General features: G+C 41.1%; 4 protein-coding genes across 5 annotated transcripts in view; 3 read left to right on the forward strand and 1 right to left on the reverse strand.

The window, feature by feature from the left end:
* The first annotated feature begins 600 nt into the window (after positions 1-600).
* LOC117458935 (peripheral-type benzodiazepine receptor-associated protein 1) lies at positions 601-73,407 on the forward strand. Its single transcript, XM_034099685.2, has 32 exons — positions 601-767; positions 1,621-2,620; positions 33,048-33,155; positions 34,139-34,267; positions 35,266-35,442; positions 37,048-37,254; positions 46,290-46,457; positions 52,203-52,286; positions 52,921-53,010; positions 53,208-53,330; positions 53,406-53,510; positions 53,732-53,782; positions 54,446-54,478; positions 55,837-56,017; positions 56,412-56,611; positions 57,973-58,079; positions 58,170-58,279; positions 58,366-59,271; positions 60,658-60,809; positions 61,645-62,109; positions 62,461-62,856; positions 63,732-63,887; positions 64,154-64,825; positions 65,838-65,937; positions 67,451-67,593; positions 67,936-68,104; positions 68,803-68,871; positions 70,192-70,239; positions 70,876-71,024; positions 71,104-71,175; positions 71,718-71,822; positions 72,331-73,407. The coding sequence occupies exons 2-32, from the start codon at positions 1,742-1,744 to the stop codon at positions 72,664-72,666; spliced, it is 6,690 nt and encodes a 2,229-aa protein (XP_033955576.1). The 5' UTR covers positions 601-767; positions 1,621-1,741; the 3' UTR covers positions 72,667-73,407.
* A 14,618-nt stretch (positions 73,408-88,025) lies between these two features.
* On the reverse strand, positions 88,026-89,683 carry supt4h1 (SPT4 homolog, DSIF elongation factor subunit). Its single transcript, XM_034099538.1, has 5 exons — positions 89,520-89,683; positions 88,771-88,877; positions 88,626-88,681; positions 88,437-88,490; positions 88,026-88,276 (listed from the first exon to the last, which is right to left on the reverse strand). The coding sequence occupies exons 1-5, from the start codon at positions 89,586-89,588 to the stop codon at positions 88,209-88,211; spliced, it is 354 nt and encodes a 117-aa protein (XP_033955429.1). The 5' UTR covers positions 89,589-89,683; the 3' UTR covers positions 88,026-88,208.
* A 1,168-nt stretch (positions 89,684-90,851) lies between these two features.
* On the forward strand, positions 90,852-95,552 carry hsf5 (heat shock transcription factor family member 5). The gene is made up of 7 exons (XM_034099646.2): positions 90,852-90,951; positions 92,378-92,860; positions 93,071-93,409; positions 93,878-93,969; positions 94,097-94,474; positions 94,686-94,790; positions 94,910-95,552. The coding sequence occupies exons 1-6, from the start codon at positions 90,933-90,935 to the stop codon at positions 94,788-94,790; spliced, it is 1,416 nt and encodes a 471-aa protein (XP_033955537.1). The 5' UTR covers positions 90,852-90,932; the 3' UTR covers positions 94,910-95,552.
* A 555-nt stretch (positions 95,553-96,107) lies between these two features.
* Positions 96,108-144,179, forward strand: part of LOC117458881 (E3 ubiquitin-protein ligase RNF43) — a 97,898-nt gene continuing 49,826 nt past the window's right edge. Inside the window, exons 1-2 of one of the 2 annotated variants that reach the window (XM_034099593.1) lie at positions 96,108-97,116; positions 97,248-97,601. In XM_034099593.1, coding sequence (XP_033955484.1) covers positions 97,380-97,601 — 222 coding nt within the window. In that variant the 5' untranslated portion in view covers positions 96,108-97,116; positions 97,248-97,379. Of the gene's footprint in view, positions 97,602-144,179 lie in introns of both variants that reach the window. The other variant, XM_034099592.1, reaches the window with a different exon arrangement.

Raw genomic sequence — 144,179 nt, forward strand, 5'->3', positions numbered from 1 at the left:
TCAATGATCTCAATGGGATTTTATCTGTATAAATAAAGGTTTGAAATTAAATTAAATGACAATGATCTCTACTGGTATCATCATCTAGGGATAGTTACAAACCTCTGCACTAGCAGCAAATAGCCACTAGTGGTCGTCCATCTCACACAAATTGGGTGGGTTATGTGGCCTTCAGGTGGGCTAGTATTGTCGAAACGCATCACAACCGTACACGTTTGTTATTAATACAGACACTGAAGGCAGAACTATCTATTCCAACTTTTAGTTTTGGAAGAAGAGGAAAAGGCAATTGGTAGACGGGGATAAAATAACTTATTTGAGATGAGATCTGAAAACTTTGATACACAGCACATAACTATTTTTCTTCTGTTGTTGCAGGATATATAAATCTATCAAGCCTGCATTTCAAAATGGACTTTTAAAATGTTATTTTGGTATAACGAAGGTGATTTAAATGCGCGATAAGTTGTACATAAGCGTGTTGCAGCGGGTCTTTAAATGACAAGACAAGACAAGTGAAGACGTCCGTGAAGGCAGCACGGTGTGCACGGGGCAGCACCATGACGCTGGGCACAGACCGTGTGTGGCCATAGTGTGTGACACTCGGAGATAAACAAACCCCTTCGTGCATGACTCCTTGGACCTTTAACAACTAACGTAAACAGTCACAATGTTGTCACAAAGCTACATTTAATGTCAACAAAAGTAACTCGGTTGGAAAATAGTGACTCCGTTGATGAAAACTTAAGAGTTGAGCCCGCTGGGAGGTGAGTTTTATATAAGTTGTTATAACGGTAAGCTAACACTGGCTAACAGGTTTAGCTAGTGGTCAGTGTTGTTCATACTCTAAATACTGCTTTTACGTTATTACATAGCGTTTGCTACATTAGAACAAATATTAGGTTGCTAAATGATGCTAGTTAATGATGCTAGTTAATTAGCTGTGTACCGAAGCCCCCCACCAGTGTAATATGAACCGTACCATATGAATGCCACTACATTGAGTTAGTGATGGGTAAACTTGTCTACTGTAATGATAGCCCCTGTGAGTAATGTGGCATTTTTATTATTTATTGACCGGTTCACTTGTTGCATCCCCAGGTCTCTATTTGCTCCTAAGCATACACTAATCGCACCTCGTGTTGTTTTGTTTACATTTGCTCAGCTGTTTAAAGGTAGTTCTGTCATCCATCTTTATCACATGAACATGTGTTAATTTGTCCTGCTTTAGATAGAAATAAACACAAAATGTTACGTGTATATTTACAGTGTTTATTTTCTGCGAAGGCATGGCATTTTGTGTATCTTCATAAACTATCAAGCTATGTTTTGGTTTGACTGAAAATATTCTAGGTAGCTGCCACATATTCCTTTGCTCACTGCATAGAGAGAAACATGAACATATATATATATATATATATATATATATATTTGATAGGTTAATTCATTGTGCTTGCTATCTGAAGCTCTTCAGAGTGATGCCCTATAATTTCTTCTAACAGAGAATACTGAAATCCTCACCTCCTTCCACTTTGCTGAAACATTGCATTTTTTGTTATAACATTCATCTAAGACTCCTTTTCCATTTCTCTCACACCCTCCTCTGTCTCATCTTTCCAGTGACTTGGTGTGATAATTGCATGCTGCATGTCTGATAACCATCCATCACCTCACTGCACTTCCTCCCAGTTCTGATGCATGGCCCCCTCATTAGTAACGAGTACGTCTCACCGTTCCTCGCATGTTGTGCTGTGAGAGTGGCATCATGAGGAAGAACTGGGATAACCCTCTGGCACTGTCATCCAAGAAAACATGCCAGGGCCAGAAAGACTATGGACGAGAGCTACAGAGGCTGCGTGCTGTTTGGGAAGCAGAGAAGAAGCACACGCAGCGGGCCCGTGGTGAAATCTCTGTGGAGCTGAGGCACCTGCGTGAAGGAGCAGAGAGGGAACAGCAGAGGGCTGTGAAGGAACTGTTGCTCAGGCGAGGGTGCAAAAAGGACTGTCTCGCTAACAACAAGGTGAAAATTAAAGACAGTAGACGTCACACTGAGGTCGAGTCCACAGATAAAGAGGCGTTTTGTTTGTGTGGTGGAGAAACCTACACAAAGCTACAGCAGTTATTGCTGACGCTGTATGAGAAGATAAATGGTGAGCAAGCAGTCTATAAGTTGCATCACAGGCAGGAATTTGAGGTAGAAAAGGCGGTCTTCCTCTGCCACCTGCTAGATGCCCATGGAAGACTGTTGCAGGGGAGGCAAAGAGCAGGACAGCTCAGCTCCATTTCTAACAGTCTCTCAAGATCTCAGGGAGGTGGTACTAACTCCTATCAGACCAAGCCTCTCCTAACCTGCTCCAGAGCCTTGCCCCATACTGCCTCCCACTCACAGAAGAAGAACACCAAACAAGATCTGAGGGAGCTGCCTTCAGGGAGGGCCGTCTGGGCAGCTGACCCCTGCCCCTCCACTGCAGTCGTGGACACCTGTCAGAGCGGCTCGCTGACTATTTGTCACCCTCACAGCGCTCCCCATGCAGGCTGGGACCACCAGCCCCCCTACTGCGCTGAGTCCTCTGGGTCAGATGAGTCATCGCCCCCCAAATGCATGGACAGAAACATGGAGGTAAGCTATTTGATATCTTCACATTCTACACATTCTTCTAAAATTAAGTTAGTAAGTGTTAGAGAATAGTTCTCCTTTACTCTTTAGATATCTAACCTTTTTGCCTGTTGACGTTTATGACCAACCCTGACGTCTGTTATCTGTCTTAAGGAAGGGGCTGCTCCAGCTATTCTCAGTTTATGACCGGTCAACTCTCGGTCACAGATGGTTTATGATTGTGAGAATGCTGGCTTCGAGCCTAAGGGTCAGACAAGTGACTCAGTTTCTCCAGATGTTGGGGCTATCTCCAGTGTTCCCAGATGTTTACGTTATCTCCCCCAATATGTTGATTAACTCTCTGTAAACTAGTGAAAAGGGCTATCGAGAGAGAGAGGCTCTGCAGAATTAATGTGGCAACTCTACCCGTGCAGTCAGAACCTCTGGCTGCTGTGACTTGTGATGTGAATTTCTCCGGCCGATACTCCTAATAAACCATCAGTGTTTGACATCAAAGCTCCAACTCTCCCCGTGTCTCTCTGAGTCCTGACTCTCCATTGCTGCAGAAGTTTCCCTTACAGCAAGAAAGTCAAGTATTTCTAGCATTTCCTCTGGTACCCAATCAGCAATTGCATCAGTGTGCATTTAGGTTTGTAACAGTGTTGGAATATAGAAGTGTAGTAGTGTATGACTATGAATCCCTAAGGAACTTGTGGCATTGCATTTATTTTCGACAATATATTTATATCTCCTCATTCTGTCAGTCTGTCCGTCCATCCCATTCTCTATTTAACGATATTTAAAGAGCCTGTGACACCATCCCAACAACTGTTGTGCAATGAAATATTGGGCTACTAGTAATCTCGAACCGTCAGTTTAAAAAAGAAAAAGCGATACCGTTCCGTTAAATATCAATAATTTCGAACATCGCGGGGAAATTCCTTGACTCATTTTGAAGTTTTGGGGGAAGCCGGAAGTGACGTCAATGCGGGAACGCTTCGAGAGCCAAACACGGACAAAGTGTGTTGTCATGCGTAGAAATGGTGAATTACTGAGATTAGGCACGTTAATAACGTTTTAATGAAGTTGACTAGAGTATATTCATATTTGTCAGTGCTTTCATGTCAATTCGGCGAACATAAACATAAATGATCGTGGTGAAGATGATGATTACATTAGGATTACAAATCGGGAGTGAGAGCTGCTGAATTTCCTCCCGTCGGATGTGATATAAAAACAAATCGATTATTTTTGTGGTTGTAAACTCAAGTGGATGAAACTACATTTATTAGTGCTTTCATGTCAATTCGGCGAACATATGAACACATTAAATGATCGTGAGATGATGATTACAAATCGTTTGTTTGAGCCGGTCTGCATTTCCTGATGAGAAAACAAACCGATGCTTTTTGTAGTTGTAGTACACCAACAACATGGATTAAACGTGTGTTTTTTTTACCACAATGTTGGGGAAATTAATGGATAAAATGCACGGATTATTATTATTATTCTCACTCCGATCGGGACACTAGGTCCACCGTTTCCCCGCAGCGAGGCTCCCCCCGTTGACAATTTACGTGGGCTGGGTGCAGTGGCGGACTGGCCATCGGGACGAATCCCGATGGGCCGGTACCGAAGTGGGCCGGTCGGATAAGTAACTAGCACATCCCCCATAGGCGGCGCGTGAGGCTTCAGGTTTGAGAAGGCTAAATAACTTATTTTACCTGACGCTGCCCGCCTCCGGCGTCTATAGAAAAGAGATCCACTCAGTGTGCGGAGTTTAAATCTCTCAAGTCATATTACAGGATAAAGAAAATACAGTTTAAACTGCCGTATGCAGAGAAGACGCCGACGTGTCGCACTTATCATTCATATTACATCATCAATCAGATCATCGATCATATAATATCATAATATATCATTTTTCCTTATCTGAGTCAGCTTCTCCAGCCTCATCTAGCCGTGCAACACTCACAGTGTCACAGACTGGATGCAGAAGTATTATTTACACATTATGTTGACGAAACACTCGAGACAAATGTAATTAAAGGCAGATCCACTCGTGTCTTAGACGTGAACGCACTCTCAGCTGGAGAGAGAAACCCTGGCTTGATTTACCGAGTTGATAACCAGCGTCGTAGGACCGCTTAGCGATATCTCGTTTGTTAGTTTGTTGTTGTTAGTTTGTTTGTTACTCAAACATATCCAGGGTCTGTTGAACTGGCTTCGTAGTACAGGGCACAGGTGGCGAGCAGCGCTAATGTCAAAGACACAGACATTATACATTATATTTGTATTTTACCAGGATGCAGTGACACAAATATTTACATATTTACATTTACTATCTACAGCACCCTGACATCCCCCACTCCCCCCGTTGACAATTTACTAGCGGTACCGAAGTGGGCCGGTCGAGAGTCCCGGGATGATTTTTAGTCCCAGTCCCACTGGCTACATGACCATATGATCGCCCATATTGACGCACCTCATTCCTAAACTTCTAACAGATACAACATAAACCGATCCTTCAGCCGCATATGAGCTCTCAGACACGTTCAACATTAACCTGTCATCGCTGTCTGAGCTTGCTGCTGTGTGCACCATCGTGCGTTTACATCTGACTGTATATATATAAAGGTTTACATGCAGATGCTGGGATCCTGGACGGTGCAGCTGGAGCGCTGTGCCCGCAATGACGTCACCCATCATTTGGCGGGACTTGAAGAATCCGCGAGAAGATCCAGAAAATTGTCAACATTGAAGGCAGATTAATGGTTATCAAAGTACAAATATCCAAAATCAGTTCAGTAACGGTTTTCAAGGGGACAATATGTACTCAAATTGATGGGTTTGGATGATGGGGGAAAACCGTGTCACAGGCTCTTTAAGGATTGCTTTAATGCAATTCCTTTCAATTTTCCACAAACATCCACTACTGAATGATGAACACTTTTGATTAAGTGGCAACATTTCAAAGGTCAAGTTCACTGTAACCTCACAAAAAAAGATTTGTTTGCACAGGAATTCATATGCACATTTTTCACACAAATCACACACAATTTCACACAAATCTGAAATATGATAAACCATATTGACTACATTTTGGAGAGACAAAAACTGCCACTTGAATGATTGGCGTAGGAAACAATAATCAATTAAGACTTTTTATTAATGGATCCTTGGGATAGCCTGAACCAGGAGATGTTATGATCACAGTCCACATTCTATACAAAACACCTGAGGCCATTATGATGGCATCTTTCTGTTATTTGTGGCAAATGGTGCATAGCCAGCAGCAATAACATGGAGAACTGAACAACTGGTAACATTTCTGTAAAGAGTTTTTTTACATTGATAAGCAATTGGGCTAAAGCTAGTACAAACAAAAAGAGGTTGCCGCTTTTTAGGTTGCCATTATGATGTACAAATTATTTAAAATAACTGGTGCGGTGTGGTGCAAAATATATGGTGATGTCAGTGCTATGGTTGTCAGAAAAGAAACATTGTGCATGAGGAGGAGTTGGACTGTGTGGGTGGATCTGTTTATGCCTGTGGTTGGAGTGGCAGAAGTGGGTCAGCGTGTTTCCATCTCTTACATTTTGGATTGAAGTTTTGACGGAGAGGAAATTGAATAATTAATCAAAGCTCCCACTGTGTCTAAGCAGCGGTGCCCACTTGCCAAGACTCACATTTCTTGCATGTTTCTTCCCCTGGTTTGCAGTCTGCATCAGGGCGAAGTCAATGTCTTAAATCCAAATGGGAGTCCCCTTTTAACAAGAATGGACTCCATTATTGATGTGAGTTTCGAATTGTCTTTTTAAACTGTTTGAAAATGCATCTACTGTAATACACAATAGTATATATTTTATATAACATACTGTAAACCTGAAAAATGTTTCATTTCTAGAATGCCACTTTTTTTGCTTTATCTTCATAAGCTGTTGGATAATTGTTTTATTTGTTTTTGTTTTAAGATTACATCGAGGAAAATCAATTATTAAAATTGTGTTGTATAACAACACAGCAACAGGCAATTAGGAAAAGGAAGAGTGACCTTGGTGCATCAGGATTTTTTTTCGTATAGCTATTAAAGTTTCTTGTTTAGCTTTTTGCTAAATTCCAAACGATCTTACAGAATTCTCTTTTTCCTTCCTCTTCTAATTTAATGGAGAACATCCAGCATCCGGCTTTTCAGGCTCATGACAGGCAGACAGGGAGACCTTGTCAGAATATGTCAGTGTGAAAGGATGTCAATACCGCTGAGCCATGATGGACCTGTCTGCAGCTCAAATCTGTACAGAGCATACAGTATACTGTTTGATGTGCATAGGGTTATGCTGACTAGAAGCTGTTCTTAGTTTTATGCTCAGTGAAATATCCTGAATGTTTTCTGTGTACACGTGTGATAAGTACACTTACTTGTTCCAGTCTTCAAAATTAATTTTACAATTGAGTTTTGTATTGGTTGTTTTCCCCTGTCAGCACTTCTATTCCCTTGTTAGAGCGTACACTATTCTCAGAGGAGCTGAAGCAGAATAGAAATAATGCTCAGTGCAGTTCACGTCAGGGTTGGTTTCAGTCTTTAGGCTACTATAAAGTCATGGTCTTGTGAGCACGCTGTAATTAATAAGGGAATATACTGAAGCTGTAAAATGCAGGGCTAGGGGGAACTAAAAGCTCACTTCTTTGGGCGTGATTTGTCTAGCCAAGACTCTTCTTTCTTCTTTTAACCTCACTGTCTATGAAAAACAACCTTTTCTCCTGTTACTGAGAGAACATACTGTACATGGGTATAGGAACACTTAAATGGGTATGAACTTTCATTTTTACAGTGTGCAACTTTAAATGATCTCTGCGTTGAAGGAATTGTAGAAACATGCTAGTGGAATTGTCTTTTGACAAATGTCTATTTTTGACTTTGCACCCAGACTTTGGGTTTTCTAACATTGACCTTTGAAGGCACAGTAGGTAGATTGATGATCCTCTTTAGTAAGCTTTGTGTCTGCAACAAAGCACGCACAAAGATTGAAAGTGCATGTTGACATGCTGTAGAGGAGTTAGGTTGGATGTAATGAGTGTGTTGTAGAATAGATTTGACAATGTGCATATTTATATTTTATATTTCATCAGTTCCAAAGGGCTCTTTAAGAAGGATTACCTGCTTTCCTGGGGCAAGTTAAATGCCATGTTACGCTCGTAAATGTAAGATTAAAACACATAAATCTTTCTGGAGATGATAATGGAAGCAGTTATGAGTCAGACATATCTTTAGCATTGCTCATTTATAGTACTGATTGGACTCTCACAGTAAAATGGAGTGAGACATGCTTCACTAACAATATCATGGCTGACTGATGATTTAACCAGAAGCTATTCCAAATAACTTAACAAAGTATTCCCCGTCCCATGCCAAGTTCTGGTTGTGTTAAGGCGATTTATTAAACTGCTTTGCACATTTTATAGATGGCTAGATAGATGAATGATGATACCTTCCAGCAAGGCTTACATGTTACTTGTAAACCATCATTGAGTTGTGACATAATTGGCTATACACTTACTGCTTTATTTGTTTTGTTAATGTCCCTGCCCAGGGCTAAATTATGAACACATGAGTAGCCTTAAGTACCTTGTTTGACCTCTTATTTCTTCTCTGGGGCACAACTGCAGTAAAACATCAGAATTAGTCTGAACTGGACACACTTGTTCCCCCGCCTGCCTCCTGCAGCCTCCCTGTGTTGCAGTGTGTACCGCCTATTGATTGTTCAAGAGGCAGCCAACATCATTCCAGCGTCATCTCCATGGAAACGAGCCCTAGTCGCGGTAATGATTGGGCCCCGTCTCAAAGCCTGCCTTTTTGTGATAGGACGGTGGAAGCAGTCCTCCCTACCCCCTCCTCACAGCGACACTCGCCGTCTTACACACACACATTTCTCCCTGCATCCTCTTTCTTCACCTTTATTGCGCTGTAACCGAGATGGGATTAACCAGCCTGACGAGTCTTGTTGCATCTGGATGAAATGCTTTTTGACACAGCAGCATCAATGAGGACGGACCCCCAGCTGAAGATGCAACATGCCACCCACATCTCAGCGTCACTGAGAGAACGGGGACCGGATTGAAAACCCCTTGGTTGAATCATTCTCCTTTTTGTTTGTTTTTTCGTCCATCGCACGTCTTTTCTTGTTTGCTATTTCGTTTGGGCCTACATGCACTGTTTCAGCGTTACGCACGTTAAGTGAACTGCTGTGTCTTTTCCGTTTTCTGGAACTAGTTGTGACGAACCCCCGTCAGACGGCAGAGCCATAAAGGCATGAAAAAACTGGCTTTGACAGCGCAGTGAGCAGGACTTCTGGATCTGAATGAACTAGAGAAAGCTCAAGAATGCTACCAGGACCATGACATTCACTAAATTGTCTTCACCACACATGAGGCCGAGAATATGTAAGGTCCCTTTGGAGCTGATTGTCCTCATTTTGGAAAACGTCACAGCGCAGAGAGGAAGGAGGACCTGATTTATCTTTTCTACGTTTTCCTTGGATATGCCATAGAGACTCTTGCTTTAAAATGGTTCAGGCAAAGAACTTTACCAGTGCTGTTTTTGTTAAACTCTCCCTTTTTATAAGGATTTACTTATTTGGCGCTTCAGGTTGAGTGACAACCATGACAATAACAGTCTTTTGCCTGGCTTCAGACACCTTACTTTAGCTGTAAACAAACCACTACAGCTTATGAACTGCTGGAGAAAGGAAGGACAGTGACATCTTTATCATTTTCAAGCCAGTCTGTCACAGCGGATCCATGTAATTCTCCACCAGCAAATGAAAAGTCTGAGATGGCCCGGTCTTGGCTGGGCACCTCATTTTGTCATATTGATCTTGTCTGTGCTGTTTAACTTTGACACAGAGTGATGTATGACCTGTGCACTCGGCCTGAGCAGCCAGAGCCTGCACCAGCACACACAGACATGGAGAGCCATGAGGTGGACCAAGCTCTCGGGCAACAACAGTCAGAGTTGACGGGGCCCGAAGAGCAGGATAAGCAAAATGGGCTTGTGGACAAGGCAGTCCCAACCACAACTAATATCAGAACTACATCGTTGTTAGGGAAAAGGCACCACTCACTTTATGCAAACCTCAATGGTTTTGAAGTTGAAGGCGGACACAAGGTGAGTGTGGAACATTTGTTGAGTTTTCAGGATATCTCTCGATTGTTAACCTAACAATTGTTGTGGCCTGGAAACATCCAAGAGCCGTCCCACTAGCAAGTAGCAGCCATACATGTATTGTATGATCCCCAGTCTTTAAAAAAAAAAAATGTGATGGCAGATTTTAAACCAATACCTAAACTATGGTTGTGGCGTTTCAATTGCACACTAAATGATGGTTGACATGTCTTGATATTAAAGTTACAGCATTGTTAGGAATATGTTTTATAAACTGATACATTCGAGAAAAGACAGCAAGAGTATTATTGGTGTTTGATCCCAGCGCTGTAGTAGAAACAGATTGTCACGTATTACGCTGACCTATTGCAACCTTGTCCTTGATTTCACACCTCTGCATATCCTGTTAGCAGAGAAGATCCAATAATCATAGCCAATTGAAAATCAATAGCAAACCCATCAGAATACCGCGTATCTGACGGTCACAAATAAAAATGTCCAGAAAACTTGTAACGTCTTGATGATTGATTGAGAGTGGTCTAGCAGGCCTAAACACAGTAAGTAGACACAGTATAATGGTTGCAGATAGTGCATTGAAAACAGGCCATACAATGTCTCTATCCAAACCTGGAAAGAGCAACGCATGAAGGCTTCTGAATCAACTTTATTTGGGTAACCGGCCACATACACTATACGTACATATGCTTTTATCTGTGTTTGTCTTTTCTTATGAAAAAGGATAGTCAGATAATGTTCAGCGGTTGGCTAACTAGTTTACTACAAGCATACTTGTTTGAAAAGGCATGCCAGAAAACATTTGGCAAAATGTTTTTATCTTTATTTCCTTGCTCTACTAAAAATATATATTTTAACCAACAATTCTCCTTTCTTCCTTTGTTTGATGGATTGAATGTTGCCTCAGTTTAGGTAGACTTTCATCATCCTCCAAGGTGGTTTGGTACATTGCCTGCTATTTTCCCCACCCCCCCGACATTTCATTACCAAGGCACCACAATCGTAGTAAAAACCCCTAATGAACTGTCAACACAACACAGGAGAAGATCGGTAGACACAGAAGCTGGGAGAGGGCTTCAAATTATGCATTAGAATGACTTATTAGGCTACTTAAGCCCAGTGGGGGCTGGGAGGGTGCTGTCACTCATAGATTATTGTCCATAATTACACCATTATTTGCAGCAGGGGGTACCTTGATTGTCCTTTTGTGTTTTTATGCCAACCAATAATTAATGACAGAGTTTGGTATGTGTGTGTATGGCAAGATATAATGAAATCATGTCCTGCAAACCCTCCTTGTCTTGGTTATAAGTGGTGTCTATATAGAAATATGTAGGATGATACATGATCCAGTGTATCTGAAGCCACACAGCAGAAAGCTCATCCATACATCATGTTCTACATAGTGCTGTTAAAGGACTATCTTGGTTTTATGGATTGACTAAATGTTTGTTTATAATTTAAGATGCACGGGAAGCCAATTTAGTGCCTTGGGTTCGAATCCCACCTGCAGCCCTTGGCTGTTGTCCACTCTCTCCCTATTCCAGTCTGTCATCTCTATTTAATAAAAAGGCAAAATGGCCTATCTTTAAAAAATAAATGAATTAACTGTGAAGAGGTTGGTTGTGGGAGAAGTAGGGATTCATATGTTACCGTTTTGATTTTATGATTGCCGCTGTGTGCATGTGTTTGACAGGTATCTCATCTTCATTTAGATCATCTTTAAATGTGTGCATGCCTTTGTCCTTATTATCATTCATTCGGTCAACATTCTTTGGCTTCATGCTTTTATGCCCATGACACCAAAATTGTCTGATAGAAATATCCAAGCGAGCCATTTTAATTGTTATATTATTCTTGGTGTGACACTCTAGTGGTTACAGTTGCATCTGTCCTCTATAACCATTCTAGGAAAACTATTAGGCTTACTGTGAGCACAAATAAAACAAAGCGGTTGTACGTCTTTCCATTCCATGGCAAAAAGATCCTCTGAAGGCTAATGAGCGTGTTGACTGTGTGGTCCTCTGTGGTCCCAACTCTTAAACACCTGTCTACATTACATATGGCTGCCTCTCCAGTGATTGATGGGTTTACACACTCTGTTCCAAATGGAGCCACAGAGAATAGGTGGTGTACAAACAAACCCTATGGCTCCTTAATAACTCCCCTAAAGCTAGTAATGTCCCCCCTAATTGACCCTTTATGTATCTGTGCTCCCTCCAGGTGATTGTGAAACTTAAGGCACAGTCTAAGCTTCTTTGAAAGTGATCTTTTTAATTGTAGTTTCACAAAATAACAGTTGTTTTATATACTTTATCTGCAGTGTCTATTGTCTAAGAATCTTATACTTTTGCCCAAACAGTCTCCAGCTGCTGCACAATCTGTGACTAAAGTTATTGTTCAGTCTTTAGGAATACCTGATGACATCGTTTGACTTTGGAGAATGTGCATTACAGCTCTGACAAAGTGCTGAAGCTGCTCTTTGTTGGTTTTTGGGGTCATTCTGTTCACCTTAACCTTAACTAATCCAGTTATATCCCAAACGTAAGAGTATATGTGTTGTCAATCTAGCATCAGCTGTGCTGCTGTTTAGCCTGTTAATATATGCTTTGTTACCTTGTCAGCTTGTCACCTACACTTCTGTGGATATGACAAAACTAGTTTTCCCTTGCTCAAAGCAGCTATAGAACAAGAGCAGTCAGGGTAACAGGCAGTTTGGGGCTGAGCTATTGCTAAATGCAGAGGGTTAAGTGTTCACCACCGACCCAGTTTGTACCTTTGGGAGGACTACAAATGGAACAGTGTGTCTGTGTAGAAGAGTTTATTCTACCATTACTTTGCCTGTAATCCTATGAGAAATGAACCCAAAGAAGATGTATTAAGGGTTTTACTTTAGTCTTTGAATTATAAGTTCTGATTAAGTCTTTGATGTTGAACCTTATAACCATTATGCTGGACCTTTTTATAATGTTGCTTTGAACAATTGACTCCTTAGGAATGCATATATTATTATTATTATTATTATTATTATTATTATTATTATTATTATTATTATTATTATTATTATACCCCCTCCTCACTTTAAACAAAGCTCAAAAATATACACTGAAAAAATATCCATATCATTTGCACTTTTTCTGTAACATTAAACATTACACAATATTACAAGTTTAGTTGACCTTTTATTACTTTTATTTTCCCTTAATTTATCTTACTCGAATCTGGGGTTAGTGTTGTTTTTGACTGTTGTCTTTTTTTTTAAGCATTGAGAATTCTCTGGCAAGATAGTTACATTTTCTCTTCTATTTATTATAATAATAGTTATAATGAGCGATTCATTAATGTGTGTGTGTGTGTGTGTGTGTGTGTGTGTGTGTGTGTGTGTGTGTGTGTGTGTGTGTGTGTGTGTGTGTGTGTGTGTGTGTGTGTGTGTGTGTGTGTGTGTGTGTGTGTGTGTGTGTGTGTGTGTGTGTGTGTGTGTGTGTGTGTGTGTGTGTGTGTGTGTGTGTGTGTGTGTGTGTGTGTGTGTGTGTGTGTGTGTGTGTGTGTGTCAGCCATGTTATGACTAGTGAATAATTGATAGAGCAGCGTGTGGGGGGAATCTCTAGAGTATTGGTCTCTCACTCTCGCAGCCCAAACACCGCTGTCTGTCTGCTGTCTGGCTGAGTCTCTCTCCACGGAACACGAGTCTGACACTGTGTCCGCTGTCGCATCCACTCACAGCTGGGCAGCCAGGACTGTGGGGCATCTCTTCCATAGAACATGCACTGTATGTCTGATGCACACAATATATCCTGTTGATCCACAGCAGTTTTGGTCACACTATTGCTTACTGATGTCCAGATTTGCTGTCACAAAAAGAGAAATGTGACAAATGCTTTGAAGCTTTTATAAAGCACTGTTGAATATTAAATGTGAGTCACGTTTAACATCATGGTTTTGGCAGTATTAGAAATGCTTTTTAACACTGCAGAGGTCTCTTAAGGTACCATTTATTTTTTCCTGTCACTCCCCTCTCATACTCCTACAGATCTTAATTATGATACCTTAATCACAGTGAAGATAGATAGATAGATAGATAGGTACTTTATTGATCCCAATTTGGGAAATGTTTGCGTTGCAGCAGCATAAGAAACAAGGCAATAAACAGTCCAAAATATTTCTGAAATGAAATGGCATTAAAAAGAAATAGATTATTCAATTTTAAATTGAATATAAATGTACAGTGGGAGTTTAAGTCCAGTTATTAAGAGAAGCTATGGAGCAGAGAGTTCTCTGCCAGCCAGAGGTGATTTGTTGTACAGAGTTATGGCAGTGGGCAGGAATGTGTTCCTGTATCGGTCCTTGTGACAGCGGAGCTGCAGCAGTCTGTTGGAGAAGGAGCTCCGCTGTCTGTCCAGCTGCAGGTGGAGAGGATGGGTGGGTTATCCATGATGGACAACAGCCTGTTCAGTGTCCTCCTCTCCACCACAGCTTCAAAGGGGTCCAGCTTGATGCCGATGACGGACCCAGTTTCCTGATCAGTTTAAATATAAATAAATAGTACACAAACTTACCAATCAAGGCAGGAATTAGTTTCTGTTAAACCTCGGTTGGTGTTTTATTATTCACCAGCTTTTACACCTGCCTTTTATACTGAATCCTAATATCACAGAGGGTGTGTGGTTCTTTGTCCTCATTAGCTTGCATCCAGACAGCGACATATTTGGCTTTCTCCAAGGTCTCTGTGGTGTCTGTGACATTCCTGCTTCATTTGGGCCAGCTCCCAAACTGCTGGCGAGATTAATCCCATGATTACAATGGGAATTGCTTTTTGCCTGGAGGGAGAAATGGAGACTCATTTTGTTGACCGACTGAATGTCAACAAAGGTCACTTAGGTCTTTCATTACTGGAGTGTCTCTGCCAGATGTGCATTTATTGAACGTGACTTGGAAAGGCGTGTTGTGGAAAACTGTATAAATGTCTAGACATTTCAATAGTGCAACATTGTCGTAAGGGGTTTATTGACCACCTTGGCCCTCTGCTGTTCAGTGTGATTGGTTTATTAATAGCTCTGTCTGCTGGAAACATTTCCAGCTTGGTGTTCCCCATATTTTTCTAAATGAATGCTCTTTCTCACACAGTTCCTGGTAATTACAGGCTTTCAGGTAGTGATTTTCAATATTCACACACGCATAATTCATCATTTAAGGAACTTCTCAGTCTTGCTACTTATCACACCTGCCATGGCAATGCCAAAATAGGTGGTTCAAGGGTAGGGCCAACAACTTCAACACACTATCACTATATAGCATGTTTTCTGGCAATTTAATAAATAGAAAGTCACTTATAACAAAGCATATTGTTATTACCTCCTCTGTGCAATAATTACTTACTGGTGAAAAATCACCATAATACTTAGCTAAAATTATAGAGAGAAAATAAATAAATATGGCCTTGTCTATATTGTGAAAGAAACGGTAAAGAAAAATAAGGACAATGGACAGTCCAGCAAATAGTGGTAACGCAACCACAATAAAGCAAAAGAAGAAGATAAGGCACCGGGTGGGTGATGCATACATTTGCCCGATGTAAAGAGCTGTGGTTGTCCTGTTAAATAATTTTTGTAATGTGTTCAACTGGTTGTCAAGCCAAGTTTAAAAAGCCCTTAATCTGTAGCTCAGTCTTCTGATTGATGTGCTCACTCCACGTGAAAGCGCCTATCTTCAGACGGACATTATCCTTTAAAGGTCCCATGTCATGGCCATTTCTACTGATCATAATTCCATTGTTGAGGTCTACTAAAATAAATGTATATTGTGCAATTTTCCAAAATCACATTTTACAGCATCTCTGTATAGTATGTGTATTCACTCTCTGTACTAAACGGCTTGTTGGAGCTCCGGCCCCCCCCCTCCCTATGAGCCCAGTGGCCGTCTGCGAGACACAGCGAAACCCAGCCCGAAACCAGCCCGAACACACACACACGCAGCCTGGCTGGGAGTTTGTGTGTGTGCACCGACTCACAGGTGTGTGTGTGTGTGTGTGTGTGTGTGTGTGTGTGTGTGCGCGTGCGCACGCGTGTGTTCCTGTGTGTGCGCGCGCGTGTGTCCAATCCACGGACTTAACTTAACGGCTCTGCGGACGTAATGTAATGGCTCTACGAATTGGTCCATTTGGGTATGGGCACGTCACTATGACCAGGAAGAAAACAATGGAAAATGAGAAATCTCCAACAAGGCGTTCTGGGGCAGCACAGACAGGTCTTTTCTGTGTTAGAGTTTTACTCACTACAGGGTGTACTTTGAGGGTTTGTGACTTTGCAGACCGTTTACATGCATACAAACCTTCATAACACACAAGGGGACGGGTAATAACCGGAAAAGCATGACATGGGACCTTTAAGTGCTTGTCCCTGCAATGTTACTGCTTTTATTCACAAAACAGCAGGACTAGAAACGTCTCTGAAATGTTACACTTCTTGTGGTGGGAAATTGGCGGTACAGATTTCCCTCAATATTGATCCCATTCCAACAGGACCCCGGGGATAAACTGCATGTGCCCCATTAAAAATACATTAATGGCCACATGTTGTTCTGAATATGCTAAATATACAGAATTTTCCTCATGGCTTAGCCTAATTCTGATATCACATTATCTGTATAAAGAAACATGCTGTGCTTTTAAGGACAACCTATTAACTCGATTTTGATCTCTACCTCATTTATTGTATTGAAGAGTAATGAAGGTAAAAGAAAGTGTTCACTAACATTGTCAGTTCAATCAATATACTGTACCATTGCCATAACAGATACAGTACTTAAAGGAACAAATATGATCTTGTTCTGTCATTTATAGTGACATAACAATAAAATAAATTAAATTACATGTTGGCTGGGTACAGGAAGGGGAATTCCCAGTGTTCACTAAGAATTTGTCTCTGCTCTGGAAACTTCCGGGGGAATTCTTCAGCTTTTTATCAGTGAGCTGGTGGTGAATAGATGCTGGCTGAAGAGGCTGTAGTGATGACAGTGACAGAGGGGGAGGAAGGGCTTTTTGGCAACAACAAAAATGGCGACACGGTTAATGCAGCACTTGGTTGGATGTATTATTTTAATTCATTTTATGCACTTATGGTAATTTTTGGCTGAGTGGGTCAGCCCAATCTGTAAAATGAAATTGGCTGAATGGTTTGCCTATATTTGTCATTTGCTTACTTTGATTATTTGTTGTTAAAGCTCCATTTAACAAAGGCAGTCACATAACTTTTGACGCCACCTATACTGCCAAAAATATGTCAATGCCAATTTTAATGTCTTTTTTAAATTGCTTTACCCTTCATGTCATGCTGACAAAGTGGCTCTGCGGATGGAAATTAGCTCAAAGCTAAATCTGGCACTGTTACGCTTGATACATTTTAATGTTTTAAGTGTTCATTACTGTGCATTGTCCCTGCCAAATAAACGATTAAATGAACCAACATATATTTTGAGAATACAACATTCAATACATGAGTCGATATGTAGTTTAATTTGACTACATACTGTAGGCCATAAACAAAGCTGAGTTGTGTAAACGAGGATGCATGCTCTTTGTCCATGCACTCGAGTATGTCTTCCACACTTAAATCCCAATTATGATGACCTATGTGGTTTTTACGGAGCCCTGGAGGGTTCATAGAGAAAAAATAAATAAAACGTGGCCACATTTACTTTCTCGTTCGCACGAGATACCTTCTCGTGCGAACGCTTTAGTAACTCGTGCGCACGAGTTACTAAAGCGTGCGCACGAGTTACTAAAGCGTGCGCACGAGTTACTAAAGCGTGCACACGAGTTAATAAAGCGTGCGCACCAGTTAATAAAGCATGGCCTCTCGTTTTGTGTGTGTGTGTGTGTGGGCATTTGTTTATGATAGTATCGTTCGTTCCGGTGCACTCCGGCAGGACTATAGCACATCGAGATTAAGATTAAACGAATTTCTGCCAGATTTCTGATTACTGTTCGTGGTAGGCTAATTTGAAAACAAATGCCGGTGGTGTCGGACACACACAAACACACCGAACACACACAGAGCGGAGCTGAGCACACACGCACGCACGCACGCGCCCCAGTGACAGGACATCTCCTTCATAAAACGAGGGGGAATACTCTGGTAGTTCGATGTGTGTGTGATTAAACGTAGCAGCCTCGATCTCTATTCAGCGGTTCTAATGAAGGGAAACGCAGTGAAGTAAACAGTAAAAGGCACAGCTCTTTGCAGCTGGTGCTGCTCTTCTCAGATTCTGCTGGGTTACACGTTACTGCCTCCAGTGCCTTGTACGACGAAGCCAGTTCATTAGACCCCAGTCACGGACAGGAATCCCTCAATTTAAATAAAACGAGACCACGCTTTATTAACTCGTGCGCACGCTTTATTAACTCGTGCGCACGCTTTATTAACTCGTGCGCACGCTTTATTAACTTGTGCCCATGCTTTATTAACTCGTGCGAACGAGAAAGTAAAACGTGGCAATGTTGTATTTATTTTTCTCTCAATGAACCCTCCAGGGCTCCGTAGGTTTTAAATATTAAAGCAGTAAAACCCTTTCTAAGTGTGTCTGTTGTGCCATGCCATACATTAAGCTGTTGCTAGTCAGATAGCGGGGGTTTCGGGCTTATATGCATATGCAATTATCTTTGACAAGATTACGGGTTATTTTCTTATGATGCTCTAGGGCAGGGGTAGCCAACACGGTGCCCTCGGGCACTTAGTCGCCCTCAGGGGCAACGTGAGTCGCCCGCGGGGCATGTTCTAAAAATAGCTCGCCAAGCAAATACAAAATGTAAAGAATACACACACAAAAAAAGGAAATGTAATTAAAAGAATCTACCCTATGCATAAACGAAACCTCATCATAGCAAACTCTATCTACTTACTACAACTCTATATCTATCTAACACCCCTCCTCCCCCCACCCACACAATGAATATCACGTTCTTGCTTGATTTGCGGGAACAGCGTTGCAGTCGGGAAGAAAAGCAATTGTGGAGCGGCAGCTCACCGCTTCATAAGGAGTGTGACCGTGATTTTCCTTCTGGCAGAATCTACACAACACATCAGCCCCATTGAACAGCCTAGTCGTGCCAGCATATACAACACATAAGGGCTAGAGTTTTACTCTGTGTGTGTTGCAACTTTCATATTTATTTATTGCACTTGACGCATGGCGTAATTTCCACTGGGGACAGGGGGGACATGTCCCCCCGACTTTTCGAAATCCCGTTTGTGTCTCCCCACTTTACAAATATGTTTTTTTTTTTTTTTTTTTTAACGCAAGCCGTCATCGCCACAGAGGAGCACACAGCCTCTGTGAGCGAGCGAGACAGAGGGAGAGAGCGAGAGAGCACACCTGTATCTATTTAATATAGATAAAGTAAGAAATCATTTCAATGTGTACTATAGGACAGTAAAAAAAAAGTGATTAGTGAAATATGCATAAATAAAAAGAAAGAATGCTAATTAGGTAACATAAGATAAGAATAAACAAGTTTAAATGATTTGTTATTGGTTGTGATCATATTCTAAAGATGTTTGGATTATTGATAGTGCCTTCTCCTCTTCTAAAGCCCCTCTTACCTGTGGGGTTCCCCAAGGCTCTATCCTGGGCCCCATCCTCTTTTTACTGTACATACTGCCCCTAGGTTCAATTCTCACTAAACACAATATTCCCATCCACTGCTACCCTGACGATGTACAGATCTATCTGCCACTCAATTCAAATCTAAAACACTCACTACAGCAGTTGATGGACTGCTTGATAGAGATACAATCCTGGCTAGTGCTGCGTACCTGGACTCACATTCAGGTTCAGGTCCGGACTCAAGTCCAGAGGTTCAGGTTCAGGTCCGGACTTATAAGTCCGGACCTGAACCCATGGCTTGTGTCAAGTTGTGTGAGTAACTAAAGTGAACTTATTGTGAGCTAATTATCAATTGAAAATTAACTCATAATCAACTCAAATTCAAACTCGTCAGGTTTATTGTGCTCCCATCTAACTTGTGTCTACATTTCTCTACAAAGTACAAATGTAAAAATAACACTTTTTGCCACTTAGTCTACAAATGACTTATGACAGCAACTACAGTGAACTACTACAAAGTTCAAACATTTATTTCATTTACCAAACTAAAGTAACCGAACAGTCCCTGAGCTGACTGAGCCTAAATCCCTAAAACGTTGCTGAAAGGTAGAGTGTAGAGTAGACTATACGCATTACACTGTTACACACCTACTATACAGTATAGGCTACACTGTGAGTGTACTGTACTGTCTGTACACCATGTATTTTCTACAACTCTACATGTGTACATTATACAGTACATACTACATACATAGTGATGTACATACATACTGTTAGAAATTAAAATCAATGTTGATATGGCCTAATTTTGAATTAAATACACTATTTAATTTAAATCAGTTGTATTCTGAAAAAACCGGAAGTTCACACTATTTACTTAATACTTTTATTCTGAAAATTATTCACTTCCGGTTAGCATTAGCATGTGGCGAAATGCTCCGTTTTAAAACCGTGAGTCGAAGGTGAAATGACATGTGATGTTGCACACTGAGCACACTGGGATTAGCACTCATTTATTGACGCTGAATAACGTTCATCAGGGAATGTTTAAATAACCACAGACACCAGAATATACGTAAGTGCTAGTTTTTTTGCGAGTCCAAGTACCGGTTCCTGACGTTCCGGTTTTAACCGGACTTGAACCGAAACTTTTTACAAGTCCAGTACCGGTTCGGCGTACCGGTACGCAGCACTAATCCTGGCTGAGCAAAAATGTCCTTAACCTCAACGAGAGCAAGACCGAGCGAGGTCATCTTTTTTGGACCCCAACCTCCAGCCTCTCCGGTTGATATTCTGGGCTCTGTCAATGAAAACATCCTCCTCTCTGTCATGAACCTTGGAGTGACCTTCACTAGCACTTTTACATTTGATAAGCAGGTCAGCACCGTAGTCAAATCCTGCTTTATAAAAAATAAATAAGACTATTGGCCAAGACCAAGTCGTTTTTATCTTTTAAAGACCTAGAAAGGATTATTAATGCCTTTGTTACCTCAAGACTGGACTATTGCAACGCTCTGTATGTGGGTATGGACCAGGCCTCAATTAAACGCCTGCAGCTAGTCCAAAACGCAGCTGCACGTCTTCTGACTGGCCACAAAAAGCGTGACCACATCACCCCAATTCTGGCCAGCTGCTGCGAAGGCTCGGTGCCCCCGGCCTTTGAGCCTGGTCTTGGGCTTCCAATTCGGTTCCGAATTGATTTTAAAATCCTTTTATTTGTTTTCAAAGCCCTACATGGGCTGGCTCCTGCCTATATAGCCAAACTCCTCGATCGCTACACCCCAGCCAGAGCTTTAAGGTCGGCTGACCAGCTGCTGCTGGTAGTGCCCAAGACCAGGCTCAAAGGCCGGATCACCGAGCCTTCGCAGCAGCTGGCCCCAGGCTCTGGAATAGTCTGCCCCTCCATGTGAGGTCGGCCCAGACCCTAGGGGTTTTTAAATCCTCACTAAAAACACACTTCTTCTCCCTGGCCTTCTAGTCAGAGCGGAGCATGACACCTGACTATTCCCTGTGTTTTTTATATTTCTGTTGTAAATTATTGTCTTTTATTGTGATTGTAGTTCAAAGTGCTGTACATGTAATAATGTGTTTTTATTACATGTACAGCACTTTGGCTCGACCAAAAATCGCTTTTAAATGTGCTATATAAATAAAACTTGATTTGATTTGAAAAGTATACAGCTCCCTTTCGAGTATTGAGAGCTGTATCCATACATTCATTTTGTGCTCAAAGTGCACCAGATTAATGCATTTAACTAAAAACAAAAGTAAGAGGAGTAAGTAGCCCCCAACTTGTTTTATTTTTTGAAAGTAGCTCTCATCCTAAACATGGTTGGTGCTCTAGGGCAGTGGTTCCCAAACTTTTTGTGCCCAAGGCACACCAAAGGACAAGTAAAAATCTCAAGGCACACCTATTGTGCAAAATAGCCCTTATAACACGTGTTATCACTGATATCATGTAAAATATCTGTAAATGTGCATAATTATTTACTAATGCCAAATAAAATGTGACAAAGACAACTATATTACTCATGAAATATTTATTAACGAAATATTTCAGAAATTAATTTGAAACGTTATCAAATTAGGCTTCATCAAAGCAGCAACACACTCATTTAAACCAGACAGGTCACAACATTAAAAATGAGACAAAGGAAATTCAGCACAGAGAACTGTCAATGCAAGGAAGCTGCATTGTCCATGGTCCTGAACTACAAATTATAAATGTAACATTTCAGCAGAGATGGGGTCGTTACTAAAAAAAAGTAATATATTACACTACTTCGTTACTCTCTACATAAAGTAACTCGTTACTTTACTCGTTACTTTACTCGCAGGGCCGGCCCGCCCCTCCCTGCAGGCAGATCACGCAGACTGCTAAAGTTTCAAATGTTCTCTTTAGTTCAGTTTCCATTGTCGCATAAGACTGATACAGATCCTGAATGTTTTCCTATCTGACCGTGGCTGTCCTAGCGCAGTCTATCTCTGCTCACTCTGTTGCGTCAGCGTGTTCTCCTGCGTGTTGGCCATGTGTTGCACTGGTTGCACTGGAACCAGACACCGCAAAGACTTCAGCCGAGCACGTACGAACTGCGCATGCGTGAGTGGCAATAACTCTCCTTACCAGCAGGTGGCGGTAGTGTGTATTCGTCATTCAAAACAGGCAACAACCGGAACACAGAGAAGAAGAAGAGACTGTGATATAAACAAACAACAAATGGCGTGTGCGTTAGCTCCACCTTAGCATGTGTTCTTTGCAGGTGCTTGTTGAGGTTTGACGTGGTGTTTCCAGCAGTGGATAACAGCTTCTGGCCTGGACACAGTTTGCACCTCACCGTCACATTCCTGTCTATTCTTCGGATGAACTCAAAATAATGGGCATACCTCCACCCCTCGAGAGTTATCGCTGACTCAGCCATGTGTATGCAGCACTGCACGTGGAGATGTGGACGCGCAAGTCGCGCAGATTACGTACATATAAACCTACAAAGTACTGATATAGTAAATTAATTTTTTTTTATTTTTGTGTAGTTGTATATTGCAATAATAAGGTATGGTTGTCACAAAATCCCACGGCACACCCGGACTTGCCTCACGGCACACCAGTGTGCCGCGGCACACCGTTTGGGAACCACTGCTCTAGGGGGTTGAACCTGTGGAGGGTCGGGGGAGAAACAAATCATCTCGGCTGCATACTGTCTCCCCTCTATCCATTTTCTGCTGACACTGCGCTAAATGGAATAATCTGGCGACCCCTCCTTCTGTTCATCTTTTTACTTTAAGAAAGACCAGATGTTCTCTGCATGTTTGACACCTTATTAAGCCCCTCGAATGCTCAGGGGACTGACGTTTTTATTTGCAGACTGTGAGATGATGCGGCTGCCATGCTAGTTTGTATTATAATTACTGTGTCTGTAGGGCTTGTAATGCTTTTATGACGAAAAAGCTCCAAGTCGTAATGGAGGCGAGATCTGAGGGAGGACGGGATGTCATAATTAATGTTACAGCATGTATTGTGAATGAGAAAACATAGTTACCATGCCTTTTATGTTGATTTCTTCACTTGGATTGAGCATGACATACTGGCAAACGATTAATTGGCTACATGAGAATACATCATGAGCATGGAAGTAAAAAAAGAACTGGTTGTTGGAGGAGGGGGCCCTTTCATTTCTATTAAAGCTGCTAAATGGCACATGAGGCCAAAATAACTTTACTCTCTCGCGTAAAGAAATTAGACATTTCTGGGGTTTTGGGCCCATAGGGCATGCACTCTAGATTTGTTTTTAGTGCATTTTTACTAGTTTTTAATGAAATAAATAAAAATGACTTTCTCAGTGATCGTACTGGGTAGTTGATTTTGCTAAAAAGAAAATAATCCTCAGATTTATAGATGTCTCTTTACAAATGTAAGTCGATTAAACATTTTAGCTGGGGCTAATAACGTCACTCGAATGTCATGGAAGTTGTCCACCATTTGCTCTCTACATAAATGTCCTTCAACGTCTGGCCCATTCCTGGGAGCTTGGACATCAATCTCATGTTTGGAAAGCCCATTCCTGGATGTAAATTGAATGCCAAGTAAAGGTTATTTTATGAAATGTATGTACTTGGTATGGTCTACAGGTATGGGAGGGAAAAGTCACTAACAAGCATTTCCAGACACTGCATTTCAATTTATTTTGCACAACCTCACCCAGAGGACATCATGAGGGAAGTGAAGGTAGATGGTTGGATGCCTGGGGGGAGTAGAGGGGAGTCTCGTGTTGGTTCTTTGTTCTCTAACGCAGCAAGAGAGACTCCATAATCTGTCACCGTCAGGTACCCCCGGGGGTTTAGTTGTGATAAATACAGGAGGGGGTTTGAGAGGGCACTTAAGAGGGCTTCTTCATGACTTATATATGAGTACAGGGAGAGAGCGGTTGTTAATAACAATACCTCGGGCCACAAACTGCTTTTTGGTTCTTTTCATTTGAAGATCTATTTCTCTGCTTTGTTTGAGACCACTGCAGATGGCACCCTCCCTGTTTACTAACCATAAGAACGTTTTGCAATACCACAGATCTCAAATAAACTTAAGCCTAGTTTTGTGTCCTATTAATAAGGGTGATATTGCCTCCTTGACCACAGTAATAAGAAATTGTTCTTATTACATTACATGTAATTTGTTAGACGCTTTTATCCAAAGCGACTTACATACATTCAGTACTGTGGACAATCCCCACAGGAGCAATTTGGGGTGAAGTGTCTTGCCCAGGGACACAACGACATGCTGACTGCAGTGGGACTTGAATTTGCTTTCCCCTGATTCGAGGTCCAGCACACTCTCCACTGAGCCACAGCCTCCTATTACTAATCCTAACCTAACCCATGTTTTGAAAAACCTATACAAACTAGAAGGGCCCTTGGAGAGCGCCGACCTTCCGCCAAACACCCTATCTCGCAAAAACAATTGTTTATTCACCCTATAATTTGGATTCGTCTGAAAATGTGGTGTTCTTTCTTGGCCAATGTTCCCCCCTTTCACCAAGTTCCATCAAAATAAGGCCAGTAGTTTGTCCCGTGAATCTTCTGACATGCAATTAAACCCGACCAAGAATATAACCTTTTAGTGGGGCGTAATAATAAGTACCAGAGGATTAGAGACAAACATGTCTTAGTGTTCTTTGCATTGAAAAATGTATGTGCACAGAAAGTCATGAACGTGCTAAACTACAAGAGATTTATATAGTAATAAAGTAAAACAACAATGACTAATTCATATTGTATTGTAACTCAAAGTGTACCGGAGAAAACACACTGAATAACATTGGACTCTGCAAACATACAGTACCTATATTATATGGATATGGTGATATGAGACAAGTCTTAGATTAAAGATAATGTAATATCGTAGTTGTTTTTTGTTTCTTGTTTTAACGACTGCACAACAGTTAAAGGTGGGATAGGTAATTTTGGAAAAACCAGCTCGAGTGCGCTAGAATTTGAAAATACACAGCCGGAAGAAATCTGCTACTTCCTTACAGAGCCCCTCCTCCAACACACGAACGGGCACATGACCAATGAGGGCACGAGATAAGTGTGTGCACAGGTGGAAGGCTGACAGGCAGGTAGGCCATCCAGTTACTTTAGCCGGCCGGCGCAGATGATTGGTCGTGCTTTTTACAGTACTACGGCTTCCACAGATGACATTTTTGTATGGATTTCTTGTCGAAGCACTTAAGATATTCATTGCTATCGGGATGTTAAGAGCATTCCATGGAATATAACAAAAAGTGTACCTCGAGCCGGTTTCTCAAACTTACCTACCCCACCTTTAAGTGAGGCTCATTTTTATGAAATGACCAGACTTTTCTAGCTGTTTTATTATTTGCCTTTCCCTGCCTTATCATTAAGTCCACATTTGTTATGCCTTTTCATCTAAATGTCCTAGTGTAAATATATTTTGTCAATATTAAACCCTACAATATCGTCACATAATCAATATCATGAAATTTGATTTTCCTAATATCGCCGACGCCCAGCCCTAGCCTCACAGCCGAGTGGTTCAGGAAAACTCGTTGGAAAACTACTGGTGCTGTCCCGTAGGACAGAGATAAAGAGTCATTGATTTGGCTCTAAATTGTAACACTTCACTGATATTGTGAAGTCCATTAGTGTCCACTTCAATCGAAGGGTTGCCATTGCCTGTCTAGGCTGGTTACAGTTTTCTGTCTCTTGTCTCCGCTGGTAATTAAAACAGTGTTCAGGTCAGGAGTCTGTGTAAGGGTGGGGTCCATGGGAGGAGGCATTTCTCCTTCCATTATTACTGGGAGCGGACATAGACTGAACTAATGAAGACACATTTACAGATTCAGCAGACTGCCTCCTTCATACCAATCCTCAGAGCGACACTGCTGAATGAAACTCAACAGCGAGAACTTGCAGCCTGTGCAATTATGAAAATTAACGAGGAGTGTTCGGAAATGGAAATGTAGGATGGTCATTACATTTCTCCAGAAGCTCTTACTGTGTTTTTAATTTTTGTACCACCAATTGGTATAATTAGTGTTATATTGGTGCATTGCTCAAGCAGCAGACCCTGGTTTTACATTGGTCGTGGCTATGATAAAAACTGTATGGCTGCATTGATGCTGCTTTAATACTGCCACTTTGGATATCTTGTCCAACAAAGAGATAAACAATGGGAAAACCTGTGTGTGTGTGTGTGTGTGTGTGTGTGTGTGTGTGTGTGTGTGTGTGTGTGTGTGTGTGTGTGTGTGTGTGTGTGTGTGTGTGTGTGTGTGTGTGTGTGTGTGTGTGTGTGTGTGTGTGTGTGTGTGTGTGTGTGTGTGTGTGTGTGTGTGTGTGTGTGTGTGTGTGTGTGTGTGTGTGTGTGTGTGTGTGTGTGTGTGTGTGTGTGTGTGTGTGTGTGTGTGTGTGTGTGTGTGTGTGTGTGTGTGTGTGTGTCTTTGTCTTTGTCTTTGTCTTTGTCTTGCCGGCTCCTTAGAGGCTTATGGGGGGGGGGGGTCTCTAGCTGTCAGCTAATAATGCTGATGTTGGCGTTTCTGTGAAACCAGACTGTAGACATTTCCATACGCCCTACAAAAGCCCGCCGTGGATCCCAGACAAAAGGATAATCTAATTGTGGGACCCTAGGAATATGTAAGAATAAATACAATATTTAATGATCAATTGAACTCACATTTGACTTAAGTGCCCTGTAATATAAAATGTATTCTAATTTTCTTTGTGCAAAATATAACAAAAGCAATGTATCCTGGCCCTGAAAGCTCAATATTGAAATGGAAAAAACATCTTCAATAATTTGACAGCACAGTAGCAAGCAACGTAGTAAAACAACAAAATACCAAATAGCTGCGAGTCATGTGAAACTCAGCTGGAGTTTCCAGGTAATTGATCATGTTTTCTCCATTTGCTTGTCTTCTGTTTCTTTTTGTTTTCTTGCAATTCTTTGAGCTGTTCGGTCCACCAAACGATTGTGTGAACACCTTAAATGCAATGCTGTTGTTTTGGTTGACCTTTAAAACTTAATTTATGATAAATGGGAGTAGAGTGACTCAGCAGTGCTCCATTTACTAACGAGGCCAGTAACATGTTGGTGCTGTGACAGCCTGCTGTGCTGCACCACTGTGACAGTCATGCGAGGTAGAGCTCGTCTTTCGTTAGGTATGCTTTGAGTTCAAGACAGAGGAACCCGCAACATTGTTGGGTTCATAATCTGGATTATTGTCACGCATAAAGATCTACTATAAAGAAAAGGTGTCAGTGTCACAATGAAAAGGGGATTTTCTCTATAAATGCTGTTTTGCGGAAAGTAAAGTATTGCATTCCTTTTCATAATCCTTGAAAACCTGATGTGATTAAACTCCTCTTTTTAAATCGAACGAGCATCAAACGAGTAGACGGCTGACTCAAGGCACAAAATATCTCACGCACCAGTTATCAGTAGGAGCTCAGAACCCATATTTTTATCAGCTGCAGTTGGTCAAATGCTCCCACAGCAAAGACAGAACTAAGATGGGAATTGGACAATTTCGGCTTACTCTGCTGTTCATTTGAGGTCTTATATAATCATGTTTTAGTCTGCATTTAGGATGAAATCCGGCCTAATAAATTATGAATGGAAGCAAAAAGTTTTTTCCCATAAAATCACATTCAATAATCAGCTTACAGTAGTGAGAAAGTTCTCTGGTTTGTTACGTAAGGAGAGTAGCAATAGCCAATTGTAAACATATTTTTGAAGAAGAAAAAACTCTTGCATTCACAATCGTAAATATATAAGTATTGGCATCAAAATTAACTTCAAGTACCAACAGTACTTGTTATGGGTAATAGCCCATTTTAGATTATTTTTGATGCATTAATGTGTCTAACAAAGCTAGTAAAAGTGGGACCAATTAATAACAGTTATAACTTTTTTTATTTGTATACTGCTGCTGAATATCTTAATTATATATCAATTTGTATTTTTTATTTTATTTCTTTGATTTATATTTTGTATTAGCTAATAATCTGAATCTATAAAATAACTTAAGCTGCCATTAAAAAGTATATTGGAATAAAAGTTCAGTATTGGCTTCTTCAAATGTAGTGTATAACTACAGTATGTATTAGCATGAAATGATAATACTCAGGTATTTCAATACAGTACTTGTAAAAAAAAAAAAGGGTTATTAAATGTATTCTACTACATTTCACCGCTGGCTTACCCATACTGACTAACTATTGATACAATGAAAAATAAATGAAAAATGCCCCTTTTTGTCCATGATGGTTTGCTCGAGGCCCTGCAGGCTGGGACAGTATGCTAAACAGTGTCAGTGCAGTGAGTGTTTTATACTCCCCTCAGTTATCTGCTTGTAACCACCATGATTGCAGACAGATCACACAGAGCAGAGGGAGAAGGCTCCATTAGGCTCAGCCTCTCCTGACAGACGTTTGTGCAGAGACCCCTGCCCTGCTGCTGCTGAGCTGCATCTGCCTCCTTTACCGAGCCAGGCCAATATGAGCTACAACGCTGCTATGAGAGAGGAAACCGGCTGAATACTAATACACTGGCCTTGAGTGGACCTCACCACCTGCAGCCCTTTACTTTTTTAGTCCGTAAGAAACCTTGAGAAAAGCCCTGGTGTATTTCCGTGTGATTCCAAGGGAACAATTACAAGACATGGACGGGCTCCAAGATCATTAGAATCCGAATGGAGGCATGCGGAGGCTGGGTTCCCTCTGGCTGGCCTTCCTCTGAGGTGATTGATTGGGCTTTAGTATCGCCGTCCTCAGAGGAAGGCTGGGACATTGGGACTGGCTCCTTTTGAACTGATAGTAAAATAACTCTGAAGGACACTTAAGTCTCATCTGAGGCAACATAAAAACTCTGCTTTTATCTAAAATAACTCATTGAAGCTGCAACTATTTCTGCTAGTTGTAGTGTTTTAGCATAACTTCAATGACTTTTAGTGTTGTTGTATGTCCTTTTGCCATTGGCATACTTTAATAATAGCATCCTGTGTTGTATCACCTCTAACATCGCTATGAGACTACTTTGTAAAGTCATCTAGAGGCATGTTTATATAACTGTGGTTCAGTATTAAGTGCTTTTCTGTCTTATGTGTAGGAGGGTTGTTTAAGTTCGTCATTCCTATTTTTACCTTTTTTATTTCACAGATAACACCCTCACTTTTTCTGATCCTGCACCAAGCCTGTCATGAAGTCTGCTGCTGTTCTAACAACCAGCAATTCAAACTGAACACTTTGTGCTGCTACGTCTTACTTAAAGCTTCCCACTGGTAATAATAATAATATTAATAATAATACATTTAATTTATATAGCGCTTCTCATCTGCCAAGACAAATCTCGAAACGCTGGTACTCATGTATCGGAGAGAAACTCACTCTGGAGGGAACTTTAGGATTTCAGCCTTTGCAGACCATATACATGCTCAAAAACCTACATAACGCATTACAGTAAAGGGAAATCCCCCAAAAGTAAAATAGGGCCCCTTTCAACATTTGATGCGCAGTCATGCTCAACAAAAATGTATGAGACAACATTTCCTTAAAGGATTTTAGCTGGTGTCAAGCCCAAAGAGAGCATTCAGGTTTAAGGAGAACGCTCCTGCTGAGTCACTCACTGCCTGTATTGATTATAATTGTCATCCATGAAGCATCTTTTATGCCTACAGTCTCAAATAGTGATCACATCTTTGCTTTGACTGCAAGCTTTTCACAACTTATTTAGACAGTGATGGACATTTACAAAAACAGACTTAATTTTGGGAACTGGCAGTGGGCCTTGCCATGACCAGGTTTTTTTTTTTTAGCTAATAGTCTGTTAATTATGATATTGGATTTTCCATACCAGATCCAAATTCTCTGATTTTCCATGCCCACTAAGCAGTTTTACCATCACAATGATACTGGAGGATGAACAAGATGGAGCCTCAGGTGCTGGTTTAGTAAACAGCTGGTCATTAGTGTTTACTAAAGTAAAAGGTACAGTAGCGTAAACAACCCTCCAGAGAGCCACCAGACTGGCCATCATGTGCAGTTACCAAGACAACATAATCTCAAAAGATGACATCACCTGATTTTTTTTTTTCCTCATGATTATTTTTTTCTCATGTTGTCTTTTTGTGTGATGTTAGAAGCGTCTCAAAGTGGCAGAGGGCTATTTCAGGTTAATAATGAGGTCCCAGGAGTATTAACGGAGACAGGTTTACTGGTGTTTCACGTGTGGAGCCATCTGTTTGCTTTTGTGGTGTACCACAGAGGCACTTTGCTACATGTGCTGTGGACACTACAATAACATGAGGCTGTATAGGGTGGTGCAGTGACTATGTCTTTTTAAAGGCCAACCCGGAAGTTAGCATTGCAAGCGCTCCCTTGACAAAAAGCAAGGTTTGTTTTCCTTTTGCAATATTTCGGAAAATTTATATATATCCTTTATTTAAGCAGGTAAAAAGTCTCATTGAGATTAAAATCTCTTTTTTAGGAGCGACCTGGCCAAGAAGGGCAGCATGAACAAAGTTACAACAGATAAAACACAGACAATACAGGCAGACAAATGCAGCGGTCGTAAAACACAAATTAAATGGCACATTAATGATACTTAGCACTTTTGTTCAGCAGGACGATCTCCACATATTTACACCACTTTTATGATTTATTTTAAAAACCTAAATGCAATACTCCAGAGCTAAAAAGCTAACGTGAGGCTACGAACAAACTGCATCACTCCTGAGCTTCACCTATCTCAATGCTAATAGTGGCTAATTTTCAGCATGAAGAGGTTGCATTCAGGGACTTCGTAGATTTTGCTCTTTTATGACACCGAAGCTTCAGACATTTACGAGCTGGGTATTTGGTGACGTATTTTGTAAGGTAAAATAAATCCTGAACACAAGTGCGTTGACCAGAGGACTTATTTCAGGGGTCTAAACAAAACATTTTCAAAACAACTTTGGCTTCAAGGCAAGAGAACCCAAAGCGGTAAGATGCTTACTCATTTGCAGGTTTAAGATGTCAATCCTGCACCACTCTATTACCTTTTTGTGTCTCACTCTGAGGACAAACCCTCCCTTTACCTCCAGCTTATCTGCTCACCCTGTCTGCCCATCTGCTCTCTCTGCAGACATTACACTGATGTGTGCCAGGTCTCCTCTCTTCCCTCCGAGCCTCTGGACTCATTTAGAGCATCCCTGTGTCAGAGGCAGGGTGCCATCCCCTCAAATGAAAGAGCAGTCTGAGGTTCCACCACTTCCAGGTTTCCTCCACATGGACGACAAATGATGACAGTCTTGATCACCACATTAACAATCTGCCACGTTGACAGTGTGCCACATCGACTGCTGCTTTGTAGAGCTATCTATTCACTAACAGCTCGCAACATAACAAGCTCAGGGTTATGACACTATGTAAAACCACAAAACTCACAGATCTCCAGCGTCCAATTTTTAAAAGATGGATAGACTGAGTTTTTTTTAATTAATTTTGTCATTATATGTATATTTTTTGTAATATTTGATGTCAAAGTGTTGGACGACTTTCTCATCCAATATTCAATCATTCTTTGTGAAAGCCTTCATTAGGGAATTTCCTGAAATTTGGCATAAACATCCACTTGGACTGAACTGATTACATTCTGATGGTTAAATGTCAAGGCCACTGTGACCTCACAAAACCCAGTTGTGCCCTGACTCGTAAATGTAACGCTAATAACGCTAATTTGACAAAACATTTCATACAAATGTTAATAAGGATAAAATGATAGAGTTTAGAATTGTTCTCTCCAAATTGTCAATGGTCAACCTCCCTGTGACATCATAATGTTCTGCAAACCTTTTCTGGACATTATGTAATGCTAAAACTGTGGAACAAAGAAGGGGGATTATGCCCGTATTTCACCTTTGGGGACACTAATCTTGAATATGTGTCGATTCTATATTTTGTCGGGTTGAAGATGTGTGCAAAGCATCCACTTTTAAAATGATGTAACTTATTTATAGCAACATCCATATTTGAAGCATTGTCTGTCATGGCTGCACATTTGTGTTTTATCTCAACATCCACCTCAAACTCATTGTATTGCTGATGTTACACGTCAGAGGATTGTCATCGCACCATGTAACAAAGCTCTCTATCGGCCCTTTGTGAAATAGTCTCCTAGTGAAGACAGCATCTTTTTCATTCTATATTACAAGGTTAATACATTCCATCTAAGTCTTTGCTGCAGATATTTTCTGGTGTAAGAGTTTGGATAGACATGGATGTAGACTGCTACCTGACATGTTGGTGTATTTGTAATTGTAATTTTTCTTGCCCTCTCTTTGTCTCTTGATAGCTCAATATGCAACCACAGCTCTCTGTCCTCTAAGCTGAGTTCATGTGGAGTAATAGGTATTCAGTGCCAGTGGTCGGCTGATTGAGTTGGACTAATGAAAAGCCTTCTCAGAGTGCTGTCATCTGTCAGCCACTATTAGATTGTGCTGTGTAAACATTGGCTGAAAGCAGAGGGAGGCATTCCAATTACCCAGAGATGGAACACGATTTAAGCAATTCTATGAAATGAAACTCGATCCCCTTTCTTTCACAAACTAGTTTCATGGTGTATTATAAAAACAATGAAAAGGCTGTGTTTGCTAAACATCTGTCTGTGGTGTGCTTGTTTTCCAGAATGGTACTGACTATGGGTTCTTGGTGCGTCAGAACTCTGAACTCCTGCGAGCCCTCGATGAGCTGGAGAAGACTTGTACCACACTGAGGGAGGAGAATGGCCTGCTGGTAAGTCTAAAAATAATGGCAGAGTCTGCAGTCCTTACTGAAGGCTTCCTAGAAAGTAGGCCAAGAGCACAGTCGGAGCCAACTAAACCTTTTTAACGTGCATAGTTTCAGCAAGGCGTCATTTATCCTGTTTATAAATAGATCATTATCTTGACGGAGTGTTTCCCCTTTAATCTTCTGAATGTCTTCCGGGTAACACACGCACATGTTACACTAAGTAGGAAGTGTGCTATTTAATCTTAATTTAGTTTTTGGAAGTATCAGAAACAACGAGATTATGTGATCAGATTACATTAAAAGGTAACTGTATTCCTTTACAGTTGCATAACAAAGAGGTAATCAGATTATGGATACATGTTTTAAAACGGGGATAACTAGCAGGGTAACAATGTTGCTATACATTTGAAAAAAGTGAAAGGAGTCTCGAGTGAAATCATAACTAAACTTCCATCTTATGCTCGTAGCCTCTAGTTCAAAGAATGCTTTACATTTCCTGGATCGAAACGCGATCAATAATCATGTTGTGTTCGAAGGAGAAAAGTCAGTCAGTGAAAGCAGTGCAAAGTGTAAACATCCAATGTAGGCTCTGTAGGTTACTTCCGTAACATAGTGAGATCACTATGTAACACTCGCGCTTCTTTTGGCTAGCGCTCCAACACATTGATCTGTTTTCAGACAGAGGGGAAAAGAGGGGTCCTTTTTGAACACAGTAGTTGATTTGTAGGTTTTTCAAACGTAAATGAAATGATTTGAATCATTATTTTTACATTGTTAACAAATGTAAAACTTTCCGTGATTACATTTGGTTAACGGGTAATTAGTACATTTCTTTTAAACTACCATCCCAGCTCTGCATTCAATCTAAAACGATTGTTCAGGAATAAGAAAACATGTAGAAATGTTGAATTTCATGCTTGTTGTGTGAGTGTTAATTTTCGCTGCAGGTGTTGTCTGATGAGGCTGTTTGTTTCCCGTTTGTTTAGTGGAAGAGCAGCGCCCCAGAGACGGAGGAGAAGGTCAGGCGGCTGAGGAGGAAGAACACTGAGCTGTCTGTGCTCGCTAAGAGGCTGGAAGACAGAGCTCGCAAACTGCAGGAGGCCAACCTCAGAGTGGTATACGCCACAAATTAAATACATGACTTTTCAGCTTCAGTGTGAAATGCTTTTCCCCCCACTGTGACCCAACGCGACTCATTATCACGCAGCACCATCCAAATAACCACATCACCATAATGTCCGGTAAAGAGTTGAATGGAATAGTTCAGCATGTGATGAATGGGAGCCTTGTTGAAAAAGTACCAGCTCCCTATTAAATATTTAATGCATCACTAGAATGGCTGGAGGAACTAGGAGGTTTCCTGAGATAATATCCACCAGGGGCTGAAATTAGGGGGGAAAGGAAGAAGGGGGAGATTTTTATTTTTGATTCAGAGAATAACTTTGACTGAAAGATCATTTATTTGCAACAATTCAACCTTTTTCTAAAATTGTAATATCAAAAATACTATAATAACTATGATGTATCTTTCCACAGCTCACTCATTGTTGGTGAAATTGTAAATAATTAGGTTGATAATTTGTGATTTAAATGTAACGATAAGCTGCATGCATGCAAGGTGTCACTCTTTGAAGTTGGATGTAGTATTTACTCTTGATGTGGAAGAGCCTCTATCTCTCCCGAAGAGCAGTAGGGGCTACCTCTCTCTCTCTCTGGGATGCTTCGGTCACTGGTATGTTTTCACATTGCACCTGTTCACCAGACTGAGGGAGGGACCTCTCCCCTCCCCCGCTCACCTCCTGCTGCTCACTGAAGGGCACAGCAATGCAGCTCTGATAAATCTACACCAAAAAAAGAAAGACTTGTGAGGCTTGATTCACTTAAAAGTTGGCTTTTATTATGAGACTGACCCACAGATAGTAAAATACCTACAGTGGTTGACACGCCTCTGTTATTCAGAAGAACAATACAAGTAGGCCTACCTCTGCTCTACCTATACCAGATATCTACTGAGTAAAATTATACACTTTTTCTTTGAAAGAGGACAAGTTTCTTCCTCTAGGAAATCCAGTCTGGTGATTCAAAGACGTATTTCCTTGTTGCTGTTGTTCAGGTGAACTCCCCGTCGCTGATGAGACCCGGGTCAGTGGAACAGTACAAGAGAGCGTTCGCCCGTCAGCGGGCCCGGGACCTGGCCCAGCACGCCGACGCTCTGCTGTCTAAAGACAAAGAGATCGCCGCTCTGCAGGAGGAGTGCAGAGAGCTGGAGTCACGGCTGGGCACCACCAAGGTATTTATCACAAAGCCCCTCTTTAACTGAGGGGGGCTCACTGATTTGGACTCATGGTAAAGACACATGCTCTCCTTTTCTATGTGACGCACTTTGGGCCACAGAGGTGGAGTGTAACTAAGTACATTCACCTTACTAAAGTTACATTTTGAGGTACTTTTACTTCTACTCCACTACATCTCCGAGGGGAATATTGTACTTTTTACTACACTACATTTATCTCGCAGTTTTAGTTACTAAACATGTAAAACATTTCTAACAAAAACACATCATGTTCCAACATTTTAATAATTTAAACTTTAAACATTTGTTATGTTAAGGTTTGTACTGTAACAAAACATGTTTGGGTGGCTGTGTCATTTGTGACAATATTTTAGATTTTTTTACAAACCAAGCAATTAAATAAATCCAAAATTAAAAGAATCATTAGGTAATCATTGTAGAAAAGTGAGTGAACTCGTGCCTTTACATAAATTCAAGAAATATAAAATTTGAACAATATTATATTTAATAGTTAAGCATTCACAGAGGACTTTTTTTTCCTCGTCTGGTACTTTTGAAAAATGAAATACATGTTCCTGAATATACTTACAAACTGTTCCTTTAGTAACATTTCCCATGCCGGACTTGTACTTGCATTTGTACAGTGTGTCACTAAAAGTAACACACTGTACAGTAGAGGTTCTGGATTCTTCCTCCACCACAGCAAAGTAACTTTATAGTTCTTCCAAGTTTTTTGCATTGTTTCATATAGCCCACTCCTCATCCCTGCCACAAGCTCGCCCTCTGCTGGGCACCACGGGTACTCCTCCTCCTCCTAACTCCCTCCTAAACCCGTATTACTGGGGCTGCGTCACTGCGGATGACTCGATGACAGTGCAGGAATAGGCTGCCTTCGAAGTGCCTGTTTTTAATTACTGCTCCACTGACTTAAGAGCTCATTCTCCTGAATGTGAACATCTGCTGGGTTTCATAATGCAGGGTCTCTCAGGGTAAGCTGGCTATTGATCTAGTGAGAGTGTCTGTGTGGGACTACCCAGGTTCTCACCAAGTAATGAGGACAAGGTGGAGGGCAGATGAAGGAGTATTCTCAACTTGAGAGGGAACATTTAGATATAAAGTCTGTATGAGATGACCTAGAATCAGTTTGACTGCTGCTTTAAGCTATCTTATTGTTATATCCCTCTGACTGTTCTATCTACTACTGTTTTCATTTATCGCATTTGTTTTAAATCTATGTATCTATTAAACACAATCTTAGAGTGTTGTGAAATCAGTTCTAAATCGCAAGAGCAATAGTCTTAACTACTTAACAAAACAAATAAAACAGTGCAACAGACATAACAGTGCAAGCAATCAGCATGAATAAGAACATATTTACACAAGGTCGTTTACGATGGAACATACCTAACTTTCAAATTAAATACTGTAGAGTTGAATAAATACTGGTTACTGTTAATGTACATATGTGGAATAAAAAGGATGTACAAATAAACAAATAGTCCCTGAATCTGGTGGTCTTTGTCCGGATGCTACGGTACCAATATTGTGATGACTTGACGACGTTCCTGTCTGTCTTTGATGCATACGTCTGTGTCTGTGCAGGGCTCCCCTCTTCCATCTGGCCGAGTGGAATTCGAGAGGCTTCTCAGGGAGTCTCAGAGGGAGGTGCTGCGGCTCCAGAGGCAGCTGTCCGTCACATCATCTGGGCAGCAGCACGACCACAGTCCCGACCTTGGCGGCCCGGCGAAGTGTGGGAGGATCCAGGAAGAAGAGGAGGAGGAAGACAAGAAAGAAGATGAGGAAGATAAGGTAAAAGCCCCCCCTCAGATCAAGGCTACGCTTACCCCTGTTGGTATAAGACCAACATAACAAGTAACATGTAATAAGGGATTTGAATTAGAGGGCCTTGTCTATGCAAACTAAGAAATGCTGACATCAATAGAATTCCTTTAATGTCTTCCAACCAAATTAAGTATAAATACTGACGGAGTATTAACACATTAATATACAACATTAACACTAATATAATATACAAAACACAGTAGGATAACTTGCATATTGTGCTTCTGGATGTTGCACATTTGCTATTTATTTCTTGTATATAGAGCCACAAGCCCTTTTATAAGTAATAAACAAATATGGAAATAGATGCAAAGGAATATACTAAGCTGTAGTTGGGATATAGACATTTGTGCAGAGTTCTATATATGCATTTGGGATGTTACGTAACTTTTTTTTTTAAACGGCCACAATGATGCTGTTCGTTTTACTTGCAGTTAAGTGTGTGATGAAAAGCAGCACACACCAGATAATGTTTTACACCTAGGGTTGTTAACGGTATTTGCACTGCAGTATGGTTTGAATTATTTGCCCCTTGGTCATGCACACTGAGTTTTTCCCAAGTCCAGTGTACATTTACGTTGGCATGCATGCTGGTTCGCAGTGTTACATAATGGCTTGTCGTTGGACTCGATACTAATCTGCCGCGAGCCATAATGAGATGATTCCCTGCCTTGAACTTGGGCCTGATCAAAGATACAGAAGTCACACACTCCCATCCCCTCTGCATTTAATACTCATCTCCTCGCTTCTCACTTCTTAGAAACATTAATGTACTTGGGAAGTGATGTGCCGATCCGTCTCAGGGCAAAACATCTAAAATGCACATACTTTATGCCTTAAATATTTAAATATGTAATGTATTGCAGGAATTACATTACAATCATTGAAACATTTAGTTTGTCACGCCACTGAACATCTGACATCTAACAGTGACATATCATTCAAATAGTGACATTCTTAAAGGCATCATTTATGTGCGTTAGAATCAGTCTTGATCACCTTAAAGGCATACATCTCTTTTATGGAGATAAAAACATGTCTTCACTGTGGAGTAGAGTACATTTTCTGCCTGTGAAGCTCAAATGAGAATGCCGATTGTGGTAATCTCCTCCGTTTGTGGGACGCGCACACTCAGAAAGGGGCCATGTTGTGTGAACTCTAATCCCCTCTAACAACAGAATGGTACAGTCCAGTAATCCGCTCTCTGTTGCTGTGGCAGCGGTGAGAGGGTTTTGCATGGTAGGTAAGACTCCAGTCGCACTAAAGACTTTGCTATCTCGCCCTGCTCTGGATAACTAGCAGGCCAAGGGACGCCTTGACGTTGGCACAGATCACGCCAAAGGGGTAGGTCATCTTCTGAGTTTTGTCATCTCCATGTGTCGGTCTCCGTTCCCGCTGTACTTCTCGTTTACTAACCTCGTATGTGCCTGCTTGGACGTGAGCCTGCATCCCTGCAGAACTCAAAGTTCAGACTTAACCCTGAAAAGTAATCAGTCACAGGACAAATCGGGAGCGATCATTTGTGTTAGATATTTAAAACAGCATCTTATTCTGCAAGATTATAACTGTTACATGTAAGTTTAACAAAAACAACTTGCAGCTATTTGCAGGATTTTTCTTCTAGGTCTCATAGCTGCTGTTTTTCTATGTTAATTTCAGTAAATCCTCTGCTAAATTGCAGCCATGTCTGTAATGGCATGCTACTTCCTTACAAATGAGAGAGAAGCGACATGCATTAGGCCTATTGAAGGGCAGCCAGTCAGAAACGCGGTTTTATAACCGTCATATTTTGGAGCTTCCAGATGCAGAATTTAGATGGGGGGACTTAGTGACAGGGTGGTAGAGTGTTTGATTGGTGGACATCGATATGCTACGTATTAAAAAGAAAATCAACGGCCAGGCCAATCCATTAAGGTGCTTTTAAAAGAAGTGATCCAGTTACCCGTTGCAGTAGTCTGCAGGGATTACACCAATGTGCTTATGGCATTCAGGGCCTGCCGAATGGGATCTGACCCTGCGTTAGTACGCATGGGCCCAAGGTGTACTTGATCCTCTAGTATACATGGACCACATCAGTGTGAGGTGTACACAATGGCACCTCGCTGTGTGACGCAAAGTGCACGTAGAGGCGAGCCTCAAGTACAGGAGGATTTGATCTAGGATCTAAGCTACCGTAACATTCAAACTGCCTGTGAGGATATATGTTAGACACGGCTGCATCCTTCATCTGGCCATTCATTGATAATTTTTCATATAACTTCGCACATTCTTTAAAATGTCAGTATTGACTTCATGTATTTTATAATTTGAATGTTTTTCTGAATGCACAATCTTTAGACTAGTTTTGTCATACCCTCTACGTCCAATTTACTTTTGGAGTGACATGTGAAGTTCTTGTTCTACTGTGACTGAAAAGCCAGCACCAACGTTTCAAAATATTTCAATTTTAAAAGGAGTATAGTTCATCATGTCATATTAAACATGTCTGTTTGCAAAGTGCATGGAAGTACGGAAACAGGAGAAGACGTTTCTGATTTCTATATTTTCGAAGTATATAGAAGTACTCATGTTCTCCGTTGATATATTTTGATATATTTTCCTTTATGCCATGACCCAGTATATCCATAATACCGACCAAATCAATATCAGCCATCAGGTGATGGGATGTGAGCAGAACATGACATCAAGCGAGAACTGTTCTTCAAGTTTCATTCATTCAAATGACCTCTTAATGAGCTCAGAAGTATATTGAGGAAAATACCTTATTGTCAATATAGCATAGAAAAAGAAATCAGGAAAATACATACTATAATAAAAAGCTGAAAAATAAAACATTAAGAGAAAATGTAGGATTTTAAAATTCCCCAGAGAAAACAATCAATGACATAATAATATTGACATCCTTTCAAGAAGCCATCAAAAGCCATGACTTCAAACTGTTTCCTGTTGAACTCCCTCCCCCTGCATCCTTACTCCGCCAGTTCCTAATGCATTCTGTTCTATAGTTTCTTTGTGTCTTATCTTATTTACTTCATTGCATATTTGTTTATTGTGTAGAATGTAGCTCAGGTGAAACAACCGCACCGGCAACAGAAACTAATAATTCAAGTTTTTTCGATAAGGAACATGATTGAAAGTTAGCAATGAATGTAAAGGGTAACATAAACAACCATTAAGGGTCTATAAATAAATAAATAAATAAATAGTATCATCAATAGTTAACATAACTGCAGTGTAAAGTCTGCAAATGTCTGCCATTCACATTTATACTGTGTATAAGCCTGACTTACTCAATGCTTGAATGCATAGCAATCAGGTACAGGCTTGTTAGATTTTAAAGATCACATGCACTTCTTTTAATGTCATACATGTTATAAAAGAAAATGAAATGTATAAGTTATATTTGCTGTTAAATTGGAGCCAATTCAGGTTAAAAACAAATAATAATCACATCTGTATTTATGTGCAAGTTTGCCTGCCAGGAAACATAATATTGAAGTTAAGGATAGCTAACAATGTACTTAATTGCATTGTCAAATACTATATGAACATTTTCACATGCAAGCAGCTTTTGTCCTACCAGATTATATTTCATTTGACTCCAGTGGCTTCAGCAACATTACGAAGCGTATCTGCACAGCATGTTTAAATGCCCCATGCTGTAGAAATTGTCATTATTTATATTTGTGTGTAAAGCAAGTAAAAAGAATCTGGTCAGATATTGTCACAAAATCTCTCAGTATGTGGTAATCATCACATTTTAAAATTGGTGAAATGTCATAATTATCTTTTGAAAGCGGGAACTGATATTTAGATTGATATACTGTATGTATTTGAAGCTGTTAATCGTAGCATATTTTTGATTCGACCACACATGACATTGACTAGTTGATAATTCATACTTATTGTAAGACCAACATGGACACCATTAATACATTCACATAGTATATAACTATTACATAATATGTTAGTATGGCTTGATGTGTTAGTTTGAGATGAGACCAGGAACCAGCTGTACACTTATTTTATTACTACTCTGCTGAATATATACAAATATTAAAACATGTTCAATTAAACAATGGTATATTTTATTATAACTGTTCGGGTATTATGGATCTTTATATTAATGCTTCTAGTTTTTGTATGTATTATAGCTGGTTATAAATGTAGTGTTTAGAACTGTTTAAGGACAACGCATGCACAAACTCTTCGCATATATACTGGTCAGCGTCCATTCAACATATATTCTATAGTTGTCCCGTGGGTACTGATTCTAATCTGACAGGATTTACTCTTTCACCCACATTTTAATATATATATATATATATATAATATTCTTGAATTGATGAAAGTAGTGAAGCTAATAGGCTTTGTCCCTGTTTAGTGGTAGGATTGACTCAGCTATTGATTCCTTTCTTTGCTGTTTCTAGTGATTGAAAAAGATAATTTGGTATTTTTTTTGCTGAATATGTTTAAATAGATTATCTTCTTGCACGCGAATTGTGAAAAGAAATGAAGTGAATACTAATTGAGAACTCATTGTAAAAACCATCAGAACACCTGAATATGTGATTCTCAGATTCTTCCCAGAAAAGGAACTATACAATTGCAATCTCCTACTCCTTTAACACCTGGTCTGTTAGCTTTTGTATTTCAGATTATGCTCAATTTGACTCAATTGATCTTTTTATCATTAGTGTCCTAATGAAGAAAGAGAATTAAACACAGCACTAAGTAATTTTCTAAAACATGAAGTTTCTTTTGGCCACACTAACTTTTGTTTGGTTAAAGTGTTGCCACATAAACCTTTTTTCATAAAAGCTCTGGCCTAAAGCTCTATGACAGTTCCTGTTATTCCTCCTAATATTTTATAAATGAGGGATTATGTCATATTCGCCCTGTGTTCATCCGTTACAACCTTGATATCACCCGTCACCTAAATCCTGATTAGATTTGCTTTGTGAACCAACGTTTCTTTTTCAAAAAGGATTGCTCCTCTTTAAAGGTTTGTAAACCAATAGGAATACAAATCATACTTAATAATATGTTGTCACTGAGTGTAAAAATACATCTCATAACTCTGTAGCGGTATGGAAAGGACACAAGTAACGACATAAAGAAGAGCTGCAAAAAGTAGAACAATAATAATTCAAAAGGATGAGGTGTGTTCAAATTGACGTAGGGTTTCAGCTTTGCCACCACTTTTGTGTCACTACATTGTCAAAAGCCTGCCAGATTATTGCAGTTTACTCCACACACTTAAGCCAACCCACTCAATAGGTGTGACATGCTACAAGCTAATTAAGAATCCCAAGAAGACTGCTGCCGAAATACAAACGTGGGCATATAGCCAGGATTGCCGGGCACGTATGATTGATGTGACGGGATCTTAATGACCACCAAAAGGAATTAGCAACAGAAAAGTCAGCAGTGTTTTTTTTTAAAGCCCTCATGGCTGTGCACTGTTTTTTGTACAGGGGCCAATGGTATTAGTGCCTCCTGCTGGCCTTTCGTCACCACTACTAACACCATCTGGTCACCTAGCCAAAAGATAAACTGGGGACAGACTCGCTTAACGCCACAGACATGACACTCATTTGGGGCTCAACAGTCACTGTGGGTCATAAGGAGCGCTTGTTGGGATCTTCTGTATCTGTACAAATATTTATCCTGTGGAGACAGGAAAACTTTCCCCTGATTCTCATGCTGCCAGAAGTAGAACTATTGTGATAATAAGGAAGAATGATAGGATGCTGGGAACTTTATCTTGGTATATATAGTATTATATCACACCAATCAGGCCTAAATACTAACTTTTAAAGTCATTGCCGTGTGGCAGAGAAATTGTAAATCAGTTATACATCATCTTAATAATTCAAATGTTATATAAAGTTCTTGGTAGTTCGAAAATTCAAGGGTCAACGTGTCCAGGCTGATTCTTGGTATACAAAATAGCATTAGTGCAGCTGTTGTCATGCTCTTCACAGACCCCAACAAATATATTTAGCTTCAGAATACTTTATTGTTCAATACATGTACATAAAATGGAAATGTGTCCTTGGCACTGGAAAATACTTGCCATACACATTACAACATACAATTTGTGTGTGTGTGTGTGTGTGTGTGTGTGTGTGTGTGTGTGTGTGTGTGTGTGTGTGTGTGTGTGTGTGTGTGTGTGTGTGTGTGTGTGTGTGTGTGTGTGTGTGTGTGTGTGTGTGTGTGTGTGTGTGTGTGTGTGTGTGTGTGTGTGTGTGTGTGTGTGTGTGTGTGTGTGTGTGTGTGTGTGTGTGTGTGTTTTCAGTGGTTGCTTCCGTTCTCTCCCTTTCAAATTGTGGTAGCGCAGTTCCAGTTTTGAATGTAAGAGGAATCTTTTCTCAAAATCTCTAGTGCAACATATATTTAACATTTATTGATACGGGCTGCTATTTGCTGTCCCTATTTTAATTGGTTAGAAAGTTGATGGCAACCTCAGGAACCACACTCCAACACTTGGTTTTCTCTTTGCTCAAATGAGTTTATATTCTTTCTCTCAATGGTATTATCATCATATTAAAGTTGGTAAATGGAATTACTTTCAAAATAAGTATTTTTTTCAAAATTATTAATGATACATTGCAGCTAATTGCTACCATATCAAAGAAATACAATACTGTTGTTACATTTGCTAAATGTTTTGCTTCTTTTTATTGTGTATTATATTTTTAAAACGGTAGGATTCACCATCCACTGGAAACATCGATAAGCTCCTGTAGCACTTAACCTCACTCAGTTATTCCGTTAATATTTGCCTTCTTTACTCTCCGTTGTATTACATTACATGTTATTGATCTCGTGCTTTCATCCAATGTGACTCACCTACACTTCAAAAGCTTAGACATGCCTCTGGGAGGAATGTTGAATGCAGTGGGGGATGGCGAACGAACTTCTGACCCTCATTGACATCATGGATTAGAAAAAACTAATGACATATAAGTGATACACATACAATTAAATGATCCATATGAGTATCTCCATGAAAATGCTGTAGTCTGGACTGAGGGGTCTTTGAGTGACTAACAATGTGAAAGTAAGCAGGGTGTAAAGGAGAGATCCCCTCCCCAGCTCGTGGCACCGCGCCTTTGATCCTGTTATTGGGTCATGGCTTTGGCTGCACTAGCACACTTCTACTTTGAGCATAAGTAGGTTTGCTCTAAATTTAGATACTGATTCCCGACTCTTAACCCTTAACCAATGTCAGCCAATGTCCACCACCTGGATCCAAGTAAGACAAATCATACAACTTTTTCAAATGAACAGCAAAGAAAACAGCCACTGTGAAACATTCAGGTCACTGCACTGCTGCCTAATTAGAAAGAACAGGCTTCCCTGCTAATGTGTGTGAGTCCTGTCGCAGGCTGCAGGGATTCCCCCCGGATTATTCTTTGATTGTAGTTGGACAACTAGGAAGGAGGCTTGCTGCTAATCCCTCACTGTGTGGGGGGTTTAATGTTGAGTGTTACTGTACAATATAACAACCCAGGTTGCTCTTGTACAGTGTTCGTAGTTATACCTACGAAGAGTCATACTATATTATTTGAAAGTAACCCACATTTATTTGTATTTAAATAACCCACATAATTCATCTGTTCGTAAATAACCCACGTAATTAATTTGTATGTAAGTAACCCATGTAATGTATTCATACTGAATATTACCAACATAATTAATGCGTATATAAGTTAGCCGCGGAATGTACTCGAATGAAAATGACCCACATTTTTTTTGGACTGTATGTAACATTGGAATTATTTTGAACTGTATGTATTCCACGTAATACATTTATGTCTAACCCACGTTTTCATAAAAACCAGAACAGGCAACATACTGTAGTAGTAAAGCCCATGTAGTAAGACCAGGAGACCACGGTTCGTGTCCCAAAAGAAAGCAGAAGTTAACGTTTACATTGTGAGGTGACTTACATTACGCCATTTCCGCAGTTATTTTAACTCAATCTACAATATTTTTGTGAACTTTGAGGTTTTCTTGCCTAAAGCAAGTAGTTCAAACATACTTATTTGAATCCAAAACACAATCTTTGAGTAAACAAATCCAAGTAGTTGTATTTCCTTTACAAGCAAGTAGTTTGAACATTGTCATTTTTAATCCAAACCAGAAGTTCATGTTTAATTTCTCACATAATTTCCCAGAACATCTGAGAATGGCTAGCCCTTTAGAATCATTTAAATCAGGTCTAAAAACATTTCTTTTTAACATGGCTTTTAAAATGTAAATGTTCTAATTTTCGAACTGTTAAACATGGTTTTCTTTCTTTTAATTATTTTGTGTGTTTTTGTATTTCTTCTCAATGTATTGTGTTTTCTCTGTTTGATCCTGGAAAGCACTTTGAATTGCATCACTGTATGAATTGTGCTATACAAATAAATTGCCTTGCCTTGCCTAATGCCATTTTTGTAGTTATATTAACCCAAAGTAGTTTGAGGTTAAAATAAAGTAGTTTTATTGCTTAAACTTCAGCAATTACATAGATATACCTATTTATTTATTTATTTGTAAGGATTTTTTGTGCCAGATTAGCCTTTATTGGAGATGACAGTGTTGCAAGGGGGAGACAGAGTGGATGACATGCGTACATGGTTCCTAGCTTGATTCAAACCTGGGGCCTCCGCATGGGCCGCCAGCTCTACCAGGTGAACTATATTGCTGCCCATATATGCCCATTTTAATCAAAAACTTATTTTCGTAAACCGAGCCAAGTAATTGGGTTATCTGAACAGGTTCAGGTTCAGCCCTGCAGGGGGTTGTGTAGGTATACTAATCGCTAAGTTGATGGACAATCGTAGAAACGCGCACAGGAATTACATTCATATGAGCCCTTGAATGAGAATGCGTTAAACATCATTACAATTACAATTTTTCCTTTTTTTTTTTAATATCTTGGTTCTCGCCTTTACAGATGATGGCTGTACATTTGACTTACTGGATGTTGTTTGTGTCCCCTCCAGGTTGTAGGAGAGACCCCATGTGTGGTGTTAGATGAAGCTCCATCCAGGTGTGAGAAGACTCCCGGAGAGGAGGAGGAGTCGGGGCTGCGAGTAACGCCCCAAACGGGCCTTAGCCCGACCCCCTCCCATCAGGAGGAGCACACAGAGGAGCAGCACCTACAGTTTCTGGTGAGCGCATTTAGCACCAAACTCGGATGATATTGTAACAGAATGCATAAATTCTGGTTATTGCTTGTTGGCTTTTAAAATTGACACTAAGTCATTTCTAAGTCCTACACTCCTCTTAGCAGAAATAACTGCACATTGTGCCTTAATGCATGTTTCTAGCTAAAACTAAGGCTTGAATTCAGTGCTGCGGCTGAGCTGACTGCCACTGAAGGAAACTACAGTCCGATCTGTTATGCAACGCTGGGATTATTTTGATCTTGTCCCCTGGAAACAGAAGAGTAGCACATTGCCCTTGCTGATTCCAAGTGGGCCTCGTGGCTTAAATGGAACATATTCCCTCTCAGCTTTGTGTTGACAGTCTTTGTCAGGATGAGTACTGAGTAGAGCACATGCAATATAACTGCAATTTGTATCTGCACTACCCTCAGCGCTTATACTGATGTGTCAGTAGCCTTTAAAAAGCTGTAAGCGAAGTGTTCTGATTGTAAGATGTCCTAATTATTCTGCAGATGCACTCCTGTCAACCAAATTATTTCTGTCACACAGCTGTCTCATTTTACTGAACTCGTAATTAAAATGTGCATAATTATGAAGGGAGTGAGCATGTACATAATATAAGTTAGTTTAATACTGTGCATCAATACATTTGAGACTAAAGGGCACAGATTCTAGCTGAACGAGGAGTAATGTGAATTATTTTCACTTGGAACATATTTTTAGCTTTGCGGTTTTGTTTTACATTTTGGATTATTACTTAAATAAAAACATTTATAAATAAAACTTGAAAAAGAGTTATATCCACATTCGTTCTGCATTATTCGTTCAAGCCTATTAGGTTTGTTTGATTGAACATTTGAAAGAACAATATATAATGCAGACGGATAATTGTATTTAACCTTCAGAAACTATAGGTTACTTACATAACCCCATTACTCAAAGTAACATGAAGTGAGATGTCTCACTATGGGATGCGCCTCATCGCGGAGCAAACAGAAGCATCAATCTCATTACGCCAATCCTGATTGGCTGGTGATCTTGACGTCAACGTCAGGGAATCACCCCCTATAAGTAGGTTGCGCCACGACGCATGCGTCATTCAAAATAAGCACCTCTTCTCGCTTCACCATAGCAAGGAGGGCCGTCTGGTGAGACATCTCACTTCATGTTACTCTGAGAACTGGGGTTACGTAAGTAACCTATAGTTCTCATTCATAACACTCCGTTCGATGTCTCACTATGGGAGATTGTAGCTCCCGTATTGCCAGACGAGCTTATCTCGAAGATCACCAACCAACCAGAATTTAACAGGTGGAGTCCCGACTCAACAAGGGGCCCAGCACTGCTCGGGCCACGCTTGGAGCGGAGACGTCTAGCCTGTAAAAGCGGACAAAAGTGAGCGGCAAGGACCAGCTCGCCGCTGCACAGATGTCTTGGATGGAAACACCCTTGAACAAAGCCCAGGATGTAGCCAGGCCCCGAGTCGAGTGAGCCCGCAGACCCGAAGGTGCTTGCAAACTCTGACTCGTATAGGCCAAAGCAATTGCAATTGCCTCCACCTCTGAGAGAAGGCAGAAAGCGTTTTAGGGTGGGGAACACCGCTAAAAGCTCCGGGTGATTTACGTGCGCCCGCTGGAGGTCTCTGCTCGAGAGACCTCCAGTGGGCGACCCTCGTAAATACCCTATCAGCCTGTCAGACATGCGTCCGTGGTGACCACCTTCCGTGAAAGGACAGCACCCGTAGGCGCGCCCCGTACTAGAAAAGTCGGGTGCGGCCAGTGGCATAGTGCCACTACGCATTTCATAATAACCAATACTCTCCGCGCGCTTAGTTTATTATGAGACCCATGTTGAGCAGGTGCTTTACGAGGACATTTGTCTGCGTAATCTGACTCTGCTCGGCGGGCATTATAGATAAAACCCTCCTTTCTAGGAGAGAGAGAATCTCTCTCTCCAGAATATGGGTTGACTCTCTCCGGGCTTGTGAATACAGATAGCCCAAGAAGTGAGGGGGGGGTGACGGTGACTTGGAGTCTGGAGCTCCGTGTAACTGTCTTGAGAAACCCAAGCAGATGTCGTGAGCACCTCCCGCTGTATGCGCCTTAGAGCCAGCTGAGATGTCATGTCTCTTCCCCTCTGAGTCTCTATTTGTTGTGTTATGGGGCCCTCCAGTGTCTGAGCACTGTGGTGCCCCATTTCGACAATCCCCACCGACACAGCGCATGCGTGTGGCGGTGGTGCCTTCACAACCCCAGCCGGCACTGCGCGTGACGGTGGTGCCTTTACAACCCCAGCCGGCACTGCGCATGCACGTGACGGTGGTGCCTTTACAGCCCCAGCCGGCACTGCGCATGCACGTGACGGTGGTGCCTTCACAGACCCGTCAATTGTCCGCCCTTTGAGAGAGGCCGTAGCTGCTCTCAGAAGGGGAACAGTTGACGGACTGTTTATTGTTTTTCTTTTCATTTTTCCGAGCTGCGCCCTTGGCTCGAAGCCTGGATGCGTCAACGGAAAATGTTTTATCACAGAAAAATCAATAAGTGTGTGACATGTGTTTATGCGGACTTGAGGATGGTGTTGGGGCATCTCTCGAGGTGGCGGGAACACATTTAGAGCTGGGGAACCGTAGACTTCCAGCTCTGTCACAGAGGGGAGAAGGAGGGGCTGTCACGCCGCTCGCTTCTTCTTCCTCGACTGCTGGCCGAAATTCTGGGTTGGCTGCGCCTGGGCTGCGGAACCAGAGATTTTCTAGGCCAGCTCACCCTCGTCCCCTGCCTGGGCTGGGGACTCGGGGCGGACTGCGTTTTCGGTATTTTGAACCGAGCTGGGCCCTTCGAGGGAGGCAGAGGTGGAGGGCCTCGTCCTCCTTCTTTTTCGACTCGCATCTCCTCTGCATGGAGGCAAGAGCGGAGCCGAAAATCCCCTCGGGAACGATGGGCATGTCAAGCACATCCTCTTTTTCCCGGTCTGGGAGGTTGGTGAGGTTGAGCCATCTAGCTCCCATTGTTTTGCCCGTGGCCTGGACGGTGCAGCGTTGGACACAGAGACAAATGTCTGTGACCGCGGCCAACTCGTCCAGAACGGCTGGTCCAGGATTACTCGACATATCCTCGCAGAGCTCTGCTTGGTATGCGGTTAGCAGTGAGGAAATGTTCGGAGCCCTGGCGGACAACGCTGCGGCTCTGTAGGACCGTTCAGTCATCGTCGACTGGAAACGGTCCACCTTCGCTGGCAGCGTTGGGTTCCTGCTTGGTGACGGGCCCATCCTCGGTAGGAGATGGGCTGCCACCAGCAGTTCCATCGGCGGTATGCGGAGCAGGCCGAGCCTCTCCATACCGTCGCAGTCTAGGGAGGAGGCACCCTGGATTGGGGCCTTGTTGCTAAAGGGTCGGTCCCTCCACGAGACCGACACCTCATCCAACATCTCCGGGAGGACCGGGAGGAATTGCCTCCTTGTCCTCATTGCTTGGGGAGAATGTTTCCCCTCGTAACGGGATCTGGCGGTCTCCTTGGCCATTTCGGGCCACGGGATGTCTAGCCTGGACGCAGTGCGCTGACACGCGGCCTGCAGGTCCATGCTCAGACAGGGCGAAGCTGGTGTGCTATCGCCCGGGAGAGCAGCCATCGCTCCCGGCTTTGCCGTTTGAGCCGATGCCATGAAGATATCTTCTTCTTGCTCATCCGACAGGAGGGACTCAGAGGTGTCCTCTTCGTCCCCCATGTAGTCAAATTCCAGGACATCCTCCGCGGGCGAGACCATGGTGAGGTCTCGCCGGGAGCTCCCGCTGGGTGAGGCGTGGGGCTCCGTTCCCGCGTCTCTTGCCGCCACCGGGTCCCGGCCTGACACGTCGCGTGGGATCCCGGTTCCGCAGCTGCCGCTGTTAGTGAGCCCCAGACCGACACAGTGAGGGGCTCAGTCTCTGCGGTGGATGCCCCCGTGTCTTGATTGCCAAACGGCGAATCAGTGGACATGAGGGAGTCCTGTTCCAACAAGCTAGCTTGGTGTGCTAGCCGTCGGTGGAGGCTCTTTCGGGTGAAACGGGCACAATGCCCGCACGAGCCGGGGTTGTCGATAGCCTCCCGGGCGTGTTCCAGCCCGAGGCAGGACGAGCAGACCTGTTGTGAGTCTGTGCCTGCTATCTTCAACCCGCAGCCGCATGACCGAGCCTCCGAGTCCCTGACTCCTCTGGTGTGAGGGGGAGAGGTGTCCATCTTGTTCGCCTCGTGGCGTGGAGAGGACCCGCTCGTAACAGGTAGGTCGTTGAGAGAAAAGTGTTACCAACCCGTCCTTAATCCGGAGAAAAAGGGACGGTGTGGGTCCTTTGTTCTCAAAGAATATTGACTGGTGTGTCAATATACTTCTAATCCTTTTCTCCTCCGTGAGAGAGAAAAAGAAAAGCGTCCTCGCTACCGTGGTGACGGTAGTAAGGGGAAGCTAGCTAGCAACAGGTGTGTTGCTAGCTTGAAAAAATCAGACCTACCTTACTTTCCGGGGAAGAGAAGGGCGAGGTCGATGTCAATACTAACTGGCGTTAGTATTACCGTCTTCCTGCAAAGCAGAAGGAGTAGCCGGCGAGCGCCCGTCGACCGAAATGGTTATATTTGGGTTCAGTCTGTGGACCGTTAAGCTTGTCCGGCTACTATAGATATGTGCTCTGAAGCGAGAAGAGATGTTTGAATGACGCATGCATCGTGGCGCAAGCTACTTATATGGGGTGATTCCCTGACGTTGACGTCAAGATCACCAGCCAATCAGGATTGGCGTAATGAGATTGATGCTTCTGTTTGCTCCGCGATGAGGTGCATCCCATAGTGAGACATCGAACGGAGTGTTGTGAATGAGAACTGTAAAAGTTATATCAAATGCAAAATTCTATCTACTCAAAAACGATTTAAATGGATTGTTTTACACACGCTTCCTGCAGTCCTTGTTGCGTTTACTAGTTGGGTTTAGTGTACAGGTTATCAGTTGTTTTGCTCTGTTATTGTTATGCATTAAATATAACAGTCAGTTGACTCAATAATAAAAAAAGCACTGGACCAGTGCCTCAAGGCAGCTTTATTTATTTGATCCCATCCTCTGCCCAACAACAGAATGTAGTTCTGAGCAGCCGAAGAACCTGAAAACCAAAGTTAAGTTAAACAGTTGTGATTGTGAAACAGCTGGCAGAACATTAAAGTTCCAATCAGTGCCGCCATCCTGGTCCATTTACTTCACAGCCCTGATTTGACTGAACAACACTATGATATACCATATTCAGGCTTTTTTATTGCACAATCAAGCAAATCAGATCATAGATTCCAGTGTAATTATCATTAGAGTCCTCCCGTGCCATCACTGGGACATTATCTCTGGTGGTGGCCTATAATTAGCCTGTAGTCTCCTCTATAGCCCCCCCCCCCACTCCCCCCACACACAGTCACAGCTGTAATAATGGTTGGAGGTTTGGTGGCTGTCTGAAATAAGCTGATTTCTTCTTTGCTGGTCCTGGCATGTAAGCTGCATTTAGAATAATTAAAGCATGCTAAGCTTTGTAATGCCTCATTGCCATCAAGCCTGAGGTCAATATGGAAGCTAAAGCCAATGTAAACAGCATTGAAAAGCGTAAATAGAAATCATTTAATATTCTACATGTTGTTGTTCACGGTTTGACTCTGCTCTTTGTTCCGCAGTCTGTGCAGTTTAAAACCTTGTAGAGATTAGGATTCTGAGTAACTCTCCTTGCTTTGTTGTTTTTGTCGATGCAGGAAAGTGAGCTGAGCAATAAGAGAAAAGAATGTGAAAACTTTGAGCATGAAGTAAAGAAGCGACAGAAGAGATGTCTGGATTTGGTAAGAGAACTTTTTGCTCCAATATTTGCGTTTCCTTTCCCACTGAACATCACCTAGGTGTGGCGCTGCAATTATTTTTCAATTAAAAGCTTTTATTTAGAAGATTGCAATGTCTTTCATCATACTTTAAGATGTTATCACCTTAAAAGAAATGGGGGGAAAATATTTTTGGGGAAATTGCTGCCCTGACATGTTGGAGAGCAATGAAAATGGTTTTTTAAATGATTCACCGCCAACAAATATAGATTGAAGTAGGTTATTTAGTTACGTAAAAATACATATTTTTTTCGAAAATTATTATATCTATCCTTTTTCAATACATTTGAACTTTTGGAGAACACTCTAGAGTTAGTATTTTAAATGTTTCGGAAGTCGCAAACAATCCTTCGCCACCACCACTGAAATCATTTTGTAGAGTGTATCATTCTGAAAATATAAGTGTGGTCTAATCTTTATGTGTAAATGTGCAGCAATAATGGGCTTAAACCGAATGAAAAAAAATTCTGTAAGAGGTCAATTTATAATTTGATGTTATAAATGAGGTTTGGAACTGTTCGCCACAGTCCTATCATAGTGGACATAAGGATGAGTTTAAAGACATGGCTTCGTTTTATCTGAACTGTTTTTGTAACAGGAGAGCCAGCTTGAGGATGAGCGAGGCAAAAATGAGCGACTAAAGGAAGAGGCAGATCTCCTCAGGAGGAAGGCACTGCTGCTCGACCAGGTAAGGGTCTACCTGCTCAGACAAGCTCTTAAAAGGAAATGAGAAGATCTGCGCATGCATTGACATTATGAGAAAGCATCCACCTAGGTAGGACAAGTGTTCTGACTTTTCAGTCCATACTAGTGTGGTAGTCAAATGTAAAATAATATTGTCAATAATATCATTCTGACATCATTCTCCTTTCTCCTGTTTGTCAGACTCGGGCTGAGAATGAGGAGCTGAGGGAAGATCTCTCTGAAGTGACCGCTCAACACAATTCAGTTCTCGAGGAGAACCAGAGACTCCGTGCCAAACTGGAGAACCTAGAGCAGGTCCTAAAGGTACTGCTGGGCTCAGATACAGCTTTATCCCCCGCTGAAATTATGCCTTCTGATATTTGTTCTCTTTCTGAACAGCATATGCGTGAGGTCGCCGAGCGAAGGCAGCAGCTGGAATTGGAACATGATCAGGCACTGGCTATCCTTAAGTTCAAACAGGATGAAATCAAACGGTTACAGCGGGTAAGAACCACAGCCTCGTGTACAATTTATGCATGTTATTAATTTTTTTGCTAGAATGGAACCCTTAGGCAGCTTTTAAGCTCATTTGTTGGGGAATGATTGGCTTCAGCCAGCAGGAGGCAACCTTTGGGCACCAATAAAACCATAAGTGTCAACTGAGCTTGAGAATTTTATGAGCAAACGACAATAAAGGGACTACAATGCCTTTTATTTATCCTCAGGCTCAGTTATACGCCAAGAGGGAGCATGAAGGAGTTGTTCAGATGCTGGAGGTAAGTCTGTGTTACACCCAACACATTATATCTTCACAGTGTAGTGTTTTTATAAGCTCAGAGTTGCTTTCGAGAATGTAGAATGACTTTCTAAAACAAAAATCAATGGCGTCAGACACAAAAGAGTTTGAGAAGACATTTGAGAAAGGAGGAATATGTTTCAGACTTCCTCAGTAGTTGTCTCATACACTAGCGAATTTCTGTCTCAATTAATCATTGAAGGAGGTGTTTCTTATCTCCCTTACGCCAAGTAAAGCAAGTATACATATTTAATTATCTCCCAGGGTTTAATAGACAAAAGACATCTCATTTCCACTGAATCAGCATGAACCTGCAGCACCATGTTTCCTTATCTGAACACCTGGCAGAGAAGCTGTTGCAGAAAATACTCATACTTGTATTTTTGTTCCACTCATGGCCCTGAAAAACCGTTTGAACAGATGGCTGCTCCACCACTGTGTGACATTTGTACTTGCTCTCAGTGTGTGTAAATTCAAAATGAAAGCAGACATTTGATGACAGTGGAAGTCCCCGTCTGTATGATTGGCTGCTGATTTCAAATAATGAAAAAAGCACCAAAAAGTCTTCCCCCAGTATACTACAGTATACACTGTGCTCTGTTCTCCACACATTTTGCTAAAATAAGTGTGTATTTTATTTTAGGAGTTGACGCAGCTTGTGTTGCGGAGGGAGCTGGTAGAGTATAGTTGCTCCAGTTTTTATAAACGCTTGTTTCCTTCCTCTTGCTTTGATTCTCTCACTTGCTGTCGCTATTTAAACCCCAAGGCATTACAGGAGAAAATCTCATTCGCTCTCAAGAGCTGTGTACATGCTGCCTTTTTACATTTAACAGAATATCCTAATTAATTCCAAAGGCAGCCGTTGGCTGCTGTGGGCCGAGACGCACTCCAGTGATACAGGATTTTCTTGCCTACCTGGATTCAGACTGCTGTGCACTCACTTTCTTATATATATTCTCTATCTGGGATTTATTATTTCACAAGCATGTTTACTTTTGTTTTCCTTTTTTGTGTGACCTTTTTGCTAACCAGAGTACACTGGACTGCATGCAGGTACTGTTGCTTGGCCTTTACTTCCTGCCATAAAAACCTCCCTTAGCCCCTGTAGATAGAACCACCAAACCCCATACAGTATATGTGTATTTAAATCCTCAGTAATAACTGTCTGTACATTAGTAAATTCATTTTTTATTTATGCTTCTTGTGGCCACATGTAATGCTAGTATGTGTTAATAAGGTAATTCACAGATGACGGTGTATCATCAACACTTATTCTTAAGTTAAAATGGTTATTTGATCTTCTTAGTGGACTTGCTGTGTTAGTTGAGGATTTGATTTCCCTCTGTGTTGCAGTTCCACTTCAGTTCAGTGTAGCTACATAACAACTGACTGTCACACTAGGTTTTTCTGCGTAGGTGACAGCTAACAGGAAATGTTGTTCACTCAGTTTCGTGCAGAGGCTTCTGTCTGATGAGCCTGCCAGGAAACTGCCACCGCAACCTGAAGTGAAATCGGCCTCATATAGAAACTCAGTAGAGCTGAGACAAACTCCTGACAAATAACCCTGCTGTAAACTGGCTTTGTTAAAGTGAATGAAAACAGAAGCGACAACTTTAACTTCTCATAACCTACACTATGCACCTCCCTCCAAATGACTTTTACTCTTGTTTCCCCATCTTAGCTAAAGACTTCCCGCCTTTTTTCCCTTTCATCTAAACCTGTATTCCTCTGCTGTTTGTGTTTGAAGCTTCGAGCAAATGCGACACTGACAAAAATCTAACAATATATTGCAGTGCTTCTTTTTAAAATGTATTATTGATATCTTATATTAGCAGCACATAAAAGTAAATGTTATGCTGCCAATGTAATCCATCTACCGAAATAATCATAAATGTGCACAAAAGCAAATCATGTTCCATGTGTATAGAAAGGCGCAGTAAATGCTAACAATTCTTCACACCGTTGCCCTTAAATGTATTGATTTTCCCATTTGAAGTACATTGTTTGTAAACTGTTTTCACGCTGCATGTGCAGTCCAAGGTACGAGACCTGGAGGATAAATGTCGCAGCCAGAGCGAACAGTTCGGCCTGCTGTCCCATGAGTTGGAGAAGTTTCGACTACAGGCTTCGACGGCGGACCTGGCCAGCGCTGGCCTCTTCAACAACGCCAGCCTCTCGGTTCTGACCAACGGGGTGGGCCTGACCTCGGAGCGAGGTGATAAATGTAAATTATAAATTATAAATGTGTCACAAAAGCACGGCATGTTCTCCCCCATTATCTCACCCACACGTCACAGTCCAGCACTGCCTGTAACGCTCACCAGCGCACGAGGGTCACGCTCTTGTGCTGAGGTGAGAAGTGAATTGGTTAAGCCCCTTAACGGTGCTGGTGTGACACAAGGTAGTGAGACCTCTGACCTCAGACAGATGGAGATGGAGACGGGATTTCTCCTCCTCTGTTTAATCAGCCAGGTTCAACCTTGAGCCTTCCGGCATGTAAACCAGTGACCTGACCCACCTTGCCGCTCGTGGACCAGTTTAACTAGTGAGGGTCGGCGCTGTCTATTCAAGTCGTGGATTATGTATATCCTCTTCCCCTCTTTTACTAGATGTTGCCGCTGCGCTGCGTCTCGGGTCCACCCCCCACGCTGCAGGGCTGTCCAGGGTGGAGCGCTCGCCCGTCACCAAGCATCGAGAGCTGCCCACCATCAGCGTCAGCAAGTCTTCCTCCAGCAAGTCAGAGCCCACGCACCTCACCCCCAAGTCTGACACGCACCTCAGCCTGCACAAATCAAGCCCAACTCACGAGGTACAGTGCATCCCTTGTTACGTACTGTCACAGAATCAGGAGTAAAGATCAGAAAATAGTGAGAAATGTCCATGCCTGTTTCTCAAAGTCCAAGGTGATGTGTTTTACTGTCTAGTTTTGTCAGATCCCAACGATGTTCACTTTAATAGGATACAAATAGGAGAAAGCAGGAAATCTACATATAGATTTCATGACTAACCTATTGTAAAATGAGTTGCTGCTTTCAAGGCAAAGCGATATTGGCCGAAACCTACAGTAAGAATATATTTCACCTCTCATATTATAAAACAGTGTATAGGCATGGATTAACACTTAAAAAACGTTGTGAAACCCCAGTAAAATGGCTACTACATTTGAAAGCTGCCTTAACACCTGCATGTGTTGGGTAAGGTGTTGGTCGTAGGTTATGTCATGGCGCAGGACTCCTGCTGCATGCATCTCTCCTGCTTTCTTTGTTCCACACAGACATGCAGAATGCTCATCAAGATTACCAAGACGAAAAGTTATGCACGATCAGATTGATTGCGTGGTTTTAATGGATTCAAACCCCTCCTTAGCCTCCATGTCATCCCATAGCGTACACTGTAGCTGAATATGCTCAAGCTCCCTCTGCTCATTCATAGGGTTATGAGGATCCGCCATGATTCATTATTTTGGTCTGGTTCTGCAGGACGGTGGTCTTTTCAACTAGTCTATCCTTGTCTGCCCACATTTCAATAAAGCTCAAATGTAGTGAGATAATCCATTTGGCGCTATGGATTGTGAAGGTTATACAGCAGTAGTTGTAAGGTTTTCCCAGGGAGCTATACATATACAAGCCCTCTGTTGTGATGCGTGGAACTACTGTTTATGGAAACTTTTCTCAGGTACAACGGTGTTTCTCCACAAACGTGTTAATATTATATCACCATATAACAAATATATTTTACACAGTATATTCCCATTTTCTTTTATGGATTTACGTTCTGTGCCCATAGTGTATATTGGAGAAGAATGACACATTGGATTGGATGCCTTAATCAATAGTCAAAGTCTATGTTTATTAAATGTATTCGATACGATTGTTTTTTTGTTGCATATGTGTGTATGCATGTTATAACTTGTTATAAGTTCATAAATTCCACAGTTGAATGTCAGACCTGTACTTTCTGACAAACAGCTATTTTATTTTTTCATTTATTGACGCTGAACACATGGGACTACTGTTTTTGTTCTCAAATAAAATGAGTATAATAAAAATCGAAAAACTCACTTTTCAACTCCAGATTTGTACTTGGCACGCCCAGAGAACAGTTTCATCAAAACTAAATGAAACGTAAGTTGCTTGCACAAACGTCATCTTCTGTCCATGGTGTTCTCAGGTGGACACCGCCAGTGAAGTGGAGGAGCTGGATATTGACGTCGCCCCGGTTCCTTTCACAACCAGCAGAGCAGCGGCAAAACTTCAGGTCTTCATTGCAAGATACAGGTAAACTAAATCATGAGCTGACTCACTGTTTCAACAGTTTGCTAATGTGTGATTAAGAGTAACTTCCTTGCTAATCATTCATTTCTACAGCTATAATCCATATGACGGCCCCAATGACAGCCCTGAGGTGGAGCTTCCACTCACTGCCGGAGAATACATCTACATGTATGGAGACATGGATGACGATGGCTTCTATGAAGGTAAATATAATGTAACATTTGTTGCATCTACATTTTTACATTACTGTCTTGGCATGGTACTCAGTGTTCAATGTGATTCCTTGCAGGTGAGCTGATGGACGGACGGAGAGGGCTGGTCCCCTCTAACTTTGTGGAACGCGTATCGGACGACGACGTCATGACCACTCACCACCCAGAGACGGGGGACATGTCCCATAACTCCCTGCTAGACAGCAGCCTGCACAGTGCCAGCCACCAGCATCACCTCCAGATAGGCAGGACCGTGGCCCCGGCTGCCCCGGCTGCCCCAGCTGCCCCGGCTGCCCCAGCTGCCCCGGCTGCCCTGTCCCCCCCCTCAACCCCCTCAGATTCAGCATCGGCCTTGGCTGTCCCAGCCCCCCTCACCAACGGCCTGGACCTGGACTTGGAGGAGGTGGGAGTGGACGTTGTGCCTTACCCACGTAAGCTTACCCTCATCAAGCAGCTTGCCAAGAGCATCATCATCGGCTGGGACCCTCCGCTGGTGCCGGCTGGCTGGGGCAATGTGTGGAGTTACAATGTGTTTGTGGACCAGGAGCTGCGGCTCAACGTGCCCTTCGGGGCCCAGACCAAAGCAGTGCTGGAGAGGCTGGACATAAACCTCAAGGCCTACCGCGTGTCAGTGCAGAGCCTGACGGAGAAGGGCCCGTCGGACCAGATGCGCTGCAGCATGCTGGTCGGTCGGGACGTGTGTGTGGCGCCCACGCAGCTGCGTGTGGAGAGGATCACCGCCACCTCTTCCTACCTGTCCTGGCTGCCCAGCAACAGTAACTATGTGCACATTGTGTCCTTGAACGATGAGGAGTGTGAGTTGGTGAAGGCTGGCTGCTGCTCGCTGTGCCTCAATAACCTCCTGCCCAGCATGCAGTACATGCTCAAGGTGGAGGCGCGGCCGCACCGGACGCCATGGGAGTTACCTGTGGAGCGACGGGAACACAGGAGCGCCACCATCACCTTCACCACACTGATGGCAGGTCAGGATGATCAGATGTTCTCTAAGGGAGCCATGCTAACTACACTAACACGTAGCATATGAGACACCAATAAGACAAACATTGCTTCATTAAAAATGAAATCATATCAAACTTTTATGATTGACTGGAGTAATTGCTTGTCTGCCTAAAATGTTCAATGCAGATGAAACGTTTTAAAAAAAATAATCTTTTAAAAATAATAACTACAGCCTGATAGTGTAGCTAGAAATATATAAGTACCAAGTACATTATGTGTTTAAAATAAGCTGCTCCAGTTATATAATTAGAAAATCCTAAGCTTGTATTAGTTAAAATGCACTTAAAAGTCACTTTATTTTAATGCATATCCTTTAGTGTTTATACAAATAGATTTTTGGTTTGATTCATGAAATAAAGACTGTCTCTTGTTTGTCTTCTAGGACATAATATTTGTCAGTGTGGTGAATTTTGAAGCTACTTAACGAGTCTTAAAGAGGCTGTTGTTAACAAGTGGCTCAAGAGCCTTTAGCTCACTGGTGCTGATGTAGAAGACATGCACCAGTTAGTTAGTTATTGCCTATAACGTTAGATTTTTACTAATGGTGAAAATGGTGTTCTTTTGTGAATATTATCTGCTCAACTTAACGTGAAGGTATCATAAGCGTTTGTTTGTTTGACTCAAATCTTGTTTTCTGCAACTATCCAATATGAAATGAAAAATCAGATTGACTTTTTGTAAAGGGCGATGCTATCTTCGGTGATGTTCTAAAAAACGTCACCACTGCAGCACTCTATTCATATGATATCTTGTAATCAGTTGATTGTCTACCTCCCTCACAAGGACCTCAGTTTATTCATGAGAGCTGCTCTTGTGTGCTGCTGTGACTCGCCTCTCTTTTACTAAGCAGCAAAACCACCTTGGCACAGAATGCATTACTTCAAAGGGGCTTCATTATCCTAAAGTGCCCTTTGTCATTATGTTTCATATTTCCGTGCCTTTCCAACAAAGCATTGCGCAAGAATTAAAGGGTAGGCTCAAAGAATTGGAAATCTGTGTGAAGCTCAAAGCAAGGACTTGGTCATTGATGTCACTCAACATTTCATTTGACTGAATAGATACTTTTAAATACATATTTGTGATTGGTGTCGTATTGGATTTGATTTGCGTTTCCCTAAATGATCATTCAAATGTGCTTTAGTTTCAAGCCCACAGTCTTGGAACTCAGGTATATTCATCTTAAGTGTCTTAATGTCCCGTTAGCGTTTAGAGTTTAGACTTGTTCTCTGTAGAGTAATATTCCCATTGAGAGAACCCTTTTTGAACCATGTTTTCAATTTGATAGAATTACTTGATTCTATATTTATATTTAAAACGTCTTCATTTGTTGCTTGCCACTGGCTTTGCAGGTCCCCCTGATGCTCCTCTGGATGTCCAGCTGGAGCACGGCCCCTCCCCCGGCATCGCCCTTATCAGCTGGCTGCCTGTCACTATAGATGCTACCGGGACCTCCAACGGAGTCAGGGTCACTGGATACACTATATATGCTGACAAGAAGAAGGTAAAAACGTGGTTATTTATTGTTAAACATTCCTCTTAGGGATACATACAATTCATTATTTCTTCAACAGATAAAATAACGGATCATTTCACAGTTTGTCATTTCAAATGTAGTTCATAACCTATAGTTTATTAACACATGGGGGTAAGAAAGGCTAAGATGTTCTGAGCAAAGTTGGAAGGTTATATATTCTATTTCTCTGACCTAGCCACATCTAACTGAAATGATATTGTTAACAACAAAAGTAAATAACACTTTTGACTCTTCAAATATTTGTCTCGAGTAACCGACATAAAAAGCTTGCAATAGCAAATGTGATTTCTTCTTCTAAAAACGTATAAAAACATCCACAGCAGAGATGACTTGTTTGGCTGCCTTGTTTAGTCACCACCACTTAAATGATCAGAATGTTTAGATGATAAACATGCCAAGTCATCAAATCCAATATGGCTTTGTATTATCAGCCCATAATGTTTTGGCTATAATTCTATTATCAGAATAATACTTATTAATATACATTTCCCATTATCTTCTGATAATGTATCCCCTCAATATATATATATATATTTATATATTCCTCTCAAGCAAGCAGTGCAATTTATTGTCAGTATATATAAGGGCTGCACAATTAATCAAAGAATGTTTGTTACCGCAATATGGAAATCACAGTAAGCCTAATATTTGATAAATGATAATGAGAATAATGATGCAAAATGATCTTGTCTCCTTTCGCAATTGTAATATTAGTCAAAATAACCCAATTAGTTTCCTGTTTAAAATGTTTAATGTCAATATGATGTGTGAATTAAATGATTGTACCTGTTGTCCTATCAAGGTGCTGGAGGTGTCTTCCCCCACAGCGGGCAGTGCGCTGCTGGGCCCGTCTCAGATGCTGTCTCTGCTAGCAGCTCAGGAGCTCACTGTCCGCACCATGTCCGTCCACGGGGAGTCCTGCGACTCTCTGCCAGTCAATGTGCCCACCAAGCTGGTTGCCATCATGGCAGGACCGGCCCTCCCGGCCCCAGTTATGCCACCTCAGCCCTGCACCCCTACAGAAGTCAATAGCCTGTCCTCACCTCCGTCCTATGGGAACTGTGCTGCCAAAGTCTCCATGCTGCCATCAGACTCAGACACCTCTGGCCTCGCAGGGGAGGCTGCTGCCAACCCTTCTTATGCTCTCCACTCAGAAACTCTTCACTGGTCTGCTTCATATGTGAACGCCTGGGCCAACCCCTCCTCTGCTGCTGCCTTTGCTGCGTGTGAGGCCGCATTACCTGCAGCCTCCAACATTGTTCCAGTGGTAAACATTACGCTTCCATCCTTGCGTGCATAGAGGGGCAACTATGTGTTTATTTTTCTAGATCAGAGGTCTTTGAACTGCTAGCCATGCCTCTACAGGGTGGTGTGGAGGGTGAAGGGATAGTCTTTTTCCATCATAAATAAACATCCATCAATCTGCAAATAGATCCTAGAATAATTCTTCTTTAACTGATAACTGTCTGTAAATCCATGTGTACACCTCAAACAGGAACTAATAATAGCTAATTTAGCATATTATTTATATAACATATATCAAAGTTATCCTAAACCTTGTCCATTTCTACAAAAATCAAGTGAACTAAATTGTGAATTGACTGTTTCTCATCTTCAGGTGAACGTGATCTCCCCGACCTCCTCAGCCCCTAGACCACCTCCAGTAGCAGTAGCTGCCCCAGCCCCAGTGATGGTAGCAGCAGCAGTGGCCGCAGTGTTGGAGCAGCGCAGAGACCCTGACAGCCCTGGGATCGTCCGTCCTTTCCCATCCATCTCAGACTTCATCGAGGACCCCAGTGTCAGTGCCAAGCTCGGGACCCCTGAGCGCATCCCTACCCCGCCCAAAGCCCCAATCACGGACCTCCTTAACCCTCAGGACATTAACATCCACCGACCCCCCAGCTCCTCACCGCTGGAGTCCGAGGCGGAGGAGGATCAGGAGAACACCCGCATGGTGTCCATGGAGGAGTTCCTGAGACACGATCCAGAGCCGACATACAGCAGGAACCAGCAGGTCAGCACAACCACTGTTTGAAGTAGTTTCTCTTTACGACAACAAATAATGTGGATTTGAAAAGGGGGAATGAAATCTTTGATTGAGTCCTTCAAAGGTGTTGTCATATTGACCAATAACCATTGATGTAATCATTTTAAAAGTAAAGAAAAGGCAGTTTTTATATGAAATAGATGAACATTTACAAATAAAGTGGCTGTAATAGATCCCTAAACACTATTTCTTCAACTTAAAGGGTACAACATTTTAACCTGCATCCTATTTTTTGTTTCAAAGTGACTAAGGGAGGCAAGAAAAAACAGGATTCAGGCTGAAAAATATCCAAGTTAGCCTCATGGGAATTACTTAGAAATGTAAATATAATAATAATAATTCTAGACCCAAGCTTTCACATTTCGAAATGTATTATATCTGACAATAAAGGACTTATACAGTCTTCAATTAACTTGGGGAACTGTAAAAACCCTGATTAACATTTACGTATTCAGTCGAAGTATTTGTTGAGTGGAAATTTTAAATATCATTTTATAATGTTAAATAAATAAAGACGATGCATAATGCAAAACTGCATTTGAGCTTGAATTTCTTCAAATTGTTGCTTCTGTATAAGGCAAGCCTATATCACAAATGAAGACATATTTCATTAACGCTAGCTATTACCGGTGCTATTTCTTTAGGGTAAATGCATGTGGCTAATGCCAGAAGAAGGCCTGAATAATCTGATGCCTTTAGCAGTATATGTATCGGCAACATGTTATTGTTTCACTTGCAGATTAATATATCTTATTCTACATTCAATGGAATTACTAAAAGGGATTCAAAGTGTCTGGTCAATTGGATAGTTTGTTTAATAATGTCAACGTCTTTCATTTCAGAGTCACAGCAGAGGGCTTGTGGAGCCTCCCAATGACTACCTCGCAGACAAAAGCCATTCAGATCTGTCGGACATCCTGGAGGAGGAGGAGGAGGAACTCTACTCGGACCACTTCGGACACGCACAGGCCAGGGGCTACACTGTCAGGTCCAACAGGGTAAAGGAATGAGTGCATTGCATATCCTGTGGAAGATGTGCTGCGTTCAGCTTTTCTTGCATAGTTCAGTTATCATTCAGTGGCCTTGTCATGCTTGTGACCGTGCTTGATTATTTCTGTTTTTTCTTTCTCTTTCTTTTCTCTTTCCTTTTGCATGATCGGATTGCCTTCTGTTTTTCTGCACTTTTTTTATTTTCACTGAATAATACTATCCAATCTCACCATCACCAATGCATTCTTGCTCAATTTGACATTTGACCTTGTAGTCACGCAATGTGCGGACTCCAGACAGTGAGGAGGAGCTACCTGAGAGGATTCTTAAGTTGCCCCCTGAGGTGCACCACGACCAGATGTTCATCATCCCTGAGGAAGATAGCCGTCAAGAGGAGCGTTTAGCCCACCGTGGTCATCCTCGGCACAGGCCCAGCCCCCACCATGACCCCCCGCATTACCCGCATCACCACAACTTACCCCCTCACCATCACCACTTCAACAGGGATCCCAGAACCCTAACCGCAGAGCCTTTACTCCGGCACAGACCTCGGACGCAGCACATGGGTTACCCTGAAGAAGAAGACATGAGTTTATATGAGGGTCCCAGCAGCAGGCGGGTCCGCTGTCCCCCCCAGGTTCCCCCCTACAGCAGAGACAGATCGCTGCTCAAAGGCCTCGGGGACCGCCTCAGGAGGGAGGCCATGATCAGGAGTCAGATGGCCGCCGCCATGGACCCCGGACTCATCCCGCCAAGAACTCACCCGGTCAGCCAGGTGAAGCAGACTCTGAGGCCGTCCCTAGGTCACGAGGTGGAGATCGACGTGGATTACGGCACAGACGAGGAGGTGGGGATGGAGCAGATGTGCTCTGAGTGGTGGGTGGAGGGGGCTCCGATGGAGCACGGCAGACCCGCTCACCGCAGAGGAATGAAAGCTGACCCGCCGGTAAATGTTGCTGCAGGACAGCTGCCATGGGTTTGTTGTCCCACCCCCTCCTCCTCTCTGTAGCAGTGTGGATCAATCCCTCCGAGTCCTTTTTAGTAGATAACAAAAGACTCCTCTGTTCATTAGCGAGTAACGTTTCCCATCATCATCATCACCGTAGTGACGGGGCGGTTAGGGAGCACATTCTGTGGTATATTTGTGGTTTGAAGTATATATTTTTGATGGCATGGCAGTTGAGTTGCTAAGAAAGTAGTTGCAATTTTTTTTTTTAAACACTTAATCATCAACCTGTGGCTTCAGATTTTGAAATATGGATGTCAATTGATGAGGTTTTATTCTATTATCAATCACTCAGGTTCACTTATTTATTTCTTATCAATTTTCTGTGTGGAACAAACTTGTGTTCTACATAGGTTTTTAGCATCCATACAGCTGTTTTATAAATAACTATTTGTTAGTCCTTACACAAATATTACAAGCGCCAATGTTGTTATTTTTCTTTGTGAAATGAAGCCACACGTAAGACTATTTCCCCCCCTTTGGTGTACCTCTTGTTCCAGCAGCTTGTACACCGTGTTTGGCGTCATAGCACATACGCTTTTGTGATGCACAACTTTAAAAATGCAGGCATCGATTTTTAAGGGAGTGATGAACTCGGAGGCATACAACTAAGATGGATCGGGCAATTTGATTATTTTCTCCCCCTGTCTGACTTCACTTCCTGTTGCTTTCATGTCCTCGTACAACTTGTTAACCGCCCCCCTTTGTCTTATCCTGCATTGGCTTACAGTATATGTGCTTTAAACTGTCCGGTAACCCCACCAAAAGGAAATATCTTAATGTGGAAAGGGTACAATGCTGGAAATTAAATTGGCATTGGATAAAACATATTATTTTAAACATGGACAGCTGCATTTTCTGTACATTTCCCCCTAAGGTTCCCTCTTCTCCCCAGTAGTAATGTTTCTGAATGAGATGTTTTTTCAAATGCTCTTGTTCCCTTTTTTTGTAGGAGCCCAGTCAGATCCCTCCAGCTGAGGCGGGTCCATCGTGGGGGGTGCAGGGTGAGCCCCCTTGTAAACCAGCTTCCTCACAGGCCAGACAACTCAGAGGTGAGACACTCTGTCCTCTTTCCTCTTCATGTTCTTGATTTCTTTCGCTCTCTTGTTGAAGCTGAGACACCTGTGCTTACTGTTGGCAAGCCTCACCCTCTCTCTCTCTCATGATGGTGGTCAGATTAGCACCTTGTGTAGGAAGGGAGGGGGGGGGGGGTGTATCTGCAAGTAATGTAAGTGCAAGAGATGCTGCTAAGCTGAGAAACGGCTTAACGCAAAGTGGCTTGTCATGGCAGGAGGAAGTGACAAACATTAAAATAGTAACCTCGATTAGCCAGCAAAGAAACGGCCTGTCACGTCCCTTTTTAATCTTCTCAGCGATAATACAGGCTGCTCTTTCATTTAATAAACCTACACTTTCTGGTAAATGTGTGTAGTGCACGGTTGACTACACACACACACACACACACACACACACACACACACACACACACACACACACACACACACACACACACACACACACACACACACACACACACACACACACACACACACACACACACACACACACACGTGCATGCAGATAGAGGAAGGCAGCAGGGAGAAGTTCTACCTCTATCTACTAGAAGATCATTGAGGATGTGAAAGTGTGTTGCCCGTGACTCTTGCCACAGATGGGCTGATTCCTCCTAATGAGATAGAGAACACATCTCTGCAGCTCAGCTTAAAGTCTCACTACAGCTCTTCAAATGTGTCGCTCGCTGTCAAATAGGCGACAGGTGTAATGCTTTCTGCCACACAAGTGTCAAACCTCATGTAAACCAGGCTGCAAGCTACATTTTAAAGGCTTATTGGTGACATCACACCTTCAATAACACTCTTTTCTTTTCGCCTGTGTACGTGAGCGTCCTCAGATTTAGATCAGAGAGTGGGTCAAACGGTGTTTTCCCCGCTGCAGATCATGAGCGAGTGCACGCTTGTCAAACGGCTCACACAGCTTAGGATCAGTGGTTGAGCTTGATTACCTCTTTTAAGGACATGCCTGTGCTCGGCGGGCAGCGTTAGCAGCAGTGGGGAGGGGGAGGGGGAGGGGAGAGCTGCCTCTGCTATTTGCAGAGCACATTGCAAGCTTTGCAGGGCTTGTGTGCACAGTGTGCAGTGCAATAGCAGTGACTATTCATTGTATAAAGATGATATATAAAGGCATAGTTAACAGATAAACAGAAATCGCCTTAAAAAAAATACATTTTATAAAATAATGCATCAATAAAAACAAGTAACATATTCTTACTTGAAGTCATACTTCTTAAACTTATGAAAATACTTCAGTAACTTCAGTAACTTCTTAAATTCTTGACTGAAAATGAAAATAGTTTAGCATTATTTCATAATCCACATTTTATAAAAAATTGCAAAATGTTAACTTTTTGGACATTTTAAGGAAATGATTGCTCAACACCACTTGTTGAATAATTAACCTGTGAACAAGCTTTATTTAATTATATAAATGGTATATGCATAGCAAGGAAGTATTTGTTACCATGTGAGTGTTTGTGTGTTTCTGCAGGTGGTGTCGATTCACCAAAAATCAAAGCAGACGGTGACGTCCGTATCTTTGTGGCCCTCTTCCCTTATGATCCCGTCGTCATGTCACCCAATCCTGACGCTGCTGAGGAAGAGCTGCCTTTCTCTGAAGGACAGATCATCAAAGTATGTCCCCGCAACACACAATGCTGGAATAACCATGACATTATGCATGTTTTTTATAATCCAAGGTTGAAAATGCAAACCATATAAGATTGCCTTAACATCAGTGATTTTTTAACATTTCTGAAAATAGGCCAACTCATTTGTTTAATAATTGTTAGTGTAGAAGAAATGTCTTAATTTTCTCAAAATAAATACATTTTCAAACAAGATTACATTTTCAAGAAATTGCTTGTTACCTGTACAATTATTTTTCAAAGAAGTCTTCAGTTTTGAGTAATCCCTTATATTTTAAATGATTTAATTTGCCAAACATTTTTGAAAATGTGAACACTCTCCCCCCAGGTTTTCGGAGATAAAGACGCAGACGGGTTCTACCGAGGAGAGTGTGCAGGTCACCTGGGATACGTGCCATGTAACATGGTGTCAGAGATCCAGGTGGAGGACGAGGAGACCCGGCAGCAGCTCCTGCAGCAGGGCTTCCTGTCCACAGCCGCCTCCATGGAGAAGATAGGTAGGTGAAACTGTTTCAAGAAGGGCCCCCAAACAGAGGTGTGATTCCTTATGATGTTGTGATTTAAAGTTTGATATGTTTCAGTTGACGTTTAATTCAAACGGTTGGATTTCATAATATCACTGTTCTTCATGTTTAAGTGGTAAGTGGAAATAGCAGCAAAAGTGTTTCAGAATCCAGATCTAAATTATAATTTGTATTATCCTTGTCTCTGAATTGGCCAGCAGTATAAAAAGACATACACATATATTTAAGTCTGTGATTAAAAGGAGAAAAATATTGAAGTTGTTCCCTTAGGCCTGTTGGCCCTTTGACCAGCAGGAAGCACAAATAAATTAGATTTAGTTTAAAGTAATAACAAATCTAACATTTAGTTTTTATGGCTTTTTGCTCACTGTGTTGCTATTAAAGAAATGTTAACCATCTATTCCGAGTCACTGACTGCGTTTTCATGCAGGTGTCTAACAAATAGAAAGTCTCTACCGAGAGCGGAGTTTTCAGATGGTTAAACCTTTTCACTTCCACTTGTTGTCACTGCTGTGACAACTGCTGCTCACTGGTTGCCATTTTTTTTTAATTGCTCTTCACTGGCTTCTCATTGTCTATTGTGTCTTGTCTGCTTCTCTCAAAAATTGCACCTCTGTGTCTCTTTTTGGTTTCATTTTGTATTGGGTTTTCCCTTCTAAAACTCCATAAAGGCACTCGCACACATGCACAGCTTCCCAGTCGCCCTGTTCCACCGCCGAAACCGAGACGATCCAAGAAAGGTGTGTCACGCTGCAGATTGCGGCTTCCCACCTCTCTCCTCTATTCTCTCTGGTTTGCTTCTCTTTCTGTCTATTTCACATTTTGCTCCTGCAGTTGCTGCCTCTCACTCAGCGACCAGTTGGGATTGTTAGTTCAGCTGCTGAAGTCATAAAGTCAGATAGCTTCCCAGCAGTCTCTTTACAGTAGTTTCATATTCGAATATTAAAGCATATTCTTCACACTTCTTTTCTTATTGGCTCTTCATCTCTCCACAACTTCCCTTTTGTTGTCAATAACGCCTACATACATGTTAAAAGACACATAAATGACTACTGAGTCAGTCCTGTCAGCTTTCATTGGATATTCATGTAATACATTGTAGACATAGCAGCAGAATGTGGCAGTAAAAGCTGTACTGAATCATTTGAAACTTTTTCATATAAATTCTAATGCTGCGTGTGCGCGTGCGTGCGTGTACATATAGTGTTTTTCTTCTTTGGCAGTAAAGAAACTGGCTCCATCCCGGCCTTTCATCAAAGTACTGCTATTAAAGTAATGCTCGCACTCTATGTATGATAATATCTTGGCAACATATCACCACTCAAACCGCTGCTGTATTATAGAGAAGCATTGCCCCTTTGCTTTTAAATAACTATTTGGGCGCTAGCCTATGTTTCAATGCCTTCATGACGGTGACAGCCAAGGTTAAAGCTGTTATGTTTTCGCTGTTATATATACGACCATCTCAGGTTCGTCTTAAGGGATTATGATTTTGTTGCTGTTTTTGGATATCTACTTATAGTTCAAATGATATATTTCTGCACAGTTGCAAATAAGGAGCACACGTATATTATAAGAATTATACTTATAGTAAATAGTTTACAGGATTGGCTGTGTAGGATGGTTTTCTTCTCCTGTTGTGAAAGTCCAAACGTCCTCATAAAAAAAAAAAAAAGATAGATCTAATCATTTCTAAAGATGATTTAATCTAATCAAATAGTCTCCCTTTTTCATTTTCTATGGTAAATACGTTGTAAAATATGTCAAAAGACATTCAAACCCAAACTCAAAAACATCAATAGGAGTTTCAAACGTAAAAAAAAGCTATTCAGCCCTAATAGCACACTAAGTCCTTTTTGCCACATTCTGCTTCTGTCACAACTGCATTACATGATCACCTAAAGCTCTCTTGTTGAGACATCCATCCCCTCTGATCTCCATCTGTAACTTTGTGTGATGACATACCTGCTCTTGAGACAGGATTATATGTTGGCCCTTGAGGTCTCTTCTCATTCTGTGATTGTGCTCATGCTCTTTTCCCCGTACCTCGTCTCTTCCAGTGGAGTCTGCGGCGCTCTTGGAGGAGAGCTTAGACTCCTCCAGCCAAGGTTTGTAGTCAGCACTTTGCCTCCTCTTCCTCTCTGCTTCACCTGCATGATCAGACAACCTTTTCAACCGGAGGACAGCATGTGTTTAAGTGCCTTCCTTTAACCTTTTTGTTCATGGTTCGAATGCATTCTAGCTGCTATAACACAATTATTCATCCTTCTTAGGGACTGTTTGATTATTTGGGGTATACTGAAGAATATATTATTTTCAATAGAAGAAAGAAGATTCCTTTGCAATTGCAGAATAATAATTGTATGATCAATTATGTGAAAGACTTGCCCAATTCAAAAAGAAATAGGGCAAGCCTTCTTATTACGTTCTTTGTTAAGCCCCAGTTATAATCGTCAAGCAGTCCCTTCTCCTAACTCCTCTTTTCATTTCAGTGGCATCATTTAATACTCATCATTTCATTGTCTTTATTTTTACAGCTCAAGCTGCTGCAAGCTTTTTAATGAAGACTGATTTCTAATCTCCTGTTGTTAAATTTGTATTTCCTTGTGTTTGACTGCAGTGACTTTTCCTCAGCTTAGCATGACGCTGAGTGAGTGCAGACACGATGAGCTGCATGCTGATGAGCCGAGTGGAGTTACTCCTCTAATGATCAGGATATCATATTGTCTCTGTTTGATTGACAGATCCCTGCCAGACTGCAGCTCCACCTGCCGTTCCACCTGCCGCTCCACCTGCCGCTCCACCTGTGGGGGGCCCGGCCCCAGGAGCTCGCAGGATGGTCGCCATCTTTGATTATGATCCTCGAGAGAGCTCTCCCAACACTGACATAGAGGTCAGACTCGCATGAATAATATACGTTATCCAGACATGGCCCTTTATGTGTTTGCTAATGATCTGCTTCACTTGATCAGGCTGAGCTGACCTTCAGTGCAGGAGACATCATAAATGTGTTCGGTGACATGGACGAAGATGGCTTCTTCTATGTAAGTGTGAACATGACACTACCGTCAATTACTGTGGGCAAGAGGAGTTGTTTCTCAATAAATACAATATCTGAACTACATCACAGCACAGGTATAATAATGAATAATAAATACAATATAATAATAATAACATATAGGCAGTTATATTGCTCAATTGGTTGAGCTGTTTGGGCCATTGCTTGATCCCCAATAGAAATCCAAATCTAAATGTTATATATATATATATATTGAAGTTTAATCTGTGATATATAGCATATGATAATAAATACAGTGATAACAATATTAGTAACATGTTAGCATTTAATAACATCATATAATCGTTCGGTCCGTTATTACATTCTAACGCTTTATGTATGTTAAAAGTAAAAACCTGGCACAGTCAGTTATTTGACTTTTCACATAATATAATATCTTTAAATAATAAATTGATTATCAAAAAAATGTTTATTCACTTTTCTGATTTATATTAAAAGGCTGTAAATCAGAGGTTGATTTATAGCCATGTTGTTAGAAGTCGCCCTTAATGGGTTTTTTTGTAACAGGGAGACTTGAATGGACACAGAGGCTTGGTGCCCTCTAACTTCCTGCAGGCCGTACCAGAGGAAGCTCCTGCTCAGCCGGCACCAGACCATAGGAAAGAACTACAGGTGGCCTAGTATTTACATCTAGCATGCATGCATGCATTACTGTCTATGAAACTGTCTGTGACTTTCTCATCTTCTCACATACTTTATATCTAATTTTAACAAAAAAGAACTTGCTTGAAAAACGTATTTTTCACATTATTTCTTCATGCATTGCCAGCGTCTGGTTATTTTCTGATCTGTTTATTTAATCGTGCCCTGTCGCATTTCTTTCGCCCCACTATTTCCTGCATGGCCTTTTTGCAGAAGCACAAACGAAGTGTACACTTTGAGACCTGATCGTAAGTGTTTTTAGAGAGGAGTAAAGCAGCTCAGCGATCACCACTAGTGTCCCCTGTCCTCTTCCCTCCAACTTAACTGTACTCCTAAAATCCTGCACCTTGATTGTAGGGTATTCAAAAGTTTGATCTCGTCCTTTGTGTGCCCTTTCCTTAGGTTTCCTTTTTGTGTTATTATTTTAAGCAAAACTAAATAAATATAGCATTCTAAAAGTCTCACTCTCTTCCTGAAGGACACCTGGACGTCTTCTACAGAGGAACAAGATCCTGGGGCCTCAACCCTAGAAGAAGCTTTGCCCCCCCCAGCAGAACCTCCTCTCCCTGACCCAGCAGAGCACACAGACCTGCCCCCCAAACTGGCCCCCACTTCAAGCCCAGCGTCAGACCCTTCTCCTGCTCCTGCTCCTCTTCCTGCTCCATCAGTGGAGGCCTGCGGCTCCCCTCCGGCCCCCCTCCCTGCAGCCAGCCCATCAAAGACAGACTGCTCCCCACAAGGCAAGAAGAAAAAAAGCTTTTTCTCCAAAGGCAAGAAGCTGTTCAAAAAGCTGGGATCCAGCAAGAAAGAATGAGTCGGCACGTCGGACTCCTTCTTACTACTCGCGTCACATTGAAAGCACTTTTTCTATCTGTTAGTCTCAGTATCTGACGGTTATTCTACTTTGGCCTTAGAGCACTGCTAGCAGCTGTTAACTTTAGACTACATCAATGTACCGCTTACAGCATCACACGGGCATGTCGATGTGCATGTCGAAGTGTGCGAATATATCCTCTAAATACTACCTAACTATCTAAGCATTTGCAAATGTTCATAGGCTTTAACGATCAATATAAATTACTTATTAGTCAATGGATCGGTTTTATTTATAAAAATCTGATAGAGAACAAGATAGAACAGTAGACACACAGCTAATGAAATATTAAAGTTCATTTTCTGGTGCCACTTTATTTATTTAAAAACAAACAGACGCAGCAGTCTATCTTTTCTCCCTCTGTGTAACTGTTAAGAATGCACTGTCCATCCTGAGTGGATGCATTCTAAATGTCTTTCTGCGTGTCCCTCTCATTGTTTCTTGTCTTTGAGAGTATTTATACTTTGTACAGAACATGTTATTTATTTGTGTCATACTCTTGCTTTAACCACATTGCAGGAAGTGACATCAGGACAGGCGGTTAGTCATGTAGAGAGGTCACAGATAGGTGTAGTATTATATTCTTTAGTAATGGGCTTTGAGGCTAGCAGTCATTGAAGGTAAAGAATGTGATGGGTTGCCCTGTGTGTGTGTGTGTGTGTGTGTGTGTGTGTGTGTGTGTGTGTGTGTGTGTGTGTGTGTGTGTGTGTGTGTGTGTGTGTGTGTGTGTGTGTGTGTGTGTGTGTGTGTGTGTGTGTGTGTGTGTGTGTGTGTGTGTGTGTGTGTGTGTGTGTGTGTGTGTGTGTGTGTGTGTGTGTGTGTGTGTGTGTGTGTGTGTGTGTGTGTGTGTGTGTGTGTGTGTGTGTGTGTGTGTGTGTGTGTGAACAGATGCCTTTTCAGACATTAACGTAGCAACAGTCATAACTGGCCTAATTGTCACAAACTACGTGCAGTGTGCAGAAATCATGTAATATCTGTTGATCGGAAGCTGCTCTGTTAACTAAGTCAGCTGCAACTGATGTTTATCGTCAAACCATCATTGAATAATGAATGAACCGTTGGTATGTACAGCATCACAGTTTCTTACAGCCAACAGTGTTGTATCATGAAATGACTTGTTTGGTACGACCAACAGTTCAAAACCCAAACATTTTCAGTTAACTGTAAAGTAGGAAAAGGAAAAGCTAATTCTCAAAGCTTATCCTTAAATCCATCAAATCATTTGCTTAACTTTCTCTTGATTGACTAACCCAGGGTTAGAGTCTGATTATCAAATATATGTAGCAGAGTAACAGACAATATTTGCAATAAAATGTAGTTGAATAGAAGTATAAAGTAGCTTTAGCCCTTATTTGTTAATATGTGTGTTAATCAACACAATCCAAACCATTTGAACACTTCCTGTTTGAAGTGGAGCCATGATATACTGACAGTTATCACTGCAGAACTTTCATACTGATGATACTCAGGCAAATGCTAGAGTTTGAAAACCTCTGGACTGATTGATCAATTGAGTAATTGTTGCAGATCTTACAGAAGACTATTAATGCTAGAAATAAGAAAAAACTCAAATTGAGGAGAAACCTATTTTATATTTTGAGGATGAAAAGAAGATCTTTAATTGAAATACATTTTGGGAAATAAACAATGAACTCTTAGAAATAAATCAAAAATAATTGCTGTAGCGCATACATTGAACATCTGACTTTATTCTTGACATATCAACCTTATTCTACTTAAAGATTTTAAAAAGGAGAACATAACACTTAGGATCCTATTTAAAGTGAAATGTTTTTATTCATAACACCTAGGCTTTCTGGCACGGCTCTACTGCGACACACTCAATCAGCTGTTTATGATTTTGCCTCTGAGTATGATTCACTTTTAGAGTGTGAATATTAGGCCATACAGCGTACATTGTTTCATGCAGTGTAGCTGAAATTCGTTTTTTTGTCTCTAAACATTGGCATCATTAAATGATAGACTGTTTGGTTGAAGCTAAATGACACAACGTTAGCAATATAGCATATTGTGCTATATTCCAACATTTATCAAGACATTCTGTATCTTTTAATGGTTTGTGACACCATTACTCACACTAAGGTTTAGTTTTGAGTGTGTGTTTGTGGGTGTGTGTGGAGCAGGCCTTAGGGTTGAGTTTGTGAGTCAGTTACAACACACTCTGATTAGATCTGTGTGACATTAGCTGTTAGGCAACTTCTCAGGTTTTTACTTGTAGTTTTCTTACTAATGCTGAGCCACCTGTTGACTCCAGCTGTCATAAAACTGCAGAACATGCCAAATCTTAGGTGCTTTGCCTGTTACCGTAGCTTCAAAGGAGCGAGTGACGGCAGCATGGAGATAAAGTGGAGTACGTAGAATCAGATTGAAGATTAGGGCCTAGTTTCACCATTCAAAGTTGGAGGAAAATAGTTTTTACTTACTGTCGTGAATGTTTTAAATGTCTTTCTGTGTTATATAAAGGGAGCATGACGATGCCAAGACACTTTAGATGTGAAATAGCCGGGATAGAGGCAAGACTGAGTCTGTACTGTATTTAAATTTGTTTTCTAAGAGTTGCCGAAATGTACAGCGAATATTTGTACTGCTCTTGTATTTGACGGCCTTTTAATGCACAAGTATTCCTCTACCTGCTGTGTAGTGAGTAGGCGCTAGCACCCATGTAGGAAGAGTTATAGCTCAGTCGATCATATTTAGCCTTACAAGAAGACCTTGTTTAATCTTTAATCGGTTGTTTACAGGATGTTTATTGACTGCATGCATACCAATGTCATACCCATGTTCGGCCTTATTTATGTTACGGTTATATTTATGTTTCCTAGGCGGACTCGTCTACAATGTTTGAGTTGTAGATCGTCAATGCAGTGGAGAAGAAAGTGTGTATATAATGAACAGTTGTTGTGGTATATTTTCATAATGCGCGGGAATCTTTTTTTTCGTCTTCCCTCGACCTGCATCATTGTTTGAAAAAGTGGAAGATGTACCTTTTTATATATATATGTAATGTTTTTATTACCCATCTGTAAATATTTTTGTTAATATGGTTTTTCAGATTTCTTTTTTGCATGTCGATGGAGGAACAGTAACTGAGGATGTAGTACACAGAGGACTTGAACATGTGATGGTTTGTTTCAATATGGATCTTTTTACAGGAATAAAGTATGTATATTTTCACAGAAAACACTGAGTCTGTAATGCATGTGGTGCGACTGGAAAAGAGAAGATAACACAAGGTACGTTTAATTTCCTTTATTGCATTCCAAACAGATTATACATCATAATTATTTCTTTTTTTCCAGGACAGTTGAAACTCAGTCGAGGTGCTAGCTTTGCTCCGCGCCACACGCCGCCCATGTGAACTGAGCAACACTCTGGGCGATGCGAGGCCTTGTGAGACAAAGCAGCTTCCTCTTTTTTGTCTCACTTCCTGCGTGGCGGGCCCTCACCCGTGGGGCCTCTCCTCTCCCTGAAGCCAACAGTACACTCATCCATAAAGTAGGAAACACTACACTGTGGCGAGGAGTTTAGTAGTGCTTTCTACTTTATGGATGACTGCACTGTACATCCATCGCCGTCTTCTTCTTCTTCTGCACCTGCACTCGCAGCTGCACACAAGGCCCCAGAAAAAAATTCTACACCAAACCGCAACATGCACACTTCCTGATTCGTCTTGAAACATTTACATACACGGTTTTCCTAAAGCCTGTTCAAATCTAAGTGCTCTTATTATACATGACAAAAATCCTCCTAAAAGACCACAACCGTGTCTCTTAAAGAGCTGTAAGAGTAAGATGTTTGAGGAAAAATTCAGAACTTTCTAGAAGAAGCGCCATCTTGAGGAAGCCATTTTGGCTGGCATGAGTAAGCTTTTCTGTCTTGAGCAACAGATCAGTTGGTATATTGAAATAGTTAGTAAAGTAATGCAAACAATTACTGCCTACATTTGACATTGGATCAAAAACAAATTGGAGCAAATAAAAAAAAAAACATTATATACAATGACAGTTAAAAGTTGGTAATACAGCAAGAAAAGAGCATTGAGTTCACCGTTGATATCAATACAACTACCCAAATTACAATTGGACAAAAAAAAGCCATCTAAAATAAGCAAAGTTAATGAAGGAAAAGCTGTAACAATGTTATTATCTAAAATAACTTTTCCCACGTCGTTACAAATCATTCTAGTATCAAGCGCGCCATGTCCTCCATCATACTTTACCTCATCCTTCGTGTCTTTTCTCTAGCTTAGAGTCGGGTGTGCAGCAGCGGCCTCGCAGGTGTCTGCTGTCGGTCCAAGGAGAGGATGAAGTAGAAGAAGAAGAAGAAGTCGTCTCCTTTTGAAGGCTCCACAGCCACGTGATGTAACCACAGGAAGAGGTCTAACAGTCACTCTCTTTCCTCTTCCGGCTTCACTCTCTTGCCTTCTGCTGCTGCTTTTTTATAAAACACCGACAGCAACTGAGAAGATAGTTTTCCGATCAAATTGACATAAAGTAAACGGGACACTAATTCAGAACATTTGGTTTCTTTAACGCATAAAACATCTTGGATTTCATTTGAATAATGTTATCTTCTTAATCACCTGCACATCAAATCCTTTTAAGGCTTTAGTTCAGTTTTTCCATTTTGACCATGATGCCGTGCTGCGAGGGATGATGTCAGGCTTTAATTACTCCGCAGAACAGTCAGAGGTTTAGTCGTGTTATAAGCCAGTAATAAAGTGATTACAACACACATATGTAGCTCTCCCATTAGGTGAATCTACGAATACATTTATACTCACTTTAATTCCCTTTTATTAACGGTTTCATTACTTGTGTTTGTTACACATTACATACAGTGGGGGAATGTATATGGAATAAGTCCATAAACTTGTGTTCTGTATTCAGGCACTTGTTTCCTTTCTATGCAACCTTCTTCTTCTGCTTCACTACAGTTCACAGACAAATCATGTACTTTGTACTGCCTTCTAATTTTCTGAGAGCAGTTACCTTGAGTATTCAGTTGCATACCCTTCCTGTCTAGTACAACACATTATAATATTCTGGTAAACTGAAAATAAGAAAGAAATACTTTTGAAGCTTAATACTGTTTGAAATGTGTCTTGTATGAGTTGAAAATTGAGCTTCAAGATCTTCTTCCATCATCGTATAGATCATATAGAACACGAACTACCTAAAGGCACATAAAGATGTTACAATTAGCACAAACTTAATCAACTAAAGCAGTAAAATACAACAAAAAAGTAATGCAGCTTTAATATCAATCCAGACATGTCATATCAAATAGTAAAACATTGAGAGCAAATATTTGACTGAACAATGATAACTTTTACATTTCATCCTTAACTTAAATAAGCTTAAGAGAGCAGGACTTGAGCTTGTAATGGAGTATTTTCACAGTGTGTTATAGTTGCAGTCATTTTACTTTAACATAACTTCCTTTAAATTATCTAAATAATACTTCCATGAGTTAATATACATATATTATTAATTATACACGTCCTCAATGCGTAATGCAGGTTTACTAGGACTGTGAAAATGTGTCGAAAGAGGATCTTGTGGCAAATATGAAGGGAAACCATTAAAGGGAACACATGTGCACACAGGCCTGTGAGAATAAATGATAGACTTGAAGAATAGGACACTATCATTTAATGCAAACCATTTCATTTCAAATCTTGGTATAAAGATGTATATGTTGAGAGCCAATTTTCCGTTGCTTCTCTGTTGATTTGCAAAAGTGAAAGGCCGCAGGTTTCACTTCCTGTTGAATGTCTGAATGTAACGGTGAGGTTTCTTGTAATGCTAACACGGGGGGTGTACTGTATGTACAGTGTAAATGCATCTTTAAAACCTTTCAAACTCATCAATTCTACATCAAAACAACTTTTTTTAATAGTTTAAAAACAGATCTAGGTCATCAAATACATCTCTGAGGGAACACTTTGGTTGGTTCTAAGGAAAGGAACCAATAAGTCAAAAGTAGTGTAACAATTAAAAGTCCTGATTACATAACCCCGCTTGAGCAAAAGTACAGAAGTATATCACCAACATGTGATCAAAAGCAGTATCACAGTGAAAGTACTTTCTCACTGCTGTAGGTACGTATTCAGTAGTTTCATCATGCGGCTCATACCAAGAAAAAAGGTTCTACACAGATCCCTTTTAGAGAAGAAGTCACTACTCGACTGATAAGATATCATAAACATCTAAAACTTGTTAAACTACACACAATCAAAAAGGCATGTAAAACCTCAATGCTAAAAGCAACTTGATCAGTTAATTACATATATCGGAATGCAGTACTTCCTCGAAATGGTGGTGTAATAGTAGTATGAAATTGCACAAAATAGAAAAACTCATGTAACGACTTCAGGGAACAAACAGAACTCGCAAGAGGCTTGGCCTGGTTGCCTTTGTTGGATCAAAATGTAATTGCTGAGATAAAAAATGTTGGTGAATACATTCTAAATTAATGAAAAAATGAAATGATCAACTCACTACAATGTGTATTCATAATCACAGCTATATACAAATAATACAGCGTCCCTCTCTTCCACACACACAGGTGAACAGGTGATAGTATTCCCTATGAGCGCTACTCATCTCCATGTGACCCGCTCCAACCAATCCATTACAAGCACACAATAATATATCATAATATTACAAACAAGGACCGATACCAACAAATATAAAATAATACAATACTTAAGCATAATAGTATTTGTACCTAATTGACTCTGGATGTAAGCTGAGGTGCTTATGCATTATCACACAGATTCCCAATGAGGATTTGAAAAGGCATCGGTGTGATCAGAGAAATATGATGTGGTGAGGTCTGCTATAACTTTATTCCCATACAGTCTATTCCTGTTTTTGAGTCATGTAGGTGAAAGGCAGAGAGCTGATGTCAATATGACGTCAATACCTTAAAGAATAAGGAACGTGGGAATCCTACAGAGTGTTCTGATTCATAAAAGACAGGGAATGCTCATCACTTCATTCCTCGCCAATCACTCAGGACGTCACGACTGACAAACATTCCACACATTGGGTTAGAATATCCAGCATATGGTGTATTTTAAAAGCCACACTTTTTTTGTTGAGCCTGCTGCCTTCAGATCTCCTGACCCCTGCCCCACTCTTCATTAATCCCTGCCCTCTCCACCTTATTGAGTCAGCGGGCTCCACTGAAGAGCTGCAGTTCATCTGGCAGGCCTCCCCCCACCCAGCCTCTGAGCGTGGGGAAGTGATCCTCTGTCCCTGTGTGTGAGGAGGACACTAAAGCCAGGTCCCTGATAGACCTTATCTGGGCCGGCAGCCATTTCCCCTCCCTGCCAGCTCCCTCTGCGCTCGGGCCGGGTGTCGACACCACCATGCCGCCCACAGGCTTATTCTCCCCCCCCCCTCCCCAGAGCCGCCAGCTCCACAGAGGCTGCCTGAGCTGCTCTAAACCGGCTTCTGCGGAACACCAGGGCACGGTAGATTTACTCACAATCTGCACTAAGGGCACATTTGCAGGTCCTTCCCTTGAGTCTTCTAACATTTCATACATGTATCTGAAGGCTAAATGGACTTATGACATAAAAAAGCTTTTAATAATTTCAAATTAAAGTGTCCAGGTCGCATTTCAGGTCGATACCAGTTCCACCAAAGTAAAATGTCTTCTTTAACGTTCTCGCATGGTTTTATTTATGCCCTAGAGTCCAGGCTCATTGCGCTTCAATTTCAGACTTTTACACGTTAAAATGTAGTCTCATATGGACCTACCTAAGTGCCATAGAGGAACCTATAATACTCGAAGACTTCAAGGCTATTAAAATATTAAGTTCACTATTTTTGCTTAATGTATTCACCAATTAATATATGGACCCCATTTCAATTGCTTTTCAAGGTCAAATAGGTCAAATACTACACAAAAATCCAATAAATGTTTATAAAAGCAATTTTTATTTCCATCAAACATCTCATGACCCCTCAGATTTTAATGCTAAAGTGAGTGCAGCACTTTTATTGAACCCTTTATTGAAAGCCTCACTGTAGATTTGTTATTTTTCTACTTTTTTTTGTATACAATTTAGTAAACTAAAATAAATATGTACATTTTGTTAGAGGGGCTTTCCACAGCAACCAAAACAATGGCTAATAAGAAAATGTGTGTCTTTTGATAAAGCTTATAGTTTGGGCTGATTAGACTCAGCCCCTAGTTTTGCTGCTATAGGCTTAGACTGTCGGGGGACACCTTACTTCTTCCTTCTGTCTGTCTGTACCTGTGTACTCTCATGTTCCGAATAACCCAGCTTCCCCCAAATTTCTTTTTGGGGTTTTTCCTTCTCCGGAAGTTTTTCCTTGTACGATGTGAGGGTCTAAGGACAGAGGGTGTCGTATTGTCATACTGATATTCTGTACAAACTGTGAAGTCCACTGAGACAAATGTAACATTTGTGATATTGGGCTATATAAATAAACATTGATTGATTAAAGGTCTAGAAAGAAAATAATATGAATATAAAATAATTGACAAATGTGTCCTATAAGGACCTTACAGCAGCTTTTTTAAAGAGGGTAACAACACCTAAAGAATGTGCACATTTAACAAGTAATCACAAACTGAGGGCCTCGATGTGTCATCTGCGTTCAAATGTGAAGCGCGGGCATTTCTAAAAAGAAATTGACACCCTTAAATAGGTCACGCTGTTCTCTATTCTGTAGCTGCTTTCTAGTCTGCAAGAGACAGGAAGTTGGGTCAGCCTGATGCAACGCACACAAGTGTGAGTGTGTGAGGCCTTCAGTTGATAATGTCCATCCCCCATGTGAAACACGTCCACTTCCCTATCGCCACGTTTTTCTTCTCAAAGAGCGAAATCCAACACTTTTTTGAAAACCTCCACTTGCTTTTCTCTTATTTTAACAGATGCCACCAGGCAGCCGATAAACCTCGAGTCACACCTCATTTTCTGATCTAATACCTTCCCTATAGCCTTAGCCTTGACATATCCAAATAAGGGCAAAAGCCAGCGTTGTGAGCACCAATGAGGCCGTGGCAGACGGGCCTGAGAGTGTGCAGACGGGCCTGAGAGTGTGCAAACGAAGGCGTGCTTCCTTTCTTAGCTCTGATGCCGGTTCAAACGCTCGCTGCGTTCAGGGCCGGCGGGTGGAGCTGAACGCCTTCCTGACTACGCCTGCTGCGGTCGTGGAGGTCTTGCAGCACTAAGTCAAATGTCTCAGTTTCGTTTTTACTCTGCGGCCCTCCTTAAGTGACTTCACCTACGTTCAGATAGAAAAAGAGGTTTCAAATCCCACAGAGAAAATACTTAATTTCAGTGTTGTAGAATCTAGTTTTACAGAGCAGAAAAAGTGTCAAACTGCACAAATAAATCAGGTTGCATTCATCTAGACATGCACTCAGTTCTGCACCGAGTCAAAAGCCACATGGAGGCATACAGGCCGACTTGTGGTTTATTTCTCATTTGATTATTAGCTGTCTCAAACCACTGGAGATTCTCAGGGTAGAAACGCTCTCTTCTGCCAGTGACGGAGAGAATGACAACACATCTGTACATTAGGTTTATTATTGAGTAAGGACGTTTTTGATTTATTGACAAAATGTTCACATTGAAGAGGAAATGTAGTTCTTTCTTTTTCAAATGAATGATAGTTTTATGAGCCCTTTATTTTGTCACATGGTTTGTTCATATTACCGTGTAACATCATGACGGGGGCGTGAGTGCTTTGATTCAGCCAGAAATCATTATGTATTTAACAGAAACCACCGTTTGGGTAGGATTAACCAGGTATGGCATATACATGTTCATTCGAACATAAATGACTCAATAAAGAAATGAAAATAATGTACAACTGAAATTCCAATTATCAAATGAATGTGCTTAGGTTATTTTATACAGAATACAAATTAACTAAATTATCAGTACATCAAATCTATTAAATAATTATAATAAATCAAATAAATAAAAACATTTTGGAAAGAAAAGTAATAATAATGAAAACAGCAAACAATACATTGGGAAATAATTAAATATAAAGATGAATAAATACCAAAATGGTCACAGATATTAAATGTATTTTATGTATTTATTATCATTATAACTCTATTGGTAATAGAGGCTTTTATTTCTAGATGGTTTTTTTTACATTTCAACTATATATTTACTTAGGAATGTATATATTGTATGGGAGCTTTAGTCTTCTATAATTATCAGAGCTAGTTTACTACAACTCAGCTCAAATGGACGAGGCGTGTTTCCACTGAGCAGAAACGCTGTGAGAATATACTTCTCGTGAAAACGTGTTTACAGTGTCGCCGCGTGACAAATCTATATGTTCCACTCCTACACATCCTGCAGTACAACACCTTTTGAAATCAGCAGATCCTTTGTGTTTAACACCTTGTTGTTCTTCAGCGTCTGACCTAGCCACAGTAGCTGTCGGTTCAGAGACACGTTCCATAAGAACAAATGATGATATAGTCGTTAAAACAGATGCATCAAACTCCCTCCTGATAGTTTAACATAACTTCCTTGTTCGTTACAGTAAAAACAAATTTAGGTCATGGCACATGTTCAAGGTATTTCAATGTCTTTCTCCCATCTGTGTTGTTTGTGGCCATGTTATTTCACTGAATTGTGCAATTTGAATTCTGAATTTCACTCCCTGCGGATGGTAATACATCGGAATTGTATTTTGTGATGGCAAAAGGGCAGCTCGTTGAATTCTTTCCTTCTGATCACCAGTAAAAAGCAGAACGTTTTAATAGATAGATTGATAGATATACTTTATTTATCCCAAAATTGGGAAATGATTTTGTTCCAGCAGCAGTGTCAAGCATTACAGGAGTTAAACATGTTTAAAAGATACAATAACACACAAATATAATACAAATTAACATTAGCAACAATATACAAATTCACAATAGAAAAAGGACATACAGTGGGGCAAAAAAGTATTTAGTCAGCCACCAATTGTGCAAGTTCTCCCACTTAAAAAGATGAGAGAGGCCTATAATTTTCATCCTAGGTATACCTCAACTATGAGAGACTAAATGAGAAAAAAAAAATCCAGAAAATCATATTGTCTGATTTTTAAAGAATTTATTTGCAAATTATGGTGGAAAATAAGTATTTGGTCAATAACAAAAGTTCATCTCAATACTTTGTTATATACCCTTTGTTGGCAATTACAGAGGTCAAACGTTTTCTGTAAGTCTTCACAAGGTTTTCACACACTGTTGCTGGTATTTTGGCCCATTCCTCCATGCAGATCTCCTCTAGAGCAGTGATGTTTTGGGGCTGTCGCTGGGCAACACGGACTTTTAACTCCCTCCAAAGATTTTCTATGGGGTTGAGATCTGGAGACTGGCTAGGCCACTCCAGGACCTTGAAATGCTTCTTACGAAGCCACTCCTTCGTTGCCCGGGCGGTGTGTTTGGGATCATTGTCATGCTGAAAGACCCAGCCACGTTTCATCTTCAATGCCCTTGCTGATGGAAGGAGGTTGTCACTCAAAATCTCACGATACATGGCCCCATTCATTCTTTCCTTTACACGGATCAGTCGTCCTGGTCCCTTTGCAGAAAAACAGCCCCAAAGCATGATGTTTCCACCCCCATGTTTCACAGTAGGTATGGTGTTCTTTGGATGCAACTCAGCATTCTTTCTCCTCCAAACACGTCTAGTTGAGTTTTTACCAAAAATTTCTATTTTGGTTTCATCTGACCATATGACATTCTCCCAATCCTCTTCTGGATCATCTAAATGCTCTCTAGCAAACTTCAGACGGGCCTGACATGTACTGGCTTAAGCAGGGGGACACGTCTGGCACTGCAGGATTTGAGTCCCTGGCTGCGTAGTGTGTTACTGATGGTAGCCTTTGTTACTTTGGTCCCAGCTCTCTGCAGGTCATTGACTAGGTCTCCCCGTGTTGTTCTGGGATCTTTGCTCACCGTTCTTGTGATCATTTTGACCCCACGGGGAGAGATCTTGCGTGGAGCCCCAGATCGAGGGAGATTATCAGTGGTCTTGTATGTCTTCCATTTTGTAATAATTGCTCCCACAGTTGATTTCTTCACACCAAGCTGCTTACCTATTGCAGATTCAGTCTTCCCAGCCTAGTGCAGGTCTACAATTTTGTTTCTGGTGTCCTTTGACAGCTCTTTGGTCTTGGCCATAGTGGAGTTTGGAGTGTGACTGTTTGAGGTTGTGGACAGGTGTCTTTTATACTGATAACGAGTTCAAACAGTTGCCATTAATACAGTTAACAAGTGGAGGACAGAGGAGGCTCTTAAAGAAGAAGTTACAGGTCTGTGAGAGCCAGAAATCTTGTTTGTTTGTAGGTGACCAAATACTTATTTTACCGAGGAATTTACCAATTAATTCATTACAAATCCTACAATGTGATTTCCTGGTTTCTTTCCCCCCTTTCTGTCTCTCATAGTTGAAGTGTACCTAGGATGAAAATTACAGGCATCTGTCATCTTTTTAAGTGGGAGAACTTGCACAATTGGTGGCTGACTAAATACTTGTTTGCCCCACTGTATATCCTAAGAGTATTTCAATAATATACTGAAAATATTGAATAAATGAGTAGGCTATATACAGTCTCCCTAGGCCATATGGCATTGGATTGAATATACATTATAATTGTGCAAAATAGCTGTTGTGCAGATTGTTCTGGTTAATATTTGGATTATGTTTATACATGTACTGGTAAGACAGGGGTGTCCAAACTGTTTTCTCTGAGGGCCACATACAGAAAAACATACGGAGGGCTTGGTATGGTATAGTGCCTCATAAATTGCAGCAAATCACAATTAGTTTTGTGTGTGTGTGTGTGTGTGTGTGTGTGTGTGTGTGTGTGTGTGTGTGTGTGTGTGTGTGTGTGTGTGTGTGTGTGTGTGTGTGTGTGTGTGTGTGTGTGTGTGTGTGTGTGTGTGTGTGTGTGTGTGTGTGTGTGTGTGTGTGTGTGTGTGTGTGTGTGTGTGTGTGTGTGTGTGTGTGTGTGTGTGTGTGTGTGTGTGTGTGTGTGTGTGTGTGTGTGTGTGTAATTCCCCCTCAGAACATGTGCTCATTTGGTCACACTAACGTTTGTGTGTGTTACCTCACAAGAGTCCAGGATGTGATATCAGTGGTAGAAAAGTACCTATATATTTTTACTTGAGTGGAAGTAGTAATACTGCTGTGTAGAAATACTCTGCATCAAGTAAAAGTCCAGAATTTAAATTGTACAAGTAGCCTCCAACAAAAGATGCTTTAGCAATCAAATTGAAGCGCAGAGACATAATGGTCAGATGAAATGAATATATTGTATTTCTGTATTTCAATGATTGATTCATCAATGTGTTCCTCACTTTAATGTGCAGCTGATTTTTTAAACTATATACACGGATATGTAGCTTGTTCATTTCAATTATTATTATTATTATTATTATTATTATTATTATCTAAACATGATAAATATTTGATTCTTTTTCTAATACTCATCTGAATCTTTAAAGTAACTAAAGTTGTCAAGGAAATCTAGTGAATTACAAAAAAATGTATTGTAGTGGAGTGGAAACATAAAGTAGCAGAAAAAGGTAAATACTCAAGTAAAGTACAAGTACCTCAAAACTGTGCGGTGCAGTACTCAAGTAAAAGAGGACCTTTCTGTAATCCATAATCCAATTAACTATTCTGACAATATTGTTCATATATTATATTTATAGAAATGTAAATGTTTAGTGTTCAGTGAGACCCTGAGATAAAAGCATCTCATTAACAGTCTTTTGTAAATGTCAGCCAGGTGCCTGTGTGGTGAGAAGTCCTCTGTGTGCATGCGTGACCCAAATCCATCAAGTTACAGGGATTTTAGACAATGCCCAGACCCTGGAGAAATAAATAAATAACCCTTCCTCTACAGTAACTGAAGCTACAGCTGATACGCACGGGTGTTATCTATTACATAAAGCAACAGTAGCTACAGCAGTGAGAGGAAACTGCAGATCATTTCAAACTATTTATGGACAGACAGTTGGTGAGAATCATGCGACACTATTTTACACAAGTAATAGGTTTGCTTATGGCTCCCCCTGCTGGTAATGTTTGGTACTACATTTAATCCCAGTACTCGGTGAAAGCACCATCTAGAGACCAGAATAAATAAGTACAGGGGTGTTTTAGTAGAATTGGTTCAAAACGCAGAGGTGGGAAGTAACTAAGTAGATTTACTCAAGTACTGTACTTAAATTCAATTTTGAGGTACTTTAGTTGAGTATTTCAAGTTTCTGCTACTTTGTACTTCTACTCTACTCCACTTCACTTCAGAGGTAAATCGTGTACTTTTACTCCACTACATTTGTACTCAGATTTTGATTTATGAAATAAATAAAATAAGACTTTAGTTGGAGTTGGACACAATGAATTTACCCTGCAGTATACAAAGGAATTCAGACTAGCTCCACCTTTACCTTTGATAACACATGATGCATCATTAATAATAATCACAAAACATTGAATATATAATATTCTGAAATGGACCAATCTGCATAATAAGTACTTTAAGTATATTTTGATGCTTGTACTTTTGTACTTTTACTTGAGTAACATTTTGAACTTTTGTTGTACTTGTAACAGACTCTTTGGAACTTCTACTTTTACTCCAGTACAATATCGGAGTGCTTTCCCACCTCTGTCAACACATGATGATAGACTGTTGACTTTCTTCTATTTAGTGTAGCTATAAGAACACTACAGGGAATTCTCTGTAAATGCATGTTATGCCCTTGGTTTAAAAAGAATGGCGAGTTAAGGCTATCTACATCCTGGGTGATTTTAATTTTGTAAAGTTTAACAACATATAATACTCTGCTACTTTAGGTATATAACTCTAAAACTATAATACTAAATGCTGATATCAGCATTGAGATGAGCATAGTTTATATTTTAAAATACACATCATTACCTAACATAATTGTATTTTGATGGGTAAGAAATAGTTGATTTATTTTTTTAAGAGCTTGCATTTGAGCAAATTATATATTTTTTTATTTAATCTGGTATTCAATTTGGAGTTGTGGGCTAGCTTTAGTTTTTATAATGTAATGGTTGGCTTTTACTTTATCTGTGTTTATTTTAATTTGATTGGTGATTACTTTATTTATTTTTTACTTTTTCTGATGAAACTTCCAGCACCGACAGTATATTCTTGACACCCACTGCTTCTTTTTTTACAACAAGTTTTCCCTGAATCAGCAAATCTCACTGTGTTGCAGAAATGACTCTGTTTGTATAAAAACAGAACTTTATTTTTCACATTTATTCAAAGAAACAACATTTTAAAAAACTGACCTCCCGTGCTAATATTTCTAATAACAAAAATAAACAAAAATAGAACAGTTGAAGGGCATTTCCATAAGACATGACGGACATAAACACTTTTAGTCCCGCCTTCGTCTCTTCTTCAGGTTTAGGACTTCACTGCTGTATCTCTGGATTTGTAGATCACTCCTCTGCTTTTCAACTCTCTCACAACACCTTCAGAAAAGAGAAAAAGTTAGTTACATAAACAGTGAATGAGTATAGTATATGTAATACTTAACAAGTTGGAGATTCTGAACAAAAAAAGCCAAACCTATTCTTTCTAGGTGTGTGAAATTGGCTACATATTAAAGTATTACAGTTAGATAAAGTGTACCTGGAGGAAGTCTGCCGGTCACTGACACTGCATATACACCTGGCTTGAAGTTACCTGAAAGATGAAGAAAAAACAAATACACATATTTTATTACTCGACCATATAACAATAAAATGACTTGAGCAAATGTAAAAAAACAGGGCATGTTCTTAGAAATGTAAATGGTTTAATATGAGCCTACATCCTTACCTATCCTCTGCCATTTAGCGACCCAGCTGTCCTCAGGACTCATCATGGATATCACACTGTGGACAGACAGTTTTGGTTAGAATTAAGAAAATCGTTCAAACCATTGAACATTTTTTAATTAATACATTCTCAAATCAGTATTTACCCATCGAATGAGGAACTTGTGCATTCATAAACCATCTCTCGGTTCCCCTTCATCTGGAGGTACGACTCACAGTTGTCACAGCCGTCGTATTCAAACTGGTCAATGGTCTAAAGAAGACAGAGCATGTTATGAATGATCGATAATCGTTTAGTAAATAAAACGTCAAAAAAAAGGCCATCACAACTTCACAAAAACAAACGTGACGTCCTCATTTTATTTTGACTAAATAGCCCAAACATTTTAGTTTACAATGATATATGACAAAAGCAGAACATCCTATAGTTTCAGAGGCTGAAAGTTGTAATTGTTTAACTATTAGCCTAAATATATAATACTTAAATAACTGTAACGATGAATACATTTTCAAACAATTATGTTTCTGTTGATCGACTAATCTATTAACCATATTAGCTTTGTTCAATACCGTAACCGACATGAAATGTTGTACCCAGTCTACTTTTATCAAGTCCTGTTCAACTGTATTTTAGTTTGTGTACTGTAATTAGCATTACATGTTTGAGTTTAGCCAAACAAACATTGTTTGTTAGAGATAGACTAAATACCGTACTTTCAACAAGTATACAAGGAGTTTAACCGGTCAGTTTGGGTGTTATTAGGCAATTCACTAATACAAATAAATACAAAAAGCAGTATACACACAGAACAGAAGAATACATTCGGCACAGAAAGCGGCTAACACGTTAGCAAGAAGCTATCTTGAACGTATCTTTACACAGTTTAAAGTTTACCTTCACTAAAGAACAAAGAAGACAGGCTCGCAAATGGCGAAGGTCTTTCGGGACCGTTTCCAGTGCCATTACGTTTAGCTACTGGACAATTGAATACCGAAAAATCAAACAGATGAATGTTTTTGAATGTTTCCCAGTCGCCCGGGGATTACGTCACTGACTGCGAGGCCCTAAAAGACCAGCGCATAGAGGTCCCTATGTGCGCCTGTACAAAATTATTTATAATCTCCATCAGATTCAAGGTTACATTTCTATATCATCATGTACACAAAATGCAGTGAGTTATTACACATCTTGTTTGACAGGCTCCCTTCAACAATGCTATGTAATATATATATATATATATATATATATATATTTAAAAGCCAAACAAATGTATTGCAGGTAGAAGATAAATTCGAATTTAAGACATAAAAGGTGTTTTGGGTTAGTTCAAAAATATAGGTAAAAAACATAAACTATAATAAAACAAGGTAATAAAAATAGTGGTGAATAAATAAACTGAATTCCAATAGAAACGTAGTAGGTTAATGTATATGCATGTGATAAACGTTATATAATTTCAGTTACAACGATTAATTATGTTTGAGGTGTTTTGTACCTTTTATTATAAATCTTTGAACATATGTGAACCCAATGCAATAATATAGTAAACTTTAATTAAAAATAATGTGTCCCTTTCTGACCAGAACATATTGTAGGATATACTAGATATGTTATTTCTTTCTTTATGTGTGCATGTATTTCAACCGATTTCAACCATCACTTAGGTTTTTTTTAAATTAATTTAGGGGTTTTCCCATTTTTTGTTTTTGACAATATGCAACTAACTTTTGAATCAACTTTTACTTTACAAAAATAACTAATTATGCTGATTGACCCATTTAAGAATAATATAAATTGTATTCTTCGATTATAATTATGAATGCATTAGAGTGTTATCAAAGCTCGTAAAGATGCAGCTAGTTTGAATTACTTTGTATGTTGCAAGGTGGCTTGTGAATTGACTCAATGTGTTACAAAAGTCTTATTAGTGTGATTATATATTCCCATCATTACACAAATGTGCAAAGTAACTAAAGGTATTAATTAAATGTAGTGGAGTAAAAGTGCACAGTTTACCTCTCAATTTAAGTGGAGTATAAGTACAAAACTAGCAAATGGAAATACTCAAGTAAAGACTTCCTCAGAATTGTACTTAGATACAGTATTTGAGTAAATCTACTTAGTTACTTTACATCACTGGGGATTTTTCACGGTGCACCCATGTTTGTTCTAATAGAAGGTGATAAACTGCCCCGTTGAAGAACATCTAGAACCCTGTCAGTTGGCCCAGAATCAGTGTCAGATGAAACGTTTAAACTCCAACAGCTCCAACGGTGCGGGAACTCGAGACGGTTCTGAAGAAGAGTCATGTTGTGTGATCCAGCAGGTACAGTTTACATAATTTAATATTTCTTATTGTCGTATCATGATACACAAATCAGCATATCAATATTGAATTTATTTATGCAAACGTACATTTTCGGTAATGTTCTGCAATCATTTCTTACAGATCGGTTACTTGGCGAGCTAACGTTAACGTTCACATAAAACAAGTAACGTTACCAATAACGTTACCGCTAAAGTTAGCACTTGGAGGAACTTCACTGATGTTAAAGTTAACAATTTACAGCTTTTAAACTTTTTTAAGTTTAGCTCCATCGTTGACATTCGCTAGAAGTCAATATTTTTTAAATATAAATACTCCCAAGTGTGAAATATTAGCTAGCGTTAGCTCATTACTTTCCTTCATAACTAGATTACTTAACGGGTAGTTAAAGTGGGTTATTATCTAACGTTAACATTAACGAAAAGTGTCACACCCCGTAAGTTAACGGAAATGGTATGTCAATTGTATTAGATTAGTCTATGACATTTATTTATCGGCGGTTACACGGTCACACGCTTACTTGGCTAGCTAAAACGAACCATAACGGAAAGTAACTGATGACGGTTTGCCTGATACACGCCCCTTTGTTTAATGTTTACGTACATACAAACATACTCAATAGCAATTGTTACTCGATGTAGGAGCCATGCCTGAGTTCATTATTTCTGTTATTGCTGTTATTTTAGATTACATTTGTATTCACCACCTGTAAGTCCACTGCCAGTAGTTCGTATGAACTGTGTGAACTCACAGAGGGTGAACTGGCTCGGGCATTTTCTGTTGACCATTTTGGTCTACCTTGGTCCTCTTTAAGTTATTGTTTGTTTATTATCTCTTTTAATTGAAACGTGTAAAAGTGATGAGCCTACCTCAGCCTCTAGAAACTGTTCATTGGGAGTTTTGTCGCTACACTAGACATTATGAGTAACACATCTCTAAACTGTGGTATTCACTTTTTATTTTATTGGGAACATTATTTATTCATAAGCTTCAAAACCACCTTTGCCTCTATTTTATTTGACATTAATTCAGTGCTTAACTTTGTTACAAATAGTAATGAAACAACAGGTTTTTTTATTATAACACTGTTTTGTTTTTAATGTAGGTATGTTTATGTATGCACCAAAAACACCAAGACCAATTCCTACCTTGCAATAAACCTGTTTCTGATTCTAATTATGAAACATAGTTTTTAGGAACCCTCCTGAAGCCAAATAATAGTTATTTTCTAATGTCTGTCCTTATTTTTGTATTTTAAGTGTATTTTTTGTATTATTTAATCATTATTATTTAATGTTAAATATATCAATGTCTGCTTTATTTTGTATTTGTGTCTGTTGTGATATGTACTTTTGATACATACAATGTTGTGCAAAAAAGGAAAGCTATGTGTTCACTAACTTTTTCTCTGTTTCCAATTCTTCAGACAACATCATGGACTTTAGGGATAGGTCACTCCCTGACGGGATCAACCCGATGAACTTTCCTGCCAAACTATGGCGTTTGGTGAACAACCCGCTAAATGAAGGCATCTCCTGGGACATTCACGGCGAAGTCATCCTCATTGATCAACAACTCTTTGAGAAACAGATCCTGTCTCCCAGAGCCAACACCTCACCTGACGCCTTCAAAACAACCAACTTCTCAAGCTTTGTCCGTCAGCTCAATCTGTATGGCTTCAAGAAAGTCGATCAACCTATTAAACAGGCTGGATACATTGCAGGATATCATCAATTTATAAACCCAAACTTCAAGCGAGACAAGCCTGCATTTGTTGAAAATCTGAGGAGACTGACCGCCGAGAACAAGGCCAAGATAAAAGCTGGTGTGGACGTGAAAGCTCGTCCCCTGAGTCGATTCCTTCGGTTCAGTGGGGGAGGTGATTGCATGGATTACAACTTGAAAAGAGGCAAGTGTTATGCATGACTTCTCATGGCTGTCCTATGGTGGTTTGTACTGTAACATCTTACTATTTCTTAAACCTGTCATGGGCTGGAATGGGTCCGTTCTAGCTTTATTACTTCCAACCGAACCAAATGTTTACAATTGCAATTTTTACAAGTGCTTTACAGTTAAAATATGGCTGTTTAACGGCTTGCCATGCTTTGCTTGCCTCTAGATTCTGCAGGAAGTTCTTTGCTGACTAGCCATAGCCCCCGACATCAGGAGTTCCAACATCCTTATCTTTCAAAAAAAGCTCAGGCCATGACATCGCACAATGGAACCCCAGTTCCCCCACGATTCCTGATAAGGGGTCATGGTCCGGCTCTTTCGCCGATGGTCTTTGCTGCAGACAAAGGGATACCAGTCTCCTTAAGCCACCACTACCCTGGACTCACCACAGGCTCCAATCATATGCACCTTCAGCAGAGTTTACTCGCCCGTGCAAACTCTGCAAGTCCCAATTTTCCTTTTTCTGGTTCTCATGCACAATATCAGCCGGGCTACTTGGCTGCAGGTGAGCACCAATGAACATGTTAGCAGTATGGGTGAAAGAGTTAAAAACCACACTGCTTGCATCATTTTAGTGACAGACCTTTATTTGACATACAATGTAATACAAATGTTAGATTAATTGACATTTCAGGTAACCTATTATGTACTTTTTGTAAATATATAAAGTAAAAATGTTCTGATTCCAGCCTCTTAAATATGAATATTTTGGTTGTTTTACTCCTTTATGGCAGTAAAAGGAAGACCTTTGAGTTGTAGACAAGACATTTAGTTTGGGTAACACTTCTTGACATTTTTCACAATTTCTGACATTTCAGAGACACTCAAAAATAATTCTTAGCTGGAGCTATTATTAAAATGTACTAATCTCTGTGTTGAATGAATAATGATTTGTGAGAGTGTAAACATTGAGGTTTTTAACTTCAAATCCCGCATTTTATAATAAAAAAACATTTGTTTTTATTTTTTCAAGCCTACCAGTGCTGCCACCCGAGCCTTATGGCTTCCCATATGGCAGCTGGTGGACTTCAGCCAGTGCCCCTCTCTCCCCACAGATATTACCAGGTAGGGGAATTGAAGTGAGCTCCATGAGTCATGTTATCAGTGCCTCAAAATAAATCCGTTTTTGGTTTAGGAAGATGGAGTATGTTGGACATTCACTGTTACTAATCTTTTTATTTTTCTGTTGAAGGCAAGCTATCCTGTGAACATGTTTCCATATTCGGACCCCCACCAGGACTCAAAGACCAAGGAACACCATGAGTTGAACAAATGTGACATCAACTTGGACACAATCTTCCAGATTGCCGATGAGGTGATGCAAACTCCACCCAGTAGAGCTGGCCTGGTTAGAGTTGTGATCCCAGAGAAGCCGGGCCCTGTGTTAGTGCCGGTCTCTAACACCAGCATGATGAGTGACAACCTGACCCGCCCCATGAAAGCTTGCCCTTTGAGCCCTGGACCCGTCATAATGGCTGTGTCAGCCCAGAGTGCTCTGATTCATTACAACCAAGACGAGAAGTCTGTGATTTCAGTACCTGAGAAAATGCCTGAATCTGACATATTTGAGGTAAGCCTCTACATTGCACGTCTCCTTAAGGCTTTACTTTTCTAAAATCAAAAGACTTTGCTAGGACAGATGAGATCTTTCTATTCATCCATGATGTGTATTTTTACATTTTGATGATGTATTTATAGGAACATTTGCAGCAGCTTAGCAGAAGCCATGTAAATGATGTGGTTTTCTCTCTGCCCCTCACTTAACCGTTGATGATGCAAAGGACACTGAGCTTATAGATGTCGAGGAAAGGTCGCCTCTAAAGGAAACCAGTCAGGCCAACAATGCCAACTGCAGCAAGGATACAGGAAGCACACCATATCTTTAGGTAAGCTGTTATTGAACATTAAGATAGCACTTTCAGATGAAAACGGGTAGAAGAAAAGGCAGTTCACATGTGAGTCGTTGCAACATGTTTACTAACAATTTGCCTTCTTTTCCTTTTAGATCTCAACTTGTTGATTTGATTTGAATTTGATTTGATCTTGATTCATTACAGTATTTTATTATCTTACATTTTAACAACTTCATCTCCATTTCAATGATTTTTGGTTGTGGAAAGGTTTGTTGATGAGTTGAAATGTTAATCTTATTTACATTATTTTGCAAAATGTGTAATATGTCTTACATTTGTGTGTATTTTCCTTTAGTGTTTTTACTAATTGCTAGTGATACATTTAAAAGAAATGTAGAAAGTAAGGTTTAACCTCTTTAAAACGGTGTTGTTTTAAATGTAACTGCCTTCTGATGTTTTCAATTAATTTAATTTAAGTTTATTTATACAGAATTGCTGAAGTAAGGCAAACTCAGCCTCACCTATGTTTGACTTACTGTTGTTAATATCGTAACTGCTAGTGTTTGTCATAGCAAGTTACTGCTGTAATGGTGCGAAGAGATGTAATGTTTTTTAATGAAAATATATATTTTAATCTACTATTGATTGTTTGCTTTGTGATGGTGACAAGTTGGTGTTTGCAAATCCTTCCTTTATTAATTATTTAATGCACCCCTTTTCCAGTGTTTTTAAAATGTGTATCTGGCATGTTTCTAAAGGCACGTTGCAAAAGCTTTATAAATAAAATGAAATATACTTCTGATAATTAAGCTATAGTTTTTAATGTGTACAGTATGTCATGGTTTCCTGTTGACGCTGCAGGTATGGTAGTGTACACTAGAGGTAGCCACTGACTCGTGTTTGACAGGGCCGCTCATGATTGGCTGCTCCGCCCTCAGCCTCCAATGTGGCATTTAAGTGCTACTCGGAAGCTCCTATTGCATTATTTTGTAAGGTATTTATTAATTCTGTAACGTGTAAGTGTTTGACGGTTTTAACCAAGTTTGTGACAAAGGTATTTTTTCATAGCTGTTTATAATCAAATACTGTAATTTGACACCACATTGTGTGAAAATAGGAGTTAAACACAAGTGGTAACTTTGACTTAGAATGGTGCCTCATAACATCATTAATTTAAATGCAACACTTGTTAACTAAGTTTATCTTTCGTCAAAACAAATCCGGTGACAAAAGTCCATCCTCCCGCAAACACATCATGATTGGTCATGTGTATCGTTTCTTCCAAATCTAAAATGTCTGACGGCACGTGAAGGCAGCAGCACAGAGAGCAGGTAGAGAGTGTCAATGAGATCCCAGGGGAGCGAGAGACAGTCCGGGAGGTAGACTTTTGGGACGGTGTCATAACTGTACACGGTGTCTCTCCACTTTATCAACTTTCAATGGAGACCACTAGGAGTTTGGACCACTTTTATTCCGTACTTTTGTAGTATTTCTTCTCTATGCTCGTTGATGATTTTGATAAACAATTCATTTTCTCTCGTTGTTCTCAGGAGGATCGTATCTAATTTCTTACAGTGCAGCGGAGTCACTGAACTCAGGGGAATGCCTGTGTGTTTTCCTTTTTACAGCGTTTATGAACACCGACTGTAGAAAGTAAGTTAATGTGTCTGTTAGAGGAGTCGCTTTGGTTTCGGACCCAGTATATAACTACCAAGCTATAAGCGAAGTAAGTCAACGGTCCATTTGCTTTGGTTAATAATTAGATAGAGCGGTGTTCTGAATGTAACAACTTCTTTGAGGGTTATTTTTTCGCAACTCCTCGGTTGTAAAGAATATTACTCAACTTTTTGGCACTGCTTTATCTGTCAACATGCCTTATAACTTTCCGGCGGCAACCTGTAACCCAGCCTTTGAAGTTCAAGTCGTCGCTTTTCTGCGTTTTTTGTGGAATTATCCAGAAATGTCTGCGCCCACTGGATGTGCTTTATCTTCTCACGCTGTTTGGAAACTCACACACTGTGATTGTAAGGTACAGTGACTCGTGTACACTGTAATATTAATAAGAGTTTGGATACAGATGAATATTGATACAGTGTTCACAGGACCTGCCGTTCTTTGGGGAGAGGATACTACAGCTGAACTATAACGCAAACACGTTACAAAAGAGGATACTTGTTGTGTATCTGGTGAAGCTTAGGCTGCTGGACAACTACTGCACACTTCAAGCTCTAACACGACACAGCGTGTCTTCCTTCATGGTGCCTTTGAGCATGCAGTGTTTCGCCACCCACATTAATGACACTGGATAAAAGTTCCAAGCTCAAGCTCATTGTAACTCGGAAGATATTCTTTGTTCCATGTGGGTACTGCTTTCTATAACGTCTCGAGTTTGAATATTAACTCTGGTGCTGAATGGAAGTTTTAGGACATTCACGCATGAGTTATGATGGCAGTCCTCCAGCACTAAACGTTTGGTTTGTATCTGTTTAGTCGTCGACGCGGAGAGAAGAAGTGGGGGACGTATACATATATACACATATTTTCTCCGTTTGTCTACCCGCGGCGCTTGCCAGCTTTGAAGTCCACCATGTGCGGCCGGGCACCGCCGCTACAGCCGAGGCCATGACCGTCCCCCAGCGGCGCCTGGCCGGGCTCTGGCCGTGGCTGCTCATGGCGGCCCTGCAGGTGGTGCTGGGCCAGCCGAGCCTGGAGTCCGAGCGGCAGGTCCAGCGAGCGGTCATCAAGGTGGCACTGCTGAACCAAGAGTCGACGGGGAAGCCCATCACTCTGCAAGGGGTGTTCGTGCGAGGAAGTGCCGGCAGCGCGGAGGGAAAACTAATGCAGGTAAGGTGTAATAAAGCACTCAATGTATTTCTACTGTCTGCTCTCTCTCATCTTGTACCCCCAATCATACTAAAAAGAGGGAATTCAGGGCTGCAGGGTGGGCACCTGTTGTTCAGCCGAGGCCCCACCACTCTAGGCTCCCATGCAATAATTCCCTGAAAGCTCTTAGGAATGTATGCCTTGTATTGCCTTAATTAGGTAGAGAAGTGAGAATATTGATAGACAACCTTACCACTTGGAATCATTTCTGCTTTAATATACTTTTGCCTGTTGCTCTTACAACCCCTTTTCCCCAGGGGACCCTCAAATAGACATTTGTATTGTAGATGTCCCACTTTTCTAACATCTGAATGTGCAGATAATTTAGAGACAGTATTTATAAACTTGAATGTTCTCCCATACTGCGGGTAAGAAAAATCACGCATGAAGTTAAATGGTGCCTGCAGAGTAATAATCTACCATTCAAAGTCCATACATTATAAAAAGTAAAATTAATTTGAAAATGAGTTTTTAGGACAGACTGTCGTTCCTTAGTTCATTTCTTCCTCCTGTGCAGTGACCCACATGTTTCTCCAGACTAAATAACTGTTTACACAGCATCCACTGTCTGATAAACCAAATGATGTTAACACCTGTACTGTTCAAAATACTGTAGTGGCCATGGGTTACACGGAACACTGTCTGCATCTTTCTGAGAGTTTCCCACTCAGCATGTGATGACAGTACATCTAAACTCCTTGAACAATAGTGATGCAGCACAGGTGTTATTGAGGTAACTTGGTCTTCAATCTATTTTTACTCGTCCTTTCTAAAAACATGGGTGGGGTTGATATTGCCAACCTCTTTGTGTGTATCTTTCCAAAGATGAAAGCATTACTTTGCAGTTTCTATTTATGGCATCTATTTCTCCTCCAACATTTTGATAAGAAGGTGTGGTTGAAATCATGTTTAGACTCATGCAAACCTAATTTGAGCAAACATGTTTTTTTACCATTTAGGTTTTTTTTTAAAGCATGCTGTTAACTTTGAAATGTAAAGTATGTGCTCTATTCAGCGTGCATATTTAGGATTCAGTAGTGGATTAAAGCTCCCAGGCCTTAAAGCTCTAGCTGTGTCAATTTATTTACCGTCACCAGAGAAACGGGGGGACAGATTTGAGGCACTGTAGGATCTTGTCTCTTCTCACTCAGCAGGCGTGGGAGGTTTTGTGAATGGCAAGCCAGATGCTGCAGTTAGCCATAATTGATAAGGATTGGCTTTTCAACAGAGAAAGTTGTTAGGCACTTGTGTCAAAAGCCATTGCTGTTTTCCTCTCCAGTTAAAACTGATTTGGCTTTGAATGTGTCTGTGTGGGACGTTGACAACATGTTATAGAGGCATATCACAGCGCAGGTGAGATCAAAGACACTCCCTGGGATTTCCAGCGTTCTTTATCTTTCTTCCTCATAAAACCTTGCACAGTTATTATGTAGTGTTCCGCATGTAAATGTGCTGTAGAAGAAACACAGGTGAAGGTATTTATCCCCTGTCACCCATGAGCTTCAGCCACTTATTTTAAGGTAGCACATGGTTACTTAAACAGTAATGTAGAACTTATAAGAAAAAATATACAAATAAAATAAAGTATGATTGAACGCTGATTTAGACCACTCTTCTCCTGTAAAGGTTCTCCACAAAGAATCATGCAAAAGCACCTATTTAGTTTAAAGTACCATATTGTGGATCTATAAAGTACATCCGATCGAATGTTGTTCTTAAGTTTCTGGAGATCTTGGTAAGACATTGACTAATCCACTTAAAGAAATCCTGCTCAAGAAAAAGCAAAATGACCATTTACTTGCGAGTAGAGGGGGTCGCCCTACAGTGCTGCATTCAGACTGCATGTTTTTCTTTGCCAAGTCTTAATGCTCTGCTGATATGATCCCTGTTTTGTCTTGCTTTCTGCTGGTTACAACGTCTGTACAGTTGCTTGTGTCCTCTCTTCTGTTCCCTCAGTCAGACTGTTGGTGTCAGTTCTGTCCGAGCAGAGGAAGGTGTCGTTTTGTCAGGGCTGCTCCCACAGTGCACAGAGGTGGTGTTATGCTGCAGGATGCTCTTTGTTGCAGCTCAGGCCTGTTCCAACAGGTCCTCATTGCCTCTGCAGGCTGCTCTACAGTCCCGCTTTATGTCCTTGTCTCCCAGTGGATTGGGAGTGGGGGGATGAAAGCTGGAAGGAGGTTGAGTTCCATTAGATTCTCTGTCTCACTCAGGCTTTGTCCTTTTTATTTGTGTCGTAGTTTGTCCTCTCTCCTCTGTGATTAAACTGTCCTCACTTCATGTATTATCATGACCACAACGCCAACATTCTCTTCTAGTAAGCATAACTCCTGTTTAGGAGGTCAGCCAGTGCATTCTGGGAGTCCCAGAAGATAGCCCAGTCTTACTCTAGGTCATGCCGAAGCTTTCCAATCACTACAGTTATTCTTTATCACTTTGGCCACATACACATCTTTAACATGTCTCCTCTGAGCCTTGAGCTGTTTTATTAGAAGGATCAGATTGTGGAGGTTGATTTGGAGAAACTTGTTATCTGGCATTTATCAGCTACACATCCATTTCCTTTAAAAACTGCAAGACTTTTGTACAAGTCATACAATGATTAAAAAACATACACTGTAAAAAAGTACAACAGAAAACAAGAACTGGATGTATTCCTTTTAGAAATCTTTAGATCCTGTTTAGATTATGTTTGCAAACACATGTGAGGAACACATTTGGAGTGCTTTGGATAGAAGAACATCCCATTTAGTTCCCTTAGTGTATTCAAGTCACAAGACATCTCTCTGATCTATCAAACTGTGATCTCCCTGGAAGTATGCCCTGTCCTCTGAATGAACACGTCCATTGGAACACTGGCTGGGCTCTGGCCAGCGCTATTTGGACAAATACAAGTGGTGAGGAATGTTGACTCTCTCTCCTTTTACTAAAAACAGCTTGCATTATGAGCAGAGGAGCAATGCAATGGCTTCTGGGAGAGCTTTGAACTTGAGCGACTCTCCTTTTTGGAGAAAGGAGTTTATCCTCCAGTGGGCATTGTGTCCAATCATAAGAGCTCCACCTATTTTCTCTTAATCGTAACTTTCCTTTCTTCCTCACTCTGTGTTTTTTGGTCTTTGTGCTTTGAGATGTTGAATGGACCTTTTGAGAGCTCCTTTAAATACATCAGCTATAATTAAGGCAGGGCAGGCAATTGACTGAACACCAGTTAACTCTGCACCACTTCACATTCTTTCGCCTCCCTTCGCAGTGTCCCACAAGGTACTGCATGCCTCCTCGCCTCTGTCCGAGGACACTATCTGCACGTTCCCCTGGCGGGCCCTCAGCTCGGCAGTTTGGGAACGAGCAATGGGAGGGCGGAGGCGGCGCTGAGGGAGAACATCAAAGTGCGTCCAGTTCCGAACGTGAGCTGGGATGATTAAAAACCGAGACTGTTTACACTGCACTTCCCATATGGGCCCTCTCCCCCCCCCCCCCTCTGTGTTTCCTGTCCATGCTTCCTATCTCCCTGGATGAGATAACAGCCTGTCCAGGTCTCCTCAGGGCTCCTCACTGCTTTACACGTGGGATGCACTGCTGGGCATAGCTTAGCCTTTTCATATGTGGCATACCATGAATATATCTATTCATGAGGTGCCTGGGCCTTTTTTTGTTTCATAAAAACCCTTAATACCAACCCTTAAGAACTTCATAGTGTGGCAGTACTCTAGATGAAACGTTGGTATATGAATAATCAGAACGGTATCAGGAAATAGGTTTGACTCCAGATCGAAGAATGATTGGGAAGATTTGACATATCAGCAGGGATGTGGATATGCATTGAAACCTCCAGTTGTTTGCATGCTAATGAATTTTAATGAATTTTCACTGACGTTCAGTTCAAGTCTTTTTTGACACTACAGTAAAAGTAACATTCCTGCTCTAATATTTGCTGCAAGCCTCACATTCACCGTTTGAGACCCCGACATAAACAGCAGTATAGTCACGCCCCCATGTGTCCCATCTGCCCCTTGGCGACAGGCAGTTATATAAAGCTATGAATAAAATCGCTATAAGCTCACAATTTCCCCCTGCTTTGCCTCAGCCCCTGTTGAAAAGAACGCTGACTTTTCTGTGATTATCAGCTGTTTGGGGAAATACAAGAAAGGAAGATGTACAAATGTAAATAACACATGAAACATTTCAGAGCTGTTGATGCAGAGATTATTCTGTGTGAAGACGTGGTTGTGTTTTTGGATTTCCATATGGTCATCAGTTCAGCAGCCTGCTATGGCTTTTCTATCGTCTCCTCCCTCTTAGTGATCCGAGACCCCGATCCCATGTTGCCTCTGGCTCTCGCCTTGAACAGACCCCCACGTGTGTCAAACCTATCAGACGAGCCGTGGACTAATGGTTTCTCCTGAGCGGGGATCTGACAAAGCTGCGGCCTGCAGCACAGGAAGCAGGGGCTAGTGCTGTCCTGTCCAGCCTCTTCCACGAGAGATGGCTGTTGAGATGTTTCTTAGGGCACTGGGAAGAAGGGAGAGGCAGGTAGGGGAAACATGGCAAATCTCTTAATCCTGCCGGCCCCCTTCTTTTTAAGTCATTAGACCTGGTCTGGAATTCATGAACGTTATACAACACATTATGTTCTACTTTTTCATCGCTCTCCTCCGCAAATAACAGGAGAAAGTATCTGCTACTTCAGTATACACTCTGCCACTGGCACTGGTTCACTCATGCAGTCAGTGCCTTTGTGCAAGAAATTCACATGCATAGTTCCACATTTTTTGATGTAGCACACCATGTAGAGCATGCAAACACATGCTAAGTACGTACACACAATGTAGTCTGGTAAAGGCATTACTACTGGACTTGTCCTTGAACCGGCCCACAGACAGGGCGAGTTGGAGAGAAAATAGTCATCTCAGGGCTGATCCAAGCATGGCCGCATGATGCATCGTTTCACGGACATTTCAATGTACGCATGCGCTAAAGTCACATTGCAGAACGTGCAATGTCAAGTAAGGCAAGTTGACTCAAACACATCACGCTTGTGTCTGATAGAACATCATTTATTTATTTATGAATTGGTTACTGCATACTCATGGTGCGAGATATGCAGGCTCTGCACGCACAGGCATCCACCAATCACAATCATTCGTAATCAATTGATCAAAACAGGGCCAGTCATCGAACATAACTTGCGTGTACAAAAAATGAATATTCGTATGCAAAAAGAAATGCAATGTCAATTATATGGAAATATTCGGACTTGAGTAATGATCGTGTTGACTAAAGACAGGCACTTTGTTGGCGTCTTCGGAAACATTCCAGTATCTTTTCATGTATATCGCAGAAGAGAAAAGAAAGTACAAGGTCAGGTTTTTCCAATATCGTGCAGACTAAAACTACAAATGTCACATTACAGTGAGGACGTGTTCGAGATAGTGGTAGTCCTCTTAATCGAGCCAAGTAATGCCTATTTCAGTACTGATTTTTCCTATATAAGGTTTTTTTTTTTTATGAAGCATAGTTCTTTACATGTGAACATTTAAAAAAAAATGTAAAACTAAGTTCAGTAAAGTGATTATCATTTGTACTTATTATTATATTTATTTACTGGTATTTTATCAGATAAAAAAACAAACACATTGCCAGTGTTCATTGGTGACTGGCCGCCCTGCTCTCTTCATATCGGCATTGTCTGTTGAATAACGCATATCGGTCGAACATATTCATCCACCTTCAACACAATGTGTGTGTGTGTGCTTTCTCATTCACACGCTCTTTTGATGTTCAACAAAGTCGTGGAGGAACTTGAAATGTTGCACACACACATGAAGAGACACACTTAACTGAACAGTTAATGATCCAGGCTTTGTCTCGCTCCTCTTTTTGAGCTATTTTATTGTCTGTCTCTCTAAAAACCCAGCAGTGCACTGAAGGGGTAGCAGCTCTTTTAAGTTGTGCCATCGTTCAGCCTTGCATCCATTACAATGGAGAGCAGAAAAGCGCACATGCACGCACTCACATTCACACACATTCATTTATTTTTCTTTGATGGCAGCTACCTGAAATAGGGCCAGGCGGGGCTGAGGTGCTTTCAGGGTCAGGGCAATTCAATTATGTTACGGTTAAACAGTTGAGAATACCTTGGCATTTTGGTATTCCTAGTGAGATGGGTATCTTGTGTGACCTTTCTGAATTTGTCCTGACAGTGCAGGTCAAGTGAAGCACCTGTCCTACAACCTTCCAGAGGAAACCGATCCACTGGGAGTACAGAGGAAAGCCCGCTGATCCAGGGCGGGCGTGGACGCCAAGCTATCCCTTCTCAGGGGATCAATGCCACATTTATAGAGATGTACAGAGAACCATGTTGCAACAGATGACAATTGCATCATGTGGCAGTAGAATGTAGAGGCTACTGGTGGGCAAGTTGACTGTGTCTGTTTAGTTTAAAGGAAGAAGGCTGGGTATACTTTGGCAAACACATTGAAATACATTAAGATTAGTTTTCAAACCTTCCCTTTCAACAACACATTTCACAATTCACTTTTTGAAGAAACTGGCTTTTAAGCCAAAGTCAGCCAACTTATTCAAATCATATTTGACAACTGTTCCAGTTTTAGTCATGCTAATGGCATAGCTTCAAGGATGGTATTGTCCAACGTTCCGACACTGTCCTGAAATGAATCGTAGCTATTGGAAGGATTTCCATGGAATTATGTACACTTGTTCATGGTGCCCAAATGATCAATCCTTTCCTTTTTATCACCATGAGGTTGACATTTATTGTGTGGTTTGTGTTTAATGGGTTGCAATCATATTTTGACATTGTTAGCATGCTAATATGCTAAATATCAGCTCGCACTCTTACAGAGCTGCTAGCATGGCTGGAGACTTCTAGTCTTTTTTTACATTTCTCTGTTTTTTCTTGCCATTTCAATGAAGATTCTTCAACAGGCACAGTTCTAAAGAAAATAGGACTTGCACTGCTTGGTACACAATCTGTTTTACGTTCTACATAGTTTTGTTATCAACCGTGAAACAACAGATTACTAGCCTCTAGATAAGCCAGATGTAACATATGCCAGACGTATGTTTACTGTGCATATACAGTATGTGCTTGATTTTTTTCTTCAAACTTGAATAAAAGCTTACTTTTAATGGAGTTAACTTTACAACACAAACAATTCCACTAGTATATGCAAAGATTGAGTATGTTTGTTGGACAGTTTGTTGAAGATCAATTTAGCTTCCTGGATTTGTTTGCACGTGATATTTGCATTATGAATTCCCAACTTTATGTAATTATTTGGGACCTACTTTATGCTTGCTGTCTTATCAGTAGACAGGTGAAATACTACCTGTTACTTCCAGCCAAAGTGTTGACTTCATTAAGTCCCTTACTTATTCCTTTGCTGCCTTTTCTTCTCCCGGCTGCCAACATCAAAGGCTCCGAAGCTTCTTTGCAGGTTTTAATTTCTCTTGTTTGTCTCTCTTCTTCTTTCTCTCACAGCTTCAAATTCCTCCTCCTCACCTCCTCTCCCTTAACCAGCCCTCTCTTGTTTCTTGACAGCTCTTTAAAATGGTTGTAATTCATTGCATGTGCTTAGTTTCAAGGACAAAAATGGCTACAAGCACTCAAAAGGCAGGAAGCGCTTAGTTTGCTGAGAGGTCGGAGGAAAAGAGTCATCACCATACCACAGATAAATGCTCTCTGACACACTCCCTCCCTCTCTCCGGCTCCCTGTGGCTCCTTCACTCACTCTCTCAGGCCATTTGGCTTTGTGCTTGCCGCTTTGGCAAATACAGCAATAACACCTCCCAGCAGTGTAATTGTATTACACAGTTGTTTGGTTCCTGTTTGGGAAGCTAAACAAGAGTTGTACTACATGTTTGTGGCAGAGACATGTGTGCCAGAGCTGCAGAATGATATTGTTAAAAAGCAGAGTCTGCAGAGAGCACAGAGCAGTCTTCAGAGTGGAAGCCCATGTTCTGCTTTTCCGCTTGAACGCTTGGCTCAACGATCCGCAAGGAGAGGAGCTTTCACCTGTGTGACGGTCTGATTCTTTATGTATGTGTGTACAAGCATGAGTGAGTCTGTGTGTGTGTGTGTGTGTGTGTGTGTGTGTGTGTGTGTGTGTGTGTGTGTGTGTGTGTGTGTGTGTGTGTGTGTGTGTGTGTGTGTGTGTGTGTGTGTGTGTGTGTGTGTGTGTGTGTGTGTGTGTGTGTGTGTGTGTGTGTGTGTGTGTGTGTGTGTGTGTGTGTGTGTGTGCGCAGGAGGCGGAGCTCCCATACTGAGATCATTTACCAAACTCTATTAAGCTGGATCAAAGAGACTTAGATCTTTCAGTGCTGCATGACTACAAAAGCCATATTGTAACCCCAGATCCAGGGAGATAACGCTGCTGACAAAAAATGCTTTATGTCTGCAAAAGTCACATGGTCACTTCAAAACAACAAACAGCATGTCCCATGTTTGACCCTTTTTTTTTCCTTCAGAGAAAGGCTTCAGTGTTAGTTGCGATAATGGTGCTCATACTTCCCTGCTTCATGCAAAGTTTGATTTATTGAATTAGAAAAGCTGAATGTCAAATGTGGAACAACACCAAAGTGGCTTGAGACATGTTGAAATATTGCCCTTCGGATGGCCTTGCAGTACTGTAATACACATGATCACTCTCATGAAGGCCACATGCAACCCATCATGTGTTTGTGCTTTTTCTACATGGGATAGGCAGAAGCTAAACAGCAACACATTAACAAGCTGCCCACTACTGGACAACTTGGGAAATTCTGACTGATGTGCGTGTTCTATTTAGTCCGGGGAATTAATTCACACAGATATAATCTTGGTTTTTAGCATTAAATAATTTACGATACTTATAGGATGTTGTCAGGTGTACGCTGCTTATGTTGGGACATTACGTTTTGTAGGGGGGGGTCATAGCATGGGTTAAAGCTTTTTCATCATTTCCCTCCTTGTTGATTTGCCAACACCTTTGGTAACAAACAACAGATCCAAGAATGATTGGGAAGTATTGATCTGCTTTGTTGAGACAGAATAGGTTACGGTGTAGCCAAACACATATTTTATTTAGTGCCAACTTGCTAAAAAAGCCCGCCCTTTTCAGGAGTTGAATGTGTTTAATGAATGTGTAGAATATTTTATTTATTTAATATATTTGTTAGGGTGGAGCTGGAGAGTAACAAGGCTAGCATCGCAAACTCTAAGTTAGCAATTAGCGCTAATGAGTTTGCTTGTTTAGCTAGGTGCAACGGTAATTCACTGTAGCTGTCATCTTAATTGTTGTGCTAATTGTGCAAAAAACATTCTTAGTACAATTGTTGTAAACCAAGAAAAGAAAATGAACAGTGCACTCCTAAGGTGTCTTTTACTACAGCCCATTGCTGAAAAAAGCCATTATCTTGTAAAGGTAGACACACCCTAAAGCATACAGTGCTTTATCATCTAATTTACTCTAAACAAGCCCATCATTTACTCAATGAACATCACGTGTATAGATGAAGATGGCAAACTAGTCATTTAAACCATAAACTCATTAGGCAAGTATTTACTAAGGTAATAAATCAGGTGAGAAGTATGGTAGTTATCTCATAGACTTCTATTCAATTGGACTTCTTTTGAAGTTGCCCCCTACTGGCCATTGGGATGAATGCAGGTTACTTTTTGGGAAAGACTTTTGTTTTTCAGATAGCAACAGGTAGTGACTTACAAAATAAAAACTGTCAACGGAAAATGATTTCGTCATTCCCTTTTTGCTTGAAACAGGGTTGTGTTTTTCCCTTGAGCTGCTTGTCTGCGACTGCTGTGAGTGGGAGGTGAATGATTGTTCTCGTGAAAACGGCTGATCATCATACTTCCAGTCACATGCCTACCAGCATGATGGACGGCTGTTCTCTCAGTTGGACTAAATGAAAAGTGCATGCTTCTGAATCAGACAAAGGGTTCATATGTCTGCCAGACAAGTGTGTTTCACTGATGTGTTCATCTCCGTTCACCTGCACTGAGAGTCTTCCTCTTCCTCTCCAGGGAGTTTTGGTTGAACATGCACTCTCAAACCGGCAGAGACTAAATCCCATGTGATTACAGACTAAATTGAACTTGTGTCACATGGCCTTTGATGCTGCATGTGCTCAAAAATACATTTAACAAAAGTCTTGACACTGCCATTAGTACCACTTAGTAAGTCTGCCTATACTACTTCATCTGTGTCCACTGTCCATGTTGCACCACAGCACATACTGTAGGGCTAGATCTAAATCACACAAACCCAACATGCTATGCAGATTTTATAAATTATAAAATCTTAACTTAGTATAATTGCAGTAGAAATCTTTTTCGGTACAAATTATACTGTAATGGCTTATCATTTTTGGCGAATTATTATATAGATACATATTTAATAAAGTAGAACAAGATTATCTTCTGTCTATGTATTGCTCCTAGTAGTCAAAATATGACAACATTTGTCTTTGAACCGTGTAAATGTATTTCCTTACAGACATTAAAATGCCATATTTGACCATGGCTGATTTCTAATTCAAAGAACATTGCTGCTGGTGTTGCTCTCTATATGAAGGCCGGTTTGGATGACCACATTTTGAAAAAGTCAACTGGACTTATTAAACCAAGGTCGACTTTGATTGGGTACGACTGTGCTCTGGTCCTCTTAGGATTGTTTTTCCTTTTTTATTTTTAAATCAGCGATTCCCGAGAACCTCGCTCGACAGGCCAACTGACATCAGATGTAATAATTGTTTAAGTTGGATTAGTTCCCTAAATAATTTGAACAAATTGAACACAATGAGGATAATTATTGACAATGTACCGTGGATATTTCTTACAATATTGTTCAGGATGAAGAAAAGTCATGCTCTTCATCACAATGTTTCAAAGCCTTAATGGCCACAGTAAGGCTATGTCAGACCTCCCCTTGAAGCATAGCAATGCTGCCACCAGCCATTTATTAAGACTCCTCCAGGTGGAACAACTGATCCTGCACAGCAGTGATCTTGTTGCCCGCTCACAAATCAACTAAACCCACACTTGACTGTTCCTGGTTTACTGTCCAGCAGCCCTCAGGAGAGGTCCGTGTACACGTATCTAGGAGGCCCGTTCCAATTGGCCATGACCTCATGACTGGCTGCTCCTAATTAGAAGCGGTCCCTCACAGTGCCTCCCTCTCTTGTCCAAAGTAAATACCTTGGCACCCAGCAATAATGCTGACTGACTGCTGTTTAGGGTGCTCAGAGAGAGGCTTGGACAGTCTCTGACTCCCCTCATGTCTGCAGACAACACTAACAACCAACACTAGTCAGCAACGGAAACACAAATGACTTAATTGTTGAACTCGCTCAAAATATGCATTACTATCTTGCCTTTCTAATGCCAGCATGCTGTGTTGTTTTTCCATTTGGAATACGTTCAGATTAATCTCTTTGAATGGCCTTGACCACAGACTGCGACTTTGTGTGGAAGTGATAGAGCTGGGGGGATATCATCTACATCTGAGTTACATAACCTGTGTATTTACCCCTTCTCCAACGTTCGAGTAAAAAAACATCCTCGTTGTTTCAATGTCAACTGCCCTTGGTTTGCAGCGGTTCACTGGAATCAGGCGGGGAGATCAAAAGGCAGTCTGTATTTGAGGGAACAGGGCCATGATGTCTCATCAGGGCCATTCACCTGATAACCTCCTCTGTGGGAGCCGCTCCAAAGCTGTGGAAAAGTAGTCCTCGACAGCCAACAAGGCATGTTTGCAAGGCTGCATGGAGTCATATGTGCTCCTTTTTCACTTTGTGACGGTCTGTTGTTGACTATAGCTGCCAAGCCCCATTCCCTGACAGCCTGCTATTTAAACCCCCAGATTGCTGTGCGGGAGTGGAGTGGAGCATGGTGTTGCTATTGTTCTGGGCCCTAGGTTAGGGTTAGCACAGCATTACACCACAGCGGCCCTGAAAGCCAGCTCGGAAGACTAAAGCAGAGCTGTGTGTGGTTTGGTGTTTGGTCTGCTCACTCTGAGATTAGAGCAGCAGGTTGGCAGAGGATTGGGTAATGACATGTCTACCGCTCACGAGTCCTTGGACTGTCTGGGACTGCGGGGGATACTTGAAAGCAAGAGACACACACACACACACACACACACACACACATACATACACACACACACACACACACACACACACACACACACACACACACACACACACACACACACACACACACACCTACACACATGAGCGTAACACTCCTTCCTCTACCTCTACATTTGTAGAGGAGCTAACATTGTGGTGACAGAAACAACATAACATTTATAATCTCTGCCAAACGAGATGTGACAGGGTCAGCCACTAATGGATGTGGACACAGAAGACATGTATTGTTCCACTTATGTCACTGAGTCACAATATTTTTCAGGAGAAATCTTCATATAATAAGTATAATAATAATAATATAAAAAAATAAATAATACTTAAATAAAGGATTGCCCTGTTTACCTCGATTAATTCAAGAAACCCATAAAACCCATTAATTGACGGGAAAGTGTAAAAATGCTTACCAACTTCTTGGTTTTAGGACTTTTCCTGCACTTTATTACGATAAATAAAATGGTGGTGACATTACTAAAAGTTATGTAAAGATGATTATAATATAACAATGCATTGTCCATTGCTTTTGCATCCCCCTCACACTTTTCATTAACATATGTGTCCAATTTGTCCTTTTGCGCATTCTTTACATTTTACACATCTGTGTTTGTACATGCTCGGAATGTTCTCTTGCTAGGCTTTAGCGTTTTATGCTGGAAATGAATGTGTGTTGGTAGTTGCACAGTTTTGATTGATCTAATTACCAATCCGCTCCATTAACCTTTAAAATCGCAACATTATTCCCCGAATTCCAGAAGTGTATTTGCCTCACATGAAATTGAAGTAGACAGCTTTTCAAAGCAGGTACAGTTGGATACTGCGGTCCTGTTGGAGGGCTGTTTACATCCCAAAGTGTTTTATGATGAATATCCTGTTGAGTGCACATTACAACACTTTGTCCTATATGAGTCAACAGCATGTTCTTGAAACTTCAGTTCAGGCCTAAGAGCCACGAGCTGAGCCAAGTGTCCCAGTGCTGTGCCAGATCTATCTATCGGAGAGAGTGAGGGGGGAGGGCTGTCTACTGCAGTTCTCTGACCTACCTCCATGCCACTGACTTCCACTGTTTGCCCACTCTGTTAACTATTACCAAAAGGCTATGTACCTTGGCTGCAGCCCAGCGCTCTTACACATACTGTGGCCTATTATCAAAGGAGACCTGCACTACAAGCCCTGGAGTCCTTCCAAAAAGGCCACAGCCACATTCTGCTTCAAGACCTATCCCAAGCTGCACTGCATCAATATCTGAGCACTCCCTCCTATTTTGTCTCCCCATCGCTCTCCCTCCTCCCATACTCCTTTTCTCCTAATCCCCATGCTTGAACATGCACATGTTGGTTAAACTGTCCTTGGCAGGTACCTCACCCAATCGCATTTCATTTTATTATCTCTTTTATGTTTGCATTTTTTTTTCTTTGGTGTGGTCAGAGTACAACAACACCGAGAGAGTAAAAACAAGAATTATTCACCTCAACCCATAAAATACAGTTTTTCAAGGTTTGAATTGTCTGTTTATGTTTTGTAATGTTATAACTACGTGTCGAAGCAATGATGCAATAATGTTAATGACGTGAAAACATGTGATAGAGTTAGAATAACTAAAAGTGAGTTGAGTGAGATTCTCGTCTTCTTTTTTTCCAGAGCTGGAAATGCAAAACAAATATATCGCTTAATCTGCCACTTATTTTATTCATCAATTGACCGATTGCTTGGTCTTATACTTGTTTTCAGACAGCAATCTTCTGAAAAAACCCCAGCAAACTTCTAATAGTATAGTTAGCATTTTTGATCGAAGAATATCATCAATCAATCAATCAATCAATCAATCAATGTTTATTTATATAGCCCAATATCACAAATGTTACATTTGTCTCAGTGGACTTCACAGTTTGTACAGAATATCAGTATGACAATACGACACCCTCTGTCCTTAGACCCTCACATCGTACAAGGAAAAACTTCCAAAGAAGGAAAAACCCCACAGTTTAACGGGGGAAATGGGAGAGACCTCTGGGAGAGCAACAGAGGAGGGATCCCTCTCCCAGGACGGACAGACGTGCAATAGATGCTGTGTGTAAATTGAAAAGATAATACATTTACAACATAGGTAGACCAAATGTTTGGAAATGCATGTGTGTATAATAATAAGATGAATCCACGAGGATGTCAACAATCCTGTGGGAGCCATCAGGGAAGTAGTATGATGAGTCATTCAGGACCACAGTGACCGGTTCAGCCACGACTCGAAATCCAGGACTCAGATCAGGACTCAGGATCAGCCACGATTCAGGATTCCAGCGTAGATAGACACCAAAAAGAAATTTGGGGGAAGCTGGGTTAGGGGTGGGCGATATTGAAAAATATATTATCACGATATTTTTCATGCAGTATCACGTCGGTTATTATGGTTATTTTTCAAGTTACTTAACAGTACAAGCACCTACAAGGTAACAGAACTAAAACAAAAAGGAGTAACAGACCAAAATAGCATTTCAAGCTGGTTTTATTTCTCAAATGAATCCCTGAATGAACAATTCAACATTTTGATATGGCTTCAAGGCACAGTTTCTCAGTATAAAAATGAACTTTCTGAGGTAGCACTAGCAGTGAACATCAATAAACATGAAAAGGAGGGTAAAACATAAAACATCAATGAGGAAAAGTCAGTGCCAAACAATTCAAATGTAAACTTTAGACTTGAAGTGCAATAAAAGTCTTTAGCATAACGGAATGGAAAAGTTTATTTTTTTTATAGGTTTTTTTTTCAATTTTTTAGTTTTTTGTTATCACGATAGATACGATATCTCCGAAAAAGCATATTGTGGAGACCTAATATCGTCACGACGATATATATCGTCATATCGCCCACCCCTAAGCTGGGTTATTCGGAACATGAGAGTACACAGGTATAGACAGAGAGAAGGAAGAAGTAAGGTGTCCCCCGACAGTCTAGCAGCAAAACTAGGGGCTGAATCTAATCCGCCCTAACTATAAGCTTTATCAAAAAGGAAGGTCTTAAGCGCACTCTTAAAAACGGATAGGGTGTCTGCCGCCCAAACACAAACTGGAAGCTGATTCCACAAATGTGGAGCTTGATAAGAAAAGGCTCTGGTACCCATTGTACTTTTAAAAACTCTAGGAACAACCAACAACCCTGCATTCTTGGAACGCAATGCCCTAGTAGGACAGTAGGGTATAATGAGTTCTTTAAGGTAAGATGGCGCCTGCCCATTAAGGGCTTTGTAGGCGAGAAGAAGAATTTTAAATTCTATCCTGTGTTCTATAGGGAGCCAGTGTAAGGCAGCCAGAACAGGAGTAATGTGGTCCCTTTTCCTAACTCTGGTTCGTACACGTGCTGCAGCATTTTGAATCAGCTGAAGCGACTTAACTGACTTCTTGGTACACCCTGATAATAAAGAGTTACAATAATCCAGCCTTGAAGTAACAAATGCATGGACTAGTTTCTCTGCATCGTTTTGAGGCAAGATATGCCTGATTTTTGCAATGTTACGTAGATGGAAGTAGGCGGTCCTTGAAAATGATTTTATGTGGGCGTTAAAGGATAAATCCTGATCAAATATAACACCAAGATTCCTTACAGTCACTGGAGGCCAAATTAATGCCATCCATACTGTAGTTAATATATCTTGAAATAGTTTGTTTCGTAGAGTCTTTGGGCCGAGTACAATAACTTTGGCCGTGCTTAACGTAAAAAAATGTAAGGTCATCCACGTTTTTAAGTCCTTAAGTCTTTGAATTTTATTTAGATGATTGGTTTAATCAGGCTTGATGGATAAATATAGTTGAGTATCATCCGAATAACAATGGAAATGTACAGAATGATTCCTTATAATATTGCCTAACGGAAGCATATATAATGTGAACAAAATAGGTCCAAGCACTGAGCCCTGCGGCACTCCATGGCTAACTTTGGTTTGCATGGAAGATTCATCATTGACACAAACTGAGACCGTTCAGATCAATAGGACCTAAACCAGCCTAAAGAAGTTCCCTTTATGCCTACTAAGTGCTCTAGTCTTTGCAATAGGACTTCATGGTTGATAGTATCAAATGCAGCACTGAGATCAAGCCAAGACAAGAATAGAGACAAGTCCTTTGTCTGAGGCTATTAGAAGGTAATTTGTAACTTTAACCAGAACTGTCTCTGTGCTATGATGTGTTCTAAAGCCAGACTGAAAATCTTCAAATAAATCATTGTTTTTCAAGTAATCAAACTATTTTGCGTCCGCTTTCTCAAGAATCTTTGAGTGGAACGGAAGATTAGAAATAGGTCTATAGTTGGCTAAAACCTCTGGATCGAGGTTGTGCTTTTTAAGAAGAGGTTTTATCACTGCTACTTTGAATGATTGTGGAACATAGCCTGATAATAAAGACATATTCATAATATTTAATAAAGAAGTGCTAATTAAAGGTGGGGTAGGTAAGTTTCAGAAACCGGCTCGAGATACACTTTTTGTTATATTCCATGGAATGCTCTTAACATCCCGATAGCAATAAATATCTTAAGTGCTTTGACAAAAAATCCATAAAAAAATTTCATCTGTAGAAGCCGTAATACTGTAAAAAGTACCGGGCCGGCTAAACGGATTGGTTGTACTTTTTACAATGGCCTACCTGCCTGTCAGCCGTCCATCGGGGCACAAACTTATCATCTTCCTATTATACACATATGCATTTCCAAACATTTGGACTACCTATGTTGCAAATGTATTATCTTTTCAATTTACACACGGCATCTATTGTACGTCTGTCCGTCCTGGGAGAGGGATCCCTCCGCTGTTGCTCTCCCTGAGGTTTCTCCCATTTTTCCCTTTAAACTGTGGGTTTTCTCCGACCTTCAACATTTTGATATGTTAACACTAGCAGTGAACATCAATAAACATGAAAAGGAGGGTAAAACATAACTAAGTAAAACATAAAACATCAATGAGGAAAATATATATCGTCATATCGCCCACCCCTAAGCTGGGTTATTCGGAACATGAGAGTACACAGGTATAGACAGAGAGAAGAAAGAAGGTGTCCCCCGACAGTCTAAGCCTATAGCAGCAAAACTAGGGGCTGAATCTAATCTGCCCTAACTATAAGCTTTATCAAAAAGGAAGGTCTTAAGCGCACTCTTAAAAACGTTTTTTTTCAATTATTTTTTTTTTTTATCACGATAGATACGATATCTCTGAAAAAGCATATTGTGGAGACCTAATATCGTCACGACGATATATATCCGGAAGTTATTCCTTGTACGATGTGAGGGTCTAAGGACAGAGGCTGTCGTATTGTCATACTGATATTCTGTACACACTGTGAAGACCACTGAGACAAATTGTGACATTTGTGATATTGGGCTATATAAATAAACATTGATTGATTGATTGATCTCGTGCCCTCATTGGTCATGTGCGCGTTCGTGTGTGTCGGGTCTAAGATACACGTTGATGGTTTAGAAGAAAGAATCATTGACTGAGACCCCTTTTAAGATTGCTTCTCAGATATCCGCGCTGAGAGCAGTATAGTTGTTTCAAACCAGTTATCTGATCCAAATGATCACGACCGTCTGTTATCACAACTTCATTGTTTCATTATTCCAGATAAGCAAATTACAATTTTGTGCGTAACCTGTTTTGTCAGCCCAAAATTCTGAGATAACAATTAAATTATATTTCTAACTTGAGAAATCACTAATTATGAACTATGCCATGGTGATCCTGACTTTATTATCTTGTTATCTTGAGATGACAGACTCATGGTTTAGCTGAGAGCCAGCCAGATTCTGAGTCTGTCCATGAGGATGTGGCCATGGACAGGAGATTGATCAACTAATGAGATTTAAAAAATGACCAAATAAGTAGACTAGAATCTTTATCTACTTTAATCCAATTTGACATTGGCAAAGCCATTTATTTGCTTCAAGTGAGATATCTATGTCACGATCACAAGAAAACTATTTGATACTGAGGTAATTATTTCATCATATCATTAATTGGCCCTTAGAAGACTAGAACATTCAGTTTAGTTTTCTTAAGATAAGGAGATATGCCTTAAGTTGTATTTGAACATAAATGGAGCAGATATTTAACTTCTCAGATCATGTAATAATATGCATTATTCAATATTATAACTTTTAGCAATTTCACAAATGTAGCCATTTGTTCTGGCTATTTCACACATTTAGCAATTTTTTTTAAGCTAACAATTTCAGCCATTGGCTATAGCTGTTACTTTTTAGCTACCTTGCCATTTAACCGTTTATCTATTACTAGCTAATGATTTCAGATATGGAGCCATTACTTATAGCTAGCGATTTTGGCCATTTATCTAGCTGTTACTTTTAGCTTTCTAATGATTTATTATTCTAGCCATCACTTGTATTGCCTTTAGCTATTTCAACCCATCACTTGTAGTTATTTTAACAATGTAGCTAATACTTAACTAAACATTTCGTCCATTTATCCATTACTTCTAGCTATTCCAACCATGAAACAAATACTTTTAGTTAATAGTTTTCACGCTCTCTTAGAGGCAGTCTTTAGGTGTTATGACCCTCTGGTACACGTTCCACTGGTTGGGAATGAGTGGGTTGGAGGACCTATCAGCAGTCAGGTGAATACTGTGAATATTTGCCCATCTGAATGTTTATCATGGTGTATTATGTTGTTTATTTAATCAGGTGGCGGCCTCATCATACCTGAACCAGGTGCTCACACATATTAGATTCAGTCTGCCTGTACACATGGCACTCTTGACGGCATGCTTTGATGTATGTATTCATCTCGGAATCTGATTCTTTATAATTGACATGTAAACACAAAGTGCTTTGAAGTGCGTGTGTGGCACAGAGTGTATCTGAAAGTGTGATGCCTGATATCCTCGGGCCATACACTTTACTGTTGGTTCAGCACAGCCTGTTAATGTGGAGAGATAATCTCTGCCCTCCCCCCCTCCCCCCACGCTTTTACCTCTCCCAAACTCACTTCCTCTCCCCAGCAGGAAGTCCTGGCCTTGTTATACCGTGATAAAGCCATGGAGACATTAGCTTCTCATTGGAGCCTTATCTCCGTAGCTTAATTAACTCTGAGGTGTTTACTCTCTCGATGCCAGGGGAAGAATGATTAGGAGCTTTAATCTTTGACCATACTGTGGTTCATACACCTGAATTTCTCCAACATGACTTAAAAAGAGTTTGTTACTTCAGACATGATATGAAATCCTTTCTGCCCAGTTTTAGTAAGAGACCCATGGACCATATTTACATTACAAAGTAATCATCAGGAATGTGCTTCTGCATGCATTTTATTGGCCAGCACAGCTCCTTTAAAAAAAAAAAAACCCGTTAAGTTGACCACAACAATTATCTTGGTGTTCAGTAAGGTAACATTAGTTCTTAAAGGTTTGCACCTGCAACTTGATTTGATGTAGCTGGATTGGATCCAACAACGTTGATCTGTGCGTCAACTTGCTGTGAATAAGTAGTATTTATGTTACATGCAGTTGAAGGGACAGTCATTGATTAGTGGCACATTTTGATTTCAGTCGGGCCTGTGGTAAAACTCTCTTTGTAGTTTGTCATCTAACAGTTTGCAGACAACACTGTAGATCTGTTGCTTCATATGACCTTTTCTGAAAGGCTGGTAAGGTGAGAGTTGGCTTTGACATCATTTAACTGGTGTCTGGTTGGTGCCTAGAGGACAAACACTGGCACCACTTCATAGTTGGGTATTGCTAAAGACTTCACAATATAACATGCACAAAGATGCGTTCGCCACAATACAGTTCAATTACAACCCTCCAGTTTAAATGTCTGCACTTGCCAGCACATAATTATGTGTAAATCATACAGTTACTCACTACCTCCCGAATACACAGTAACTGCTTTTAACAGTCTAATTAAGCTCGATTTGAAAACAGGGAGGAGAGAGGGCAGTACCCTTTAGAGGGTTTCTACTCCACGCCTACGACGCCTTTGTTTCCTCACATAATGTTTTCCTTTTGGGTCACCTCTCCCGCCTTTTAGGGCAGTGAAAGTGGATCTGTCCAAGGCCTCTCTATTACATAGCCCATCAGATAGGCAGCGCTAGATAAGTCCCCCCTGTATAATAAATGTCTCATATTTGATCTTCACAGGTGGGAGCGATCTCACAACACTGTAGCCTGGGTGCCTCCCCTGGGACAGCTTGCACAAACACCTGCTTTTGGGAGAGGAGAAAAACATGTCTAGTTGCCTTTTTCACACGCACAAACACAATTTGAAAAACACACACACCCTCGTGTAGCCGCTTCCCTGTGACCCTGTGCTGTCACTGCGTAGGAAGGTGACAGGTTAACATATCCTTGCTTATTCAGCCCGACCAACCTTTCAGGAAGCTTTATGGTGCGAGTCGTAAACGAGTTAACCCCCAACCTAAAGCCCTCTCCCCACGCCTCGCCTCCCTACAGCGTTCAAGAGAGAGCGCCGTTGCCTGGTCGGTTCAAAGTTCAAACGCAGGGCCCGACAATCATTGACACAGTAAAGCGACACCATTTTAATGGGAAGAAATAAAAGCGGAACATAAGACAGGTTGGCACCAGAATAGACAGGAGATCATAAATACAGTGGAAAGTAAATAGTGGAGGCAGAATGTCAGGCCGCCTTGTTAGCAGGTATAGTATTGCACGGCTGTGGTCTGAATGGAAGGCTTTGGAGACATGGGAGGCAATCCTAGCTGTGAGTTATGTTTCGCGAGCTACACGGGTATGCAGTACTTGTTCCCTGCTTAGCATTCACTAACAGTCAAAGCTGTGGCCTGTCAATCATTTTTCAGGGTGACACTTTCCTTGGAGATTATTGGCCACCCCCGGGGCAAGGGTGTGTTCCACTAGACAGCCCACTTCCAACCCTGCCTCTCTGCCCCACCTATAGCTTCGGTTAACTCTAGGACACGTTGTGCACTGTTATAATGGAAAAACAGTGACCTGCTTTTATGCCCGCCACCCTGTTGATTGTGTTTTTATCAGCAGTGGTGTACAAAGAACTCAGATCTTTTACTTAATAAAAGTAGAAATACTACAACGTCTAAAGGTAGAAACTGTATTAGCACCAAAACATACTTAGACAACCAAAAGTAAATGTACTTATGATGCAGAAATGCACATTTTAGAATATTACTGCAATACAATTATTGATTAGTTAATCATTTGATTACTTTAATCTTGCAGCTGGTACATTTTACTTGTTTATAAAACTCCTGAGAAACTTAATCCTTAATAATACATGACAATTTATTTCAAATATTGGCCTCTTTTTTTGTGGTGAAGTAGAATTATGAATTAACAAAGTTAATTCACAAGTACCTTAAAATTGTAGTTAAGTACAGTAATGAATGTACTTAGTCACATTCCAGGAAGTGAATGCTCAGAAAAAATGTAACACTAAAATAAAATTGAAAAATAAGAATGCAGTGGCTTTTAGAAAGAAAGTGAATCTCTGTTGCAGATTTCACTAAAACGTGTACATGAATCAATGTTATTAATTTACTTTATTGTGAGCCTCACAGCCCTTTGTTAATCATTCTTAAGATAGAGCTTTGAAGCGTTGCATTGTTCGTTGTTTTACCGTTATTCAGATGGCTTATCTAATGTAAATAGATGAAAGGTTATTTATATCAGTTAGCTATTTTAAAACCACAATCAAAGTTTGTTTTTCCAGCAGTGGAAATAGTCAGCTATGCCTCCCTCTTTAAAGAAACATGGATTACATTTAGGCATTTAGGTATTCGCCAGTATGTATCCTTGAGTTCACTGAAGGGTAATCCATACGCAGGCTTTACTCCATAGCCAAGTTAACTGAGGAGCTGACCCCTGGCCTGTGTTGTTGTTGTTGCCAGTGTTTGTTTCCAGTAGCAATGGAAACAGGCATTTCCCAATTGTATCTCCCCCTGCTTCCTCCACTGTACAGATTCAGTCATTGAAACCTGCACGCTTCATCGTCTACCCGCTTCTTTAGCCCCTATATTTTTAGATCTCTTATCTGATGTTGTCATGGCAATGCAGAGTAAACAAACCATTTTGATAGGTAGGTTTTTCAGTTGGAATCTGTCTCTGGGTCCTTTGATCAGAGGCCTTTTATTCTGCCAAGAAGCTTGAGAACCCAGGAGGGGGGCTGGAGTCACAATTAAGCAGCTAGAAGAGCAGCTGTGTGCCACCACTCCTTCCTGAATATGAGGGGAAAAAGGAGTAGAGTGAACACTTTGGCAAAGTTTAACAACTGAATTGACCTGGAAGTATCTTTAATCCCAGGTTAATCTTCCATAATATCAGTCTGATACTATATTACAACTCTAAACCCTTATTTCAAACTGGACTTCCTTGCAGTGCCTCAATCAGCAAGCCTTCTCAGACGCAGCCATCTCAACGTTGCAATTATTATCATTTCTTTACTTGAATCTTCATTATTTTGATGGTCAAAATACATTACACAAAACTGCCAGCCATGGATAGCCCCAAAACAATGTAATAATGAATCAGAAATATGTTTCCACTTCTTAACCGGTGGGGTCCATGCAATGTCAGCATGGGGGAATTAACATGGTGAGTCAGAGACAGGCGCTCTTTTTGGGAGGATCCCTTCTTGGGACCTCAGGGCTGATTTCGAAAAGCCCCGGGTAAATGTGTTTATGATTGAATTGTTTACAAACACACTTCTTCATAGGCCTTGCCTTAGTTTTCCTCATTGAGTGTGCCAGTTTAACACATTTATCCTTGAAATGTAAAACATTTTCGGATTGGTCATTGGGAGCACAAGTTGGCTAGGACTGACTGTAGGGCTGTGCATCTTCACTGGTCTCACGATTCGATTCGATTACGATTATCCTGTCAACGATTCGATTCGGTTCGATATCCCGGTGCATCACGGTGCATCACGATTCATACCAATGCGTTGCATCCTCAATTTTCTATATTACTGCACATGGCTTATTTTTCATCAATGCATACATGCAGTAAATACATATGAACTCTCTTTTTATTATTTAGAAAGTGCTTCAGAAATCAATAACATAAATGTCTTGACATTCATTTATAAACCAAAATAAATGAATTGTATAGGTCTAGCCTCCGTGTGTGAAGTTGTTCCATCCTCAAAAACAAAAAGCTAATGCTTCTGCAGTCTAGCTGCAGCTTCTAACCACGGTCTTCTGTTAAGGACACTGAATGTCCTGAATGTGGCATGACACACAGGACTTGAGTCTGAACACAGCAGACAACAGGAGTATTATACAAACAAAAATACTGCATGTGGGTGCACACTTCCATTCTCTGTTTTACTGTTACATAAATCCCATGAATGTATGAGATTAAATTAGCTTCATTATATCTCAGTGATTAAGTGAATAATAAAGTTTCTATCGGGTCACTATCCGCCTGTCACTCATTATTTTCAGGGAGGGGGCGGGGCTTGGAGGAACGGAGAGGAGACGGTGATCGCGGAAGCTTTTTTCCTCCTGCCTTCACAAACTTTACACATGTATATCGTCTGAAAATTGCTAGAGGACATTCATACTTTGCAATCTAAGACTTAATTAAATCCACCAAAAACCTGACATGATTGTAACGCGATTATTTTTGAAAAACATACATCCCTGTCACACACTCCGTGTCGCTGCGGCTCAGAGACACGGAGTGATTGAGAGCGGGTCCTTCTGCTGTTGGTTCTGGACTGGTGTTCTTGTGTTGGTGGATAAAGCAGACTGCTCCGTGTTGCTGTGCCGCTGTCACGTCTGTTCCCTGATCTCTGCGTCACCGACCGATTTGATATTAAAGTGACAGAAAAAACGTTGCCGAGGCCGGAAAATCAGGAAGCAACGTTACTACTCTATAACCGATTATCTTCCGTCACTGCATCGAGACCGAATCGTCCACGTCCGCATCGCAATGCATCGTAGAAACGATTATTTTCAACACCCCTAACTGACTGTGCACCAACCGAAGAGAAAGGCGAAGAAAGAGCACACCTTCTGGCCAATTGGCTATGAATGGTAAAACCTTATTGTGGGTGCTGTCAGGTGAAGACATCCTTGGCACCATTCTGATCAATTATCATGGTAGTTGAAAGAGATGGCAAGCTGTGATTGTTCGGGGTCTTGTGTGTAGCCTGCAATGTCTCCTGAACCAAGTCCTGATTCAAATGTATGACTAAGTTGACATGTTAAGAACAATTTCTTCACTGTAACCTTTTCTTGATATAGCTTAGGAACACAGGAAATATTGCCATCCAATAGTTCTTAATTATAGTCAAATTTAAAATAAAACGCACATTTCCGTTTTTGGAAGTTGGTGAATCTTGTAACGGTTGAACTGTCTTGTTACTGATTGACAAAAAGGCCCTCAGCAATGTTTGTGGGGAATGACGTGTTTACTTGTTTATCCTTCTGTGGTTGTACATGTCATGGTGACTTAGCCAAAGTAATTGAGTGTGGTTGGAGAGGATATCAGCTGGAGTGTATGACCGTGGCATTGTGGGATAGGGGGGATGGTGGCATTGATGGAGTAGGTGTGTAGCTGTGTGTTCACGTTTGTGTTTATGCGGGCAGAAATGTAGGTGTTTCTGACAATGCGTGCATGTTGAGTTGTGCATGAGCACTGAGCCTCTACATTGTGAGGTCATTGCTCATTGGCCCTTTTGTGGGGGTAAGGTTGGGGAGCAGTGATGCCTGCTACAGAAGGGGAGTGTGGGAACCAACTGGCCGGTGCACAGAGGATGGGGGTGGGGGTGAAAGATGAGGTAAATGTTCTGGAGCTCAACAATCAGCATGTTGATGTCTTCACTGGGTGGCCTAGTTCTATGGGGGCCGCAGAACAGAGCAGGTCGCTGGGTCTCAGGGACCTATGGGAGCTCTGGGTGAGGACCAACGTGATCTCATGGGAAGAATGACACTTTCGAGGCCATTTCACATTTCGTGTCATATAATGCCTCATTCTCATTTTTGTGTGTAATTGAACCTCCATTCTACCTGCACTTTGGATGAACCGTCCCAATTTCAAAATCATGGTTATTGTGTCATTTCAATCAAAGCTTGCTTAGATCTAGCCCGTTTTTTATTTGGATTAAATAAAGGATGTTTTGGTTACATATATAAATTGAGTAGTAACCTGCAAAAATCGGTTTATGGTTTAGTAACATTTGGTCAGTTTAGTATTTATAGAAGAGTAACAGTGTTGAAAAGGGGGGGGGGGGGGTAGAGGGGATGACAAGGGACCGCAGGGGCTGAGCCACATTAAATGGCCAGCTGTAACCACTGGGCTTTATGGCGGCCCATAAAGATGCCTTTGTGTGAACTAAGTTACGAACATACGTTGTCAACATAAACCTGCACATATACGCACGGTCGCTGTTTCATACATTGTTCATGTTGTAATTTCCAACAGAATGACATGTTCAACATAATTAACGGTTGACTTTTAGTTTGAGAGGTGATACAAACAGCCGACCCCTGGATGAAAGTTAAGAGTTTGTCTGACCCATCCATTCACTCCTTCACATCCCTCATCTGACTTCCAGAGCTCTTTCTCTGATCATATTATTGCCGTGGCTTGAATTGAAGCACAAATAAGCTAAAATAACTTCAGAAATCATTGTGTTATTCAAACATTTAGTGAAGCCAGGCTGCAGGGATTCACTACACCATCTTCCTACAGTAGGTGATGGATGAGCTGTGCACGCTGCTAAAAATAACAAGATGGAATCATTCCACGAGGTGTCAAAATATGTACTCCACTTGATACCAAATCCAACAACATGCAGCATACGGTATGAATGGACTCAAGGCTTGTTGTGCGTGTGTATTAAGATTTGTTGGCTTTCTTATGTAATGGCATAAAGAGGCTGATAGTTTACGTCTTTTGAGGTATATCTCCTCAAATTAATGTTGTAATTTAATCATTTATTCGCAACATATTAAAAACAATTGATGAAAGCATGGCTGAACCAATGAATTTTCTCATGAATATAAGCTTAGACCTTTAAAGAAAATGGCAGGGCTCGACAGTAACGGTTGCCAGGTTGCCATTGGCAACCATTCAGAAAAAATGTCAACCAGATTGGCCTTTGGTTGCCATCAGTGGCAACCAGTTTTTGACATAAAGAAATAAGGACAGCAAAATGTGCACCCCAAAAGAGATAAAAGTTAATTATTTGTTGTATTAAGAATGATATTTAATTCTTGTTGTGACCAGTCGGAACCCGATACTTAAGTTGCACGTGCATTGGTGTGATTACGGAGCCAGAAAGCAATGCACGTTTACTCGCGTGCGCGGTGCGCCGTGTGTTTGTTTTACAAAAAATGGCGAAGCATATTAAGTTGTTTGACTGTGAACGAATGTTCAAAGTGATTCAACTGATAAAGCGCAAGATGAACCTGAACGAAAAGCAAAGAGGAAATGTGTAAAGTCTTGGGAGGCGAAATAGAGTGGCGAAGTCACGCCCATCTACTTCCGGTCCATGGGACCTTATTTCCGAAAAATTATGTATTGAAGTCAATGGAGAGAGAAAGCTTATATTTCGATCCCATTTGAATTGTGCCACGAATTACACATATGATGTTTGTCAATTTTAAAAAATCATTTCCATGTCAAAACATTACATTACATTACATTGCATTTAGCTGACGCTTTTATCCAAAGCGACTTACAATAAGTGCGTTCGACCAACAAAATACAAACTTGAAGAAAACAGAATCACATAAGTACATCAGGTTTCATAGAGCAAAAACATTTCAAGTGCTACTCAACTGGCTTTAGGTAAGCCAGTCCTTTATTAGTATATAAGTGCTTTGTTAATAGTTCTATCGCTCGAAGTGGAGTCAAAAGAGATGAGTTTTCAGTCTGCGCCGGAAGGTGTGTAAGCTTTCTGCTGTCCTGATGTCAATGGGGTGCTCATTCCACCATTTTGGAGCCAGGATAGCAAACCCACGTGTTTTTGCTGATTGGAACTTGGGTCCCCCTCGCAGTGAGGGTCCAGCGAGCTGTTTGGCTTATACAGAGCGGAGTGCACGTGCTGGGGTGTATGGTTTAACTATGTCCTGGATGTGGGAAGGGCCAGATCCATTCGCAGCATGGTACGCAAGTACCATTGTCTTGAAGTGGATTCTAGCAGTTACCGGAAGCCAGTGGAGGGAGCGGAGGAGCGGCTTGGTGTGGGAGAATTTAGGAAGGTTGAAGACCAGACGAGCAGCTGCATTCTGGATGAGCTGCAGAGGTCGGATGGCACATGCAGGTAGACCAGCCAGGAGGGAGTTGCAGTAGTCTAGGCGTGAGATGACGAGAGCCTGGACCAGAACCTGTGTCGCTTTCTGGGTCAGCTGGGGACGTATCCTCCTGATGTTGTAAAGCGTGTATCTGCAGCAGCGGGTTGTAGCAGCGATGTTTGCAGTGAAGGACAGGTTGTTATCTAGGATCACGCCCAGATTCCTTGCAGTCTGAGTTGGGGAAACTACAGAGGTGCCAATGTTGATTGTCAGGTCAAGAGTGGGACAATCTTTTCCCGGAAGGAAAAGCAGTTCAGTCTTGTCAAGGTTGAGCTTGAGGTGGTGAGCAGACATCCACTGAGAGATGTCAGCTAGACAAGCAGAGATGCGTGCGACGACCTGGGTCTCTGAGCGGGGAAAGGACAGAATTAATTGGGTGTTGTCAGCGTAGCAGTGGTATGAAAAACCATGCGGGCTAATGACAGATCCGAGCGAGTTTGTGTACAAGGAGAAGAGGAGGGGACCAAGAACAGAGCCCGGAGGGACCCCTGTAGTTAATTGACCCTGTAGGTGCGGTCTTTGAGGTATGAGGTGATGAGGGAAAGTGCAGAGCCTGAAACTCCAAGTTCTTGGAGAGTGCGAAGGAGGATCTGATGATTCACCGTGTCGAATGCAGCAGACAGGTCCAAAAGGAAGATGACAGAGGAGAGGGAGGCTGCTTTAGCAGTGTGCAGTTCCTCAGTGACAGCAAGGAAAGCAGTTTCTGTGGAGTGACCTGCCTTGAAACCAGACTGGTGCGGATCCAGAAGGTTGTTCTGATGGAGATAGCAGGAGAGTTGTTTAAAGACAGCGCGTTCAAGTGTTTTAGACAGGAACGGGAGGAGAGAGACAGGCCTGTAGTTTATAACATCAGACGGGTTGAGAGTGGGTTTCTTTAGGAGAGGGTTTACTCGTGCCTCCTTGAGACTGTTTGGAAAGTGACCAGAAGTTAGAGAAGTGTTGATGAAATGGGAGAGAAACGGTAGAATATCAGGAGCGATAGTCTGAAGGAGGTTTGAAGGGATAGGGTCCAGAGGACAGGTGGTAGGACGGGCAGAGGTAATGAGGGTAAGAACCTCACTTGGAGAGAGAGGGGAAAAGGAGGTTAGTGTGTGGGTGAAAGGAGGGTCTGGTGACCCAGCGGTGAGTAAAGGTGAGTCAGAAAAAGAAGAGCGAATATCATCAACCTTTTTTTCAAAATGGTTAACAAAGTCGCTTGACAGAAGGGAGGAGGGGGAAGGGGCTTTGGGAGGGTCCAAGAGGGTGGAGAAGATGGAAAATAGTTTTTTGGGATTGGAATAGGAAGATTGGATCTTATCTTGAAAGAAAGTGCTTTTTGCCTGAGAAACAGAGAAAGAGGAGAGGAGAGCCTGATAGGTTAGGACAGGGGTCTGCAACCTTTTTGACCAAAAGAGCCATTTTGCTCCTTTTTCCAAAAAAAATGTTTGTCTGGAGCCACAAAACATATTTCATAGATTTTTATTGTTATATCAAACAAAAACTACAGTTTTTTTGCATTTATTAGGCTATTTATTACATGATATAAAACTGTTAACCTCTAATAAGAAACAAAGAACTCTTATAAGGAGAATTACAAATAATACACAGGCCTACTTTAAAATAAATTAAACACAGCACTTGGGGAGTCCTCTGCACATTTGAAGGGAAAAAAAATATTATTAAAATGGGCCCACTTTGAAATAAATAAAACATATAGCTTCACCCTAAAAAGAGTTAAAGGTAGGGTAGGTAAGAATGGAGAAACCAGCTCGAGTGCGCTAGAATTTGAAAGTACACAACCGGAAAAAATATGCCTCTTCCTTCAGACTGTCTTACAGAGTCCCTCCTCCAACACACACGAACGCGCACATGACCAATGAGGGCACGAGATACATTTGTGCACAGATGGAACTTAGGCTGACAGGCAGGTAGGCCATCCAGTTACTTTACCCGGGCCGGCTCAGATGATTTTTACAGCGCTACGGCTTCCAGAGATTAATTTTTGTATGTATTTATTGTCAAAGCATTTAATATTCATTGCTATCGGGACGTTAAGAGCATTCCATGGAATATAACAAAAAGTGTTTTCTGAAATAAATTACATACCCCATTGAATTATGACTGAAGATCGTCAGCTGTCTTCCTCTCCCTCGTTCCTCGATACGTAAAGGCTGCACCACCGTTGACAACGTCTCTCTACATATCAAACATACCGGTAAACCAGCATCGTTTGCTGTGAAAGCAGATAACTCTGTCCACATAGAATTAAATCCTGTGTTCCTCCGGTACTTTTCTTTGATTTATCCATAGTTCGCTCATCGAGCCGGGGGTTATTCGCCTCCAAGAAAAGGCGCTCGCGCGGGACCGGAGCAGGATGTGACGCATATTTTAGTTGACCTAATTAAAACCGTTTTGTTTTTTATTTATGTGTCACAGTATCACCTCAAAATACAAGATACGAAACATTTTCAACCATGCAACAACATATGAATAGTCCTACAAATACTTTTATTTTATTTCCTCCTTATTTTTGTCTAAGCTCAAGGGAGCCAGAGCAGAGGGCTTAAAGGGCCGCATGCGGCCCGTGGGCCGCGGGTTGCCGACCCCTGGGTTAGGAGGTCGTCATGGTGTTTGGATTTCCACCGTTTCCGCTCTGCTGCCCGAAGGACGGTTCTATTAGCACGCAGTGCGTCATTTAGCCAGGGAGCAGGAGGGGACTGACGAGCCTGCCGAGATGTGAGAGGACAGAGAGAGTCCAGAGAGGATGAGAGAGTAGAGAGGAGAGTTTCTGCAGCAGAGTTTGGAGGCAGGAGTTGGAACGAGTCAGAGGAAGGGAGGGCTGAGAGCACCGATGAGGCAAAGGTAGAGGGGGAGAGAGAACGAAGGTTACGGCGGACAGGTGCAGGATGAGAAGAGATTAGTCACACAAAAAAGTGACAAAAAAGTCAGTTTGTCGTTAAACTGTTGAAATATAAGACTATGAAAAATACGCAACTAGAAAGACTACAAATCCCAGTCGCGTAAGTGATATACGTACATTCATAACTGATGTCACAATTGTTTTCCTCCACCAAATAAGAGATAGCTAAGATAAGATAACTTTAACAAGATGCCTGTGTGCTTAGTACCAGGTTGTTATCATACCAGCAATGGGTCTTGCTCGTTCTTTCGCTTCCCGTCTGATGAAAGGACCAGGAGTGGCTGGATCAAGTTATTTACCTAGCTAGTAGCAAGCACGTTAGTTAGTATTACAGTCTTAGCCTGGTCATTTTACCTACTGTACAGTAAAAGTTCCTTCAAAATAAGAGTCGCAATCTTATTACTACCAAAATAAAAGTGCAAAACGAAACTTTACCACAGGGAAATATTGGCATACAATTATAATCACTTCTATAAAAAGGTAACACATTTGAAATATAGCTAGAAGTATTAAAGGTGATTTACAGCATTAATAATTAATATCTAATTCTTAACTGTGAATGGTTTTCATTTATTTAACATTAGACATTTATTAGTCTGGCCAATCCAAGACTTCAATGCTGAAGGGCCAATGGATCTATGGTGGAGATCAGCACAAAGGTCAAGAAAACCCACATTTGAAAGGAAGACAACAGATGACCAAGAAACTAGTGACTTGCTCAATTCATTTGTGAGGGATCTGTGAAGAACATGACAACAGCTGCATTACTGGTGTTTTGTATACCAGCAATTGAGGGTGGACAAGTTTACTACCACTTAAGTTTCAATTAATTGTGTTAATTACTTATTGTAAAGTATTTGAACATTCTTTTCTGTCACATGTTCATTATTAAGTTGATGTATAACTGTATAGTATCTTAATTATTTAAAATACAAGGTGACTAAAAATGGCAACCGTATTTTCAGTTTTGGCAACCAAAAGCTGATGCCTGGTTGCCACCCTGGCAACCACTTTTAAAAGTTAGCGTTGAGCCCTGAAATGTGTTAGTTTGTTAGTAGTACCTCTAGTGGGATTGATCAACATTTTTGGTACCCACCTTATACATTTACTTTGTTGTGTGTCATCATCCGTGAGCATTGTTATCAGTTTCGGGTTGTTAAAAACATATATAGTGTCATCCATAGCTGTTTGTCAGCCAATAGAAATGTTCTTATGATATTTTCTGTCAAAGTCAACATTGACTAACATCTCTTGTGGTCAAACATGACAGTGCAGTGATTCAAAGGTGAAAGGACCCAGCTTGCAAATTGTATTTATGCCCCTCAAAATCTGTCTTTTATTGTGTAATGGGTGGTGCTATGTTGGCAACACATCATAAATCAACATCTTGGTTCTGGGAATCTTAGCTTTGGCACAGTTAGCATTGCTTTTTTCTAGAAATCACATGAATCATCCTTGTGGTAATAGCTTTAGATGTTTCTGTAACTCTATGTCTGAAGAGGCAGCATCATTTCCTGCTTGGCAACACAATACCCCCAACACTCTTTCGAGCTACTCTTTATATTTATATATTTTTCCAAGCACAGTTGGCTCCTGTTGGAACAATGTCAAAGCCCTGCACTCCCACCACACCCCCCACTTTGGAGTGAAATCTTAACTGCCAGCACTCAAAGCCTGTCAATGAAAGGCCAGCTGTTCCCCGCCCTCTTTCGGCCTGCCCAGGCCTCCGTTAGATGCTAGCCTCGATGTTTGCCCCCCCCTCCCCAACTTACACACTCTCTCACAAACACACACATACAGAGAGAGTCCGGCCTCGTGTGAAAGCATGAAATGCCATTACCGGCAGGCGTCAGGTTACGCGGGCACAGAACCAAGCTATGTCCCCACACTGCTAACGAAGGAAGTGGTGAGAAGCGTATGTGCTACATGCTAACTGCGCTCCCAGCATGGCACCGTTGCTCTGCACTCTCTCTTTTACACACATACAGGCGATTCTTGGGGCCCCTGGTTTAAGGAGCACAATTCTGTAAAAGTTAACCATATGACAGAAATAGAACGCAGTAGTCTTTAATGTTCGAGTCCCCTCAGGAAAACACAGGCTGCTGGTGGGACCTCAAGGAAGAAATGAAGGCTTATGTGGTCAGCTGTAAGAGAAGAGATCTTTGACTGTTTGAAGCTGTGGCTAATCAAACAGTGCGGAGGAATGTCAATGCCAATAACAGCCTATAGAAAACGAAATATGATTACAGCTGATGTTGACCATGTTGTTCACTCAACAATCATACGGAAACAACAGCCAACATTTGTATTTTAATTTTTTTGTACCTTCAACACTAAATGCTTAACATACCAATCACTAATGAATTAATTTGTTACAAAAAAATTAAAAAATGTACCTTCCGAACATCAGTATGTTAGCATTGCCTTTCTCTTTCTCAAATAATTATGGCCCACCTGCCCCAGGAAGAAAATTGATTAAATGGGACATAACATGGTCATCAGCTTTGTAGTTTTATTTTTGGTTTATGCTTGCAAACTTGTTCTATAAACTTATAGAACAAGTTTACATGCTCTAATGTTGAAAAACTACTCGAGCCTCCATGCCCCTATACGTATGTGCACAAGCGCTAAAACAATGAGTTTCTCATGATACTTTTCCTTTTAGAAGCACTTTACTCCCATTAAGTAACACCAGCAATTTTCCAACAGATAATTATTTCAATTTTGGCCATGAAAATAATGTTTTATTCTTGAGGGTATTCATATTTGATCATATCGATTATACAGTAGCTTCAAGCTTTTTAAAAAAAGTTCCCTGTGTGTGGTTACACTAACCTGTCAAGAATAGCAGAGTAAATAGCTTCCAGCTCAGTTGTATGAATTTCCTTTATTTACATCATGCATGGTATCAAAATAGTGTTTTTAGACTGATACCACACTGTTGCTGCAGATGGTAGTCGTGGTGTTTTTCACTTGGGTGGAGAGATTGGTTTACTCTCTGCACGTGGGAGGCATGCTCTGCATAGCCTGAGGATACACAACCACATATCCTTTGCATCTGATATGATCTCCTATCACATCTTGAGTTTCTTCCATCACAGGCTGCTTTTTTTCAACATCTTTTCCCTTTTTCCTGCTCTTTCCTCGCGCTTCTCTTTGTCAGAGTCGGGTTAGCTTTAATGAGTGGACTCCATTGTTACTTGGGGCAGCCGCCTGCTTGCAGCTGTGGATGAAACTATCTGGTGTATTTGGCATGGCGCCCGTCTTCGGCCTTAGTTTCTAACAGGAGGAGGAGGAGGAGGAGGAGGAGGAGGAGGAGGAGGAGGAGGAGGAGGAGGAGGAGGCCAGGGATGTGCTTGATGCTTGATGTCGACTGATGGACAGCAGACAGCTTGCCATGACTGCAGGAAAACAAAAGTGCTTTTCTAATCTGTTCTAGACATGAGTCTATGAAAAGTAAATGCTGGTGGAGAAGGACAAGAAGTAACTGTAGATGAACGATCTAACAGCACTTGAAAGGGAGTTTCTTTATGTTCTTTTTGTTAGTGGTGTTTCCATATTTGGTCTCTGATGTTCTACTTGTTTCCAGTGCCCATATAGTATAATCTGCTTGTACAGTTTTCATGTGACTGCAGTATAAACTTAATTCAACCCGAAGGCTCCACTGTCCCCTCAGTTATTATCAAGGCCTATCAGATGCTGGTAACAGTCAGACATAAGATCTCTTATCCTTTGATCTGCCTGGTGCCTTACTGCTCAATGGGGTTAGTTTGCTGTGGACTTCCCTAGCATCTGTAGAACTCCATAAATAATCTCTGACGTCAGCAGAGGGTCCCGTAGTCCTCATATTTCCGCCGTATGAAGGTGATGAAACTCCTGTTTTACAAATCACCCAGATTAGATTTGTGAAGTCATATACACAGTCTGTAGAACTCCATCAGGGTCTTTAAGCAGCACAGTTTAAGATAAGGAACAACCGCCATTTCTACTGAGTAACTCAGTCACATTTTTCATACATTCAAATACGTTTAAATTGTTAGTCATCGATGATCTACATTTGTGATTTCATAGAGATCGGAGATTGTCACATTCACTAACAATTGATCATTGAGACCTTGCTTGAAGCAGATAATTATTTGGCCTATTCAGTCATACTCTGTATAATGTATAGGAAGTAGTTACTTTTACGTCATCCATTGGTTTGTGGACTATGGTTTTGAACCTCGAGTTTAGCATTTTGGCGATAGCCCTCTTGGTTTTGTGGAATCAGAAGTGACATGAGAGAGCGAAGCAAAGCACTTTTAACATGAGAACAAGTCGTTTTTTAATTAAATCTGTCCGTAAGTAGCATACACTACTACATAAAACTACCGAATGTATATGTATATGTTATGACAATAAACCTTTGAATCTTGAGGCCATAAACTTATTATGAAAATGTTTACTGGGGTAATAAATCAAGTGAGAAGTAGGTTATTTATTTATTATAGACTTTTTGATTGCCTCTTGTTTTCAAGACTGAACTTGTGATAGGTGTGCTTTTACAAAGGCAATAATCACTATAGTTACATAACTCATTTAAACATGGCAACAATGCTGTCAACTTTGGCTAAAAGCCTGATGCTTACTGCATGCGGTTTGAATTCGTGTTACTTGACTGTCTTGAACACATGTGGAGTTAGTAACCATTTAGTGTGTGTGTTTTTGTTCTTGAGTCTTCAAATTCCAAAACTAGGGAGTTTTATATTTGTTCCAAAACAGTGTACGAGCTGGACAGTAAGCCAAAAACAATCTGGAGAAGTCATTGTTGAGTCATTGATATGTTTCAGAATGGAAATGATTGTGTTGTTTTGTGATTGGTGGTAAATAATAATGTTTAGTAGTCCTTTACTAAGTACACGTCTTGTTTTGCATTCCTCCTCTACCATCAGACACAGCAATGTGTATCATAAAGTCCAGTCTTAAGGTTGTCGTCATGCTCGGTGGCTTGGCTGCTAGAGCAGATTCGACCCTGCTGCTCTTCTTTTGTGTAGCTTGTCTACAGTATGGCGTGTTTGTGCAGTTTTGATGCCACTGCCATCAGCAGCAGAGCGAGCTACTGTAACTGGCCAGGGTGGAAATAAAGGCTTAGGATGAAAGGGGGCAGATTACATATTCACCTGGTCCATTTAGAGGAAGCGAAGCCTAGAGTGATGCCTGTCCAAGCACAGTGGACCCAAGATAACTCACAGGTGCAACTGTGAGACACACACATACCCACTCCAATCTCTCCCGCTTTATTCCCGAGTCTTATTCTCTTCCTGTGTCTACGTTTCAGATGCTTGTGTTTCGCCACCTTCAGTGTCTTTTATCGCCGGCCCTCATCTTCCTGGTCCTGGCGCGTTTCTGCATGCACAGTCTTTGTTTCTTATCGCCAATCTGCCTTGCTTATCAGTTCTCTTTTATGTGCGATTCTTTTCTTTTCTTTGCTCGTCTGTTGCCGGCATGCTTTTCATTTTTCCACAGTTGCTCATAATTTAGTCCTTAAAGGTCCCACTCCAAGGCCAGTGATATTTATGTGAATATGTTCTTTAATATACTGTAGTAAGAATCTTATACTGATTATCTAAGACTTAGGCATACGGACTTTGATGTGTAAAATCTGTGGAATTCTGAGTTCAAATGTAGCTTGTAAGCTTCAGCATCAACATCACAATTGTGAAAAGCAACTGTAAGAGGGTGGTCATTGGTTGTGACTCGTATAGGTCTTGAGGAGTAGTACTGCCTTTTTTTGAAAAAGTTGTTACGTCCAAGGCCAGACAAACTGTTGGTCTATACTTCAGTTATAACTTGTCTTGTTATCTGGAGTACTGTTTATGAGACATCTGCGAACAGCTTGAAAGACACAAACGGGAGCCATCCATTCACTGCGCAGTGTATTTCACTTCATGGAGCGTAGTGTTTGTTTCTCCTCAGATGAATTCAGTGAGCAGTGCTGCCTCGCTGCCCTGACTCCAGCAGTGTGTCAGGGATCTCTGGTGCCCTCTCTCTGCAGACCAGCTGGTCTTCATGTTTACAGATCTTGTTCTGCATCACATTGTCAATTACACATACTATTAAAAACAGCTTTATTTATTGGTTTTCATAAGTTGCGTGGTAAACCAGCAACATCCAAAGTGTTTGCACGGATGGGGTTTGTGTCTTTGTAATAACAAATATTAGAAAATAAATCACAAACAACATTCTGTTCGGTTTTTTCCTTCAAACATTGAGACAAAGCCTCCTGTAATGCATATTTATAAAATATGACCTAGAATATGGTCGGCACCCTCATGGTGACTCTAGTCACTGCACCTGGCCAAGAAAAGGTCCCAGGCTACTTAGTGGATAACACTGGGAGACCTGACATGTGAAGTATTGAGCTATATAGCTGCAACTAGGCAGACATAGGCATAGCTTCCTACTATTGTTTCCTGTCGTTATGCTAAGCTAGGCTAACCCTCTTCTGGTTCAAGCTACACATTTAGCATCAATGTTGGGAAGGTTACTTAAGAAAATGTCATTGGTTACAGATAGCAAGCTTAATACATTAACTAATGTGCGTTTCTGTATTTATTTAGTCAAAGTAATTTAACTTAGTACATTGTTTGACTTTTGGATTACTTACAGATGCCTTGCATTCTCAATTTGTAATACTTTCCCCTGCTAGTAAACAAGCAACAAAAAGAAGGAGAAATTCTACTTGGAATGTTTTAATTATCATCATTTGTTTATTAACTCTAAGTTAATAATACCTTTCTCAGTGACTTTGTGTAACTTAATCTTGCCTTAACATGTAACTACATGTACTTTACTACCCTGTTTATTACAACAATGTAAGTGGGGTATTGATCTTCTCCATTAAGTCTTTATAGAAAAAATTAAATAAATGTGGTTACCAAAATGTGGATCCATCCCTTCAAGGCGTGCCGTTCCTGATTCACTAAAGTAGAAATGCGTGAGGAGGGCACAGGGCGCTCCTACCATGAATCTTTTTCTCCTTGGGGGTCTCGCAGTTTAACAGGCATGTTTTTGATTCATACCTTTATCTACCTGCCTGCTCCGCTCCAAATGTTCTTTCTGATTGGCCTACAGGGCCTGAAAGCCGCCGCTCTTCTGAGCGGTAGCGCTCAGCTGTCGCAGGCCTGTGCCCCGGGCCAGATCCATCGCGTGCAACCACTTCAGCCTCTAATTAAGCTTCTGAGGAGAGCGACAGCTTTTATTGAGAATATAATTTTTGTTCTTCATATTCCACGCCCTAGTTGCTACAAAGGCAGGAAACTAGATGAAAGGTACCTTCCATTTAGTCCCTGGTTTCACCTCTAGTTTTGATTCATAGACTGATAATGCTTAAACATGTCTTGTTACCTTGGTTTATGGCGAGTATGTGCATCTGAATGTGCTTTCGCATCGTGCTTGGTGGCGGCGGCTGGGGGGCTGCAGCCACGGCTGGGGGATGACTCCTCCAGATGATCCGACAGCGACGCAGCTGGAATTGTTATCTCCTTTGATATTAGGGCTGCTTGTAATGTGGAAAACACCCTGGGCCGGCTCCACTTCCCCTTCAGACGATAGGGGTTTCACATGCCAGTGGGGTTTTTATAATCCCCTGGAGATTTGTACTTCATTCCACTGAATTCAACCTTAGCTATGTTACATATTTCCCCATCGCTGTTTTCAAGGCTCAGAGAAGAATATAGGGATTGTATTTTGTTTTGCTTTTTATGAAATCAACTGAAACTGCAGCTTGATATTAGATTAGTCTGAATACTTTCTAGAGAACAAGGCCAGAGTCAAGGTTACTGCTTTTTGACAGAAACAAATGATAAGTAATAGTAAAAAACTCACTGACCAGTCTTTGCTGCCTGATATGTATTTCCTGGATCTTTGATAATGGCGCTCCTTCAGATCTCAGTCTGCCTCTCTACCTTAACAACACTTTCCTTCGGAGGGAGGAAGTGCTTTGGATGTCATTGCCCATCTACCCAGAGGGGCTGCATGTCGAGACAAACCCCTCCCTCCTCCTCTCCTTCCCTTCCCGCCTTCCCATTCACACCCCTTGCACTGATCTCCCGGCACATCCATCTCTCCCGAGGCGACGGTCCCGTCTCCCCTCCTGGAACTGTCTGGCCTGTAGGGTTCACATAATGAGACCAACACACACTCACCGTGAAACACTGCCAGCATCACTTCACCACTCCCAAATAATGCAGACGTTGTCATGTTTATGTTTCTGTTTATATGTGTGTAGTGTGTTTGCTCATTTATGTCAGAGGAATGTCTGGAGTAAACCAGCAGCAGAGAGGGAGGTGGAGGCAGCTGTTGCAGCTCCACACAGATGTTTGCTTGTATTCACAATGACGGTGGATGGTCCTTACTGCGTCACACCCGCTCCACATAGCCACATATAGTATATTTAAGCGCCCTCCAAGTAGTGTATATTACATTACAGCCACTCATCTTTGGTTTTCTATTTGTTTCCTTTCCTTCCACACTTTAATCTCTCCGTCTAGAGAGCATCTAGACCGCAAGATTGTCTCAGTTCTTCTTTTAATTTCCTCCTGTTCATTGTTATTATGAAGCTGTTAGAATCATTGGTTGTTCTTGCAAAGAGTTATATGAGATAATCAATACCATTCTTAATACCTAGCTAGCAGCTGTTAGCTTAGCATAGAAAAGAAACACAGGTGGGAACAGCTCGCCTGGCTTGCTAGCAAATGTAGAGTTTGTACTGATTAGTACATTTCCAACAGTGATAGCCTTTGAGAGAAACAGATATGGGCTCAATTATATTACGTCCAAAATAATAGGACAATCTAAGTTTATGGCCCATTTTATTTGACTTTTGCCTCATTTTAGTTTTGCTTAGTTTGACCATTTTAAAAGGCCTATTGTGTTGAATGCATGTGGAAAGAAGTGTATTTCATTTGGATCAACCACAAACCCCACATAAAAGATAACGCATTATAAATGTCTGTTTAAAAGGCATCTAAGTGGGTTGATGGAAACAAAGGAAGGAAGCTGCGACAGTAGTCATTTCCAAAATGCATCGAACACAATACTCTGCTTCAATCCGTATGTGAAAAGCTATATTTGTTTACTGTTCTTTCGTAATATGCAAAATGGTAAACTTAATCTTTGAGATGGTTTTCAATCGACAGAAGCCAGACAACTTTGCAAGAAGAACATTGCTTTGTAGTGCTATGGTTTTTAACATCCATCTTAATCATGAGCTTCTGTATTTAGTTAGAGCAGCCGGGGTGTTAGTGGTATACCTTCAGGCGTAGTGATAATAGTTTTCCTGTGTGGGAGGTCTGGAGGCTTGGGCTTATTTTCTGCCTTAAAAGTACGCTCGCAAACTATGAGGGAAATCGCTGTTCTCTAATGTTGAATTAATAAGGAATCACCCTAAAATGAGGGGAACGAAAGGCCGGGGTCAGACCTTCCTCTGGCGCTGTAAATCAGTGCCCAGTCACTCTTGAGTGTGCTGCTTTGAGGAATGAACTCCCAGTAAAACAGCCATCACATGAAAGGCACCCCGGGGCTGAGCAGTGTTACTAGAGTGCCTCTTTCACAGTGCTGCTCTTTGTCAAACAAGCCTTGATTTCTTTTCATCTTCTTCAGTGTCTGCGTACATTTTCTGAATAAAGTACAAAGAATTGTCGAACAAGAAAAACGTACTTAAAGATACGTTTGAGCTTGTTTTACACAGAACCGGCTTTGTGTTTGTGGTCGGTTACAAAACAACTCTTGAACATACAGTATGTTTGACATCAGACCATTATAGTCGTAGGACAACAGGACTAATGATATTTCCCTGTTTGGTTAACCTGAGTGACGTGTTGTGCTGGCACCTCGGTGAAAAGCGTTTCTAGAGCTTCTTTGTGTGCCAAGAATCACAGAGAGAGTCGAGATAACCACTTAAGTCAAAGTGATGCCGCCGCCTTAACTTGAAGAGCAGCAGCCAGCGCTATCAGCATGACTCACATCAGGCTCTTTCATAAGGCAGCGATAATAGGCTGGCAGCGGGTCATGATGACTAAACATCTGCTTGGATCATACATGTCTGCTGCTATTAATTTAATAGTCCATTCTAGGCAACGGGACTGATGTGAACACTGAAAAAGCACAGAGGGACACACCTACAGCTTACCTAATGCTTTATGAGTTTAGACTAATCCCACGAGTCACACCTTAGACAGATGGAATCAGTTAAATTAAATAGAGGCTAATGCAACACTGGATTCATGCGTTCAACTGTGATCATGAGTCCATTTATCACATGGGAGGAATTCTGGACTGAAAGTAAGAGTGACAATGTGTGTTTGCATAGACTCTGCGGTACAACAAATAGCCTCCATAGAGACAAACATAATACTTCCTATGTGTATTTTTATCTTGCATACTGCTGGCCTCATATTTTTATGACTATAATGATTTGCACACGACAGGGTGCACTCTGTAGTTAAACACGGTTCACAGGAGAGCAGTACAAAAAAAGTTCAATTAATAACTATAATATAACTATACATGTTTGTGTTGTGTTTATCCTCACAATTTAAAGTCAACCATGAGTAAACAGTATACAGTACAGTGCCATAGAGATTGTTGACACCTCCCACCATGGAAGCCACCTAGAAATGAATGAAACTCAGTTGAACTGCATGACAAGAAGTGGGGAAAGCCACAGCGCAACACCGGTATGGTAATGTGTGAGCAAAGACAGTTACCAGACTGCACCAATGCAACAGAAACAGAGGGGTCCATTATTGTCTAAGCTGAGGTTTTAGCTCTCCTATGATAAACATCTTAGCTTCTCCTCCAGCTTGTTCTGCACTCTGTGGTATATCATCATAAGGCAGCAGAATATATTTAGGTTGTTCCCCTTTTAGACTCAAATAGGGCTGCGATAATGATTTTATAATCGTTCAAAAGAAAGTTAAACAGCAAAAAATGTATAAAAACGTTGACCGTTTCTCAAAATCCCATAGCATGTTCTGGCTGCAGTTGTGAGGATTTAAGAAAGTCAAAGGCTTGGACTTGTCAAAACTGGTTTGGTAGACAGAAATGACTAAAGTGATATATTTGAGCTTAGTAGAGTCTCACTGAGGGCGGCGGTACTAGCAACTCATGAACAAATATTTGATTTGATTTCAGTTTGTATTATCATAGAGATTCCCATGTGTTTGTCATAATAGCTAAACCACAACATCATATCATGTTCTGTGGAAGATAACTACAGTGAAAAAGTAGGTGTTCCTTTCCTTTATTGTTACCTGTCAGCGCACATGTTAAACATCACCGTAACACCCAGTGGAGCTTGTTTTCAACTGTTTGACTAATTGAATGTTGATGCACTCCGCCCCTATCCACAGCTCTGTTATTTCCCCATTACCCTGCGATGATAAGCAGGTGTGAATGTGAATGGGAGGGATGTGACAATGGAGAGGCGATGAGTGTTGTTAAAGGTCAGGGTCGCTGTGTGTTTGGCTGTGATGTGGTTTACCCGGGGAGAACTGAAGCGGCGGAGTGGCAGCTGGCCTTTGCCACACTGCGCTCTGACTCCTCTACGGGACGGGCCTGTAAAAAGCTGGTTCTGATTTGCGGGCCCACCCACATAGCAGCTTGAATGGACGCTGTTCTTTCCCTCAGTCTTTAGCATTTCCCTGCCAGGGGTTTAATTTTATGCACTTATTTACTGTGTCTACTCTCTGTTGCTTTTTTCTAAATCCTCCCTCTCCTCCTTCTTTCCGCCGGTTGCAGGTGTGTGTTCACTCGAGATTTGTTGGCTTGTCTACAAAGGCTCGGACATAAAAATGGATCAGGAAATTCTGGTTCCACTTTATACTGCGTCGCCTCCCCCTCACACAGCAATAAATGCTACACACCCACCCCCTGACCCACCCACCGCTGCAGGAAAAAGGCGATGAAAAGTTATTGCCACATTGTTGTTGTCACCTGCCCGCTGCTCGGTTCAACATTCCTTTCCAATAGTCTGCAATTAGCCATACACTTTAATGATTTGATCAGTGGGACAGAAAGTAGGAAAAACCCAATACAGGATTTATTTCTGTGCCCGAGGCGGCGCAGCAGATGAACTTGACTCGCATGACAGTTAACTTTCAGCTTTGTGGACCCTCCAGTTGACTCCAGTTGAGACAGGATTCTCAAGTCTCCTTTCATGTCGTATGAGGTCACCTCCTTTTGTGTCCACTGCACAAACACACACACACACACAGATCCCATGGTCCTGACACCCTCAGGGCCGGAGGAAGGAGAGCCAACAGAGGAAGTGTAAAGGTCTAATGTGAGACTGCTGAGTGACTTTGGAAAGAGAATAGATCAGGTTGCGGGGGGCCAGCCAGGTCTTTCTTGTGAGGATGAGTTGATCTGTCTCTCTGAATGGACCCCGTCTCCGTCAGCTGGGTCCTGTTTGTGTCGGAGACCCCTGGACCTGCCCGCGGGCGCTAACCGCAGAATGCTGCAGTGGAAATTTGGATTCTTTTGTACAAGAGAGGAATGCCATTCATACATTTTTGACTAGAAAACAGATACTGGACACAATATTTCCTGGCGGGGACTAGGTTTCCATGCACACTTTATTATTATTCCAAAATCTTCCGAATTTGATATTGATCATGTAAACAGCATATTCTGTATTTCTTTCCATGGAGCGTTTTTTAACATCAAGTTTTAGTAGCTTTCCTCTGACTTGTATACGGCACATTACCAAAACAATACGTGTCTAAATCGGGGATTTCACTGCATTAGCGACACGCGTCTTTTAGCTTGTTTTCGGCTAGCTCTGCGTTTGACGATAACAAAGTAGCTAACGGCTAGAGAGCGTGGAGACGCATGCCCAAATAACAAACATTGTTGCAATTCAGAGAAAAAGGGAGGGATGTGATAAAAATATTACTTTATTTGGCACTACTATCAGATAGCATAACAATACACCCTGACACGACACATAAGATGTTTATTTTATTAATTTAAATTGTATTTATTGTTTTTCTTTTACTGACAGTCTAACTTTAAAAAAACATGTAATCCACTCTTGTATAAAAAACTGAAAATGATTACATTTGAGAAGACGAAACAAGATCATTTTAGTATTTTTTTTATTTAAAAAATGGATCTGCAATTTATATTTTCTTGCATGCCAAAATTATTATATTATCATATCTTGAAAAGTATCAGACTAGATAGCAGTATGAAGAAAATATGGTCTAAAAATCCAAAACATAGTGTCAGTTAATTGAAATAAAGTGACGTAGAGGAAGCTGGATCCCTAATTCATATGTTGGTATTGTTAAATATAATGTTCCTCTATCTCATAGCATTGTGCATGCCATCTGCAGCATCCCTGTATAATGAGTAAAGTGTCCATGTGACTCCAGCCCTCCTGGTGGCAGCTCTCTGGTGTGTACGTGCCTAAGGCTCGAGGCTGCTCAGGCCTGTGGAATTGCCCTTGAGGTTTGCCAACCCTCTGTGTTTGTCAGTGAACGCCTGGGCTTTCGTCCAGAGCCGTTGGGTTAGCCGCCATATTTGAAAACAGGAGAGTGCCAGCGATAGATCTCCATCTAAAGACAAGGCAAGGACAGATAGGGGAATTTTGTGATGGGGCCCAGAAGAAAATACTCAGGAGTGAAGAGTCTCACCCCATGAAGCACTGAGATTGAAATAAATATTCCATCAGGAAATGACTTAAGGAGCTCCCTGGAACCGACCCCAGACTGGTTTATCCATTTGCCAGAGGCTTAGAGAGTATTACGGCACAATAACTGTCAGAGACATACCTTCTCTTTTCTACAGAATCTCTGTTGACGATGAGTCCTCCCAATGATAGTATACAAAAAACTGGAGTGCAGTCTGGGTTTGCCTGTTATTGAATTGAGAGGCTTTCTTTGTTGCTGCCAAGAATCTGCAAAAAACAACAATGTTTTGTCTGCGGGGCCCAGAGAGCTCCCAGGTTAGAAGGAGGAGAGTAAGAGGCAGGGTGAGGTAGATGAGCTGCTGCTGCTGCTGCTGCTGCTGCTGCTGCTGCTGCTGCTGCTGCTGCTGCTGCTGCTGCTGCTGCTGCTGGGGTTGTTTTGTACCTTACCCTCCTGACCCAGCGCTCTCAGTGGGGGCCAGTCGTGGAGCGGTGCCTACTTGCGGTATCGGCTGGCCCCTAAATCACAGACAGACTGTCCCTGCTGAAGAGATTTATCTAGCGGCCTGCTACCAGAATACATCAGCAGACCTGCCCTGCCAGCAGCACAAGTACCAATTTAAAAGCTTCCTTATGATATGACAGCCGAGTGGTGATGACAGGCTGCGCAATGTTCCGGGCTCTCCTACCTTTCATCCCACAGAATACAGAGAGAGAACGGAAAGACTGCTGAAAGGCTTTTAAAGTAGGAAGTAGTGCGCCATAATGTTCCCGCTGCGGTAGAGGGACGTCTTGTGTTTTGTTGTCTGAGGCAGATCGAGTCCGGCCCAATGCACTCAACATAGTCTTCCTCTTCTGTAATTATGCGCCAAATATATTTTAATGAGGAAAGATTTCTGAATAAATGTTATTTGTGCAAAGTCATTTTGTTTTCTCGAGCCTTAGGAGTGTATTTCTTTTCTTTTCGTGGTGCCCAAACAAAGCTGCTACAGAAGAGTAAGGCCAAAAGAGGAGAAGAGAACAAAATTAGGACGTTTTATTTGATTTAGCATTTCCGTATTAAAGGCAGAATATTGAGAATCATTTAGAAATACCATTTTTAGAATTAAGTCGAAATGCCAGGAATTAATGTGGCCTTTATAAATTGTCTTTTTCTGGTCCAAAATATTTGTATTCGGTTTTCGACAATGCATTACCAAGGTTTGTCGTTTGTCGTTTGGCAATGGAAAGCTAAATATATGCATACAGTGTTTCCCATACAGTGATTTATTTGTGGCCCCGCAAATGAACAACGAAAAACACAAACAAACTAAAGTAATCCCCTACATCCACTGCCAGTGAGCCTCACACAACACACACGTTTACCTTTTGAGAAGAAAGTTGCGTTGGATTTATTAACAACATTTCGACTTTATTCCTAAAATCCAACTTTCTTCATCATCCCGTTCTAGTTCTAGTCACCCCGTCTTTTTTTTTTACTCTACCGCGACATTCTATCTTTATTTTTGACATTTTGCATTAATTCACATTTGGACTGGATTCTTAACATTCTGAATTCATTCTCGACAGTTCCACTTTATTCTTGTTTTTGAGATTTTTTCGAAACATTCCTTCTTTTTCCTAAATATTTAGCCAACAAAGTCCAGAAAACATTCCTACATTGATTCTCCTAAGTCATGGCGGTTGTACTCTGCGTATTCTTGCAGTAGGTGAATCCTGCCGTGTTTCTTCTTCATGGCCCTTGCCTGTGTAGTGTGTCCTGATGACTCTCCCTACTGGGATGGCACGTTCAGTGAAAACGAAAGCTGTCTTACGGCAGACAGCGGCAGCAGCCACGGTTCAACTTGACTTTGTTAGTGTCTGTGTGTGTACTGTATACATAATGTTACCAAGTAGGACAAGTGATTTATGTGTTTATACACTATACAGACTTTTATGAGTGTATATGGATGTGTTGAGTGTTTCGTGGTAGCGGTGATGAGTGTGCGCTGCTGTTGGAGCAGGCAGATGTTATCATACAACTGTGTGCAGTATTTAAGACTTCCGGCACTGCAGATAAGCACTGTTTGTATTTACTGCAGGAGGATCCTCAAACCCTGGCCTCAGTTCAATCACTGCATGGAGAGAAGGGGTGTAACTCCACCTGTAGTGATTCTACTCGGGACATTCACTTTGGGACTGAACATAACATGTTTTCTTAAGTACACCAATTAATAACAGCCTTCTGAGTTTAATATATCTTAATTACACTTTGCCGTTTGAGACATGATGAATGTGCTGTACAATTCTAAAGAACATCTTGGCAGTGTGTGACTGTTAAACAGTTAGTTATGCAGGTTTCCCAGCTTGTTTAGCTAGAATATTCTTCATGGCTAATGATAATGGAAAGTCAGTAGAGAGTAAATAATTGAGTGAACATGTCACTTGCGATGTCTTTCAATATGCAACTCATCAAAGATTCTGCCTTTAATGGGCAGTGAGTAATTTTACGTCATACCATTATTTACATTTCTTAC

Source organism: Pseudochaenichthys georgianus, chromosome 14 (genome assembly GCF_902827115.2).
Source record: "Pseudochaenichthys georgianus chromosome 14, fPseGeo1.2, whole genome shotgun sequence".
Classification (NCBI taxonomy): domain Eukaryota; kingdom Metazoa; phylum Chordata; class Actinopteri; order Perciformes; family Channichthyidae; genus Pseudochaenichthys; species Pseudochaenichthys georgianus.

What these genes read in the sequence shown, in the direction of transcription:
- supt4h1 (XM_034099538.1), bottom strand. Translation starts at nt 89,588, where the DNA reads ATGGCACTGGAAACGGTCCCGAAAGACCTTCGCCATTTGCGAGCCTGT. An exon ending in ACAAGTTCCTCATTCGATGG is followed by an intron (nt 88,682 to 88,770) that starts GTAAATACTGAT and finishes GTCTGTCCACAG; the next exon opens with TGTGATATCCATGATGAGTC. An exon ending in CGCTAAATGGCAGAGGATAG is followed by an intron (nt 88,491 to 88,625) that starts GTAAGGATGTAG and finishes TTCATCTTTCAG; the next exon opens with GTAACTTCAAGCCAGGTGTA.
- LOC117458935 (XM_034099685.2), top strand. Translation starts at nt 1,742, where the DNA reads ATGTTGTGCTGTGAGAGTGGCATCATGAGGAAGAACTGGGATAACCCT. An exon ending in AATCAAGCCCAACTCACGAG is followed by an intron (nt 56,612 to 57,972) that starts GTACAGTGCATC and finishes TGGTGTTCTCAG; the next exon opens with GTGGACACCGCCAGTGAAGT. An exon ending in CTCCCAACACTGACATAGAG is followed by an intron (nt 71,025 to 71,103) that starts GTCAGACTCGCA and finishes TCACTTGATCAG; the next exon opens with GCTGAGCTGACCTTCAGTGC.
- hsf5 (XM_034099646.2), top strand. An exon ending in GGATTACAACTTGAAAAGAG is followed by an intron (nt 92,861 to 93,070) that starts GCAAGTGTTATG and finishes GCTTGCCTCTAG; the next exon opens with ATTCTGCAGGAAGTTCTTTG. An exon ending in CTCCCCACAGATATTACCAG is followed by an intron (nt 93,970 to 94,096) that starts GTAGGGGAATTG and finishes TTTCTGTTGAAG; the next exon opens with GCAAGCTATCCTGTGAACAT.